The following is a 144179-nucleotide window of genomic DNA, read 5'->3' on the forward strand; positions in this document are numbered from 1 at the left end:
AACCTGCACCATCTGGACTAATGAGAGCACACATCTTCAAGAATTTGCCTCTCAGAGATTTCGGATTTCTGTGTGACAGCCCAAACATTTTCTGGTGATCAGGAAGTGTTTATTTTATTTGACCTTTATTATTGTCCCCTATCCAAATGAACTTATTACTGCAATTAAACCACTTGCTGCTCCAAAAAAATAAAATAAAATAAAATAAAAAAGTGGTGGTCCCTCAAGTACTCAGACACCTCTAAAATCAGAAGAGATTCCACCTCCCAAGATAGCCGGTTCTGCCTTTCACTAACTTGCTTGCAGGAGCACGCTTTCTGACGTCAGACCCAGGCTCTCCGAACTGGTGATCCTTCTTCTCGTACCCTGCTTTGGAGCCCTCTCTGCCTGGTTGCCTCTGATGGTTTGAATAGAGATGCGACCTTGAGTGCTCCCGTTTATGATCTCCAGTGCGAGTGCTCCCGTTTATGATCTCCAGTGCAAGTGCTCCCCTCTCCAGCCGTTCTTCTTTTGGCTGAGCCATTGTGCCTACAATGCCCACAGCATTCTCCAGCATGCCTGTGCAGAAGGCACTGGTGTTCATACGCAAAAGTAAAGAAACGGGCTGCTCCCAAGAGCCTGCCTGCTCTTGTGGACTCTTAAGTTCAAAATTGGTATGTGTGTGTGTGTGTGTGTGTGTGTGTGTGCACGCGCACGCGTGCTCCTGTACTCAAAAATACTAGAGTAACCCAGAGAGGAGTGGGTGAGGTCTTTTGTAGGTGTCAGGTGTAGATGGCTTAGTCTTCATGGGCCTGTTTCGGCTGCATGCTCTCCAGTTTGGGATGCTCACTGTAGAACAGAGGAAACCTTTCTTGTTTGAGATAGTAAACTTCTTTGGTTAACCATCACCCTCTGTGTTGACGGAGTTTTGAGCCATGGCCTCTCTCCCTGTGGACATCTTTACAAAGCTACCTGCTTACAGGACAGTGGGTAATTGACATCCGTGGCTCCCCTATGTCTGCCCAGCCAGGTATAACGAAGCACAGACTCACTCACTGGTTTGACCCGATCTTTATAAATCAGATCTCACTTCTTTGTTTTGATCTTGCCTAGGTTTCCATTCTTGTGAAAGGGGTGGGTGAAACAGATCGTGAGTTCTCTGCCCATACCCAGTTTGTGCAAAAGTTCCAGAAAAAAGATCTCTGAGCCCCTATATGGATGAGAGTCCTCAGAAATTAGTGAAGGCTGAGGGAGGGAGATGGTGTGGGTGGCTGCATTGCTTTGTTGTTGAAATGGAAGCTCACTTAGCGTGCGTCTCTGTTTTCACAGCAATACGATTACGACAGCAGCACCATCCGGAAGAAGATCTTTCAGGAGGCGTTGATTCAAATCACACTGCCCACTGTGCAGAAGGCCCTGGCGTCCACATGCAAACCGGTAAGGAAATGGCTGTTCCCTCGAGTCTGCCCCGGTTGACTTTGATGTTCAAATGCTTTATTTTGCAATCCTGCACTGACAAATAGACTAAACTAGAGGGCTGGCGGATTCTCTGTACGTGGTCAGGTAGTAGGTGTTTTAGGCTTCACGGCTCTGTTGCTGTTGCAACCCCTCAGCTCTGCTGTGTACTACAGCAGCCAGAGAGAATGCATAAATATATCATCAAAGTCTGTGTTTCGATAAACTTAACAAGCACACCAGCAACCATGCACACGCACGGGTGGGTGCGAGCGCGTGTGTGCACACACGGGAAGCCCAGGATTTGTGACTACTGGACTATGGGAAGTCACAATCCTGGCCTTGAGCCGAGCTCTAAGGGTTGTCATGGCTGGCCAAAAGAGAGATGCTCTCCCGTTTTAGTGCCCGTCTTGTTCAGCATGCACACTCGGAGTCGGCCACTACACCCAGAAGAGATCTTAAGCGTGATCACAGAGAGCTGTTTGTTCTCCTGTGTTTGGTCACTTCAGTTTACTGAAATCTCTGCCATAAGCCCGTGTGAGCATGGTGCTCCAGAGCAGCCACGGGTGTGAGGTGTGAGGAGAGCAACAGGCCGGAAGTATCTGGGAACTGCTTCAAGGTTTCTGTTTTAAGTCCTGGCTCCCTGTGCTCTGCTCTGGGCCCCGGGGCAAGCCGCTTTCCTCGTTTTGATCAACTTTCATCATTTATAAAATTCATCTAATAATGTGTATCTTCCTTTTAATTTTTCTGTTACCCCCCTTCAGCAAATTCCTTATTTTTATTTATGTTTTTGACAGCACTCTGCTGTGTATCCTAGGCTAGGCATTGAACTTTTGATCCATCTGGCTCACACAGACACACACACACACACACACACACACACACACACACACACACTAAAATTACACTTCCACACCTGGCTTGGATTATTTGTCTCAAGACTGAGAACATTCGAATGATGTATTTGCCATCTGATTAAGTTCATATCATATACCAGGCATAGTAGTAAACATTGCTTTTTCTATCTTTTTTTTTTTTTTTCTTTTTTCTTTATTCACTTACTTGCTGGTCGTAGCCCCATCCCTCTTCTCCTCCCAGTCCCATTTTCCCTCCCTCTCCCTCAGCCCCTCCCCTACTCCTCAGAAAAGGGGAGTCCGCCTTCCCATCCACCCCAGCTCATCAAGTAGCATTAGGACTGAGCATGTCCTCTTCCCTGTGGCCTGGCCTGGCGGTCCTGCCAGGGGGAAGTGATGAAAATGCTAGCAACAAAGTCCATGTCAGAGACAGCCCCGCCCCCCTCGCACCCCCTGCTCCCCCGCTCCCATTACTAGATGACCCCACATGATGTAGTCTATAAGCGACATCTGTGTAGGGGGCCTAAGTCTAGTCCATGCATGGTCCATGGTTGGTGCTTCAGTCTCAGCAAGCCCCCCTGGGCCCTGGTTGGTCTTCTTGTAGAGCTCCTGTATCCTCCAGGTCCCTTCCCCACCCCCCAGCACCCCTCCATACCCCCCACCCCTGCCAACTTTCCCACAAGACTCCCTACGCATCACCCAATGCTTTACTGTGAGTCCATTTGTTTCAAAGCACAGCTGGGTGGAGCCTCTCAGAGGACGACTCTGCTAGGCTCCTGTCTGCAAGCATAGCAGAGTATCATGAATAGTGTCGGGGTGTTTCTCTCCTATGGGGTGGCTTTGGGTGGGGGCAGGCATTGGCTGGGCATTCCCTCAGTCTCTGCTCTATCTTTGTCCCTGCACATCTTGTAGGCGGGGTAAATTTGGGGTCATAGTTTCTGTGGATGGGTTGGTGTTTCCCTCTATCTACTAGGAATCTTATCTAGTTAAGGGGAGTCCTCTTCAGTCTCTATGGCCCCCGCTACTAGGAGTCTTATCGATCATCAAAATGAATTTCACAGCAGCCCTTGGAGGAGGAGAGAGTCTATTCACATACTCACTGTGCTAATGAGGGAAGCTAATTGGTCAAGTAGTAGCAGGCCCAAGGTCACAAAGCTGGTTATAACCAGCTGAATCCAGTTTGTATTTACCTATGACACAGCTGACACTCAGCAAATGGCATCAGCCACCCCTACAACTGTTACTATGACTGTTCCTGTATTAAAAAAAAAAAAAGACTTAGGAGTTTGGCCTTCTGGAAGGCCTGTTCCCCCTTGGAGCTGATAGGAAAGAGCACCACAGAATGCTTCAATGGCTTTTTGACAGTTTGGAGAGTCTCCAAGCACTGAACACGAAAATCCATTGTCGGGTTATTACGCTATTGTTTTCATAGTCTATAAATGCTGTTTTTCTTCAGCTAGTCATTGACATACCCAGTCCTGCATTTGCTCCTGAAGTATTTCTTTGGGGAAAAGTTCTGACAAAACCAAAAAAGTGTCCTTGGCTGTATGTGATGGATGACTCCGTGGCCTGGTGGGTTACCAATCCACCTCAGAAATGGTTTTTCACTCCTGAGGAAAGCATGGAGGCCTCACGGCTTCCTTTGTTTGAGGAGAGGAAAGAGGCCTCCTTTTCTTACTCTGCCTCTGTTTCCTAACATTAAAGGAATGAATTGTGCCCAGTCTATGCAGCTCTTGTAGCCATTTGGTTTTGTTTTTGCACATGTATGAGTGGCATGTATGCAACATGTGTTTTGTAGGTGTGGGTGTGCATATGTTCTCAGGTATGTATGTCTGTGTATGTGGAGGCCAGAGGTTGACAGTGTGTCTTCCTCCATCTTTCTGAATGTGGAGCTTGCCAGTCACCTAGGCCAGCTAGCCAGCATGGCTCAGGGGTCCTGTCTCTGCTTCCTAAGGACAGGGTTTACAGGCAGCCGAATCCTCCCACCCCAACCCCCACCTTTATTGAGGGTATTAGGGATCTGAATACAGGCAAAGATGCTGCTTTATCCAGTGAACCATTTGTACCAGCCATGGCTCTTGCCACTTTTAGTTGAAAGAGGTTGTTTTCAAAAGAGCCAGTGGCCCTGAGTTTTCAATGATAAAGGATATTGTGAATTGGTGTCAGGAGTGTTTTTAGAAACCCTGGGTTCATAAGTAAACATATTAGGAGATTCTCTGCTTCATAAGAGAGTTTAATTTCCTAAAGTGAGTTTTTCTTTCTTTCTTTCTTTCTTTCTTTCTTTCTTTCTTTCTTTCTTTCTTTTAATAGCAAACTTCCTAGACCTGTGACATTTGACGTTTCCCTAGCTGTGTAGTAAACTGCCTATGGTATGTTTCCTTTTTATTAGCCACTCTCCAAGTCCCAATGTCAGGATTCTATTTTAGTTGATCCAGAAAATTAACCGTACGACCCAGTTCAATTGTCTCAGCATGGAAGATGTGCTCTGTAAAATTAGACACATCCCAGCCACGTAAATGCCCCTTTATTCCCTTCCCACAGAATTATTTAACTGGTTGAAAATGTTTTGTATTTATTTAGCAAATGTACCTCAAAAATATATCAAACATGATCCAGGTTACTGTCCCTGCTGTCCTGGAGTTCACAGTGTAGGGGCAGAGGTGACGTGCACAAGATGGCAGCACAGCAATGGCTGCACAGGGAAGTCTTCTAGGGAAGGTGCCAGCTTTGCTAGCTGAGCTGTGGCAGTGCATGGGGTCTTCCCAGGGCCTTCCCAGAGTCCTGCTTTAACTTGATGCCAGAGGATGAACGACAGTGGAGTAAGGACCAACAAGGGAAGATGAAGAGGTGTTAAGGCCTCTGTTAGCACCCCTCACATAACAGAAGTAAATACAAAGGCGCAAAAGGGTGTCCTGGCTTACCCAGGCTCCCATGAGCAATGTCCAGTTTCCTGGCCAGGGCCGCTCCATATCTTCATGGCTCTTGCCTATTACACCTTGTAGACATCACTGAGGCTCCTGTCTGTTTAGTTTTTTTTCTCAGGCGGGCGTAACGAGACCCCATTGTTATCCATCGATGGTACAATAAAATCCTAGGCCTCAGCACCCCCATGTTTTAGCACTGAACGCTGTCTAAATGTGGTAGTTTCCTGCTACCTGCTACAAATGACGGCTATCAGAGCAAAAGACGTTAAATGCCACTGCTGAGGCGCTGGGTCTCTAAGAGCTGCATGCAGGGAGCCTGTCTCCTGCTCTGTCATGCGCCTGGATAGCTTAACTCATCTCTGGCATATGATTGGTACCATGTATCCCTGTCTGGCCTTCATGCTGGTAACAATGCACTTGGAAGGCCTTGGAGGGCTGGGAAGCCAAGGGGTTTTGCATCATATCTGAGCGGTTGGAATTGGAGATTGTCAGTGCCAGGTGAACAGGAAGACTCCTTGATTCTCCAGCTGGTAAAGGGCACCAGGCCAATAGTGCTGAACACATATCCATGCCCAATCCAGCAACCTCACCTCTCAGTATCTACTAAGAGAAGTGAGTCCTTAAGTCATCCATACAGAATGGAATATACACACAAAAAAATGTTCATTAGTCAAAAAGTCAACATCTTAGTCACTGTCCTACTGCTGTGAAGAGACACCATGACCAAGGCCTCTCTTATAAGAGAAAGCATTTAAATAGGGACTTGCTTACAGTTTCAGAGGGTGAGTCCATAACCATCATGGTGTCAGGCAGGCCACACCTCCTAATCCTTATCAAATAGTGCCACTCCCTGGTGATCAAGCATTTAAATAATGACCCCATGGCCGCCATTCTCATTCAGATCACCATAGCCAATGTTAAATGAAGATGGATGAACAATTCCAACTGATCCATCAACAAAGAAGAATGAGCTGCTAACCCATGTAGCAATATGGAAAAATCTGAAAAACAAACACAAGCACAAAACAATACATGGTTTCATTTTCATGCAAAATCCAGCCTATTGTGAAGAGGTCAGATCAGGCTTTATTTCTTGCAGGTGTGAGGTCTGCAGGAGGACCTAAGTTATAGTCGCACGAATATATTCATATTGGATGTCATCAAGTTATACTTTTAAAATCTGCATTTCACTGCATATAACTTCTACTTTGGTAAAGTATTGTTTACATCAGATGAAAAATGAAGATGGAGGGCTGGAGAGATGGGTCAGTGGTTAAGAGCACTGGCTGGTCTTCCAGAGGTCCTGAGTTCAATTTCCAGCACCCATATATTGGCTCACAACCATCTATAATGTGATCTGATGCCCTCTTCTGTTATACAGGCACGCATGTAAATACAGCACTCATCTAAATAAATAAAAAAATACTTTTTTAATCAAGAAGGAAACATTGATTATTATTGAAAAAAGGAGGGGGAAAATCTCTACTGTCTTCTCATTTGAAGTGTACAGTTTGATGTGTTCCCAATACACAGAAAGGGAAGGGAATGACCAGTGGCTGGATGCCTCCTTATCACAGACAATTAATAGGTACCTTAGTACCTATTAGGTGCTTAGTACATAGGCTTGAGACAAAAGGGACACAGGAGCCAATGCTGGCTACATTGTTATCTAAGCATCTTTACCCTGAAGGTAAAGCTACTGTCCTCCCACACTTCCCAAGGAGGAGGTCGTAAGTGGGAGTCTTCCTTTTCCTTATTTCTTTTGAAATTAGGGTTTGTACCTTTTTCTTTCCTTTGTTTTTATTGCCATACATTAATTTCAAAAAATAACTGGGTTCCTTTATATTTTTACATGTGTGTAAATGCACTTTGATTGTCTTCACCTCATCACCTGCTCCTGTTCCCACTCTTCCCTCCTGTCGTTCTTCTTCCCAAATGGCCTTCCTTCTCCTTTTATGTCTTTTTAATTGTTTTCCCCTAAGTCTGGATTCTGCATGTGAGAAGAAATGAGTGAATTTGCCTTTCTGGGTGTGGATTATTTCACTTAAGATGATGATCTCCATTTGATCCATTTTCCTACTAATGACATAATCTCATTATTTGTGTATATACCATGCTTTCTTTATCCATTCATTTATTGATGGGCATGTGGCTAGGTTCCATGTCTTGGCTATTATGAACAGTCCCTTCAGGTACATATGTCAGAGTGGTAGCCAGATCATGGTAGTCATGATTTTAGTTTTCCGAGAAAGGACCATTGTAATTTTTGTGATGCCTCAACTGACTCCCATCCCTACTAGCCAGGTATAAAGTTGCCTTTTCTCCCCATCCTCTCCAGCGTTGATTTTCTTGCCATAATGATAGTGTAAGGTGGAATTTCGGTGTAGCTTTGAGTTGCACTCCTCTGACATTCTGTCTTTTCTTCATCGTCCTTTTATCTCTCATTCTACAGGAGCTTCAGAAGTACGAGCAGTTCATCTTCGCAGACCACACCAACATGATCCATGTTGAGAATGTCTATGAAGAGATTTTGTATCAGATCCTCCTTGATGAAACACTGAAAGGTGAGGAGGGCTTGCCCTGCCCTGGAGGGGACTCTCCATAACTGGGAGTGCTCCGGAAACAGCAAGGGGAGAGCAGAAAGGAAGGGAAGGAGGGAGGACCAACCTCGACTCACTCACGAGATGGCCTGCGCCATGTGCATGAATTCTGTAGAATATAAGCTTTATCGTGGAAGAGGAAAGAAACCAGGGCTTAGTGGGGCTGCGCTGAGGGTCTGTCGCTCTGGTGTGAAAACAACAAAAGGCTTTCAGGGCTGGACAGGGGTGACTCCAGCAGCAGCAGGGCGCAACAGTGGCTCTCTCAGCGCTTTCCTCCCCTGCTCTCAGCCAGACAGAGACACAGGACAATGGCATGGCGCTCTGAGTCGTTAGCACTCTGGCATCCGCTACACTGTGCAGCGGGGGCCTTGTCTGGGATCCGCTGAAAATACTCTGCAGGAGGTCTGTCTGTGGGGGTGAAACTTATGTAGTGTCCATTGCTAAAACACCTTCAATGAGAAAGCTCGTCCAGCACAAGCCTCGGGTCACAGTGGCTAATCACAGGAAGGCCAGGAGATGAGGAGAGCAAAAGTGTTGACACAGCCTGTGCACAGAGGCCATGGTGCACAAAGCCCGCCGCAGACATGTCTAAGTAAGTTGCAAGAAGATTCTCCTCCTGCGCAGCCTCCCCTCTGCCTGAAGTGTGCTGTACGATGCCATCTGTTACAACAGGACAGTTGTGCTGCCTGCCCTCAGCAGCTCTGTCGTTAGCGACACCCTGTTTGAGATGGCATTGTTGGACACCACAGCCCTGCACAGAGGTCTGTGGCCAGATTGTCAGGCACTATTGTTTCTGTTGTCACTTCTGTTGGTCCTCTCCTTGCCTTTGAGACTGAGCTAAGTGCACATAACGCTCATCTTGAACACGCCAGGCCAAACAAGCTCTCAGCCTTACGGAGAACACTGATTACTCACTATATAGTCAGGACCACAGGGAAGGCTAAAGTAAGGAAGTGGAAAGCCCTGCCCCTGTCCTACTGGAGTTCCAAATTAGCCACTCCTCTTAGCAACTGGTGACACCAAAAATGTGGTACTCCTGTAGACTTTGAGCTCTTTGAAATCGAAGGTTTATTTTTTTTTTTTTTCTCCCGCTTGACTGAACTGGTCTCAGATTAGATGCCTGGCAAGTGTTTCTTGATTGAAGAAATTTGTTAAAGACACTCCCAAGATTCTGTGTCTGGAAAGTTTGCAGGGTTTTGTTTTGGTTTGGTTGTTTTGGTTTTTCGAGACAGGGGTTCTCTGTGTAGCCTTGGCTGTCCTGGACTCACTTTGTAGACCAGGCTGGCCTCGAACTCACAACAATCCACCTGCCTCTGCCTCCCGAGTGCTGGGATTAAAGGCGTGCGCCACCACACCCAGCCTAAATTTGCAGGTTTTGGTCATCAGGAAAGGCATCCGCAATAGGGTGATCATAAGCTGGGTCTTGAAACTAAGAATTTGGAGAGCCAGAGGAGCAGATAGGAATGGGTTCTGGCTTCTGGGTAAAGCCAAAAAAATCCAGGCTTGATGGACAGAGTGCTAATGCCATGTTGTGTTTTCTGGTCTCTCAGTGATAACGGAGGCGGCTGTCTTGAAGAAACACAACTTATTTGAAGACAACATGGCCTTGCCCAGTGAAAGTGTATCCAGCCTGACAGATCTTAAAACCTCCGTGGGGTCGAATCAGGCCAGCCCAGCCAAAAGAGCATCTGCTGTTCTTCCTGGAGCTCCAGATAGGGAGCTGTTGAGTAACGAAGTGTTCCCGGAGCCAGAGGAAAAGAAACGGCAGCCTGAGGCACCTGCCTTGTTGGCTAAAGAAGAAAGTCCCGCCGTTCCTGGGTCCAGTCTTCCTTCAGGTGGGGATGGGCAGGCGTCTGTGTCCAGTGTGGGTAACTCTGCTAGCAATCCTCTCACTGTAGAGAATACAGCAGTGCCCTTCAGCTCACACTTGTCAGAGGCGGAAGTTGGGGAGACCCTTAAAGATGAGGAGCCAATCTGTGAAAAGCCAGAGTCCAGCACCACTCTGGGATCCCTGAAGGAGCTGAAGGAGTTGCTGACTGTGACAGTGTCCGAAGAGTCTGCCCTGGTGATTGAAAATGATGCACCTATTCCCCAGGAAGATGAGGAAGAAGAGAACAAGACCTGCCCAGAAGCCAGCTGTCTAGCTGCCATCCAGCAGGACAACTGTAAAGAACATGAAGCCAGAGCTTCGGAGGTTGAGGCTCCTGGGGTGGAGCTGGGGACATTGCCGGAAGGTAGCTGTCCTACCTCTCAGTCTACCGATGGGGGGCCCACTGAGGATACCAGCTGTCTAAGCCCCATAGAGAAGCCCCCTGAGGCTCCAGATACCACTGAGGAGGTGTCCCCAGCTGTCATTTCCACACAGGACACCACCCATGCAGGAGGTGAGGCTGTGCCTGCTGTGGCTGTCACACTCCAAGAAGAGGCCACGTTAAGTTCTAATCCCATCTGTCCTGTGGAGAGCAATGAGATGCCCCAGGTTTCTGCACATCAAGATGTTCTGGGAGGGAATGGAAGCCCAGCTCTTGCTGTGGATTCAGAGCCAGTCAATGCTCTGCATGTGCATGAGTGCCAGTGGGTGGTAGAGGATGCTCTAAGCACTGACATCATCGATGTGCACGATCATGATGTGAGCTCCTCAGAGCAGCCCTCAGGGGACTGGTAGGAATGGTTTGCCAGTCCTTTTTCTTTTTTGAAACTATCAGTCAAAGGGTTTTAGTTATGGGTATCCATAGGAGATTGCATGCGGTTTGCTATGAAAGATGATAAAAATATTTCCTTAGTATGAATGATAAAGCCAGGGGAAATGTATACAGGGTGTGAGCACTGATGCTGACGTTGGGGAGCTGGACTGTTCTTTGTGAATCATGGATCACTATAGCATTTGATAGAAATGTAAGAGAGAGCTGGAGCATTGGGGCGAAAAGCAGTTAAAGGGGCTCCGGAGAGGGGGCAATAAGGCAGCAGAGACTGAAAGAGCAGGAAATGGCACCTCCATATTCTCATCACTGAAATGTGGTACAAAGCTTGTGCCGCACTTTAAGGCATTTTTTAGCAAGAGCCCAAAGGACTCCAGCCTCATCACCCACTCAGTCACTTCCACTGTCTCTTTTTTGTTGTTGTTATTGTTTTTCAAGACAGGGTTTCTCCGTGAAGCCTTGACTGTCCAGGATTCACTTTGTAGACCAGGCTAGCCTTGAACTAACATCGATCCATCTGCCTCTGCCTCCCGAGTGCAGGGATTACAAGTGTGTGCCACCAAGCCCAGCTTTCACCTCCACTGTCTCTTAAGTAGCATTTGTCCATAGTCAGGCCATAAAAAAGAGGAAGTCATGAGCCAGGCTCCCCTGCCCTGTGACGTGCTCAGTGCCGTCATGGCTGGTAGATTTCAGGCGACAAAGAACAGAAATCCAAGGTGGAGGTCTATGGAACTATCTAGGCCCGCTCCTAATCCTGCGATCAATTCCTTGCTGGTTAATTTTGATTTATATTACTTAATCACCTTTTAGGGAAATTCAGATGGGGCAAGAGATTTCACTGGCACAAAGTAGCCATAGGTTGTGCAAAGTGCGTGGCTAAATTTTCTATCCCCAAACCTACTAATTACACAGACATTATTTGAACAGCTACTGTATGCTCTATTAGTCACAGTGAAAAGTGAAAGATCAAGTGCTTTGATTCACACACATTAAAAGGCTCATGAGAACTTAGGCTAGAAGAAAAGAATATTTCTTCCTCCAGTTTTTGAGTTTTGAACCATGACAGCTCTCGCTCTTCCCACTCACACGGTCCTGGTTTATTCTCAGAAGGGAACAAGTGAATGAATTAGGTGCATGAATAAACAAAGGAATGAATGAAATCATTCAAGTCTATGGCATTACCAAGGACTCTCCCAAAAGTAGCAACTGTGTGATCACTCATCAGATTATTTTCTTAGGGAATGCCATGGTGAAAGATGTTCCTTCCTTCTGAAGGAGACAGAAAGAACTTCACCCCTAAAATAGACTGCAACCTGGAACTGTTGGTATAAGAGATGGGCATACTCAGTTACAAGAAAACGAATCTCATAGTGTTTCAGAAAATAAATAAATAAATAAATAAATCCCAGACTGTTCCCTGAAAGTTTCAGGCCCAGGTAGTGAGACAGAAGCTTCCTCTCAGATCTTAACGTTAGAACCTCACGCATTGTCTTCAGAGTTTGTCTCAGTCATCACCGTCAAACATGGCCTTCAGAGACGTCACCCCATACTTCAACCATTTAAGCAGTGATCAAGCTATTTCCCTCCCACCCCCTCCCACAAAGACTTCTAAGTCATAAAGGATGAGTAATAATCACGTCAGCATGGGCTCATATTGAGTCATTTCACCTTTTCTTAGAATGTTTGTATCCCTGGTGTCCTTGAGATATCACACCATTAAGCGAGGAAGCTCTACTCAAGCTCCTATGATCCCTATTTATCTTGCCCATGGCCTTCACCATGGTGCACCAAAATTACGTTTACTTCCCGTCTCTTCCATAACCTTCTCCTTCCTTCAAGGACTGAAACTGGGCATTAATCATCACTTGGTCTTTCTACTGGAAACCCAGAGCCCCGGATAATGGCTTCCTGCAAGCCAAGTAACGTTACCATCCCAGGGCCTAGCATAAGACCAGGTAACTTTCACGATGCTCCGGAAATGTGGGTTCTGAACACTTGGCACACTACTGGGCGGGGGGGGGGTGGGGTGGGGGCACGGCAGTTTGCTTCTAGGCAGGGAGATGTTTTAAATTAAGCTTTCTGACCTTGTCGAATCTTCCCATTAATAAAGCCCAGTGCTAAAGAAGCAGATGGCCAAATGGCCAGCAGCACAGCCCAGTAAGGCAGGGAGCCAAGAGAGCAGGGTCTAGTCCCACAAATACTGCCCTTCTTTCTTGGAGAGCCATGTCTATCCACTGAGGAATCTCAGCCCATGCTAACCCCACTCCAGAACCTCCCATCCCTCCTGCTTTTGGTCACCTGTCATGCCCCCACAAGAAGCTAAGAATAAACAAGGGTTTGTGTCACTGAATTGCCAGGGTGAGTGTGAGTGCCAGTCAGGAAAGCCAGAGAGGAATTGGCACTAAGCAGCAAGACATTTTAGAAAACACCGAGAACCCTTCCATGCATATTTCATATAACCAAGTTCTCCAAAATAGGCAAGACAACTGTTACACTGGAAGACGGACAAGGAACTTGCAGCGCATTAAAATAGTCTGTATGTGTGGTAACACTTTTCATAGACTTGTGTGTGTTCTAGTGTTTCCATGGGGGAGCAAAGTGCTTGTGATCTGAGTGGGCCATCTCTGCCTTGGGCAAAGCTGTTACAGACTCCTGGGTCTTGGCCAAAACTCCAGGACCTTAAACTAGTTATGTTGCTTATTGACTTTTTACAAAGAAAGGGATTTTCTTTGGGGGGAAAAAAAATGACTTGTCATTTTGTCCCGTGTAACTTGGTGCAGTGTATGAAATTATATATACAGTAACCTCAACATACACACACACACACACACACACACACACACACACACACACACACACACACACACACACACAAAGAAACAAGCACACTGGAGACTATACGGTCAGGTTCCAGTTGTCTTTTCCAGAGCAGTTGAGCGTGAAGAACAGCAGGGCCTTAGGTTTGGCCCTCTGTGTGTATTATTATACAGATCTCACATTTGTCCTCGAAATTCTTCGGATTAAATCCAATGATTTCAGAGGATTTCACAGTTCTCCTAGACAAAAGTGATTTAAATGTGTTGTTTTTGTACAGTGTAACATGAGCTGAGGGCATGGTTTCAGATAGAGTATCTAGCAGGCTGGAGGTCCTAGTTCAGGTCAAAAGTTGTGGTTAGAGTTGAGGAAAGCTATATGCTAGATGTGCTGAGTAGTCATTGGCCATTTCAGTATGGTGGACGGAATGTCATCGTTGCTATAAACCATAATATAGTTTCATTATGTGAGGATGCTGGTGACGTGTGCCTTCTTTGCACAAACACACATAAGCCTGGGGATCTGCTTTCTGAAGTCCGGGACTTTGTGAAAAGGACTTCTACACTGTGTTTTATTTTTGCACTCACTATATAAAGCAAGTAAACGAAGAATACTTTGTAACCGTGTGTTTACTCCGCCAAGTGCCTCTATTTCAATAAAACATTCTTCCTTGAAGGACTGTCCAGATAGCCTTTTATTTGGAATGGGGCTGGCTTTATCTTTTAAGCAAATGTCATGCTCAAGTTGCAAGGAACGGTATTTAGAAATGAAAAGTTGGGACCGGGCAGTGTGCTGCACACTTTCAATCCCAGCACTTGGGAGGCAGAGGTAGGCGGATCTCTGTAAGTTTGAGGCCGGCCTGGTCTGCAAAGCAAGTCTAGGACAGCCAGGGCTACACAGAGAAACCCTGTCTTGAAAAATTAAATAAGATAAAAATTTTAGAAAGAAAGGAATGAAAAGGCGAGTCACCCTTGCTGGCTTCAGAGACCAACTTCTCCGTTGTTGGGGAGAAATCTGCTGGGGCGCCACTTAATGTCCAATGAAATTCTGCTTTAATAAATAACACACTTGTTTTTCAAGGACTTGGATCGAATCCATAATCCAGCAACGGGCAATTGTTCTTGATGTAATTGAACGGCTGTTCAAACTTCGGTATATTTTCAGTGGGCAAGATTGAGTAAAACATTCCTTCCTTCTGTGGTTATAAATAAACCAGTGTTTACTTACTAACTTCACAGTTGCTCACTTACCCATGAATTTACTCATTAAAAAAAAAAAACCCAAAAACTAGTCACCGTGTGTCTCTTAGATGCAGACACTGCTGTGAATGGCAAAGAAATAGAAGTGATGGCAGTAAGCAGCCCCCTGAACATTTTCAACCTCAATTTCTCAGGGTGGATATAGCCAGGGAGAAATTAAAGCACAAATCTGTTTCCTCTAATGACATAAACCTCATCTATGACGTCAGTATTAACTCTGTACCAACAGCTAAATTCAGGAGAAAAAAAAAAATACAGAGGAGATATCGAGTCCGGTAGGGATGGGAGGTGCTCAAAATGGTTGTTACGTCATCACTTCCCCTTCTTGCCTGTCAAACTTCCGGTGTATAAAGGTCATTTAGAGTGGCCTCTCCAGGAGATGGGGGTGAGGGAGTTGACTTAAAACTCTGCTTGCAGGTCGTTCTTCGGTGAGATGGTTGTTGAGTGTGATGTAGGAAGGGAAGATGGAGGCCTTGGAGGGGCCACTTGGCTCTGCCTCTGTTTGAACAGCCCAGAATCTTTGTCACATTCTTCACCTGTCCAAAACACCTGACTGTTTCTTCTCCAGCTGGCCAATTCCCATCCCCCACCCCCCAAGAGTCATGAAAAGTCAGGTTACACTCTCTACTCGGTTCCCACACCACTCAGTATCATCTTCTGAACTTTGATCCTAATTTACTTGCCAACCTTTAGTCATCCTGTCTATGTCCTCCGCAGCCCTCTGGTCATCCTATCTGTGTCCACTGCAGCCTTCTGGTCATCCTATCTGTGTGTGTCCACCGCAGCCTTCTGGTCATCCTCTCCGTGTCCACTGCAGCATCTACTTTCCCTATGCCTCTGGGGAAAGGATCCTTCAGTTTTTAATCCTTGTGTCTCTAGCAGAGCAGCTTGCACACAGAAAATGCCCAACACACATTGAGTGGGTGAATCGACAAGGACCCTCCATCCCAGACAGAGACAAGAGGAGGTAGTAACGAAATTACTCACATCTCTGGGAGAGGGCTGAGAGCCATGTCATTAAAAAATAAAAATCAAGCTACCCACTATAAGCACAGTTTTCAGGTTAGTAGGCAGCCATTACTGGATTTCCTAAGGTCTCTTGCATGTAAACTACACAAAAAGGTTAAGAATTTGCCCTTGCAGTGCAATCAGGTCTGCAAAACATGAGCAACCGACCACAGGGCAGCATCGCCATGGGGACAGCTCTCCTCTTGGGGTGGGACAGGGAAGAAGAGGCAGTCCCAGTTTTGCAGAGACAGGAAAAGCTTCCTAGGTTTCATCTACCCAACCCCTACCTAAGCTCTTCCTGAAAGCTGGGTCTTCCATGAATGTTGCTCCAGCCTTCTGCAGACTCAGCTGGGTGCCCCCTTTGTGTGAAAGGAGTGTGCTATTCCTGCTTTTTAAATCCTATAAGAAAGATGCTGGGGCTGGAGAGATGGCTCAGAGGTTAACAGCACTGGCTGTTCTTTGAAAGGTCCTGAGTTCAGTTCCCAGCAACCACATGGTGGCTCACAACCATCTATGATGAGATCTGGTGCCCTCTTCTGGTGTGCAGGTGGACATGCAGACAGAGCACTGTACATGTAATAAATAAATAAATATTTTTTAACACTGCAAATGAGACTTTTGGGTCAGGCCCGGTGTCCTCCATATGGAGAGGCTGCAAAAGGAAGATCACTTGAGCGGAGGAGCAGGAGAACAGCGTGAGCAACACAATGAGACCTCCCTTCCTGAAAGAGAAAGTCAGGTTGAACTGTGGCACCCACCTTTAGATGCAGCACTGGGGAGGCAGAGGCAGATGGATCTCTGAGTTCAAGGCCAACCTGGTCTACAGAGCAAATTCCAGGACAGCCAGGGCAACACAAGTAAACCCTGTCTCAAAAAACCCAACATTAAAAAAAAATAATAATTTAAAAATTTAAAAAAACCAAGAAAATTAAAAAACAAAAACAACCCCTCGTGGTGGTTTATGCCTGTAATCCCAGCACCTGGTAGATGAAGACAGGAGGATCAAAAGTTCAAGGTCATCCTCAGCTCACACTGAGGCCCAGGCCAGCTTGATGCACACGAACCCTATACAAAAAAGATTTTTGTTGTTTTTGTTTTGGGTTTCTCTGTGTAGCCTTGACTGCCCTGGATTTGCTTTGTGGACCAAGCTGCCCTGAAACTCACAGAGATCCACCTGGCTGCCTCCCCAAGTACTAGGATTATAAGCATGCATTACCATGCCCGGTTAAAAAAATTTTTTTTAATTGAATTTTTTATTTTTGAATTTAAGTTTTAAATTTAATTTTAAAATTAAAATGAAATTATTGTCATTTGAGATGATAATAAAAATAAAACGATTCTTTGCTTAGTTAAGGTTTAAGATATTTAAAGATGCGTTTATTTGTATTTTTGAATGTGCATGTGTACTTTGCTTGCATGTATGTATGTGCACTGTATGTATGCCTGGTGCAGGGGGAGGCCAGGAGAGGGCTCTGAATCCTCTGACCTGAACTTAGGGACAGCTATCAGCTGCTATGTGTGGTGCCGGGAGCTAAATCTGGGTCCTTGATAAGAGCGGAAACTGCTCTTAACCCCTGAGCCATCTCTTTAAAAATATGAGGCTTCCCTCTGGAACTAAGCAACAAAATCTGCATTGCCCTCTATACCGTGAGGTTAACCACAAGACAGTCAGGGGTCATGGCCCACTTGTTTATCATCTCCAGATGAGTGACAAGACATCACCTGTGACAAACACATTTTATAATTTCAGATGCGGACATGTTTTCCTGTAGCAACTAACCACAGTCTTTAGAAAAGGCTGCCGGGGATTAACTTTAAATCTGTATCCTCTTTAAAGGAAGCTCTCTTCCTCTCTCTGATCAGTGGTTCTCAACCTCCCTAATGCTTCGACCCTTTAATACAGTTCCTCGTGTTGTGGTGACCCCCCCCCAACCATAAAGTTTTTTCACTGCTACTTTCATAACTGTAATTTTGCTACTATATTAGGAGAGAAAATGTAAGTACGTATCTGCTTTGCAGGATATCTGATATGCGACCCCTGTGGGTAGAGAACCACTGCTCTAATTAAAACAACCTCCTCGCCCCGAAAGGTTAGCTAGAAACTCAGCTTTCCACAGCCACCACACAGATCTCACGGCGTTTACCACTTTGTGTTCTTTGTACTCCCGGTCGCTGCTCTGCAAATATCCACTACCCACCTCCTAAGTGTGAACCCCAGTTCTTTACGGCACCCAAGGCAGGTGCTGCCCTTCCTTAGAGTTTAAAATTTGCTTTTGAGGCCTATAGGATACCATTTTGCTTGTGGTGCTAGGTAGGGCCAGCACTCTACCATGGGGGTACAAGCCTGGTCCTACTTCCTCACAGAGAACATGCCATGTCACCAGGAATGTTCTTCCCCTTCCATAAAAATGTAGTAATACTCAACACTGTTGCTCCCAACGCCTTCAAGCTTCCCTGGCTGCGCATCCTCTCAGCTGTTACTGCTGAGGACAGTGGCTTCGGGATTTAAGTGTGTGATACTCTCTTAGTTAGGGTTTTATTGCTGTGAAGAGACACCATGACCACGGCGACTCTTAGAAAGGAAAACATTTAATTTGGGGCTGGCTTACAGCTTCAGAGGCTTAGTCCATTATTGTCGTAGCATGTAGGCAGATCTGGAGAAGGGGCTGAGAGTTTTGTGTTAGCCTTGGCTGCCTTGGATTCACTTTGTAGACCAGGCTGGCCTCGAACTCACAGCGATCTGCCTGCCTCTGCCTCCCGAGTGCTGGGATTAAAGGCATGCGCCACCACGCTGGGTGAGTTTTATACATCTTGATTTGCAGGCAGCAGAAGGGAACTGTTGTATGCCACCCTGAGCATATATGACCTCAAAGCCCACCCCCACAGTGACATAAGGTCACATCTCCTAACAGTGCCACTCCCTACGGCCAAGCACTTAAACACATGAGTCTATGGGGGCCGTCTCTCTTAAACCACCACAGCTACCAGAACATTTTAATGATTTCCTGTGTGTTCCGACTCATAACCAGAGGGACAGCTTTTAGAGGAGAGACTTTTCTATAAATGCCTAGCAACATACAGCAAACCATGCATTCATGGGATGGGAGCCATGCAGTGAAGACCGGTCCATTGTGCCTGCGTTCCTTTCTACAGCTTTTCTGCTATACTGTTATCTACCAGGCGTGGGAAACTCACCGTCTCCCCAGGGAGCGCACTCCATTTCCTGACAACTTCACTTAGAGCAGAAAGACACTCTGTCTCCTTTTCCTCTCAAACCACTCACGGCCATAATTTCTACCTACGAGCCCGATTCTGCCCATCCAGGCTGTGCTCAGCATTCTAAACCTTTCCCCACGACAGCTCTCAAACATCTCAAGTGGCTGGAGACCCCCTAACTCACACACACTCTCTCGTTGTCATAAAGAATGAAAATCCCAAATTGTTCGATTTTTACCAATGAAGACTCGGGCCAGATGCTGGGGTGAAAACCTGCTGGCTCAGAGAGGCAGAGAACGCACCCAGCTGACCTTCCCACTCAGCTCACGTCCCAGAAGGCAAACACGGAAAGCCAAAAGCCACAGAGCTAAAGAGCTCCTCCTTCTTCACGCTGTCTTAATTACCCTTCTCTCAAAGTCCCTTCTTAGCACTTCATCCCTGTTGGCTTGTTTATTCCTCCATTTCTTGACCTAGGGTCAACTTTATTAACTCCTGTGTACAGAAAACTCTTGGATTAAAGGTGTGTGCTAGGGCTGAGCCACACCAAACAAGAAACAGGTTTTTATAGTCCACAATCTTGGGGTTCACAATGGGATCAAATATCCTGCAACACTCTCTCTACCAGCCCTTCTTTGGCTTTGAATTCCTATCTTAAATCAACCTCTGCCCCCTCCCTTCCTCCCTTCCAGATAAACTAATTTCTTGTGTTTTCCTTTTTGAAGTTCCTCCTAACACTGATCCCATCAGTGCCCTAGTGCCCTAGTTTAAGTCCTTTGCTCTTGAGGCTTGCCTCCCCCACAAGCCTGGCTTCTTCCACTTCACAGAAATTACTCTCCCTTCTTCCTCTTTTGTTCACCTACCTCCTCCTCCTCCTCCTCCTCCTCGCTATAGCTTTTGTTTTCAAACACTATGGGAAAAAAAAGCCCAGGGGGTGGGGGGAATGATTGAAAACTCTAAAATTACAAGAGTAAACATTTACACTTATGTTTCCAAGGCAACCATTTTGTCTCCGGAGAAAGTAAAGAAAAAGTGGTTGCTTGTCAGCTCACTACTTATTTCTACACACGTGGAACTCACCAAACATATGCTTTCCATGTCTTTACCACTGCTACAATTACCACTACTGTTGTTTGTGTGTGTGTTTAGGTGTGCAGGCACACATACACATGTGTACATGTGAGTGTGGAGATCAGAAGACAACCTCAACTCTTGTTCCTCAGAAACATGTTTTTGAGACATGGTCTCTTATAGGTCTGGTGCTTGCCCACTAGGCGAGGCAGGTTAGCCCTGTAGAGAGCCCTGGGGCTCTGTCTTTGACTCCAGTGGTTGGGACTGCAAGCATGTGGCAACACACCTGGCTTTTTTATGTCAGTTCTGGGAATTGAACTCAGGTGTACATGCTTCCTCAGCAAGCACTTCACTGACTGAGCTTTGAGCTTTCTCTCTCCCCACGTCCCCTTCTATTTCTGACCTCAGATTGTACAAATCTACTCTTTGAAGAAAATAATTGTTCCCAGAATGCAATTGAGACAAAACAAGGGCTTTCATGGTGTCATCTACAAGGCTTCCAGAATGCAATAAATCTCTACTAAGTTTGCCTTGTCAATCTGCTTTTGACATTTCCCTGTTCCCCGTTGAGACGTCTTTGTTTTTTAATGGATGTTTATTGACCAAATACTTTAAGCTCCATAAATTAAATAGTACAACAAGAGTTCAAGAATCCAAAAAAAAGGTCAGTCTGAAAATAAGAGTTTGGTGATTGAAGCTCTTGGGAATAGATGGAAAATCTATAGACATCATTTGTGAAACAAAGAGGGAAAAAGGACAAGTTGGGGTGGTTTTTTTCTTTAAGTGTAAGGATAAAAAGCCAGAGAACGCAACCTGAAGGAAGAAGCAATCAATGTGTCAAATGCTTTGGACAGCTTAGGTTTGATAAGGGAGGAAGTTTGTCCATTGTTCATTCTAAAAAGCCATCAGTACCTTGGTAGGACGGAGGTAAGAGTGGGGTGGGGGAGGGCAGACATGGTAGTTTCTCTTTATCGGTCTTGATGTGTGTTACACCCCAACTGAAGCTCATGTTTTAAGTGGTATGTGCGGTCTGACTGGTACAGTAAGCTAAGGTCATCTCACTTGGTGATCTGCTTTGTCTCTATGAACAGAACCTCACACCATATTAAAGTTGGAGAGGAGGATTATTTTAATTATTGTGGTTTTGGGGATAATACCATTCAGTGCACCATCCAACAGATTCATATCCAATATAATCTGCTTTCCTGTCTCTTATATGACACTTTCATCCACAGCAGGAGAAACACCTGACTTCCTAGCCTGTGCTTACATAGACTCCTACTCTGCTCTGACTTCTGATGGCCACTTTCAGTTCTTTGTTCTGGCTGATGGAAATTGTCAGCATAATTCTGTCATTTACTATAGTAGCTATTCTCCTCCTTACACCAGATTCACCTACTGTTGTTTCTATCCAAGTTACCGAGAATGTCAGTTCCCATACCCCCGGGCAGAAGCTGGGGGTGGAAGGTGGAAGACATGCCTGGGTCCAAGGCCAATAACAAGCATCAAAATGCTGACATTTAGCAGGCAGAGAGCTCGGGGAATTGCTTTGGTACCAGAGTTGTTTGAGGAGGAGAAGGGCGGCGGTGAAGGAATGATGTGGAACCCAGGAACAGAGCCAGGTCATAACCTACATGAAGAGATTTAATACAAAGGACAGATCTAGAATCTAGAGAAAGTAAAGGACCATCCAAAGATATGGAGGGCTCAGTGGAGAGAATGCACAAGCTGGTTTTTATTTTCTCTTTTCCATATGCAAAGGCTCAAGTCCTTCAAAAATCTCAAGGGCTTTTGGGTTTAAAAAAGGCATGATGGCGCACGCCTTTAATCCCAGCACTCGGGAGGCAGAGGCAGGCGGATCACTGTGAGTTCGAAGCCAGCCTGGTCTACAAAGTGAGTCCAGGATGGCCAAGGCTACACAGAGAAACCCTGTCTCGAAAAACCAAAAAAAAAAAAAAAAAAAAAGGCATGATATAAGACAGGCCCCTGGCTCCTCTCTAAGGGCCTTATGACCTCTGTGTGGATGCTCAGGTGAGCAACTCCAGATTCACCTCATTACTTGTTTGTACTTCATTCATAGTCTCCGCCCGTTTTCAAGGCAGTGCATGCCACAAGGAAAACAAGAAAAGAAGGATAGAGTACCCTCTGTTGCAAATGGCTTACGATCTAGCTATTTATTTACTTGTTTTGAGACAGGGTTTCTCTGCGTAGTCTTGGCTGTCCTGGACTCACTTTGTAGACCAGGCTGGCCTCGAACTAACATTGATTGGCTTGCCTCTGCCTCCTGAGTGCTGGGATCAAAGGCGTGCGCCACCACATCCGGCCCCATTTACCTATTTTTGAGGATATTATATTTTTACTCCTGGGCCTTTTCCTCCCTAAAACAGAGTTTAGAGGGGCTAGTCTGTCCCCAGACAAAGGGCTTAGAAGGACATTTTGAGATAAATACACCTAGGGCTGAGATGGGAGGCTGTGTGTAATCCTGCTTCCAAAACCCACTTCCTGGTGAGCTCAAGTAAACACAACTTACCAATATAATGTATCAGAAAAAAGAACATTAAAAAATAATTAAAATACAAATTTTGCAAAACTGTCCTGTTTTCCAAGAATCCCATGGGTTAAGGGACTCTTTTGGTGTATTTGTTTTGTTTTGTTTTGGTTTTTAAAGCAAGGTTTCTCTGTATACTCTGGCTGTCCTGGAACTCACTCTGTACACCAGGATGGCCTCAAACTCACAGAGATCCACCTGCCTCTGCCTCCCAAGTGCTGTCCCTTTAACAACAAAACATAATTAGGAGTGACTGACAAGCAAAGGGAAGAAGTCACAGAAAGCTTTGACAACTTAATGTTGGGTCCCTGCTATTGGTGATACGGCTTAGAGATGGAACACTTGCCTAGGGCTCCACGAGGCCATGTGTTAGATGCCCAGCACTGCAGAAATGACAAATGGACATGTGGTTTCACGAAGAACCACTTGGCAATACTATTCCGGAAGGCCTCCACTGCTCTGCTGTTTGGCGGAAGAAACAGGAAGAGCGTAAGAGCCCAAAGTTGAGCAGGAGTGGGGTGGACTCAGGGGTTCGTGGCAGCTGTGGTTACTTGCCCAAGAAGACCTGCCCAAAATCAAGCCAGTGAATTCCTGCACAGATGGAAGAGGGGCTCCTGAGGGGCTGCGGCACCCGAGGAATCATTGGCAGTTGACTCCTTCTGGAGGAAGCAGAGTCAACTTTTTGGGGGGGGGGTGTAGGTTACTCTTGCTCTGGTAGATGACCTCACACCCATGTACCCTTGCGCATGGGAACAGCATGAATTTGACTCAGTGAATTATTTTTTTTCCAAGATTTATTTATTTATTATGTATACAATATCCTCCCTGCATGTGTGCGTGCCCACCAGAAGAGGGCACCCAGATCTCATTATAGATGGCTGTGAGCCAACATGTGGTTGCTGGGAATTGAACTCAGGACCTTTAGAAGAGCAGCCAGTGCTCTTAACCTCTGAGCCATCTCTCCAGCCTGACTCAGTGAATTATTAAGGGAGCAGGAGGAGGAGAAAGAGGAGGAGGAGAAGGAGGATGTGAATTTGGGAGGGAGGTGTGTTAGGGGAAGCCATGGGAGAATTGGAGGAGGGAAGTTAGGGTAGATCTGATCAGAATTCTTCCTATGCATCTATGGACTTTTCAAGGAATAAGCAATATATTTGATTAAAGTGTGGATGGCATTCTGATGTTGCCTCGGATCTTTTTAAATGAAGATTTCCCTCTGGTGCCTTCCAACCCACTTTGCTGGCACTCTCCTCCCTCCATGGGAAGCCAGGCATCTAAACATAGCAAGATGACAGCTGCCCAGGTGAGGATAAGAAACATCTGAGGTGTGTTTTCAGCTGTATATTACTGAGGACTCTCCCAACAGGCCTGCTAAGAAAGCCCTCCCAACAGTCTAGCCCGGTCCCATTCCTTGATACACTTTAATAAGTTAAAGACATGAGAGCTCTCATACTCAGAAAGGTGCCAGCCCATGCTGAGAAAACACAACAGATGGCATTTGAAGTCTGAAAAAACACACTGAGTTTAAAATTTTTCACCTGCACATCTTTTGGTGTCTAAATGTTTTTTTAAAAAAATATCAAATAATGTTTAAAGCCACAAAAACAGAAATTTCTTCTTTCTGGGGAAAAAGTTACCTTAAGATAAAACTACTAAGCTAGATGGTGGTAGCGGCGACAGCAGGCAGCACACGCCTGTAATCCCAGTACTTGGGAGGCAGAAGCAGGTGGATCAATGTGAGTTCGCAGCCAGCCTGGTCTACAAAGCAAGTCCAGGACAGCCAAGGCTACACAGAGAAACCCTGTCTCAGAAAACAAACAAACAAACAAACAAGATAAAGTTACTAGACTTTAGTAGTAAATGGGATTAAACATATAAGCAAAAAGCATTTAAATACACTTGTATGAACAGAATAGGTTCAAAGATGCTCTTTATAATTAATTCAGCAAGCCCATAGAAATGGGAAGAATATGCCTTTAAATCTCTTTCTCCTCATAGTTACACAGTACTTACCATGGAAGCAGTGACTTGGCCATTCTTAATTAAACCTGCTCCCAAAAGTTATCCACTGACTTCCCTGTGTGCACTACGCAACTCATGTGCCCAATGCCTCCAACACAAAAATTAATAAATAATTATAAAGCTCTATACATAGGCCACCTCCTAGAGAGTTAATCATTTGAAGGAAGTCTCCAAGGCTTCTGCCTTGCCACAGGCCTAAAAGAGACAGAGACAGAGACAGAGACAGAGACCACTGACCAAACCTCCAAACACAGGAGGCAAAATAAATCTTCATTTCTCTAACCTGCTTGTCTTGGGTTCTTGTCACCTAACAAAAAGTCTAAACAATGCAAGAATTAGACTTAAGTATGTTTGAGAAAAAACTCTCAGACATTAAAAGTACAAAGGACACATTTCTTCCCAGTGTGAGGAAAGGCTTTCTGATAATTAGAATAGTTGGAAATGGAGAGTATTAAACAGAATAGTAAAACATTCACCATTGGAGAAAGCGCAACCCAATGTCAGCAATCCTGGAAATGCTAGCAGTGGCCTTGCATTGGTTTGGAGTCTAAAAGATTTTGGGGTGGAAAAGCTTAAATCTGTATAGCCTTCAGGCTAAGACCAAGTGCTGTAGAATAGGCCCATTCAAATTTGTACATGTGGCCATCTTTTCTTATGTAGCTTCTAAATCAGCACTGCCCAACAGAACTGGATCTTCCATAATCTAAAATTTAATTTATTTCACATGAAAAGTAAAAAGAAACAGGCAAAAGTTAGTGGTGATATTTATTTAACCCAATATATCTGAAGTGGTCATTTACATATTTAATCAACATTAAAATCATTATTTTACTCTTTTTTAAAATAAGTATATTTTAAAGGTTTATTTATTTATTATGTATGCAGGGCTCTGCCTGAATGTACACCTGTAGGCCAGAAGAAGGCACCAGATCTATTATATAGATGGTTGTGAGCCACCATGTAGCTGCTGGGAATTCAACTCAGGACCTTTGGAAGAGCAGGCAGAGCTCTTAACCTGTGAGCCATCTCTCCAGCCCTATTTTACTCTTTTTTGAACTTACTTTTTATTTATTCATTTTATGAAATGAGTGAATGAATATGCACATACCATGGTGTGACTCTGGAGGGCACAGGACAATTTCGGGAGCTAGCTCTCTTCTACCAAGTGGGTTCTGGGACTCGAACTTAGGTCATTAGGCTTGGAAGCAGGTGACTTTACCTGCTGAGCCACGTCAGTGGCCTTATTTTACACCTTTAAACAAGTCTTTAAAATCTAGTATCCTGGAAGAAAATCCCAAAGTATATTTGTTAGTACCCACTGTTCTGGTCTGCATAGTTCTAGCATGTACCATTGATAAAACCATTAATCAGTTTTGCAGGAGTGGCGGGGGCGGCGGGGGGCAGGAGGGAAGAAATCTTCACAAATGCATACAAGTGGTTTCTAAACTCCAGGTTCCCTGGCATCCTAGGGGAGTGAATATGGCAGAGAAGAGCTTCTGTTTAACAAATATGCATCCTTGCTTCCGTGGTTGACAGCACTGCTAATTCCCATGCGTTCTCCCCAAACCCATTATTAAATATATCAGTCAGTTTTGCAAACAACTAAGCTTTCTTATCGACTTCTAATAGGCTCCCCCTTTCCAAAGGTGGAATAGTAAATATCTGTCCTGCAGGTTGTTTATGCTAATGCGCCGCTCTAGGAGCCCCTGCAATTACTGATATTACAGCTTTTACTGTTTACTGACTGCCGCTGTCATCACCATGGGACGTAGAAACTCACAGGGGAAGCTGCCTCGCGGTGCTTCCAGTAACATTATCTCTGCACATCTCACACAGACGAGGAAAGAAAAGGAAAGTCATGAGGTTAAAAATGGCTCCTTACGCAACGATTAGGTTTTCCCAGTAAAAATAATGAGTGATGTATATGCCAGTACTTCCCTGTGAACTTGTGCTAGGAGTTTCAACCAACAAACTATATATAATATTTTAACGGGCTTGCTTTTCACAACTAATCCATTTCTTAAAGTCTACGGATGCTGGTGGCACTCAGAGGAAGGATAGCAGGCTACCAAGAAAAGGCTTGGTGCCCTAGGAGCATATACAGGGGGAGGAGGTCCCCCTCAGTCACAGACATAGGGGAGGGGAGTAGGGGGAAAATGGGAGGGAGGGAGGAATGGGAGGATACAAGGGATGGGAAAACAATTGAGATGTAATATGAATAAATTAATAAAATATTAAAATAAATAAATAAATACATCTACGGATGTATCAAAAATTCCTACTTGCACCCTACTAGGCAAGCAGGACAGAGGGACAGCGAGCAAGGATTTGGCGCGGGGGCGCGGAATGCCAAGTGACTCCCAGTGACTATTATTCTCCTTTCAAGTTATAGAATCCCTTGAGTTTAAGGTCGGGTACATTTATGCTCACTGAGAAGCAAATCCCAAGCCTCGTAACTAGGTGTGAGCAATTCATAACTCCATTCAAAAAGGACGTGAGGAATGAGACATGCTCAACTTCCTGTTCACACCCCTTTCAAAGGAGGCAGCTTCCTTTCCTCCCTCCCACTCCCTGCCCCACCCCGCTTTCTACCTTCAGGCAACCTGGGTGTTTTACGACATTGGTGAGCCTTTCAGTTGATGAAACAGCAACCTGAGTTCCCAGATGATCATGGAACAGATTTGCCACTCGCTCCTGAGTAGTGCACTGATTTGGACTCTAAAGGATTTTACGGTGGAAAAGCTTAAACCGCTATAGCCTTTGGGACAAGACAAAGCGCTGTGGCTTAGGCCAATGGAAACTTGTAAAGGTAGCCATCTCTCATTTTTCTCCAGTAGCTTCTAAGTCAGCACTGGCCAACAGAGATGAGTCTAATGTCATTTACAATTTAATTCACACAAAAAGGAAACAGCTGAAACGCTGTCTTTCTGTGATGGTCAATACTAACTGCCTCTCGCGAGGCTCGCCTGTGAGGCGATGTCTAGATGACCGCTAGTCTCTGAGGATGTCTGTGGGGGATTATCTGGGTCACACTCATTTGTGTAGGAAGACGCATTGACTCTGAGTGGAACTGTTCCCTGAGTGGGCAATCCTGGGTTACATACATCTTTTCCAGTGGAGTCTCACTGGGTATACAAACCGCACTTAAGGACAGACCCCATGCTTAGCACTAGGTGGCCAACACAAAACGAACTCAGTGGGATATTTGATGGTTCCTAGTCCCTACTCTCACAATGCTTTGTCTGGGCGTTAGTTCTTTTCTTTCGCCTTTTTCCTCTCTCCACTCCCTCCCTCCCTTCTTTCTTTCTTTTTGGTTTTTCAAGACAGAGTTTCTTTGCATAGCCTTGGCTCTCCTAGAACTAGCTTTGTAGGCCAGGCTGGCGTCAAACCGCTGAGATTAAAGGCATGCGCCACCACTGGCTGGAAAGAACGACTTTCTTACCCCCATAAGTAAAGCTTGTGGTGACTGGCAGCACTCGAGCCTTTTCTAATTGGCCTCAGAGTCATGCACACGAAACTACCCGTTGTGCTTCTTTGCAGGAACGGGAAAGTCATCATGCCCCAGTTGAGCTCACCTGGCCCCTCTTTTTCTGCTATGGCCATTCACCCTATGGCTTCCATTGTAGTGAGTGGAGAACCATTTAATCACTTGCCTGTGTAATAAAGAAGTAAGGGATTCATCCCAAACTGCTACTAATCAACAAATGTGTGTTGAACACCTGAAGTAATAAGCAAGTGGGAAAACTGATCAAATCTGAAGTTCATAGTCGATCGCTACTGAGAGTGATGCAAGTGAGCCTCCCCCCCCCACCCCCCTTTTGGTTTCTCTATGTAATAGCCCTGGCTGTCCTGGAACTCTCTTTGTAGACCAGGCTGCCCTCAAACTCACAGTAATCCATCTGCCTCTGCCTCTCAAGTGCTGGGATTAAAGGTGTGTGCCATTATGCCCTGGCTAAGTGATCCTATTTTTAACTCTTCACACTGTTGAGTATTTTTAAGTATTTACTAACTTAAGGGATTGATTCCATTAAAGATTGAAATTTGACCATATTTTCAGGAAATTAAGGAACAGAGTTGGTCAGAAAATAGTGTTTCAGGTGATATAAATATAATTTATCAAAGTTTATTAATTTTACCACATGAATAAGACATGCTCAATTATTTATTTGGTTTTTTGTTTGTTTGTTTGTTTGTTTGTTTGTTTGAGACAGGGTTTCTCTGTATAGCTTTGGCTGTCCTGGACTCACTTTGTATACCAGGCTGGCCTCGAACTTACCGAGATCCACAGGCCTTTGCCTCCCAGAGTGCTGGGATTATAGATGTGCGCCACCATGCCTGGCTATGACATGCTCAATTATTAATAGCTCCTCTAGGATCTTGTTCCTTATGTCACCCTCAAGGATCTCAGCATGGCTTATGCATAGTAGCTATTAAGGAATATCTGGGAACATGGGACACTCTTTTGAGTTTTAGGTCACTAAATTTGGCAGCATCACCTCCATGGACTCTGCTTTTTATTACATTTTGTTGGTGGCAGCTGGGCGTGGTGGCACACGCCTTTAATCCCAGCACTCGGGAGGCAGAGGCAGGCGGATTGCTGTGAGTTCGAGGCCAGCCTGGTCTTCAAAGTGAGTCTAGGACAGCCAAGGCTACAGAGAAACCCTGTCTCAAAAAAACAAAACAAAACATTTTGTTGGTGGCAGATATTGACTGCTTTATGGTTTCTATGTATATCATATACCCTATCAAAGAGATCTTTCCCTGACCCTACTCCAGACTCTGAATCTCATAACTGGGAAGAGGAGAGTAAATAGTCCCTAATTGGGTTAATAGTTCATTATGTTAAAAAACCTCATTTAGGGGCAGTGTAAACATCCTGTAAGTCAAGTAAGTGTTATGAGTGTATAAAGTTTGTATTGATCTCAGAATTTCATGTGTGTGAGTGTCTCATCTGCATGTATTTTGTGCCCCACATGTGCACAGTGCCCTGGAGGCCAGAAAAGGGTGTTGGATCCTCCAGGGCCTAGAATTACAGATGGTTGTGAGGCACCACATTGGTGCTTGGAATTAAACCCCAGCCCTCTGCAAGAACAAGAAATGATCTTAATTAATTACATCTCTCCAGCCTCCATTCTATCCTTTTAAATATGAGAGCAGCAAGCTCGGTGTTTAAATAAACATTAGAGTTTTGCTTTAGTCAACGAGGCAGAAGGAACAGGCCAACTCATCATAGGAAGTATTGAGGAGGCCAGGGCCTGGGTGGTTGAATGCTGCCTCAAGGCTAGACTGCATGCATTGAGACTGCTCCTACTATGAGAGATGAGGGACTCTTGCTACCTTGATTTTCTTTTTCTTTTTCTTTCTTTCTTTCTTTCTCTTTTTCCCTTTCCTTCTGGAACTGAGACTCACAGAAGTAGTTACCAAGTTGCTGTTGGAGGATAAAACCAAAGTACACCATGCAGAACTACTTTCAAGTTCATTGAACACAAACTGTTATTTTCTTATTATTCTTCAGGAAGAAAACACAAGAGTAGAGGACCAGGGGAGTGCTCCTGTAGACGAGGGGAAAAATGGAAGACATGGAAAGAGAACAATCTCTCATCTACCCAGGAGAAAACACTCCCATGACCACCATATTGTCCATCACACCACAGATACCCAGCAGGTGTTTTCACGGTGTACATCAAGCTTATTTTATTAATATTTATTTATTTATGGTTTTCTGAGACAATGATCCCACTGTGTAGCCCTGGCTGCCTTAGAACTCACTTCTATAAAGACCAGCCTGGCCTCTAGCTGGTGGTGGTCTTCCTGTCTCTCTGCCTTCTAAGTGTTGAGATTATAGATGTAAGGTATCATGCCTGGACTAGCAAATATTTATTAAGTGATTTATGTATATAAATGTTGTTTTAGCAAACAGTAACAAAAAGGAGCTTTTCCACAACCATTTTCACGGTAGAGTCTGCAATACAGTAATATCTCTGCACACATTTTTGTTTCTAACGGTGTTTCCTGATCCTTTGAAGCGAACGGTAGACTCATTACTATTTATTATTCATTAAACTGTAGAAAGCAATTTTATTAGAAAATGTTTTTTACTTCTTGGCCCTTGGGAAGGATTTTATTACGGAGACTCATGATTTAGAGTCAAACAGGCATACATTTCACACAACGTTGCGCTCTATATTTTTTAGCATTCTTTGCTCAAGAAACTTGTTTTCCCTTGCACACCATGTTAAGTAACTCTGATTAGTAATTCTCCTTCATGCTCTTGCCACTGGCTTGTTCCCAGCCACCCAAAACCTTCCTGCAGTTTATGAAAAGAGAATGGGTCTAACCAATCTAAGGTTCAAGGTAAAACAAAACAAAACAAAAAAACGCTTACAGCCAAAGTGTTCCAGGCTGTCCAGTTGATCTTGCTCACCAGTGGTAACACTGTCCCCTCTTTTAAAAGATATATTTTTAATTATGTGTATGTGTGTGGTGGGGGTGAGGATATGCACATGAGAGCATGGGTGCCTGAAGAAGGCAGGAGAAGGTACTGGAAAAGCCCTGAGTCTGGACTGACAGGCTCCTGTGTGTTCCACCTGCCTCAACTAATTGTTTCATGCAGGTCATGGTTGTGATCCTGAAAGAACAGAAGCTGGAACTGAACCAAACTCAAATAGGTTGGATGTGTTACCTTGTCACTTCTTGCCAAGAGAAATCAGCCTGAGACTTGCCTTGTTAACGGACTCTAAGGTGGTCAGATAGCAGTTAATTTTCTCCCAACTCCTGTAATTTGGCCGCTATAATTAGTTGCTGAAAGCAAGCTAGTAGTTTTGTATGATTGAACTGTGTCCTAGTTAGGGTTTCTATTGCTGTAAAACAAACGAACAAAAAAACAAACAAACAAAAATTACCGTGAGCAAAAGCAACTTGAGGAGAAAGGGGCTTATTTTCTCTTTGGCTTATAGTCTGTCATTCAGGGCAGAAACTAAAGGCAGGAGCCTGGAGTCAGGAGCTGATGCAGAGGCCGTACAGGGGTGCTGCTTCCTGGCTTGCTCAGCCTGATTCCCTATACCACCCAGGACCACTAGCCCAGGGGTGGTACCCCCTTCAGTGGGCTGGGCCCTCACCCATCAATCATTAATCAAGAAAATGCAGTTCGTGGTGCACACATCCATCTCAGCAGAGGCAGGCAGATCTAATTCGAACAAACCAAACCAAACCAAACAGAAAACCAAACCAAACAAAAACCTCCAACATGCCAGCTTTTGCGCTAATCTGGCCGGTTATTTTCTCAGTTGAAGTTCCCTCTTCTCAAATGATTCTAGCTTGCGACAAATTCACGGAAAACTAGCTAGCACCAATGTTGTGCAGTTAGTCCCCACTTTTAAACTAATCAGGTGCACATCTGGAACCTCTGCTCACTTCATTTGGTAACTTCCGTTAGGAAGAATACAACCTAAAGCTGAATCATCGAGAAACTGGTTCATTTACAATATAAATGTAATATCTAGGTCTCAGATGTACAACACGTCTCATTCACATACTATTCAAAGTTCAACAGTCAGGAGTAGGCACAATGTACGGGTCTGTGAACAGGCATGACACATAAATTGGAAATGAACTCAAGGGGTTCAGGACAAACAGGATCCCAGGAGCCCTTGGCTCCAGAATGGGATGCAAGCCTGCACAGAAATGCTAGGAAGGCTCCGAAGGTAAAATTTGCTTATCAATTAGTTGTACACCTAGGCAATACAATCCACCAGTCTTTAGCAATGAGTCGACAGTCATATCTTTGTGCCTCCGTGCTTAGCTCATCATCTGAAGCACAGAAAGAGGTGATGAACTTTAAACGGGCGGGTGGGATCTAAAACCTCGCATCTCAAAGTTTGAAGCACAACTCCTGTTTTTGGAGGTGGTAAGCTGATATCTCACAAGGAGATCGATTGATCGGTAAAGAAGAGACTGGGAACTAGGTACAAGCTTTTGTTTGTTTCTGTTTCTCGAGACAGGGTCCTTTCTGGAGCCCAGTGTTGCGGACTGCGGTTCTGACACCTTAATAGCCATCATCACCTTAAAGCAGCTGTGATACTCACGAGAGACACAGTCCCAAGGCGGGGGCCTCATAGGAAGGTTGGGGAAGGTCGGTGATACCTTCACCTGCGACTTCCACTGCTTCCTCCCTCCTACACACCTTCCCCAGCTGCATATGGTCCTGGGGGTGGGGGTGGGATGCGGATGGAAGGTTAAGTACAGGGGGCACTCTACCTATGGGGGCTCTGGGAGATCGTCAGCCATGCTGAGTTGTAATGCTTCAAGGCACACAGCACTTTAAGGGTCACTCTTGGAAGAAAACCTAGCAAACTCACCAAGATGGATTGGAAAAGAATCCTTTCTTTTGTGTGTTATTGGTGCTCAGCTGGTTTGGGGGAGAATCATTCCTTTTGTGTTTGTTCATACCTCTCCAGCAAAGATGCATACAGGACCTAGAACTCACTATGTAGCCCACACTGGGCTAGAACGCATGGCAGTTTTCCTGCCTCAGCATTCTAAGTGCTAGTATTACAGTTGTGAGCCACTATGCCTGAGACATGCTATTTTTTTCTTTTCTTCTTTTGGTTTTTCTTCTTTCCTTCCTTTCTCTTTCTTTCTTTTTGTTTTCTGAGACAAGGTTTCTCTGTGTAGCCTTGGCTGTCCTAGACTGTCTCCTGGTCCTGTGTAGACCAGCGTGGTCTCAATCATGCCTCTGTCTCCCAAGTACTGGGATTAAAGGCATGTACCACTACACCCAGTTTCTTTTGGTTTTTAAAGACATGGTTTATCCGTGTAGCCCTGGCTGTCCTGGAACTCTCTCTGTAGACCAGACTGGTCTTATTATAATTTTTTGGTCTTATTATTTTTTAAATGTATGTATGTATGTATTTATTTATTTATTTATTATTTTTAAATGCAGGCGTGCTCTGTCTGTATGTGCACCTACATGCCAGAAGAGGGCACTGGATCTCATTATAGATAGTTATGAACCACCATAAGGTTGCTGGGAATTGAACTCAGGACCTCTGGAAGAACAGCAGTGTTCTTAGCTGCTGAGCCATCTCGCCAGCCCCTCCCCACTTAAATTTTTTTTCTTCCTTCCATTTATTTACTTATTTATTTAACCACTTTATAGTCTGATCACAGCCCCCTTCCCCCTCTCCTCCCAGTCCCACCCTCATAACCCACCCTCTGCCCCCTCTTCTCAGAGCAGAGTAAGCCCCTAATGGGTACCAACTCAACTTGCACACCAAGTCACAACAGGGCTAAACACATCCTTTCCCACTGAGGCCTGGCAAGGCAGCTAGGGGAAAGGAGTCCAAAGGCAGGTAACAGAGTCAGAGATAGGCCCTACTGCCACTCTTAGGGGACCCACATGATGACCAAGTTGCACATCTGCTACACATGTGTAGGGGGCCTACTCGAGCCCATGCGTGCTCTTCAGCTGGTGGTTCAGTCTCTGTGAGCCCCCATAGGCCCTGGACTGCTCACTCTGTAGGTCTTTCTGTGGTGTTCCTGACCCTTCAGGCTCCCTCAGTCCTACCTCCATTCTTCCTCATAAGTCCCCAAGCTTGGCCCATTGCTTGGCTGCAGGTCTCTGCATCTGTTTCCATCATCTGCTGGATGAAGCCTCTCTGATGACAGTTACGCTAGGCTCCTGTCTGCAAGCATAGCACAGTATTATTAATACTGTGGCTCTCTCCCATGGGGTGGGTCTCAAGCTGGACCAGTCTTTGGTTTCCCATTCTGTCAATCTCTACTCCATCTTCATCGCTGCACTTCTCGTAGACAAGAAAATTTTGTGTGGAAGGTTCTAAGGGTGTCCCCCTCCCTTCACTGGAAGTCCCCCCTGGCCACAGGAGGTGGCACCTTCAGACTCCATATCCCTAGCTGCTAGGAGTCTCAGCTAGGGTCATCTCCATAGATTCTCGACGCTGAGCGTATACCCAAAAGATGCGACCATACCACAGGGACACTTGATCAGCTGTGTTCATAGCACCTTTATTCATGATAGCCAGAAACTGGAAACAACCTAGATGACTCTTAACCGAAAAATGGATAAAGAAAATGTGGTACGTTTATACAATGGAATCCTTCTCAGCTATTAAAAAGAAAGACATCATGCAATTTGCAGGGAAATGGATGGAACTATGAAAGATCATCCTGAGTGAGGTAACTCACACTCAGGAAGACATGCATGGTATGTACTCACTTATAAGTGGACATTAGCCATGAAGTACAGGATAACCACGCTACAATCCACAGACCCAAAGAAGCTAAGTGATAAGGAGGGCCCAAGGGAGGATGCTTGACTCTCACTCAGAGGGAGAAATGGAAATCACTACTGAAGGGGATGGAGGGAGGGGAAGAAAGGAGAGAAATGAGAGTGGGAATCAGGTGTGGGCAGAGTGGGTGGGGGGGCAGAGGAGTAGGGGGGAGGACCAGGAGAGAGAACAGAAATCTGTGTGGGGTATCTCTAGGACAGGGGAGGCTCCCTTATTTTTTTTTTAATCATGAACATTTTTCTATACTCCTGACTATTACCTAAAATACCAAAAGCTTTGCTTAACTGTTAAAACAAACAAACAAAACCAACTCAATTTCTCTTTTCTTTCTTTCTTTTTTTCTTTTTTCTTTTCTTTTCTTTTTTTTTTTTTTTTTTTTGGTTTTTCCAGACAGGGTTTCTCTGTGTAGCCTTGGCTGTCCTAGACTTGCTTTGTAGACCAGGCTGGCCTGGAACTCATAGTGAGCCGCCTGTTTCTCAAGTGCTGGGATTAAAGGCGTTTGTCACCATGCCCAGCTCAATTTTTCAATAATATATTTGGAAAAGAAATAGAAAAGGCAGTATTTTCATATAACTTTAAGCTGAAGAAGAAAGTGAAAAATAGTGAGCTTCAAATATTTGGCAAGTATCAGGACTTGTTTTTATTTGTGTGTGTGTGGGGGGGGGGGGGGCGCGTGCGCCAGACAGAGGCACTGGAGCCCTCTGGAGCTGGAGTTACAGAGGGTTGCGAGCCACCTGCTGTGGGTGCTGGGAATTGAATTTGGGTCCTCATTAGGAGCAGTATGAATTCTTTTTTTTTTTTTTTTTTTTTTTTTTTTTTGCCACCCACAGCATTTTTCATGAACCATCCAGAAAAACACATTCCACACATGAAAAAAGTTTTATAGATGTGAAAGGATATGGAAACAAAACCATGGGAAGTAATTAGGAATGCGTAGAGGGCTTCTTTCAGGGTGAGAATAAGACAAAATTAAGTATAGGGTTGGGGGAAGTAGAGACAAATTGACCACTTGACACTGAGTTACAGTTAGATAATTAAAGCTATTAGAGATGGTTCTTAACTGCTGAACCATCTCTCCAACCCCATGACGTGCTTTTACAAAAACAAAGCAAGGCTGGGAAAAGATGGTTCAGTTGGTAAAGAGACAGCTGCACAAACATGAGGATTTGAGTTCAGATCCCAGTACCCAAGGAAAAGAGTGAGCATAGCTGAGGCGTGGGCCTGGCTGTGGCGTGGGCATAGCTGAGGCATGGGCCTGGCTGAGGCGTGGGCCTGGCTGTGGCATGGGCCTGGCTGTGGCGTGGGCCTGGCTGAGGCGTGGGCCTGGCTGAGGCGTGGGCCTGGCTGTGGCATGGGCCTGGCCTGGCTGTGGCGTGGGCCTGGCTGTGGCGTGGGCCTGGCTGTGGCGTGGGCATAGCTGAGGCGTGGGCCTGGCTGAGGCGTGGGCCTGGCTGAGGCGTGGGCCTGGCTGTGGCATGGGCCTGGCTGTGGCGTGGGCCTGGCTGTGGTGTAAGGGAGATGGAACCCTGGAGCTTGCTGGTCAGCAAGCCTTGGTCAGTCTGAGCTCAGTGTACATTTAAAGACCATGTCTCAAAAAATGAGGTGGAAACAATGGAGGAAAGAAAGCATCTGGTGTCAACCTCTGGTCTGCAGATGAATACACATCCATGCATGCATGTGTGCGCGCACACGTATACAAGCATGCAACATATATACATACAAGAGTGAAAAAAAATAACCTCATGTACAGGCTAGAGAGATGGCTGAATAGTTCAAATCCCTAACTGCTCTTCCAGAGGACCCGAGTTTGGCTCCCAGTACCCACATAATGGCTCACAACCATCTATAACTCCGGTTCCAGGGGGAGCCCATGCCCTTTTCTGACCTCCAGGGAAACAGACATACATAAGAACCATCTGAAGTGCTTTGAAGATCTTAAATTATTGCTGAGAATGAGTCATCCGAATTCCTCACTCCCTTTCCAGAATTTGGATAAGCCAGTCAGCCATTCCGGGAGACAACCCATAATATTTACCGAGGACTTTTCATGAAATACTCCTGTTGGAGCCTTAGCATCCCAGAATTTGAATGCAGAATGAATGTTGTCTTGATTTAACGTACCCAGGCTTGGGTTCCCAAGAAGAAAAGTGCCCTGTAAATTCCCCAGTATCAGCTGATGGCCATCTTGAAAGGGGAACGAAATGGGAAGTCATTTGAAGAATGGCAAAACGGCCACTTCCAAATTCCATTTCAGGAGTAAAGAGACCTGCTGAATTAAAGAATTTGAGAGCAACTGCTGTTCTGTGGCCAGTCTTGTACAGCTGGGCTCAGCCTTTCGGGACTCCTCCTGAGTCATAACAGTTGAAGCAGAGCCTCTCCCTTGTGTCCGTACGGCCTCCTCCCGCAATTCCTCCTCACCTCTGACACATCCAGGCAGGAAAGCGAACATATATATTTGCATAAGATACAAGGCTGTGTAAACAGACTCTTAGCTGGTTAGAGGGCACCACTTTATAAAATACCCGTGTTATTATTTTTAATGGGCTCTGTACATCTAAAAATCATCTTTCTGTTCTTTAAAAAACAAAACAAAACAAAACTCCTCTCTTGTTCCCCTTGGTTTCTTTCCAACATTTCCCCCTGTCCAACCCCAAGCTCTCCAAGTTAACTTCCATACCATTTTTTAAAATTACTCATGTATGTTTCTAAAGTAACAAATGTAAAACTTTTCCAGGAGTCCATACATTTCCAATTAGCTAATAATTCTTATTTCCATTAGTGGGATCTACTTAAAAATGCACTTTGTGCGTGTATTTCCATCATGCATGTGAGCTCTGGCTTAGAGATGTTAACTTCCAATACTTTTTAGGTCACACCAGATTTTCCAGTTTATGATTTTTGCAGAGGCTGGTGAAAAAAAATCGACTCAAAGGTTGGCTAGAAGTTGAATCACAGTAGGGAGAAAAAGATGCTTATTATTCAGTGAGTCAACAAAGAATGTGTTCTGGCTGCTCATTACACCCTTTAAAAATGCAGAGTGAGCTTGGAGACAAACAAAAATGCAGAAAATGACACTGTGGCCAGTACTGCCTCTTCAGTGTACTGTTTCTTAACAAGATCACTAACATCTTATTGAAAGCCAAAGGCTATAATAAGAACAACAACAACAACAACAACAACAATAATAATAATAATACAACCAGTTTGGTTATTGTCAATAAGCCAATCCAGATTACTGACTTGAAAATATATCTGAAAATCATTGAGTATATTTTTATTGTCTTTGTTCTTAGTGTTCAAACACTAGATGGTTGGTGTTGACCTTTGGCTTGGCTTGTTCTCTATGGTACAGCCAAGACCAACTCAGAGGAACTTATTTACTTAGCCAACTTCATCATGAAGGCTGCCAAAGAGGATCTGGGATGGCAGTAATGCAGGATTGCAGGCTTGTAAAAGGGATAAGCACCATTCAGAAATGAGCTCATGTGTTTTTACAGCATCCATATGAGTACACGGAAGGGTCATATTATTTCCACTTTAGAGTAAAGAAATGGAAGGAATAAGAAAACAAACACATCCAATACTTCTTGGGCATCTAGAGTAGGAGAGACACAGCACTGGGCATTTTAGAACAAACTGGTTATTATTTAATAACACTCTGGCTAGTAAATACCCTTCCGATGATCACAATGTAGTGCACGTGAAATCGCACTAATAAAGACACAGAGCACAGTGGAAGAGCAAGGAGGAGGGTGACTTGTGCTCTCTGAAATGGCTTAGAACCATTTTGTGGCGATGGAATCTAAGCCAAGTCTTAGTGGCTTGTGGGTGTTAGACAAAGATTTCAGGGTAACAGAGTAGCTAGAAGAGCCAAGATCCAGAAAAGACATTGTGTGAGACAGAAGGCAGTGAGGAGGAATTCTGAGGGCTTGCAAATGCCCTTAAATGCTTACTCCGTGGCAGTGCAGAGAAGAAAAGGGTGGCAGTGCAATCACTTAGGCTGTTGAAATGGTTCAGTGAAGGGATGATGAGAGCTGGGACTGAGCAAAAGCGGACTAGAAATCTGTGTAATTAAGCAACTAGTTGGACACTAGCTATGAGAGAAGAGGATGAGTAAGCACAGTTCCAAAACAATAAATAATTTTACATCTGAGTTTCTCTTGGAGCAGACATAAGGGAAACTGGAGGGGAATATGGCTCTGGAGATCAGGACAGATATAAATCTAGAAATCAACCAGAGAGATAAGGTTGCTTAATCTGTGTCAGACACCACTACAGAGTAACCAAGAGCAAGTGGGTAAGAACAAAACCTTCAGGAAACACCTGCATTTTTTGAAAGAGAAGGAGGAGTGAAGGAAGAAAGATTGTTTTGTAACCAGAGTGGTCAGAGAGATAAGACACAGTGGTGAGGCATTAAAATGAAGAGGTTTCAGACAGTTCAGTACTACCGAATGAACAAATATGAAATTTCCTGTGACCACAGGGGTCATATCCAAGTTCCTCAATTCTGCAGCCACCTGGTGAAGTATTATAAAAGAAAGAAATGCGTGTTTTGCAAGAGAAACCCACTTGTTATTTTACCGACGGTTAGTCTGCCAATCAGCCGTTTCAACTCATTACAACATCCAGTCTTTGCTAAACTTAAAAAAAAAAAAAAAAAAAAAAAAAAAATCACTTTTGCATTCTACACTTCTTTCCTTCCTCTGGCTTTTTAGACAACTACTCTTAATCACGTCCTTAGCTTTACTTTCTCCCCTTCCTTTTGCTCTTCCCCTTCCTTTTGGAGCACTGGTTAGTTGCTGGGGCTTCTGACTAAGAGGTGTAAGCCAGGAGCGAGATTAATGTTTGCTAACTTCCTCAAGCCTTGGCTTCCACGTATGCAAAGGGAGAACGACGGTATCTGTATAGGAGAGTCGAGTATATGCGCTAATGAAAGTAAAATCCTCACATAGTTCAGTCGTCAAACATTGGATTCATTTTGCTGTATTTTCGTTTGCTTGTTTTATTTTGTTGGTCATTTCCTTGAGGGCAGAAGACTATTCCCACTATTCCTCAAGGCATACGATACGACCTGGAGATAAGTCTCATTCTGTCAGCTCTCAGGGAAATAACTTCGGGGAGGGAAGGGCAAATAAGTGACAAGTCCCCAGGACTGGGAAGCCCATCAGCTAGGGCCGCCCGAAAGTCTTGTGGAACGCAGAACGCTTAGAACTTGTGTGGCCTTTACAGGACAGGACTACAAGCCCCAGAACGCAGCGCGCTATCAGGCCGAAACTAGCAAGGCGCCTGTGCACGGGGCTGTAGGCAAGCCCGAGAAAGCAGTGCACTTTGGGACTAGTAGTCCCCAGGAGTTGCCTCCTGGGGTTGGAGGTAGGTCCAGCGGGGGACAGCGGGGGACAGCTCCCTGCCCAGTCCCGCCTTTTGTCCACGTCCCGCTTCTCCTGGCCAATGCCCCGTCCTGTAGCTGGGGCCAGCCCCTCTCTGAAGCTGTCTCCATTGGTCCTGAGGCTATCCCACTTCGGCTCTACCCGGAAGTAGCCTTGGGGAGGCGGTTTCCTAGACTACGACACCGGAAAGCTGGGGGCGGCGCTCCGAGTCGTGGAGGGCGGAGGGTGGTGGCAGCGCTGGCGCTGGGGACCGGCTCGGTGGCTTCAGCAAACAGTTTGGCGCCGGCGGCCGCCAGCCTCAATCCACAGCCCGCGCTCGACTACGGCTCGCAGCCTCCTCGCCGCCTGCAGCCCGCAATGTGGCCCACCGTGCGGGTGTAGCAGCTGCGCGTGCGCGGAACCGCGGGGCCATGAGCGAAGCCGGCGGCGGCCGGGGCTGTGGGTGCCGGGTCCCCCTGCGAGCGTCATGGAGCCTGGTGGCAGCGACGGCCGCTCTCTGCCTGGTGTTGGCCACGTCCGTGTGCACGGCGGGGGCCGCGCCCATGAGTAGGGAAGAGAAGCAGAAGCTTGGGTAAGGGTACGTGGCTGCCAGGGTGGGTTCCTAGCGAGGCTGCCAGCAGTCGCCTGTCATTGCGCCCCGGCGTGCAGTGGAGTTTTTCTCTGGTGACTGGAACAGCTGGTAAGGCTGGACGATCTCGATGCTGTGGACAGGGTCCAGGAGGATGGGAGACGATCCCCGGGACGTGACCTCGGGGGCTGTCGGATGTCTCCTGGGCCGCCTGTGACATGTGTGGTGGTGTGTCAGCGCCGCTGCCATGTCAGGGACTGGTGGAGGGGCTTAGCACCCGGGTAGCGGAGTCCTGGGGGTGGGGTGCCTTTTGGCGGGGGCAGGGTTAGAGTTCTCGGCCAAGTAAACTCCCAGCGGGAAAATGTTGTGGTGTTTACACCTGTTAAAGGAAAGGGGTGTTCACTGGAACTTGAACTTTTCTGATTTCGCTGTCTTCTTGTTATGTTTTCTTTCCTTCACTGCATTTGTGAAACGGAGCAGGCCATTTGATGTTCTTCAAAGTCCTCAATTAAATGTACCCCCTTAAGAGTAGTTTTGTGAGTCTTAAAAGTGTTACAAAACTCTATTTGTAGTGCTTAATCCAATGACTCTAATCACATCCGGAGTGGCACAAATGAATATGAACAAAGTGGAGAATCTGAAAATTGGCAAAACCGTGACCAGTTAAGTGAGAGAAGAGGAAATTCGTGTGTGTCAGTAGCACGAACAGTTAATTGTGAGAGATCGCTTATTTAAAACAGTAGGGCTAGTGAAGACACTAAAAACTGGCTAGGAATGTAAATTGTGTAACTTATTGACACCAATTCCTGAATTTTAAATTGTGCTTGTTCTATGGTTCATTTTTTTTTCCTCTGGGGATCTATCCTACAGAAATAAAAGCACAGTTAGAGACAAGTGTGTAAAGGGGCGCCTTTTCAAGGGACGGAACGGGTCCTGGGAGGGAAATGGTTGAGCATGATGTTTTGTTCTATATTATGAAATAATATTTATGCATTTGGAAAGCGTTCTATACTAAAGGAAGGTGGTAAGATAAAATATAAATAGTAGGCATACCATTTTATAAGAAATTGTTTGAACTTAGGAAAAAAAAGATAACTTACCGCATAATGATCAGATGAAAGGGAAGTGGAGCCTTCAGTTCTACTGTATCTAATATACATGCTTCTTTATTGCGGTCATTGCGAAAGAACTGTATTCATTTTGTTTTTTGTTTTTGTTTTTTTGAGACAGGGTTTCTCTATGTAACAGCCCTGACTGTCCTGGACTCACTTTGTAGACCAAGCTGGCTTCAAACTCACAGCCATCTGCCTGCCTCTGCCTCCCCGAGTGCTGGGATTACCGGCATGCTCCACCACACCTGGCTAGTTTTTTTTTTTTTTTTTTTTTTTTTTTTAATAAAAGAGCAAATAAAAATCTGAGGAAAAGAAGATGAAGTTTCAGCTATCCAAACAAAATTACCAGTGAATTCTGGTACCTTGCCTTTTTTTTTTTTTGCATTGTTTTGTGACGTTTTAATGACTTCCCCACTTTGTTGGCACTTGACTCATGCCATCTCTAAAATCGTTATTTCGTCACGAGGTGAATGCTGTCCCCATTGTGCAAATGAAGAAACTGAGATTCAAGGTTAACTTGCTCAGAGTCTCAAAGCTGGTAATAAGCGGAGTCAGGTTTGTTGCTGTGGTTTTGTTCCTGTATGTTTTCTAACCTATGGCATATGCAGAGCTCATACTCTTCACAGTGCTCTACTTCCTTAAGATTTGGTGGGGGGGGGGGGGAGAACAGTATTATTTCTATTATGTTTGCAAATATTTTATTTGTCTTTCTTATTAAAATTGTATATGACAAATCAGTGAGCCCCAGGTTCAGTATCAAAAAATAAGATGTAGAGCCCTCCCCACCCCCCCCCCCCCAGTTGTTGTGAACAGTTGCTCAGTTGCTTCCACTTAAATACTTGATCATATGCAGTCTTAGCTTTCATGGAATTTTTTTTTCAGGATGGTAGATTTTGTTAATATTTTTCACTAGCAGAGAATACAGATCAACATAGCTATTATTATGTTGGGAGGCAGTGGGACTTTAGAAAACCATTTATAGAAATTATTTAAGAATGAAAAACATTTTTTTCATGGGGGAGTCAGATTTCTAATATATCTTATGCAGTTGCTAAGTTGATAAAAAACTATAGAAACTTTGTAACTGTTTAATACAGTCACTGTGTCATTCTGTAGTTATGTCCACTTTGAAGTTCCTGTTGTGGGACTGGTTGTGTGCTGCACAGGTGCAAGCAGGCTCTTGTATACAACTACAGTTTACTCATAATTTGGAAAATTCAAAGCTCTCAAAATTGAGTTAGCAAGTTAGAATTTTTTTCACTTGTGATGCACGTGTAGACTCTAGGGTTCCCAGAGACAGGAACTTTCCTTTCTTGATATTAATCGTTTAGCCTATGTCAGGGAAGGAAGAGTTGACATAGCCCATTCTATGTTAGCGGGATTGTGGGGCCTTGACTTGGCCGCTTTTTGAAAAATCTTTATTGTTTGCAAGATGAGAGATCCTGTAAGATACTCCTTAATTTTCTGAAATTCTCTGCATCTGTGTAAATGTACAATCTTTTAAACCAGTGGTGGGTTTTTTGTTTTTGTTTTAAATTACGTGTGTGTGTGTGTGTGTGTGTGTGTGTGTGTGTGTGTGTGTGTGTGTTGTGCCTTGGCCTGTGGAGTGACAGAATAGCGTGGAGAACTCAGTTTATCTCCTTCCACCATGTGGGTTCTTGGGATTAACCTCAGCCTGCCAGGGTCTTTGCCATTACCCAGTGAACCACCTTGGTAGCCAAGCAAGGTCTTGTTTTTAATGGTTAGGCATTTAAAAATAGTTATAAAAAGTCAGGACTTATTTAGGTCACAAAATGAAGAACTCGGCCTGGCTGGTCATTACAGCCAGGGTCTGGATAGGAGATCTCTCTGCCTGTTAGCTTTGTTATTAACAGCATCTCCTCATCCATTGTTCTGAAAAATGACAATGTAGCATAATAGGAAGGCAAAGAAAGAAAGCCTTAAATTAAAAAAAAAAAAACTTTTTTTTTTTTACTACTTTTTCTATTCCCGATTTTAGAAACTGGAACTTTGGGAGGAGAAGTATTAGTAAAAGACTTGTTCGTTGTCTTTCTTAGCTGAGTATTAGGTTTGGCCCTGTCTGGCTCTCACATTATTAGCCTTCGCAGTAGCACTCAAGTCCTGGCCATGAGAATGGTTCATTGTGAGACTTAGACCTTAGTTTCTGAGACCTGGTGGGGTTTGATGAGTGAATCTGGTCTGGGCACTTGCGACCTTGCAGCCCCAGCCTCTGAAAGATAGAAGTCTCCCTTTGAGCTTTAGAGTTTTTATTGTTGAAGTGAATTCTATTTTTTAAAGAGTGTTCTTAAGAGCACAGTATACATCAAAAAGTGTATCATTTGAAACGAGAGAAGCATAGTATGTATTTAACTAGGCATTAGTGGTTTTACTCAGTTTAAGGGGAAAGGCTAAGGCTTGAGAAAATATTTTTATTTCATATTAGTATACACACCCCACTACCCTTAGTAAAATATATAGAATATGCTAAGCAATAAATGGTACTAAAAATCATTGCTTTGAGGAGTTGTCTGGAAACATCCTACCCCAAGAATTAGTTACGTAATTATGTTAATAGCTGTAGTATTCCCTTCAAGACCAGCTTTACTTCTCTGCTGTCATGACATGGATCAGTCAGTAGTATTCTTAGAAAACAAAACAAAACAAAAAGCAAACAGAAGCTGGTTTTTTTTTTTTTATGTTTTTGGTTTTTTGAGACAGGGTTTCTCTGTGTGGCTTTGGCTGCACTAGATTCACTTTGTAGACCAGGCTGGCCTCGAACTCAGAGTGGTCCACCTGCCTCTGCCTCCTGAGTGCTGGAATTAAAGGCGTGCCACACCATGCCTGGCCAAACAGAAGTTTTATATAAATTGCTAGGACTAAGGTAGTGAAGGTTTGGCCCAGCTCTTTGTGGTGAGGTAATCAAGACTCTCCTCACTCTCTGGTATCCTAACTTGTTTTATTTACTTATTTCATTAGTGTGCTTTTGTGGAGGGGAATTATGTTCCTGAAGTACAATAGATAGACTATACATAACTTTTCTCCCTCTCTGTTTTTTCACAATTAGAAATCAAGTCCTGGAAATGTTTGATCATGCTTATGGCAACTATATGGTAAGTATGAAGCTCACCTGTGCACGCTGTGTATAGCAGCCGACTGCACACAGTTGGGAAGGTTTGAAACCTGAATTACTACTGTACATTTTTTGAGAAAGCTTTTAAAAAAACAGGACAAACATAAGCTGGCAAAATATTCCTGGTAGTGATTCTTAGGGAACCAGTTGATTGAATAGGTAAGAAACTGAAACCAGATCATGAACCGTTGTTTGTAAGCAGTTTATTAGGTGCTAGTGGCTGCGGCAGTTACTAGTGTACATAGGTAAACAGGAGGACAAGGTTGTGTGTGGCTTTAAGGGCTGTCCTTTAGGAAACACTGCAGCACCACTTTACAAGCCTACGAGGACACCATTGCATAAGTCAAGTAGGAGTTAATATCACTCAGCTTCTGTCCAGATGCTACCATGTGGCCTCTGAATTGAATGAAGTTTGCTTTCTGTTGGGCCAGTGCTTCAGAGCTACGGTAAGATGAAGAACCAGCTTCCACTGTCAGGGATGAAAGCTCTAGGGCTCTCGCACACAAAAAGGTAGATAAAACAGCAAGCAAATTTTAAGAGTTCAAAAGAAAGTTTTGCATAAAAAATTTCTGTTAATTTGTAAAGTGTTTAATGAAGTTAAACTGAGAATTTCTTTTCCTTTCGTTGTTTTTACATTTAAAATATGCCAGGAGACTTTCTCTTATGATAGCCTGAAAGTATAGTTAGCAAAATTTGGCAGAGAGCTGATGCTAAGTCTTTTTAAGATACTTTTCATCTGACTCAGTAAATCCATTTTTATATAGGACAGATATCATTAAACATCAATATCATTAGATCCTCTTATATTTTCTTATATTTTGTATTTTTTAAAAAAATTTATATGTCTGTGAGTATATGCCATGTGAGTGCTCACAGAGGCCAGAAGAGAGTATCCAATCGCTAGGAGCAGGAGGTTGTGAGCGCCAAAGGTGGGTACTAAGAGGCAAAATCAGGTCTTCTGGAAGAGCAGTAATTGCTCCTAACCCCCTGCCCAACCCCCAGTTACCTCTCTAGGCTCTGTTTTTATATTTTAAACATGTTTTATATTTGATAGCCCTGTTCTCTTATCACTTGATTAGAGTGAGGTTTGCCTTTCAGTAATATTTCTGGACTCTGATGGTTTTGAAGCTTTGGGTGCAAACATTGAAAACATAATTGTAAACTTACTACTCAGTATGACTGTAGCTATTCCTTTAGTATTGTTTTCAAAATCATTTACTCCTCATTCGTTTTGCTTGACAGAAGCTTAGTTTAACACGTTTAGGCTAGTTACGGTATAGAAGTAGCCAAATGGACCCTAGCGAGACCCTCCAATTATAGCCAGCTCATACAGGTAAACTTTGATTCCAAAGCTGAGTAAAATAGGAGACAGCTAGATGGCTTTACCACATTTTGCTCTAAATAGGGCCCTCTCTTTAAAGATTTTATTTGCTGTGTGTATGTATTTGTGTGTATGTGTTGGTGTGTGTGCATGGAGGGTGGACATCAGTGTTGGGTATCTTCCTTAGTCACTGTTCACCTTCATTTTTGCTACAGGGTCTCTCACTGACCCTGAAGCTCACAGCGTGGCTAGACTGGCAGGCCCAGCATCCTTTCTCTGTGTCTGCAGTGCTGGGATTGTTGACATGAATTGTCACGTCTGGCTTTCGTGTAGGCTCTGGGGAGTCTGAGCTCAGATCTTTATGCTTGTGGGACAAGCACTTTGTTGACTGAGCCATCTCCCCAGTCTTGGGAACCGCTTTTATAAAGTATGTTATCTTTAATATTTCTCCCTCTTAGTTAAAGTCCTGCCAATACGTACTCAGTGGTGTTTGTGACACAGTGGGTACCAAGGGCAGCCCTCACACGATTCTCTGACCCAATTACTAACGTAAGCTAGCTGGGTGACTTTGCTATAATAACTACATAGAAGATTGAAGCGAGCGGAGTGTCCGCTGTGTAGGATTGCGGTTGAATGACATTTCTGTGTCCGCTGTGTAGGATTGCGGTTGAATGGCATTTCTGTGTCCGCTGTGTAGGATTGCGGTTGGATGGCAGTTCTGTGTCTGCTGTGTAGGGGTTGCAGCTGGCTGGCAGTTCTGTGTCCGCTGTGTAGGGGTTGCAGCTGGATGGCAGTTCTGTGTCCGCTGTGTAGGGGTTGCAGCTGGCTGGCAGTTCTGTGTCCGCTGTGTAGGGGTTGCAGCTGGATGGCAGTTCTGCGTTTTTATTCACTTAGATCCTAGACTGATCAGTTAACTCATTTAAGTCAGGTCTTGTAAAATGGGGATAACTGCAGAGGATTACTGTAGACCATAAGATTTTTTAAAAAGAGAGAGACACTTTTTTATTTTTAATTTTTGATAAAATCAGCTTTTGTATGTCTTGTGCTTAGCATGGTACTTGAACACCTAAACACTTATTAAGTATTTTTTTAAAGAACTAAATTGAATTCTTATGAAAATGAAATGAAACTTTTTACATTTGATTATTTTTATACATCTTGCCTTTTAAAGAAACAACTTCATAAACTTCCTTTAAAATGGGAAGCTATGGAGGATTTCAGGGTCTATAAACTTCTGTCCGTGTTAGATGGAGAGCGCCTGCTACGTGATAAGCTTTTAATAATGTAGAGCTTGTCCTATTTCTCACTAGTTGTTTGCAGTGTTGTTCGTCAGTCTGTTCTACAGCAGTTTGCTTGAGTCTACTTGGCCCCTGGGGGAAAGAAAATGGTGTTTTCAAAAGGTGGCCAATATAAAGTAGTTAGGAGCACGGCCTTGGCACCTGGAAGAGGATTCCTGAGGAGACTGCCACCTGCCAGCCTGGTTAGGAAGGGAAGGCTGAGCTGATGTCAGAGCCTGTTTCCTCATCAGTATAAAGTGAAGTCAGTCCTTCACCTGCCTTGCAGAGTTGTGCAAGGCTGTCTTTTACACGACTGCCTAGTTAGAACAGTGTCTGACAAGCAGGAAGCACTGTGTGTAACTGCGACTGATAATTACAACTGTTATGTATTATTTGCTGAAGATGGAAATTTCTCCTATAAGCTGAATGTAGTGCCACACACCCTCTAATACCAGCACTTTTTGGCAGAGGCAGGAGGATTACCACCAGTTCCAGGCATCCTGGTCTATATAGCAAGTTTTAGGCCAATCAGGACTAAGACCCTGTCTTAAGAAAACTAAAATCAAAACAAAAACCAGAAAGGGAGAAAATTCTCTCCTAAAATTCATGTAGATTTGAACCCAAATGTGTTTCTAGATTGAACGGAGAACTTCCTGTGAGCGCGTACTTCCTCCAGTGTGAGGCATGTGCTCTTGAGCTGACTGCTCTGTCTGCTGATGCCTCACAGTCCCTGTGTACTGCCTCTCCACAGAATGTCATGCCAGGTGTTGCTACATCTCTGTGGCCCCTGAATTATGGAGGTTCTCTGACTTTTGTGTTATTGCCATAGCTCTTAACGTTATGTTGATGATTGTGCGACAGATCTCTAGTCCCCACCAAACTGTGACGTATTCTCAGTGAACTAATTGCACAGATGGCTTTCTCTTTTCCCCAGATCGCATGCAATTTGATGTTTATTTTGGCAGTTCTTGCATAATCTTACTTAGCCCTAGACCATAGTCACTCTAAGGCTTCTAGTAACAGGTTTTGCATAGCTATGCTGAGTTGAGTTTATAAATTAATGCAGATGATAAAATGGTGTATGTCAGGGCCATTCCTTGGGGACCAAGGGAGGAGGAGGAGGATGATTATGCTATTTGATTCCTGGTGTTTATCCTGGCTACTCTGGGCAATCAAACTGTTGTTAGCAAAAGATGTACTTTGTAGACCCCCAAATATTACAGAAAACTGGACGGAGTTGGATACTTTCTTCAACAAGTAGAGGCTTCCTAGTACTGTAGTCACTTTATGTTTGCTTTCCTGAAATAAATAGTGTTGTTTTTAACAAAATCTCTCTATTGTTCGGTTTTACCAAGAAAGACACCGAGCCAGAAGCTGGGGTAAAAGCCTGCTAGCTCAGAGAGGCTGCACACAGCTGACCTTCCTCCTAGGCTCATGTCCCAGAAGGAGTGTCCCTCCCTTTTACTTCCTGTGTGTTTCTACCTGTTGTCATCCTCCTGACTTCCTCTTCCTCTCTATGGCATTTTTCTTAATACTCCTATGTTCACTTCCTGTCCACTGGTTGCTTGCTCCGCCTCTTGACCTATGGTTGACTTAATTTAATCCTGTTTACAATATTCAAGCAGAAAGCTCTTGCAATAATGGTGTGTGTGCTAAAGATGAGCCACACCACAGCTAAAAAGGCTTTTCCAGTAAATATCACAATCTCTGGGTTCACAGTGTCATCAAATATCCTGCAACGAAATAGTCTTTTTCGTCATTTTGAGACAGCCTCTGTATGAACTCACTATATAGCACAGGCTGACCTAAAACTCGTGATCCTCCTGCATCAGCCTCTCGAGTGCCAAGATTATAGCTGTGCACCATCGCACCCAGCTGATTAGTTTTCATTGCTAAACCATAGGAGCGATTTTAAAATGCAACAGATTTATGTCCATTTATTTAGTAATGCCTCTCCCCCTTCAAAACTTTATTTTACAAAATATCCACAACACACAATTTACCATTTTAGTCATTTTAAGAAAAACAGCTCTGTGGCATTTGTCTCTAGAACAGTGGTTCTCAGCATCTGGGTAGTGACCCCTTTGGGGGTTAAATGACCCTTTCACAAGGGTCACATATCAGATATCCCGCATATCAGATAGTTACACAGTAGCAAAATTATAGTTATGAAGTAGCAACAAAACTTCTATGGCTAGGGGTGCCCACAATGTAAGGGACGGTGTTAAAAGTCACAGCGTAAGCAAGGTTGAGAACCACTGGCCCAGAGCATCAGTCCCTCTCCCATCTGAAGCTCTGCACTGGATTTTTCTTTCTAATCACCTACTCACCAAGAAGAGTAATCTAGAAACAGAATGTCTCAGACAGGTGCTAGGTCATCTGGGGAGTGAGAGTTTGTGTTTAGAAAAAACAGCCAGACTTTTCTTTGGTTTGCATTTCCCACCAGCAGTGCATGCGCTCAGATACTACACATCCTCTCACGGGCTGGCATGACCAAGCCTTTAATTTTAGCTGTTCTAGTGGGTGTGCGGTAGTGTCTCGCTGACTTAAATTTCATTTTCCTGGTGACTAATGCTGTTGAAAAGTCTTCCTGTGCATTTATTTTGTATTCGTGCATCTTTTTTTGAAGAATCATCTGTTACAGGTTTTTTTTTTTTTTTTTTTTTTTTTTAATTTTAAACTCAAGTCCTTTGTCTTGTTATTGCTAAGTTGTGAAAATTATTTTATATCCTGGATCTGAGACCTTTGTCATGTTCTATGGATTTTTTTAAGTTTGTATTTTGAATTTTAATTTTTCTAACAGTGATGTTTGAAGTAGGAATAATTTAAAATGTTATCAATGTTAATCTTGTATTTGAACATTTTTCATGCTTTTATTGTTTCCTAAAAAATACTTTCCTAATCCAAGGACACAAAACTTTCCTTTTTTTGCTCCTGGATGATTTTTTTTTTAATATATAACTTTAGTTTATTCACTTAGACTTGTGACTCATTTTGAGTTAATATTTGCACATGATGACATAAAGGTTTTCTTTTCATGTGTGCATATGTAGTTATTATGGCACTATTGTTGTAATGACTGGCCTGTTCCTGCACAATTACCTTGACACCTATGTAAAAGGAAAGATTTGACTGTGGGTGGCTGTGTGGGTAGGTGGGTAGGTGGGTAGGTAGGTGGGTGGGCAGATAGGTAGGTGAGTAGGTAGGTGGGTGGGTAGGTAGGTGAGTAGGTAGGTGAGTGGGCAGATAGGTAGGTGAGTAGGTAGGTGGGTGGGTAGGTAGGTGAGTAGGTAGGTGGATGGGCAGATAGGTAGGTGGGTAGGTAGGTAGATTGATGGGGCTGTCTAGGCTCTGTGCTTTGTTTCCTGCTTCTTTACACCAGTGTCACATTGGCCCAATTTTTGTAACCTTGTGACACATTCTCGGCTCAGCATTGTCAATCTGCTAGCTTTGTTTTCCTTTTCCAGGATTGTTTCTGGCTATTTTAGATTTTTTAGATTTTTTTTTTTTTTTTGCATTTTTATGTAAAATCAAGACCATATTGCCAGTTTCTGCTCAGTCACCAGCTTTTGTTTGGTGTTATGTTGAATCAATAGAACAATTTGCAGAGAATTTCTTTTTTCTGTTTTTTCCCCCCTGAAACAGTCTTGAACTTACTGTGTAGGCAGAAATCACCTTGAACTCCTGATCCTCCTCTCCCTTATCCAAGTGCTGTGCTGTGATCTCAGCTGTGCACCCTGATACCTACCTGGCTTTATGGAGAGACCTGATTTCCCTCTTTCTTTCTTTCTTTCTTTCTTTCTTTCTTTCTTTCTTCCTTTCTTTCTTTCTTGTTTTCCAAGACAGTTTCTCTGTGTAACAGCACTGATTGTCTTGGAACACAGATCCTCCTGCCTCGGCCTCCCTAGTGCTGGGATTAAAGGTGTGCACCACTGCACCAGGCAGAGAACTGATTCTTAATATTAAGTCTTTATGAATATTGCTCTACCTACTTAGGCTCAATAATATGGTTATGATTTTAGTTGTTGTATTTTACTAGGGTGAAATGTTTTCCCTTTACCTAATATGTAATAAGTGCTACTAAAAAGTCTTCAGGCTGGCATTTTGACTTGACTCTCTATAGCTGAGTTTGTCACCTCAAGCCATAGGAAGTTGAAAGTCTAATATGGAGAATACTAGTTTGTATCTTAACTTACTTTTCCCCCTTTGCTTTTAGTCAGGTACCTTTTCTTTGTGGTTCCTGCAAGACTCTTTTTATCACCTGAGTTTCACTTCTGAGTTATAATTAGTTATTCAATGTTTTTGTGACTCTTTGTTTTGTTAACATGATTGTTTCCCCTTTTCTGGCAACACGTGGAGAGGAGACATTACTGTGTGTCACACAGCCGGGCTGTCTGGAGCCTGCTGCAGCTGTTTGCTGCCACGTATGCTTTGCTCTGGCAGTATGCAAACTCTCTGGAGTGCGCTTTGTGGTTAACCTGAAGGAAGGCCCTGGCTTTATTTTATCTTTAACCTTGAGACAAAGAGTATGAAGTATTTTTATACCTTACCTCCAAGTTACTTTGATTATTCTATTTTGTACTTAATGTGGATATTTTTATTATCTAGATAGGTTCAGGGTTTGAATTTTCATATATAATTTGGAGTTTAGATTTACATTTAATTTCAGATAAAAGCATTTGTGATTTTGCTTTATAGAACTCAAAAAATAGCAGTATGAGGTTTCTAAACAGTAGGTGAAAATACTAAGGAACTTTTGCCATCAGATTAATATTTTGTCTTTTTACAAAATAACTTTTAAAATATTAAAGCAACTTTAAATTTTTTTGCTTTTATAATTTACATGTATTAAATGTAAAACAAAGCAATAAAATTATAAGCACTCTGGGGAATCAGTTGTTATAGGATTGACACATAAAAATAATGAGGAATTTATGCTGAAAATGTGTATTATTAAAAATTTTAAAATATAGCATAAAATTCAGAATGTGGTGACTAGATATAGATTCTAATTATGTCAAAATATTTGTTGCCTAGAATCATCTCAGGATGAATCATTATGGAACATTCAGTTTTCTAAAAAGTAGGCTAAGAAATACAGACAGTGTTGATGACTGTAACCATTACTCAAGTGTATAGGAAAAATGAGAATTAAAAAAAAAAGATTTACGGCTGTGGCGCACTCCTTTAATCCCAGCACTCAGGAGGCAGAGGCAGGTGGATCTCTGTGAGTTCGAAGCCAGCCTGATCTACAAAGCGAGTTCAGGAACAACCAAAACCGCACAGAGAAACCCTGTCTCAAAAAAACAAAAACAACAACAAAAAGATTTATTCATGTTTCTGTGTCTTAAGTGTTTCCCCACGTGTATCTGAGTGCAGCACCTGCATACAGTGTCCTTGGAGGCTAGAAGAGGTGTCAGATCCCTGGAAGTGGACTTAAAAGTGGTGCTGAGCCACTTTCTAGATGCCAGGAACTGCACCTGGGGCCTTTGGAAAAGCTGTTATCTAGTCCTGTTCTGTTGCTCTGAAAACACTATGACCAAAAATAATTTGGAGAGGAGCGGATCATCCAGGAAGTCAGGGCAGGGCCTGATGGTGGGAACTGATGCAGGGCGCAGAGGGGTGCTACTTATGGGCTTGCTCTCCCATGGCTTGCTCTCCCATGGCTTGCTTTCCCATGGCTTGCTCTCCCATGGCTTGCTCTCTCATGGCTTGCTCAGCCTGCTTTCTTACACACCCAGGTCTCCCTGCCCATGGGTGATAGCATCCCTAGTGAGCTGGGCTCACACATACCAATCATGAATCAGAAAGTGAACTGCGAACATGCCTAAAGCAAATCTTACAGACATTCTCAGTTGAGAATCCCTCATACCAAATGACTGGAGCTTGTGCCAGGTTGGCAAAAATGTACCAGAACAAACAGCAGGTGCTTTAACTGCTCTTCCATTTCACCATCCCCCAAAATCGAGACTTTTGACGAGGAGCTTTGAAGGTTCATAACGTTTGCACTGTGCTCTGGGAACACCCCAGAGTGCTTGCACGGGGAAGGCTTGCGCGGGGAGGCTTGCGTGGGGAGGCTTGCGCGGGGAGTTGACCCACACCATTCTTCTGTTCCTCCTTCCTCAGTTCCTTCATTCCTGAGTTTTGATTTTGGTGTTTGTCTTGGCTGCCTTAGATCCTCAGGAAGTTTCCTGGGTCTGAAAGTGTTGTAGGTATTCTGTGTCTCTGCTCGGTTGTCTCCTCCCTTACTTGACTTGGAGAACAGCTGAGCAGCCTGGAATGCTTGCGGCAGACATGTTTTCTTTCCTTCAGACACTTGAAGGCAGTTCTGCCGCCTTTCCGCATGCTGGGTATTTCTGTGGAAAGTTCCCAGGAGTAGTCTGATGCCTATGCTGTGTGTGGCTTGTTTATTACTCAGTTGCCATTCAGTTCTCAATTCCTAAAGTTGAGCAGAAATAGCCCACGTGTATGTCTGAGTCCCTGTGTGCAGCTTGTGCAGCTCGGGTACCTGAACTCCAGGTGCGTAATGTGTAGCAGAAGAAAAGTAGAGGCCAGGAATTCCAACACATGGCCTTTCTCAAAATTCCCTGGTGATTATGGGTAAAATTGAAAGCTGACAAAGCTAACATTTAGTATTTTTAATATTTAAAGTATTAAAAATGGAAAGTAAGGTGTCTGCTGTGTGTATGAAAAGTTTCCTGTAGGTGCTCGGCAGCGCTGCTCTCCTCAGATGCAGGATGAGCGCCTTCTCAGGCGGGTGTGTGTGTGTATGTATGTGTGTGTATGTGTGTGTGTATGTATGTGTGTGTATGTGTGTGTGTGCGCGCGCACACATGCTTTCTAATTCCAGATGAGAATCAAGCATTTGATACTTTGCTCTCTTAGTGTCATGAAGTATGTCTAGAATTTCCTTTGCAGGGTTACTTTCTCTGTGACATCTTTAGTCCCGTGTCATAACCAGTTTCTTAAGTTATGTTGCTAATTTGGCCAATGTTTCATATAATTGAGAAAGAATGGATTCTTTAAAAAGTAGACTTTAGAAGATTGACCTTTGGTGGAACAAATATCATTAAACATTAGAAACAAAGTAAATTCCAGATAGAGAAAACACTTAATTGTAGTGTGTGGATGTATGTGTGCATATGTGTGTGTGTGTGTGTGTGCATATGAATGATGTTTCTAGGGCCCACAGTAGCCTGCTGCAGCATTCCTGAAACCCAGAGACCATGAAGGAAGAAATGAATAGATTTACTTACATACTTAATTAAAGCTTGTAGTAAAAATGCTACAAACAGAACTAAAAAACTAAACAAGGAAAGGATAAAAGATATTTAATTGTGTATAACAAACCATGTTTATTGAGTCTCCTTTGGCAATAGAAGTACCTTGAAAAACTTTCTGGATGTAGGTCAGTCACTGAGGCCCTAGCTCTGCACACAAAACAATGCGTGTACATAGCTGTATGGGAACCTGGAATATCTCTGCCATTATCCACCACTAGGAGAAAGGACTGCATCCAGTAAGATCCACTGAGCAGATCTGAGTGTTCACGTCCCAGCTCTTATCTGAGCAGCATGCACTTGGAATCCCAGTTTTCAGACGGCTAAGGCAGAAGCATTGCCAGTAACGGGGTATAATAGTGAATCTATGTTTCAAAATGAAATATTATAAGTCATACACATACGTGCTTTTGACCTACTAACACATGAGTAAAATTAAAATGGCAGAATCTGGTTTTAATGGTGGAGAGTGAGAGTCAAAGAGGCAATCAGATTGTCAGGGTTTTTGTTGTTGTTTGCTTTTTGTTTTTTAAGACAGAGTTTCATTGTCCTTGAACTCACTCTGTAGACCAGGCTGGCCTCATAGAGATTTGCCTGCTTCTGCCTCCTGAATGCTGGGATTTAAAGGCATGCACCACCACTGCCCAGCTTAACAGTTTTTAAAAGAGATTTTAACATTTTTTCAAGCATGCATTAAATTTAAATTGTCTATAAATTGTATAGATAGTCCACCTTTTAAGTACCCATCCTATTCTCTAAATGATGTCTGTTCCTCTCACTTTCTTCAGTGACTTACTAAGATTTTTCTGTAGGAACATGCTTACCCAGCTGATGAACTCATGCCTTTAACCTGTAGAGGACGCGTCAGAGGCCAGGAGCCGAGCCGGGGTGACGTGGACGACGCCTTGGGGAAGTGAGTATGAGCACAAGGCACTTCAGAGTAGTCAATCCCTTCATGGTCACATTTCTGGGGCTTTCCCAACTTAAGTTCCTTTTTCATTTATTTGTTTATTGTGTGTGCATGTTTACAATTTGCATGTGGAAGTCAGAGGATAACTCGCAAGAGCTGGTTTTCTCCTTTCACCACGTGGATCCTAGGGATTGAAACACTTTGACCCATCGAGCCCTCTTACTAGCACAATTGACCAGGTTTTAAAGAATGTCTTAAAAAAGAAAGAAAAAGAAAACCTGCCTTAAGCTTTATATTAAGGTCCTTTATTCTTCCCTACTCTGAAAAAAAAAATAATGTAGCTTATTAAACTGGGTATAACTTTGAAAAAATATGTAACAGAGGCTGGAGAGATGGATCAGAGGTTAAGAGCACTGGCTGTTCTTCCAAAGGTCCTGAGTTCAATTCCCAGCAACCATGTTGTGGCTCATAACCATCTATAATGAGATGTGGTGCCCTCTTCTGCCCTGCAGGCACACATGTAGCCAGAACACTGTATATGTAATAAATAAATAAATCTTTAAAAGATACGTAATCTTTAAAATGTACATGAAGCCATCACCATGTTATAAGGTCACTGCATATGTAAGCATGTGTGTATGTATGTATGTATGATGTATGCATGCATGCATTATGTGGTATGTTTTGATGTATAACTACTAATTTATTTGTGTGGCTGGGATTGGGCCCTTCGCATTGAGCTTTAAAGTTTTATTTGTTTTTAAAGGAGCCAATGAGGTTTCTATGCATCTTCAGCAGTGCTTCAGATTGCTTGGTTGTTGTGTAGATCACATTGTAATGTAGATACATGGAAGAGCTGCTTATATGGTGTCATATATATATCTTGTTACACTTGTTTCTTAGGTTTTCCCTAACACTGATTGATTCTTTGGATACTCTTGTGGTAAGTTCCATTTTTCCTGGAGTTACGTATTTTATAAGTTTCCTGATATCCACACTCAAATATCATAAATGTACTCAGCATACTAGGTATGGAATAGAAGCCATAAGAATTTAAGATGTTGAAATCTTTGCTTCGTAATAAAAGCTTGGTCACGTTCTGTCAAGTTACTGCCAAATGCAATCATGTAGCAGAATGGATATACTCAAATGGTTTATCGAGATGTCTGCCTTACATGTCTCCCCTGCCTTGGGTGAGGAGGTTGACGCTTTTGAAAGAAGGTAATTTGGAAAAATGCTTTGCTGTTCTTGACCCATGGTGGTATGCCATATGATACTGACACTTATGCACAAACAAAAATTGTTTTTCCCAGCAGGCATTTTTGGCGTTTCCTTTCAACTCATACACTGTAGAGCTTGTGTTAATTCGTATTAAGTTTTAGAGTTGCTTGTGGTGGTGGAGGGGCAGCATTGTGTTCCAGATGCTGTGATTCTGAAGTACTGTCTTCTCGATGTTTTTACCATTAGACCTTGTGAAAACGGGCTTATTTAAGGGTTATCTTTAAGGATCAATCCTGTATTTTAAGTTATTCCAAGTGCTGATTAATACTAAAAATGAATCAAGATTTAAAACATTTTTCAAGTAGCAGAAAGCTTTCTGCTATTGTCTATATTTCCCTTGCTGCACATTTCTTAATTTTGGGACAGAAATCGCTCTGTGAGAGCAGCTCAGAGAGGGTGCCTCTAACATTCAGAGTATTGTTAAACCAAAGGAGTCAACAGCCAAAGGCAAACCCCTTCTACTGCATCTGGTCTCTAAATAAAATCTAATCATGTCTGTAATTTAGATGGAAAACCCAGGGCAGCTTTTGTTGTCTTGTTTTTGTTTTTAATTTTTTAAAGATTTATTTATTTATTTATTTATTATGTATACAGTATTCTGCCTACATATGTGCCAGCAAGCCAGATCTCGTTATAGATGGTTGTGAGCCACTATGTGCTTGACGGGAATTGAACTCAGGACCTTTGGAAGAGCAAACAGTTGCTCTTAACCGCTGAGCCATCTCTGCAGCCTCCAAGGCAGCTTTTGCAATGACAGTGACCCTTTTTTATGGAGCTCATTCCAAGAACTCACTGAGGTTTCAGTTGAGTCACAAGTCTAGACTTGCTTAATTAGAATAGTAATGGTATTAAACACTTGTATCAGGCACTCTGGTTAAAGTACTTTGCACACATGATCTCACTTAAGGAAGCACCACTATTTAAAGCGGGGTCTCCTATATTGATGAAGGAATATGCTCAGATATGGACGTAACTTGGCTTGACTCACAAGTGACTGAAGTGAGAGAACTAGAACTCAAATCAGGGCCTGTTCTTGACTGTAGTGTCACCCCACTTCCTTTGCCAGTGGGAGGTGCGTGGGATATGGGTGGCATCGGGTAAGGCTTAGGCTCAGTCAGGTGAAGACAGTACTTCTTCTGGAGTAGGCAGTGTCTCATTTTACATAGATACATATTTGTTTATTTTGTGTGTGTGTGTATGTGGGTGCATGTACCACACTGCACGGAGTGCAACTTGCAAGGGCTGGATTTCTCCTTCTATTGTATAGGTCTCAGGGATTGAATTCAGGCAGCGGGTTGCCAGCAGGTGCCTTTACCCACTGGGTAAGCCCAAGAGAGCCTGGCTTCTAAGATGGTCCTTGCTGAGCAGGATGGCTGTTTACTTTGTTCTGACATAGAAGCCAAGTCCCTGCAGAGCAGCACACTTCATGCAGCTCTAACTACAGGTCACGGGCGATAGATGCGTCTGGACCCACATGAACAGCATTTGAAGTAGAAGACCTGAAGGGAGAAAAGGTTCTCTATATCCCTGCCTGTCATCTGCTGAAGTATAAAGAAGAATCTTCTCACCTGAGTCACTTGGTTTCATGACTTTGTATTTTAGAATATGTTATAAGCTTTACAGGCTTGGCCTTCCTAATCCAAAATCTAAAATACTGGAAATCTGTAACATTTTGAGTGGTGCCAACAAGGTATTTAAAACCTAAACATTTCAGGTTTTGAAGCACTTTGGACTTTAGATTTGGGCTTAGAGATGTGTCAACCTGTGCTATAAACCCAGTCTGAATCCCTTCCATGGGTATTTTAAAGCCCTGAAAGTATGTCAGTGTGTAAAGATGTTCTTTTGTCTGCACTTAACTTTTCAGTTTTGAACATCCCATTTTTATAATATACCTAAGGGATATTTTATTTTGTATGCCTCATCTTTCTGACTCTTAAAGTATGCTAAAATTGATTCTAGTATCTAATTCTAAGTATAGTTTTTTTCTTGACTTGAAAGAAAAGAATTTTATCTCATTCCTTTCTTCCCCTAGGTATTAAACAAAACTAAGGAATTTGAAGATGCAGTGAGAAAAGTTTTAAGAGATGTTAACTTAGATAATGATGTAGTTGTGTCAGTCTTTGAAACAAACATCAGAGTTCTTGGGTAAGTGCACAACACTAAGGACGTAATGATAACACCGGAAAAGCTTCTGGCTGATTGTTTCTTGAATGTTGTAAAGACGTTTCTTACACCTGAAATATAAAATTTGGGGTTGTTGGAGAGATGGCTCAACAGTTAAGAGCACCAGCTGCTCTTGCAGAAGACCCAGGTGGAATTCCCAGCTCCCACATGGCTGCTCACAATCACTGAAAGTCTAGTTCCAGGGGATCCCATCCCCTCTTCTGGCCTCCAAGGGCGCTGCATGCACATGGTGGACAGGCAGACAGACATTCATCAGCCACCCAAACACCCATACACATTTAAAAAAAAAAATGGAATCCAGGCATGGTGGCTCAGACTTGTGATTCTGACCCTTAGAAAGTTACGGCAGGAGGATTGTAAGAGGTTCAAAACCAGCCTGGCCACACAGTAAGTCCCATACCCATACCAGCCCAAGCTAGAATGAGCCTTTCTCAAAAACAAAACCAAACTGTAAGTAGGCCATGGTAACAGCTTATTATAGTGTAACAGACACAACAGTCTTTGGAAAGAGATTCACGCCACAGGTGATCCAAGTGTGAGCAGGAGTTGTAGGTTCACTGTATTTTTCCCTTAGTCAGGTCAGGGGTTTCCAGAAGTCTACATAGTTAGCCAGCATTAGCCAGAAGCATCTGCAGAGAGGCCACATGAGACTCAGTGTACAGGCTTGCTCTCACACAGTAAGACTACCCTTGACCGCTAGCTAAAGTGTGAGATAAAATTAATTCATTTCAGTATGAGGTAGTTTATGTTTGATAGCTTGGGTAGTCCTCTGTCCCGTCTCCTTGTCAAAGTGAGCTACTCTTCAATGAAATGTAACAAGCCTGACATAGCTTCTTAGAGATTATTAATCCTTTAATGAGGACTAATTTTTAACTAACATTTAATTTTTAAATGTTATAATAAGAGGCAGAGATTTTCAGGGTGATAAAACTTTAAATTCATTTTTAAACATTTATCTTGTTTGTTAAAATACATGTGATATCCACGGTGTCCTTTGGTTTAAGAAAAAGTAAGATACTTAAGAATGTCAAGTATTTGTTTATTTGTTATGTGCGGGAGTAGCCCGTAGGACAGTGTGTAGGAAGGAACAAGTTCTGTACTTGTAGTAAGTGGAGTTTGAACTCTAGTCTGCAGCCTTGGTAGCAAGTCCCTTTACCTACTGAGCCTTCTTGCCAGCCCCTAATATTTTTATTTGTTTGTTGGTTTTAATATGTTAGCTATGTGATTATAATAGCTTGTCACAAAATGAGTAGTCAGTAAAAAAGAATTAAATTGTTCTGTAGCCTTTCTTATGTTCGCAAATTGTTGAGAACAATTGCTCACACCTTCTTAGGTAGTAGCTTGTGAATATCTTTAGTTAAATTGCAGGCAATGTTTTGTCTCTATGATCCTAGGGGTCTTTTGGGTGGACACTCGCTTGCAATCATGCTGAAAGAGAAAGGTGAATACATGCAGTGGTATAACGATGAACTTCTCCAAATGGCAAAGCAGCTGGGTTACAAACTCTTACCCGCTTTCAACACTACCAGCGGCCTTCCCTATCCCAGGGTAAGTCACTGCGAACAAGTAGTTCATTGACACTTCCTTTGCTGTTAACAGAATGAGTTCCTGTGATCAGAGTTGTTTCTCACCCACATGAGCCTCAAAGAAGATGCGTCAAAGCTGACAGCAAATTTGTTTTGACATTTCTGCTAAGTCACATTTGAGCAATGTGAAAATTTGTGCAAGCTTTCTTCGGCCTCAGTGTGTCAGGCTAGATAATGTTGCAGAAGAGGAGCCTGCCAAACTGCAGTGTGGGCCAGAGTTGTTGGTGCTGAGATGAGGCAGACGCTGTGAGAGTAGGAAGGTGTTACTCTCCAAGGGGAGGATGAGGCGGAAGTGGAGCTGCTGGTGAGGAATGCATTCAGAGATTCAGGAGCAAACATCGCTCAGTGGGCAGTGTGATAAAATCATAAGAAAAAGGCTCCAGAAGGGGAGTGTCTAGGTGTGATGCCTTGCAGGGTGTTGTGGGGCAGACCAGTGGGGGAAGGAGGCTACAGTGTGGGTTGCTTGCTGCCCTGGGTTCCTGCTTTGCTGGCATTAGAGCTCTGAGACCCAGTATTCGCTATTGTTTTGTCCTCCAAGAATATTTTATATTTAAAACAGGAGAAAGAAGCCACTGAGGGTGGAGTGAGCTCTCCCGTTCTTTATTAACACTATTTCTCTCCCATTTGTCTAAGTCAGACTTGAGGTCTGTCACTTTCCTTTTTGATTTTGCTGCTGTGCTATTAAAGCCAACTTGAGAGTTGGAGAGATGGCTCAGCCATTAAAGGCTAGGCTTACAACCAAAAATAAAGCCAATTTAATTTCATTCATTAACTACTGTATCTTAATGTGGTTATTCTTTCCTCAGGCTTATTATTCAGAACACTTGGGAAAATACTGTGACTAAAACAGTTGATATTGAATTGCTTTCAAAACGTTAACATTCTCCCTGCCCCATTGGCTGGGAGATTGTTATAGCTCAGCAGTAGACTTCCTAGTGTTCTCTCATAGTCCTTAGTTACCTTTCTATTGTCCTGAGAAGACACCATGGCCAAGGTAACATGAAAGGAAGGGGTTAGTTAGGCTGATGGTTTCGAAGGGTTAGAGTCCATTACAGGTGAGGGAAGGCAGGACAGCAGGAACAGCTGAGACCTCCCATCCCAAACTGCAAGCAGGCAGCAGAGAGCACATTGGTAGGAGGATTTTAAATCTTCTAAGCTCAGCCCTGCAACACACCTTTCCATCCAAAACAGCACATAGTGCTCTCACAGCAAGGCCACACCTCCTAATCCTTCCCAAATAATTCCCCAACTGGGGACTAAGCATTCAAACATAAGCCAATGGGGCCATTCTCATTCAAACTAATATACCCCTGTAACCCAGAGAAATGACCTTTCTATCCACAACAGTAAGTAGTGCTCTCACAACTGCCTAGGGATTTCTGTACTACATGCTTTTAGGCCTACCATCTCTACTGCATACTATAACTTCTCTGAAAGTTAAAGTTAGGCAAGGCTGATTTATTAAGTCATTGTTGACTGGGTAGGTGTTAAGCAGCTTGATACAGGTAGGTGCTTCCCAAACCAGAGGTCACACCCATCATTTCCCCACCAGTTCAGTGCATCATGACTGGTGCTTTTTCTCTAATGAAATATTAGAATTAAATCCCATATTATTTAACTTTTCAGTTTGGGTAGTTTTTTCTTTTTTTCTTCTATATGTGCATGTTATATGTACTTGTTAGTGTGAGTATATACACATATGTGTCAGTGTGTGTGTGTGTGTGTGTTGGGGGTGAGGATGGGTATAGAGACCCGAGGTAGTCGGCTGTCTGTTTTCAATCTTAGGTTTTTGAGCTAGGGTCTCACTGATGTGGGAGCTCGTTGGGTCCTCCATGCTGGCTCACTAATGAGCTTTAGGGCTTCTTCTGGGTCCCACAGTACAGGGGTTATAGAGCATGCAGCCAGCCTCAGACAAGGACGTGTGCCTAGGCGGCAGCACCATACTGAGACATCTCCCTGGCTCCAGCTTTACCGTTTAAATAGCTTTTCTGTCAACAGACAATCTTACATACATCTTATTACATTGTTCTGAATTTTATTTTAAATTTTTCGGATGAATTACTAGAAGAAAGAAGTATGGAATGCTTTTTAAGACGTTGAGTACTCACTTGCTGCCAAAAAGATACTTTGATATTCCCTCGATGACAGGGTGTGTGATTCCAACACTGTTCAGTATCATTCTTTCCTCAGTATTGTGAGGGGGGACACTGCAGTCATTTTAAATGAGAATGTCTTAGCTTGCTAGTATGTTTGCATTGTTAACTGGTCATTTTCCCTTAGTTTATTAAAATAGATGTGAAACTATTTAAAGCAGTATATATACGTTTGAATTTACTTTTAGTATTTTTAGTTGTTTTACTTCCATTTATGTTTTTTAACTTAAAAAAATTATGTGTGTGGGTGTTTTGCCTGCATGTGTGTATGTGTTACCTGCCTGTTGATGCTCACAGAGCCTAGAAGAGGGCATTGGATTATCTGGAACTGGAATTTCAGATAGCTGAGAGGCACCATGTGGATGCTGGGAAACCAGCCTGGGTCTTCTGGAAGAGCAGCCAGTGTTCCATCTCTTAAGCCCCTAGCTTTTTTTAAGAGCGCTCAATCGAGTGCATGCATGCATGTGTGTGTTGTGTGTGTGTGCGCACATGCACGCACATGCCTGCGTTTACCTGTGGGTATGTGCATCAGTGCAAGTGTCCACAGAGACCAGAGAAGGTGTCGTTGGATCCCATGGAGCTAGAGTTAGGGGCTTGTGAGCCACCTGATGTGGGTGCTTGGAATTGACCTTGGATTTTCTCAAGAGCAATTGGAGCTCTTAACCATCTCTGTTAGCCCTAGTTTTTGTTTTAAATAGAGTTTTAGAATTTGAGGAGTCTAGCATCTCTCTTTCTCTCTCTGTATGTATATGTGTATGTACATGTTGGTGTCTGTGTGTGTTGTGCATGTGTGTATGTGTACGGCAGCTCAACACTGGGTGTCTTCCTTAGTGGGCCACAGTAATTTTTTGAGACGTAGTCTCCTATTGAGCCTGAAGCTCTAGGAATCTGTCTCTGCCTCGCTAGCACGGGGGCTGCAGGCACACACTGCCAAACCTGGGTTTTTTTGCATGAGTAGCGGTTGAACTCGAGCCCTAATGCTTGTTCTCTAAGCACTTTACCAACAGGCCCGTCTCCCTAGCACCTCCTGATTTCCATGCTGCTGTAACACGGGAGGCAGGCAGTACATTGAAGCAGAAGGTGCTGCAAGTATTAGTGTAATCCAAGAGACTTGTTATTTTTCTATCCCTGCTTTGTCAAGAGAGTTTGAAATGATGATTTTAGAAGAGGTCTAGCTCCCTCCCTTCCTGATGCACACTTATTGATCAGTTACTTTGGTTCATGAAAATGATATGATCAGTTTCTCTTGCATTTCATGATACTTGATACACTCTGCGTTAGTGGCTCTAAGTCGGAAGAATTTGCTAGACAGAAATACGTTTGTATGATTTATTGGTCTTCACTCCCTTTTCTTTTTGTGGGGCCTTTTGCATGCTAGGCAAGTGCTGTACCCTGGCTGCATCCCAGCCTAGAATTTCTTAAATTTTTTTAACCATCTCATACATGTATATAAGGAAGTTTTATCATTTTCATCTGTTACCTTTTTTCCTCCTCCATCTCTTCTGCTGAAATACGTCTTTTTCTCAACAAATGAGACTTGCCCTGTTACTTTCATGATTTTCTAGTGTGTGTGTCTCACTGGGATTAACTAGGGTTGCTGCTGTGAGCATGGATGGGAGGTTGTTTATTGGAGCATGAACAACTTACCCCTCCCCTCCCTAAGACGACATGGTGATGGTCCCGTCTTGTACTGTACTTGTACTTCTGTGAGTTCCTGAGTGCAGTGGCTATTAAAACCTCACATTAGAAGCCAGGCGGTGGCGGCGCACGCCTTTAACCCCAGCACTTGGGAGGCAGAGGCAGGCGGATTTCTGTGAGTTCAAGGCCAATCTGGTCTACAAAGAGAGTTCCAGGACAGCCAGGACTACACAGAGACACCTTGTCCCGAAAAACCAACAAAAGCAAAACAAAACAACTCACATAGAAACTTTATCCATACTTTGAAATATCATTTCTTCAAAGCTGATTAAATATATTCAATGCTAATTCTCAGATCTTATTGTTTGACTATGACTTGGATTTTATCATCTTTTTCTTAATTTTTTTGAGAATTTCACACATGAGTGTTCTATTTACATTATTTCCACCTCTCCTTCTGCCCTCTGCAGCACCTTTCATGCCCCTACTCCCTCTCAAACTCATGAGCTTTTAAATTATTTTTACGCCTGTGCACGCGCGCGCGTGTACACACACACACACACACACACACTCTCTCTCTCTCTCTCTCTCTCTCTCTCTCTCTCTCTCTCTCTCTGTTGAGTCCAGTGTTTTTTTTTTTGTTTTTGTTTTTGTTTTTTCTCAATGTTTTTTTATTAGATCTGACCACTTGGATTGAATAACCTCCCTTGGCAGCTGTTACTTTTCTGTAGTTTGTGAGATGTTCCTATCTATGTTGGAATGTCAGTAGATATGTGGGTCTTGGTTAAGTAACTGCATTTTTGAGATTTCATAAGTGTAGCTCCCCTGTTATATATAGAAGACACTATCTCACAGCGGATTTCCCTGTCTTCTGGCTCTTACAATCTTTCTGCCCCTTCTTCCATGATGTTCTTGAACCTTAGGTGTAGGGTTATGTCGTAGGTGTGGGCACCCCACGGTCGGTTGTTCTCTGCGTTGTGACCAGCTGTGGCTCCCTGTAATGGCCTCCAGCTGCTGCAGAAGAAGCTTCTTTGAAGAGAGAGAGAGTGATGCTTATCCGTGGGGTAGGATAGCATTTAGAATGCTTTAGGGAGTGTCACTGGTTAGGAAAGTGACAGTAATAGGTTCTTTTTTACTGTCCATGGCCTGATTAGCCATCTTTCTTAATTTGCAGTTACTCTCCCAACCCAGTGATATTTTATCAGCTCAATTTTAGTATTATTTTGTCAGTTCCTCTTTCTTTGCAGTTATTTGTGACTTTCATTATTATTAATTGTTTATTTTTATATCTAGCCTAATTATTCTGTCTGGATTTTAAGCTCATTAAAGGCAAAGGTCTATTTCTTTATATCTTACCGTAATATCTACTATATAATACAATAGTTCTCAACCTGTGGGTTGTGACCCCTGGTGGGTTGAACAACCTTTTTATAGGGATTGCATATCAGATACTTACATTACAGTTCATGGCAGTAGCAAAGTTATAGTTATGAAATAGTAACTAAAATAGTTTTATGGTTGTGTGTTAGCACAACATGAGGAGCTGTATTAAAGGACTGCAGCGTTAGGAAGGCTGAGAACCACTGTCATAATAGATATTAAGTATTGATCAGGACACTGGAGGTAGGGAGTGACTGTCCTCAGTGATGTAGCCACTGGTGAGTTCCCATGCTCCAGAGGATAGCCTCATATCCATGTGGGCAGCCCCGGCTAAACTCAGTGAGTCACAGGAAAAAAAATAAAAATGATAGCGCCTGGTGAATAAAGGCTCCTGCCATCAAGCTCGACGACCTGAGTTCGAGCCTCAGGCCCACTTAGTAGGAGAGAGAGAGAACTGACTTCCCATGTTGTCTTGTGATCGACACATGCATAATTGGCATGCTGTACCTCCTCCACACACAATAAATAATAAATGTAATTAAAGAAAGTGTGCTAGTGGGAGGAGGACTTTATGGGGGGAGGAAGGAGGACCAGAGGGGAGGAGTGAGGAGGGTGATCAGAATGTATTGTATACATGTAGAAATTGTCAAAGAATGAATTAATTATCAAAACCTATAAAAATTAATCTCTTCTAAATATAGACTGTAACAATCAGATTTTTCCCTGTGAGGTATTTAACATTGTACTGGTTTCATAAATTCTCAATTAAGCTTAATTTCTCCTGGGGCTGATCCTACCCTGTATTCTTTTAATGGTTGTATTGTTATAATGATGTTGCAGTATTACATCATCAAGAAAGAAAATAAGGGAGAACGTCCTTACCCCATAAACTCTGTCTGCTCAGAATATATTTTCCTAGATGGTCACTGGAGAGCCTCAGCGATCCTTGGGTTTACTCACTGTTCATTCACTTCATGAGTTGTTTTCATAGTCTGATGATAAGCCCTGGTTCACAGTGAGAGAGCACGAGCTCATTTGTCTCTTGGTACTTGCTCATGCTAACATTTCCATTGTGTTTAGATTAATTTAAAGTTTGGCATCAGAAAACCAGAAGCGCGGACGGGAACTGAGACAGACACCTGTACAGCCTGTGCGGGGACCTTGATCCTTGAGTTTGCCGCTTTGAGTCGATTCACAGGAGCAACAATATTTGAGGTCTGCTTTTCATGGCCTTTGATGTCCTGGGGTTTGGGAAGAGCTAACTTTGTATTTGTTTCCTTTGGCTAAGGATTAGGATTCTTCACTGTAGGATTACTGTTACTTTAATGTATTTTTAATCAGAGTTTAGTGTTACAGGCATGGAAGTCATTGTGAAGCATCTCTATTAAATACAGACCATAAAGGGAAACTTTAGCTTCCTTCTTAGAAGTTTGTTTAACTACATCATGAAAGTTGATGGCTCCTTGGTAGCACAGATGTCCTTGATTCTGTGTTTTATTTGTTAGACTTCCAAATGGCTGGTTCTATTTCTGAAACCTGCACAAATCATTTAATAGTAAAGTGTTGTGTACAAGCCTTGATCAAGAGTCTAATGTTTAAATTTGTTTATTTCAAAGGAAATATTATCCATTTTTCAGCCTTATATCACCCCATATATCTCAGTAAGAGAACTCTGCAGCCTGTGGGTGAACAAGTGCAGTTGGATTTAAAGCTCGTGTCTTTACTCTTTCCATTAGCTTGTTTTGTTTTTCTAAGTAAATCTGTTCAAAAATCATGATTTTTAAAAAGTCTTGTAATGTCCTTTGACAGAGCAATGCTCTTAACAGGGTTTTGAGCTATAGGTTCCTCCTCCCTAAAGTTTATGTGAAATCACATCTATGCTCAATGGCTTAATTTTGTCTCCCTCTCTTATAGTCACAAGTTGAGAAATTGTGACCAGTGACAGTATGACCCACAATGCCCAAACCATTTTCCATTTGACCGTTGTCAGAAAAAGTTTGCTGACCCTAACATATGGAGACCAATATTCAAACATAACAGAGTTCTTGTATTAGTGCCCTGTAATTCAATTTTAAACATTGGTTAAACCCATAATTTTACTGTGCCTACTTTTTTAAAGCTGTAAAATAGGGATAGGGAAATATAATCAGTATCAAACTTTCCAGATTTGAAAATTCACCACTTAATTACAGTGGTGATCCACTTTGTTGAAGTATAATTACTGTGTATCATTTGCATCAAGAAATGTAAGTGATTTTGCCAAACCTACAAAGTAACAAATTAGGTTTAATGATTTTTTTCTTAAAATGCTAAATAAATTCATGCCCTAAAATTAATTTAGAATTTTAGCAATAGCTATCCTTTGCTATTCCACTTGTAACATCTTTTTATCCAAAGCTAAAAATTTTATATGGAATAATTTCAATTTAATATCTAGTGAATATAAATAAAAGAAAGAAATTGTTATAAATTTTGTGTGTGTGTGTGTGTGTGTGTGTGTGTGTGTGTGTGTGTGTGTGTGTATACATTAATATACAAATAGTCCTCAGTAGCCTGGTTGATTTGCTAATTTTCCACTACAAAAATTATGTGTCACAAGGGGAAAATGGGAGGGAGGGAGGAATGGGAGGATACAAGGGATGGGATAACAATTAAGATGTAATATGAATAAATTAATAAAATATATTTTTTAAAAATTATGTGTTACTTAAAAAACAATATCTGAAATGACTTTCAAAGGCAGCATACCAACTGTGAATCTTCTTCAAGTTTGCTGCATGAGAATGGGTGGATACCTTAGGAGATTTCCACCTTGCGCTGAGGTGCTGAGAATTAACAAGTGCATGTAACTCTGTCAGCAGTTAGTATAATAATCCATGTGGGGTGTGGCTCATGCCACAAGAGTAAGTGGCATTCTCCAGGAGAGCTCATTTAATCGGGAGTAGCTGAAAAAGCACCAAGGCAAGAGCTGAGGGAAATTTATAAGAGGTTGTCTTAAGAATTTTGCTTAATTCTTAAAAGGTTCTGTGGCCCTTTGATTTATGGATTTTCCCCTCTTTGCCAAAAGCAAAGTTCTTCAAATATGCTTTTGTTTTTTAATTACAGGAATATGCAAGAAAAGCTCTTGATTTTCTCTGGGAGAAAAGACAGCGAAGTAGCAATTTAGTAGGCGTGACTATCAATATTCATACTGGAGACTGGGTGCGCAAAGGTATGCAAGCCTGCCTTTGTTCTATGCCTTAGTGTGGATGGCGTTAACAGTGCAGGGAGATACAGACACAGGAACTGATTTCCTTGATGACTGAGGAGTCAGAATACTCCACCTCACCTCATGGTTTAGAGGCTATTTGATACGTTATCATGGTCTCTCTCATCCCTCTGTGTATTTGTGTGTGCTTTCTACCTCTGGAAAGACACTGGTGCATAGACTCTGGAGTCATATTGTTGGATATTTAAGCTGTGAGATCTTGGGCAAACAATGTCACTGTGTTTGTGTGTATTGACTGCTGTGAGATGAGGCTTTAGTGTTGCTTCAGAGTTCCTGTGAAGGTTAGCTGGCTTACCTTGGAGGTCTGCGGGCAGTCCTGGCATGTGTACAGTGTGCACTTACTGTGAAGAGTCACTGATAATCTCCCCCTCACTGCCCCCCCCTTCATCCTTTCATCTGTAACTCTTTACACTATTTCCCCGTTCTAGGGTGATCCAATTTTCCAACTAATCCCTTACTCCATACCTAACCTCTATGGAAGACTTAGCAGCTAACATCCACATATAAGTGACACATACCATATTTGTATTTGATGTATTTGAATCTGAGTTACCTTATTCAGATGATTTTTTAAAGAATAATTAATAAAATGTATATAAAATATGCAAACTATAATACTTTAAAGAGAAATATTTAAAATAATTTGAGTATATGTCAGCTTTCTGAGTACGTTAATGTTTGCTGTGTCTCAGGCAATGTGCCAGTAATTTTATTTATATTCAGTGTTGTGATTTTGTTTTTCTCTGAAAGTGTCCTTCATCTTGTATTTGCAGCAGTGGTTTCAGATTCTTTGCACAAGTTTGTGGGATGAACCCCTATCCCAGAAGCCATGAGTAAGAAGTCTACCTAGTGGGAGTGGCTTGGTCCAGGAAACAGAAAGAACCCTGTGGTTCCCTGCTAGGCTTCCGTTAGACTCTGCTCCAAATCCTGTAGAGATAGAAACAACTATGAGAAGTGCAGAGTATTTTCTCTGAAGTCCTGCAAACCATTAAAGCACATCACTCCACCATGGCAGCTCATTCTGGAAGCAGGAGAGAGAGAGGGATGACAGCTTTGCCAGTGATGGTGGTGGTTGCAGGATTGTGGCCAGGGTGTCATGCATGGAGAGCTCCTGGGGGCTGCGAAAGTGGCAGGTGTTTCATAAATCCCTCCTGAAGTCTGTAGATGACTGCTGGCACAGCAATGCTACATAAGTAGGCTATGGCAAGAGCTGGCAGGACCTGCATTATTACTCTTCTGGAACCCAAAGACGGGTGGGCAGGAAGCAGTGTGGAAGTGCACACCCACACACAAATACGCCCTCATTATTCCTATGCCGCGCATACATTTATAATATGTATCTCTGCACTGCTGGGCATGAATGATAATTTTCTTCTCTGTTTGTGTTTTCTTCTTAATTATATTTTTTGTTATTTAAAATAATTTTTAAATTTAGACGTTTTTATCGTATCCTCCGCCTCCCCTCGGGTTCTTCCAGACCCTCTCCTCCTCCCTGCTCACCCAACTGTAAGTTCTTTCTCAAAACAAAACAAAACCCTCAAACCCAATACCATAACAAAACCTAGAAAACAAATACACCACCACTCAAAAAGAAAAAAAAAAATAACAAAATAAAAGCACACCAAAAAACTGTGTAGTCCATTATTTCTTTAACTGCCTATGAGCATTTGTGACCTGCCCTCGGGTGGCTGATACACCTAGGGTTATCTTTGTTTGTGTCTACAAAAATAATTACCTGCATTTAAATAATTAAAATCTGTAATCACTAATCTGACAACTAAAATAAATATAATGTTTATATTTAGTATTATTCAAGTTTTTCTAAGTTTCTTAAATGGTTTCTGAGAGAATTTCACAATTCTGCAGTTTTTCTTAACTTTTTTTAGGTTCTTAACTCATCTTTAATCTACTGTGTGTTTAAAAATAGTAATTATAACCACCTTGAATTCATTGTAATTCCTGATGTATGACATGACCGTTGGTTCAGGCACAACCCACTTAATTAGTCCCTTTCAGTAAGAAGCACCGTGAAGCAGCACCCACGGCAGTGACCTTGGACATAGCCCTGGTGTCTGTGATCCTTGATGCTCCTCCCAACTTTATAACGCTGCCCCTCCCAGGTGAAGACGACATAATTCTTACATTGAAACATTTTCGTATCCAGCTATCCCTAAAAAGAGTATTTGTTGTTGTTATTGTGTATATACATTGTATATACAACGTACAAAGTATAAACAATAACAGTATATATTGTTGTGTATATACAAAGTATAACCCATTGTATGTTCCTTTGAGACTTTTTCACTTAACAATACATTACTAAGACTCATCCTTACTGCAGGGTGACATAACAATAATAAACTGATTTATGGACATTCAAGTTGTTTTCAAAGATTTTCTTAATGTGATCATTGGTATTAGTAATGTTTTGAGGTTACTCCTTGCCCATGCATAAGTTTCTTTTGACTATATAGGAGTAGACGTTTTAGATAATAGTGTAAATTAATGTTCTCCGCTTTAGGAGATGAGTTTGTGTGTATTCGTGAGTTGTGTATATTCTGTGTATTCTCTTCCAGTTTATGGCTCCTGCTTTCTCTTTAGGTTCTTTAATTTATGTCACATTCATCAGTTTTTTTCTGATTAACCCTATTTTGTTTTAAGAACATCTCCTTAACATAATAGTAATATTTCAAAATTTTGTTACTAAAATTGGTGTTTGTTTGACTATCTGAAGTTGATTGTTTTGACTTTACAATTTTTTTCAATTATATTTGTGATTCAGTGGTCTATATAGCATATGTATGGTGGTTCCTATTATGCAAATTATTGAAGTGTTCTTTTTTGGCCTAAAACATGGACAGTTTTTATAAATGTTTCTTGCAGATTTAAAAAAGAATATTTCCTATTGTTATTTGTAGAGTTCTGTACATGCCAGTTTTCTCTGTTAATATTTTTGGTTTATTAGTTCATATTAATTGCAAAAGTAATGGGCTTCATTATGACATTTTCACACGCATGTGCAGTATCTTATTCACTCCGCCTGTTTCTCTCTCTTACCCTTTCTCCCTCTTCCTCCTTCTCTACCCCTGATAGTCTCCCTTTTACTTGCAGGGTGCTCTTCCACTCTGCACACACCTAATTTCTACATGTGATAGAAAACATATGATTCTTACTTTCTAAGCAGCATGTCTTAGTGCTCTATCGCTGTGGAGAGAAACTATGGCCAAGGTACTGCTTGTGAAAGAAGGCATTTAGTTGGGGAACATGGAGGCACCCAAGCAGACCTAGTGCTGAAGAAATAGATAAGGGTTCTATATCCTGAGCCACAGGCAGCAGAAGAGAGACACGATGGGTCTGGCTTGGGCTTTTGAAATGTTAAGGCCTACCCCTCCTGACACAAGAAGGCCACACCTACTCTTAACAAGGCCACAACCTCCTTATCTTTTGAAAATAGTACTAATGACTAAGCATTCAAATACAGGAGCCAATGAGATTCTGTCATTCTTATTCAAACTGCCACACAGTTAATTACGGAGGAAGATTTTGAAGGGAAAGAGAAAAGGCTGTGCCATTTGAGTTAATCCAGCATGAAGGTCAGCAGCAGCCACATGGTGAGGAGGGGAGCTTTAGAGAAAGAATGAAGCCCAAGGTGTTAGGGAAAGCATGCTGAAAAGAGATAGAAGAAGAGGAACTCAGAAAAGCAGGTACATTTATAAAGCTGTGGTGCAGTAAGTGACTGTACAGGCAGAAGGAATTCTAGGAAGGGCACATTGTCTCATTAAAAGGATAATTATTCCTCCCATCCCTTTAGTACGGCTTAAGGCAAGCCTACCTCTCCTTCCTCAGGTGACTGACCAACCCAACTGGATTAACTTTTTTCTTTTTCTTTTTCTTTTTCTTTTTCTTTTTTTTCTTTTCTTTTCTTTCTTTCTTTCTTTCTTTCTTTCTTTCTTTCTTTTTTTTTTTTTTAGACAGGGATTCTTTGTGCAGCCTTGGCTGTTCTGGACTCACTTGGTAGGCCAGGCTGGCCCTGAACTCAGAGAGATCCATCTGCTCTGCCTCCTGAGTGCTGGTGTTAAAGGGTTAAAGCCACTGAGCAGGTCTGGATTAACTCTTAAGGGAAGAGACTGTGCACAGGCAACTCAGTCCAGGAAACCCAAAAGCAGCAATTCCAGATCCAGCCAGGAAGTGTCTGAAGGGAGCTCTGACTTCTTATTTCTTTCTAAGTGAGCACCCCTGTCTTGTAGACATGTGGGTGGGACTGGAAGTCCAGCCCAGGCGCTCATCCCTTCTGGTGAACAGCTTTGAAACTGGACCTCTGGGTTTTCATGGTGAAGATGGGCTGTCTCTGTCCCCTAAATGATTTTAGGGTTATGTCTTCAGAGAGGGAAATGTTACAGTGGTATTGGAGGCACATTAAGGGAAAGATGTTTTCTTCTGGTAAGAAGAATGGAATTTTAAAAATTTTAAAATCCATACTGAGTTTCATAGTGGTTGGGCTAGTTTACATTTCTACTCAATTATCATAATGTATAGAGTCAACTGATTTTTTTGTTTGCTTAACCTGTCAAGAAGTAAAGTAGATGATTTCCAACATTGGTTTTCCCATCATTCCTCTTTTGCTTTATGTCTCATTCGGTACGATGGGTACATTCTTTTTAAGTTGCTGTCTCTTCTTAGTTGATCTCCTTGTCACTATGTAGTGGTCCTGGTTTCCAGCCCCCTGTCTCTAAGTCGCTATCTCCACTGTATCTCTCAGTGTTGACCAGATGCACCTTTCTCCATCCTTCTTTCACGCCTTGCAGGTGCTTATGCTGTAAATGTGTGTTTATAGGATTTGCACAGAACGAGATGGATTCTACCATTTTCCCGGGTTAATCTGTTGATATTTTGAATACATGTAGGCTTATGTTACTTTTACGTTATTTCAATATGTTGCATCTTTTCTAGATTTTTTTCATCCTTTGGTTTCTGATTGGTATCTTTGTCTCTAAAGACAAACACTAAATGTGCTCTCTTATCCCTGTGCCTCCTCCTTCCCAACCCTTTCTGTTATATCAACCGTCTACATGGTGTCTCCATTTTGGGGGGGGGCTTGTTTTCTTTTTCTGTCTCTCCCCTCTTTTACTCCCTCCCTCACTATGTGCATAATAGCAAGCTTCATTTGAGGTGTTTACTTACTTGTACTTTGCATATCACTTAAAATATATGGTTTGTCTCTTAATTAGTTAATCCCTGAGTGTATGGGTTCTGCTTCCAGTATTCAATCACCTACACATGGAGAATATTTAGGGAAGAAAAGTTGCATCTATTCTAAACATATATAGATTGTCTCTAAACAATACAGCATAATAAGCATGTATATAGCTTGTACATTGTACTTTGTGTTAACATGAATTTGGAGATGGCTCAAAGCATGGGAGGCGGTGACAGTTTACACCATTTAAATGGCACTTGAGCGTCTTTGGATTCTGGCATCCCCAGGAGTCCTGAAGCCAATGTTGTTCAGATAGCAGAGGTGACTGTGTGTCCTACCAAACTGTGTGCAGTAGTGTTCCCTGGGCACCGGAGCTTCATTTCCCTAACAGTTCATTGTTTTAATATTGGAGTGGTGGCTTAGCGGCCTGTAATTCTCGGCTTAAGTTACTTTCCATCAAGTTTCTAAAATACAGTTCTTTTGTTTTCAAACATCCTGTTAAATGTAGTATTGTTCTTATTTCTATGCTCTAATATGTGGTAAAAAAAGTGTTTTACATTTTTAGGTATAAGTTTTCTTTCCTTTTAGCATTTTTGGGGGTCTTTTAAACTTAAAATACTTTTAATTACTAAAATTTGGTTTCTATTTCTTTGGTTTTTTAGAGATTGTACTTTTTCAATTTGTGTTGGCTAAATCACTGTTATCTTATCCTTTATATATCTTAGACATGCTGGTATCTCTTTTCCTAAATAAGAAAAATTGTAACCAATTTTATATAGCAATTTTTAAAAACAAACTATTATCCTCTCGGGAGCTACTCTCTGTGTAGCAGATCTACTGAGCTGTGTTTCTAGAGAGGTGCAGTTTTTACATTGGAGAGCTTCATGTTAGCATTGACTTTATTCTGCTGTACTAGTGCCCTCCTGTGTGCTCTGTGAGGCCGAGACATGTCAATAAAGGACCACATTTGTGTTTGTGTGTATTCCCTGTAGATAGTGGAGTTGGAGCGGGGATCGACTCTTATTATGAGTATCTGTTGAAAGCCTATGTCTTGCTTGGAGATGACAGTTTTCTGGAAAGATTTAATACAGTAAGTTGATTTATTTTTCTATTAATTCTGTAGCTAATTCTGTTTGAGTCCACGTTTGATGAAAACTTAACAACTTTTGACGTTTTAAGCACTGTGTCTTTAAATGTGGTGTAGTGTCTTGTCGGCGCTCTCTGATGACGTTGGACAAGGCAATGTGTGAGTGAAATACATCCAAAAAATAGTTTCCTTCTTATCTTTTATCAGAAAGTTTCTAAATCTGGCAGTGTGTGACACAATAGGTAGATTTGAGTTTTACCTAATTTTGTTTGAACAAAGAGGGCAGTTACTGGAATGAGTGACAGCTGCCTTTCTCCTTTGGGTTCCGATTCTATTTGAAGTGTTGGAAAGTTGGCCTCATCTCTGCACATACCAGACAAGCAAGGTTGGAGTAGGTCATACTCGTTGAAATGTGGGGTCTCGAGGCTGGACCTCAAGAAGCACACACAGAAACTCTGGGAAAGGAGATAGCTAGCCTCATCCTGGTTGCTTTTGTAATTGAAGCAAGCTAAGGTTAATGTAGCAAACTTAGCAGCTGTGTCATGATATTTGTTTAAACAGTTTCCTTTTTTCTGCCACCCGTCAGTCCACCTGTACTTCATATGTGATATGTTCTGATAGTGTAGTGAAAAGTAGGAGAGAGCTCATGGTTTCATCCTGTTTGGGTTGTATGCTGATTTTGTAAGCATCTCTGGTTGCCTTTATTTAGAGTTTTATTTACACTATGATTAGAACCTAGCTAAACATATGACACATTGTCAATAATAGTGGTTAAATACCAGGTAATCTAGCAAAAGATTAGTCCTGTTGAATTGGGGCTGGAGAAATGGCTCAGTGCTTAACAGCACTTGCTATTTTGGCAGAGGACTTTGGTTCAGTTCCCGACACCCGTGTGGAGGCTCACAATCCCCTTAACTTCAGTTCCAGGCAATCCGATGCTGTCTTCTGGCCTTTTCAGGCACCAGGCATGCATATGGCACACAAATTTGCATGTAGGCACTCACACATACATATAAAGTAAAAATAAATAAAAAAATTAAGTCCTAGTAAATTTTTGAATACTTAAAAACTCTAAAATATATTATTTGCTAATAGTAAGATTTTTTCTTTTTAGAGATGAATTAGGACAGTAACTTATTTTTGTTGCTTCATTAATACCAGTTTGTCCTGTTTTTCAAAGCTGAGGTGTATATAGGAGAAGCAGTTTAAAAAGAGGAAAAGGTGTTTCAAGAACAGAAAAGGCAGAGATAGCAGACCATGAGAGCAGTTAACAGTGATCGTGTGCATTAGTTTTGGTAGTAGTGAGTACTGTAATATTGGGTTAGCCAAGAAGGGACCGCATGTCCTAGATAACGGAGGAAAACTAAACTCTGTAAAGGTGGAAGCTGTGCTTTTGTCCCAAGGGGACCAGAGACCATCACTGGTCCACACAGGCATCCTAACCATGAGCTGATCACACAGCAGATAGAGATGGTTAGATCTGCTTCTCTCAGAAGACCTTACCCTGCTTTTGCTCTGTATGTGTGTTCATATATGCTCATGTGTGTGTGCATGTATGTGGAGGCCAGAGCTGATGTTGATTCGTCTTCAATTGGTGTATGTATGCCTTACCTTAGTGAGGCAGAATCTCTTCACCAAACCTAGAGGGATTTGGCTAGACTGGCTGGACCAGCAAGCCCTAGGGACCTTCCCGTCTACCTGCTGAGCCACTGGGGTCAGAGAGCGCTGCTGCTTTTTTACTTGGATGCTGGGTGACCGAACTCAGGTTCTCAGACTTGTGCAGCAAGCACTTTATCAACTGATCAGCCTGCCCAGCCCTAGGAAGCTTCGTATTAATTGTAGTCTTTAATATTCTGCCTTCCAAAGATACAGGATCTTGTATGTGCCCTAGGATACCTGTAAACTCTTGTCCCTCAGCCTCCCAGTGCTGGCATTGTGGGCACATACCATTGCACCCAGCCTCGTTTTCTTTTAATCAGTTCACCATCTTAGTAGCTATTTGTATGAACTATGATCGATCTCTATCTGTCTGTCTATCTGTCTCTCTCTCTCTCTCTCTCTGTGTATGTGTGTGTGTGCGCATATGTGTGTATGTCCTTTTTTTTTTTTTTACGTTAAAACCTCCTTTAATAGAAAATTAAATGTGATGAAATTTCAAGTAACGTTTTTATCATTGGGACTCTGATCATGTGACACAATCTAATAAATCCCCTATTACAATTACATATGGATTCCATTGGTTCTGTTCCCCTAGAGAATCTTAATACAGATGTTAAGCAGCATTCTAAGCCATTAAATATTATTTTCAATAAGATGTAAGACCCTTCAAATAAGAGTTAGGAGGATACAACCATTTTTAACTCAAGATAGAGTCTACTCTAACACAATACATCCCGACCACAGTTTCCCCTCCCTCTATCCTCCCAGCTCCGCTCCACCTCCCCTCTCACCAGATAAGAAAGGAGCAGGCCTCCAAGAGACAACAACAAAACACTGCGAAATAAGATACAATAAGACAAGACAAATGCCTTCGTATAGAGGTGTGTATGCTCTTATACGGCATGTCTACGTGTCTTAGGTTTGAAACCTTGCACATGCTAGACAAATATCCTCCTGTTGAGCTATACCCATACTTCTGCATCTGAATGAAAAAGTATATAGTATATATAATTTCTTCCATATTTACATAATCAGTTGACATATAGGGAACTTATATGTATATTCTGAATTTATTTACTGTGTTAGATATGTGTTTACATCTACTTTAGTGCACATGTTGTTATGGTCTTCCAGCATTACGATGCCATAATGAGATATATTAGTCAGCCACCTCTCCTGCTTGATGTGCACATCCACAAGCCAATGCTGAACGCTAGGACCTGGATGGACGCTCTGCTTGCCTTTTTTCCAGGTTTGCAGGTAAAGACACTTTTTCTTTCTTTCTTTTTTTTGTTTGTTGTTTTTGTTTTCAAGATGGGGTTTCTCTATGTAGCCTTGGCTGCCCTGGATTCACTTTATAGACCAGTGTGGCCTCAAACTCACAGAAATCACCTGCCTCCACCTCCCAAGTGCTGGGATTAAAGGCATGCACCACCACGCCCGGCCCCAAACCCATTTTCTTAATATTAGAATAAAATTATTTTAATTAAGTGCATTTGTTATCTCTAAAATCAAATGATGAAGTTATAATTTCAAGGTAGTATTAACCTTGTAATGTAATGGTTATAGATGAAATTAATTCATGGTTTACTAAGTGATTTTGTTGTTAACTTCTAGGTTTTAAAGGGTGATATTAGACCTGCTATTGAAACTCATGAAATGTTATACCAGGTGATTAAAAAACACAATTTTCTACCAGAGGTAAGCAAATAATGACTGAAATTCTACTACTACTACTACACACACATACACACACACACAATATATGTGTGTGTGTGTATGTATGTGTGTGTGTGTGTGTGTGTGTATATATATCCTGTAACTCTAGTCCCAGGGGATTCAGCACATACATAGATATAGGCAAAATACCATTCACACAAAATAAAATGAACATTTTAAGAAGAACACTGTTGGCTGTTATTGAGTAAGTTTTGAATGGACTAATTTTAATTTTAAGTAATTCCTTTATTCATTTCACAAAGGATTTGACATTCATAAAAAAGCTACAATAAAAATACGTGCTTGAAAGTACATACAATAAAAATATACAGAAGAAAACAGAAGAGACATTAAGTGTCAGTTGACTTGCTTTAACTAAATCTTACTGAGTGTAGGTATATGAAAACAGAGCAGAGTGTACCATAAACAGTTTTGTCAATTAACGATGTTAAAAGGAATTCAGAACACCAGAGAAGCACTACTTCAGAGGGAATAGGAAAGAGGCAAAGGAAAACTCAGTTACTCATAGCGTAGCTGTATTTCTTGTCATTATTAAATGTCATTACTGAGGGTTTCTGAGTTCACTGTTGGCCCAGTTGGCTATTTAAAAGCTAATGTAGGGCTGGGGAAATGGTTCAGTTGGTGACATGCTTGGAGACCTGAGCTCAGTCCTAGAGCCCAGGGAAATGTGTCTGTCACTCCAGAGCTGGGGAGTCACTGCTCAGCCAGCCCAACCTCCTTGGCCAGCCCCAGGCCAGTGAGGCCATCTCAGGAAACAGGATGGAATGCACCAAGGACAGGGTTGACTTCCACAAGAACGTATATGAACACATACATACGTGAATATGTTCACACAGTAACAATAGCTCATTACACTTGCTTAAGCAGTAGTATTTTAGTAACAATAGTCAGTATTTTATGGATGAAAATGTCCCATGACTTGTATATGAATTCCTTTTACTTTTGTACATATTGCTTTTTATTCTGTGTTTTTCAGTAACATGTTTAAGCTTGCTTATATGTTGTTCTGTACAGGCATTTACTACAGACTTCAGGGTCCATTGGGCTCAGCATCCTTTAAGGCCAGAGTTTGCAGAAAGCACCTACTTCTTATATAAAGTAAGCTGACTTAACACTTCTGGCTCTCCCCTACTTTTTGTTGTCTCTCTTGCTCCTTTATAATAAAAACTAGTATTTAGTTATAATGATTGATATATCATGATTTGCATTAATTTAGTCCATAAAACTACAGAAGAGATTAGATTTGATGTTGACATAAAGCCTTTTCAGATATAGTTCTGAAGACCTGGGGTAGAGGCTTGGCTCCCAACAGCAGACATGGGAAATTGAGATCCCAAGTATGGTATAAATGAGCCCCTTCTGAGCACTGTGAACACTTCTGCTATAAAGAAGGGTGACATGAGCAAACAAGGAAACTCAAACAAACAACACCACACCCAACTTCTGTTTTTTTTAAAGGGAAATGTTATATTGTGGATCTGCATCCTAAGGCACATCTCCTCCCTTCAGCCAGGGAACTCTTTGAGCATTGAGACGTGTACCTTAGAGGCCGAGGTTCACAGTTCCAATTGTCTGAAATTCTGTAAGACACATCTGAGGCGTACTTCCAAACCTCTGCCTGTGCAGCACGTGTGCTAGGGCCCGGCATGAGGCCTGGTCTAGTGGGCACACAGCAGTTACTGGATGAATGAACAGGTGTATGGCGGCGTGTAATCTGTCTATATATACATATATTCTCCTTTTTTGTAGGCTACAGGAGACCCTTACTACCTTGAAGTAGGGAAAACACTCATTGAGAATTTGAATAAGTATGCTCGAGTGCCTTGCGGATTTGCTGCCATGAAGGATGTTCGCACCGGGAGTCATGAGGACAGGTAAACAAGCACTGGTCCCCTTTTCTGAGCCAGGGACACAGTGCAACATACAGTGCAACATACGGCCACTTGAGGGCTCAGGGAGCTGAGTGTTAGAGCCTCCGAGGATCAAACTTCAGGTCATGTGCTTTGTTGTGTGTTTTTAAACTCTTGGATCCACTCATTTACAATCATTTGAAAAGTCATGGCTTTTTGTTTTTTTGTCATAATGCCTGTTTTGTAGTAGGTACTCAGATGACTTTTAAGTAGATATGTGAGTATTAAGTATCAAACCCTGTTACTAGGCACAACTAAAACGCTGTCTCCTATGCTGTAATGGTTCCTTAAATATTATGTAAGAGAAATGATCAAAAAGAGCTGGATTGTTCTGTATTCAGTTAAGAGTTATTCAACAACATTATCGTGGGCTTTGAGTCCGTCCCCGGTAGGGAGACCAGTGCTGGTGTCTGTTTCATTGTGGCCCTTAAGGTCCTCAAGTGATGAGGGCACACATTGATCAGTGCTCATCACTAACATGCCCGCTGTCTCAGCATCACTTACATAGTCTTCATATATCTGAGTGGCCATGCGGCTAGCAAATGTCCATTTCCTAACTACTCCTGAGACCACATTATGTGCCAGTATTATACTCGCTTTACAAATTAGGTTTATAAAGACTTTGAGCCTTTGAGTCAGTGCAGACAAGCACGTATAAGCACACTTTCCAAATGTGCTGCAAACATTCGGAAAGGGCATGAGATGCAAGGGGGCATGTGATGTCACTGAAATGTTTCTGGAGAACTCTGAGTCCTGACAGAGAAGCCAGAGTTAGAAGACAAAGTGAAAACTCATCTTAGGCAAAGGGGCTGAAGTGATGAGAAGGACAGTACTCACAATCCCACAGCATTGGCCCTTGGTCCCTCTCGAATGTTTCTGAGATAGTTAATGGGCTTGGGGCTCCCTTGACTGTAGCTGAGGAGGAGAGGCGAGGCATTTGCAAGTGGACATATAAGTAACAGCAGGAGGAAGGCAAGCACTGGTCCCTGCACTCCAGGTGCTCTTTTAAGCAGTGCATATGCTTAACGTGCAGCCAGTGTATATACATTCATCCTAATCCACATTTTAAAGATGAAGAGCTGCCCTTGCGTTTTGTTTTTATTTCATTAGCTATATTTTATTCAGTTTACTTTAAATTTGTGACTAATCCCAGCGAGTCTCAGGCTGCTAATAAATATATTTTCTGCCTTGGCCTAGACCAGGCTAGCCTTGAACTCATAAAGATCCGCCTGCCTCTGTCCCCCTGAGTACTGGGATTACAGGCTTGCGCCACCACGACAGGCTGATTTATTTTTTTAAAGCATAAATTTAGAATTTCATATTTATCTTAGGGAATTTTCATTTTTGTTCCTTTCTCAGGAGTCTTGGCTAAACTGCCACTTTTTAGTATCTTGCAGCTTAGAAAAATACAATTAATTTCCATCCAAATAATGAAGAAGAATTTTGGGTTAGGATTGTGACCAGTCTCCCCTCCCTACATGGCACTTGGGAACTTTTATTGACAGGCTGTTTGTTTGAGGTGTGTACTCCCTGCAGATCGATTGACATTATTCTGTAAGTCACAAGTGTTCCCATACAACACACACTCTACACAGAGACACAAATTTTTCGAAAGGAAAATATTTGTATTTTCCTAGTAACATGTGAATATGTGATTACTAAAAATTCAAATGACACCCTTCCTTCCCGCCCCCCCCCAATCCTCCCACAAAAAAAAGAAAAGAAAGGCCTAAAATAACCCTGAGCTATTTGGTGGTCATTTGAGACATAGGTAGTAATCCCTTTGCATTTGCATTTGTGCATATGCTTCTGGCTTTAAATACAACTAGATCATCTGGACCTTATAGATGACTGTTCTGTCTATGTCTTACTCTTTTCTAGATGTTTCCAGAGCATGTGTTATAATCAGTTCACAGATTTGTTCAGGACCAGTGTTGTTACTCATAGTCTACCCATCAGGAAAGCTGAATTACGATAAGTGAGCTGCAGACTAGCAGGACAGTGTTTTTCTAACAAGATTTATATATAAAATGGGCCACAGAGTTTTAAAGTATTATATCCAGGAGATGGCTCAGTGGATAAAGTGCTTGCTGCACAGTGCGAGGATCCGTGTGTGATCCCCAGCACCACGGAACAGGCCAGGCATGGCCATGTGTGTCTGTAAGCCCAGAGTTGCAGGGCCAGAAGCCAGACACCCAGAACTCACGGGCCACCCCGTCTTACCACCTGACTAGTCCCAGGTGCAGTGGAAGACTTTGTTTCAAAAATAGTGTGGGGAGTGATAGAAGACACCCTGTGTCAGCCTCTGACCCCACATGTGTGGGGAGTGATAGAAGACACCTTGTGTCGTCAGCCTCTGACCCCACATGTATACCCACACACTCGTTCAGATACAGGAAAAGTCGGGCTGTGGTTTCACTCTCATGCCTAAATCTGCTATTTTGTTCTTTGTTCTTTTTGAGGAACAGGAAGCAGAAGCCACAGACTTTAGGTAATGTCCCAATAGCCAGAGACCTCCTTAGTGGAAGATCTTCATCTTCAAAGCCCAGTTCTTTAGTAATGCCCTTTCAACTTGCATTCAGTTTAGTAGGCATCTATTGAGAGCCAACGATACAACCTGTAAGTAAACTGCAGGCATTTAGTGTCATCAGAGCCGTAGGTGCCTTGTCGTGGGAGGGAGTAAATTTACTTAAATTTGATGTGACAATTCTTTCTACTCCCTATTTACTCTTTTCCTGACATGCCATCTTATTTAAATTTCTCTTTAAGATGTTTTAACATTAAACCATTTGTAAAGGCATGTGCACTCTTCCCCCACCCTTTCTCCCCTCAATTATGTGAATAAACAGATAGATAAAAGCTTACAGTTCTAGAAAATAAGAATTTACAAAGCTGTGCCTACAGTCATATGGCTTTGTATTCATTTTCAAGGAGCCTTTTTATAAATGATTCCTTCACCTTTAAAGCCTTCTTTATTACTTAAATGCCTACATAACAAATGTCATCTAAGTGCCATACTTTATCCGTGTGTTACCGTGACATTAAGAGTCTTCTGTGGCACGCATCCATCAGCACGCTTCCTCCAGACTGCTGTGTGCTGTATTCGCCATAATAGGAAGCCTGTCAGTCAGGAGCCTCCTGTGGATTTCTGATAGGGTTAGTGGCCTGTGTGGAGGCAGCGCCTGTGGTCTTCTGTGCCATTGCATTATACTTGAGTTCAGGTCATTTTGACAGTGGAGGATTGAAACACTCTATAGTTCTTTGGCTGTTTGAATTATACTGACTCTATAATTGATATTTGGATTTTTAAATATTTATTTGTGACTTTGGATTTAGAATGGATTCTTTCTTCCTGGCTGAAATGTTTAAATACCTCTACCTGTTGTTTGCTGACAAAGAAGACGTTATTTTCGACATAGAAGACTACATCTTCACGACAGAAGCTCATCTGTTGCCTCTCTGGCTCTCTACCACAAATCGACGCCTCTCGAAGAAGAACACAGTGAGTTCTAAATTCACTGCCTCCCTCACCTTTTCCCTTCTGTATATTTGCTTTAGTTTGTTAAGTATGCACTAACCCATAGTTAGATTTCAGTTACTCTGTGCATGGAGGAGGGAAGTGCTTGCACTGTTGTCTCATTTTCTTTTGGGGCATTGCTTATGTTTTATAAAAAATACTTGTTTTTTACCCATAATGCTAAGTAACACTATTATTATTGGTTACATAATATTTTTATGTTCTAGACCTCAGAATACACAGAACTGGATGATAGTAATTTTGATTGGACTTGTCCAAACACCCAGATTCTTTTTCCTAATGATCCATTGTATGCTCAGAGCATCCGTGAACCCTTGAAAAATGTGGTGGATAAGAGCTGTCCGAGAGGCATCATCAGAGTGTAAGATATATTGTTTTCTATTTGTTAATACCCGGTTAATTCCCAATAAGGAACTGTGCTTAAGGATCTATGACAATAGTCAAAAAGACTTTCACCTAGGCCGGAGATACTGGGGTGTGTAGTTTTTATTGAATAAAAATTATTATGTGAATTTTTATGTATTTTTGTTTAATAGCAGGTAGGATATAACAGTTTTTTAATTTCTCTAGCTCATTTTTAGACACGAGACTCATCGACTATTTCCTTATGTCTTATATGTATAAGAAAATTCTTTTCTCCATTTGCTTGTAGTTTCTGCATAGTGGAGAGACAGTTTTTGTATGCTTTGCTTGTGTTACATTCTTTTTAGAAATTCTTTTAGCATTAATATTAGAAAAGCCATCGACTACAAGGGAGCTAAAAGAATGAAATAGGTATTATTATCCACTGATGAAAGTATTGTTTTGCTTTTAAGATGCTGTGAAGGATGGCAAGGTGGTTCGGCAGTTAGGAACACTGGCTGCCCTTTCTGAAGACCCAGGTTCAATTTCCCGCACCTACCTGCCAGCGCACAGCTATCTGTAACTTCAGTCCCAGGGGATGTGATACCCTCTTCTGGCTTCAAAGGGCACCTCATGCACAAGGTGCACAGACCACATACATGCAGACAAAATACCCATACACAGAAAAAATTTTAAAATTAAAACAAAAAAATATGAGAAAAGTTTATAGAAAAAGACAGCAGACACAATCTAGTTTACTGGAAACACACACACACACACACATGCTCACACACATGAAAGTTACAGTTTGTTAAAAATAAGAATTATGCGTAGGAAAATAAATTAGTGCAGCGTCACCAGTTATAAAATGAGCAGTTTTGCAAATATCTACTAAGATTATTGTCACTTGGTTTTTATATGTCACTGCTTGTGATATGTAGTTGTAAGCCTTACCTTTGATTCCTTCTAGCAGAGAGGAGAGTTTGAGAAGTGGAGCTCAACCTCCTCTGAGAGCCAGAGATTTTATGGCCACTAACCCTGAACATTTAGAAATCCTGAAGAAGATGGGGGTGAGTTTGATTCACCTCAAAGATGGGCGAGTCCAGCTGGTCCAACATGCAATCCAAGTAAGACATTGCTGTATGGGCTAGGTACTGTCTCTTGTGCTATAGCTTGGATAGGGTGATGGCATTTGTGGTGTGAACTTTCAGAGTAAACATACACACAGGTCTTTTGGAAAGATGCTAATTCCATAGGTTGGGATAATTTGTTTATATCAATATAGTCAAAGATAGGACATAAATTAAATTTTCTTTCTCAGTTCATCATCTTTTCATTGTTTTATTTTGAGTTAGTGGTTGATTTTAATATTTATATAATAATATTTCACATTATTGCAGTTTAAAAAAAAACAAAAAACCCTGAATCTAGGTATTTCATTCATCACAGCAATGAAGCTTTTATGTACATGAAAAAGATGACATACCTTTTGGATAAATTTTTTTCAATAATTAGTTTTATTTTATTGTCTGTGCATTGGTGTAAGGCTGTCAGGCCCCTTGGAACTGGCATCACAGACAATTGTGAGCTGTCTTGTAGGTGCTGGGAATTGAACCCAGGTCTTCATGCTCGTGATCACCGCGCTGTCTCTCCAGCCACCTTAGATAAAGTTTTACTGGTTTTAAAAGTTTTTATAACATGAACCCTTTAAGTTATTTACCTTATTAGCAAATTGATTCTGAACAACACAGTATTCTGAATAATTATAAGCTAGAACCACACTCAGACAATGTGTGTTTACTCTCAAATTCAGTTTTCCCACAGTGTTACCTTTCCCTCCAGTCTTTGCCTATTTTTCTGCCATTCCCATCTTCCACTTAAGAGTATTCCTGTGGTCCATGGGCCCTAGTTGGGAGTGTGGCCTCTCTAATGCTTTTACTTGATGGTCTCCTAATCACTAATACAATTTAGCTTTGCTGTAACTCTTAATCTTCCCCTTCTTAAAACACTTGTCTCTTTTTGGCTCCCAGGGTGTTCCAGCAGCGTAGTTCTTTCAGTCTTGCTTCCCTGCCACACCCACTCAGTAGTGTAGGATGGTCCAAGACTCTAAGTGACACTCTTTCCTCTCTGTTCTCTTCTCCAGCAGTCTTCTGCTTCGGCTACTAGCTTTAACAGATGCCTTCTTGGGCACATGCATATAGCACTCATTCCGAACTTTAATCCCAAACCCAGCTTTAATGCACGAGTGTGTGTGTGTGTGTGTGTGTGTGTGTGTGTGTGTGTGTGTGTGTGTGTGTATCTATGCCACACGTGTCTACCTCCCAGCCTTTATCCGCCCTCACTTGAACTGTGCCTTTCTCTGTTGCTTCCTGTCCTCACCTCAGCTCTCTTCTCTGTCCTCCATGTCAATAAACTTGTCATTCTCTGCGCCTTTTCCAGTGCTAGAAATTTCAGAGTGCGATTGAACTCTCAGTGTCTTTCTGTCCCCCAGCTCCCTACATCAACCCCCTGCCTTGTTTTGCAAAGTGCTTCAGGTGCATTTTTCTTTTTCCTGTGATGGATAGTCTTCAGCTTCTTGGTTGAGACTCCGACCTCAGTTATCCACGTGCAGAATCAGTACCTGTGCCTTCCACGGTAGTCTTGTAGCGAGCTAGCTTTGCATGTCTTTCTCCTCTAGACACGAACTTGAACACTACTTCAGCTTCCATGGGGGCAGAAGAGGTGCTCAGTGCATGTTTGGAATCTTACTGAATCTGCTTGTTCAGAGTTTCAAAGAGGAAAGATGAGGGTCAAGCAAGAAGCTTTTTTGCCCCCCTTCAAAGGGGAAGCCAGTGGAGGTAAACAAGCTAAAGGGTACTGGAGCATTTGACACAAGTACAGCTTCAAGTCTCCATCAAAGGTGGTTTATATAGTGGAAAAGAGACGCTGGAAAAAGTTACAGATAATTGTTTTCAGAAAATTTAGTTCCTGAGAGTGGTGTATTGAGAGCAAGTTAGATCGCAAATATTTAGCAGGGATCTAAATTAAAAGGAGAGAAATTCCATGCAGAAGTCTGTTATTTAGGAAGTCAAAAAGATGGGAAAGTTTATGGGAGGAAAACTAAGCTAAACTGGGTGTTTCCTTCATAGGCTGCTAGCTCGATTGATGCTGAAGATGGGCTGCGGTTCATGCAGGAGATGATTGAGCTGTCCAGTCAGCAACAGAAAGAGCAGCAGCTGCCTCCGCGAGCCGTACAAATCATCTCCCACCCGTTTTTTGGCAGGGTAGTCTTAACTGCTGGGCCAGCTCAGTTTGGGCTGGATCTGTCTAAACACAAAGAGGTATGTACACACCAGTATCAGCTTATGGAGTAGTAAGTGTGTGATTGATTTGCCTCTAACTTAGGAGCTTTATGTTTAGAAGCTGGGGCTTCGGTGTACATTTCAGTGGTAGAAACACATACTCAACTGTGTGAGACCTGGCTTCCGTCCCCAGTACAACAAAACAAAACATCTCCTAAGCATTCGGCCTCCTGCATTTTAGTTAAAGACGGCTGAGTCTTTAGAGGGCTTGCTGTGCACTCTTGAGGACTCGAGTTCAGCCCCAAGCACCCACAGAGAAGCCAGTTATGGTACTCTTTTAATCCCAGCACTGGGGAGGAAAGACACGAGGATCCCTGAGGATTCCTGGCCAGCCAGCCCAGCCTAATCTGTGATTCCCCAAAGTTCTGTGACGAACCCAATATCAAAAGATAAAGCGAATGACTCTTGACCATAGATGAGATTGCTTAATCTGTAGCTTCTGCACATGCACACACATGTACACACGAGTGAGAGAGAGAGACACAGAGAGATAATTATAATTTTCTTCCCTTAAAGTCTAAAGTTAAGTGTCTAGGTTATAATTGAAGAAGATAAAAGATTTAGGTTGCTTTTGTTTCTGACAGACGAGAGGATTTGTTGCAAGCAGTAAACCATATAATGGTTGTTCAGAGCTCACTAACCCTGAGGCAGTGATGGGGAAAATTGCCTTGATACAACGAGGACAGTGCATGTTTGCAGAGAAGGCACGCAACATCCAGAACGCTGGAGCCATTGGTGGCATCGTCATCGGTGAGTAGCCTCTGGGTCAGTGTCGTGACTAGGAGAGGTGATTGGGGGCCTTTTTCCCCTTAAAATGCTGTCAAGGGGTTATCGGGTTATTTGTATTTTAACAACATAAAGGATAAATGATTTGATGGCGTGATCATTTCTATAAATTTATTAGCTTTCTTGAAAATCCCAATCCTGGTTTCTCTATTTGATATCAGTGAAAATATTTGGGGAAGGTATGAGGGTAGAGTCAGAGTGTTGTGAAAATGTCCCATACTCTGGAAAAGAATCTGCCCTTGAGACCTAATATCTCCAGGTAAGAATTAGACCCAGCTGCCTGCAGTGGGCAGCCCTTAGAGACTGTCCCTCCACAGGTGGCAGACAGCTTTGGGAGTCACAGATATATGGGTGCAGTTAGTGGCTCTGCCACAGAATGGCAGTGCAACGTTGGCCTAGATTTACTTATTTGTTATCTTTTCCTTCTGAAAAGATTGAGTTACATAATACTGAAGAACACATAAGCACCAGTTGCTAGAACATTTTATCCCAATGGATTTTTTCCCTTAAATTACAAAATACCAGCTTTAGCTCATTTTACCCATGTAGTTCTACCTGTGAGTTTTGCTATTCTCCAGGCCCCCTTTTATTTTTCTCCTAACAAGCCATGGTTTCATGACAGCAGAAATATAGAATCTTCTGTGTTTAAGGTAAAAAGGCATTTGCGTTTAGAAAGAACTGAAAGACTGGACTCCACATCAGTTGTGAAATGATCAGAAAAGCCCATTTTGCAGTTTTTCTTCACTGAGAATGCATAAGACATTTAAGTGGCTGGGGTTGTAGCTCAGTGGTCCTGTTTTTTATTCTAACATCATGAAAACCAAGATATGAACACTTAAATATTAGGATTTATTTCAGCAAAAAATATTTACTATTTTCTTTGTTTTTCTATATAGGTACTAAAATATTGGTTTAAGTGAATATATTTATTAGTTAAAAAGCTTCAGGAGACACTGTGCTAATAATTTAAACCCACATTTGGCAAAATACTGGGTGTGGAGCAGCTCCAACTTATGTCATACTGATCCATGTTGTCCCCTGAGTGCTTGGAGTTGCAGAGTGTGGCCAGTTAGACTCCTGACTTAAATCCTTTTCTTTTAAGTATGTATGTGTACAGGTTTGTGTGTGTATACACATTCATGTGCACATGTGTGTGGAGGTCAGAGGTCAATGTTAGTGTCTTCCCAGTGTTCCACCACCTTATTTTTTGAAACCGAGTCTTCACTGAGCACAGAACTCATGGATCGGCTAGACTGACTGGAGAGTGAGCTGTGAAGGTCTGCTTGTTCCCCTAACTCCCTACCTCCTGTGCTAACTGTGCATCAGCAGCTTTTATGCAGACACTAGGGATCCAAATTTGGGTCCTCATTCTTGTCTGGTAGGCGCTGTACTTACTGAACCATTTTCCAGCCCAGAAGTCATTCTGTTTATCTTTGGCTACTCTCACAGCGAGGCTACTCCTATTGAAAACTTAGTAGCTTAGTGTCACTTTGGTTTTGAGCATTTCTTACTTACCAAGACTTAAAAACTGATTTAAAGTATGTGTGAGATTATCCTGGTTTCTGGGCAGGGTCTTCATAATGTTCTATGATATATAAAGGCTGTCAGGTCAGACATTTTCTTTAGTAGCTACTGGTACAGAATCCTACACTGGGTTCTGTGGAGTAAGAATAAGGTGATGTATTTTTGTTCTCTGAAGCGTGCATGGTGGTGCATGTCTGTGAGTTCGAGGCCAGCCTAGTCTGCAAAGCAAGTCCAGAATAGCCAGGGCTCTATTACACAGAGAAACCCTGTCTCAAGCCCCCCACCTCCCGAAAAAATAGGAAAGAAAGAAAGAAAAACAATTAGCATAGAAACCATTTGGCTGCAGGAGGTAATAATTTACTTGTTGTTTTAAGAAGGGAAGTTGTTTACTCTATGGAAAGGATGATTCTCACTCAGCCCAAGAGTGAGACATAAAGCTGGACATGACCTGCAGTTGCCATAGCTGACGGTCCTCACAGTGCTCTTCACCTGGTGCTGTCTGATCTCTGAGTCTTCTGCAGCCGCCTCCTTTCTAGCTCCTCAGGCACCTGCTCCCTCTCCCGCTCTGCTTACACTCCCCAAAAGGCAGCCAAGCCCTCCATCTACATCACTTATGTGGACTGTTACCCACTAACAGATTCTAGAATCCTAAGGGTCAGGAGTCAGACAGCCATCCTTTGTTACTAAGAGGAGGACACATTGTGTTTGCCACCTAGCCAGGCCTATGAAGCAAGATGTGGGATGGGAGTGTCCTTGTCCTCAGGGACACTGGTGTGTGATTTCAGAGCATCTAAGATATTTAATTAGGAGTGCTCAAACTGTAACAAATCCATTAGAGGAAATCTGAAAGTTCATTCTTAGCTGTACTGTGTGATCCTGGTCATTGAAGTCTTTTGTAGGCTTTTTCTTACAGTCATAATCATAAAAATTTGTGTTCTGTGTTTTTCATATACAGTTTTCTGTGTACAAGTAATTCATTATAATTTATTGGGAGTGGTTTATAATTGTGTACTCCAGTAAATTTCTTTGAGGTTAGTTTTTACTTTCAATTATTTCCTTGTTTGTTTGTTTGTTTGTTTGTTGAGATGGGGTGTCTCTGTGTCACCCGGGCTGTCCTGTACTCACTTTGTAGACCAGGCTGGCTTCGAATTCACAGATTCGCCTGCCTCTGCCTCCCAAGTGCTAGGATTAAAGGTGTGTGCCACGCCCAGCTCAATTATTTCCTTAGAATAAAACATAAAATTAGTTGATCTAAAGATTATATTTGTTTTTCTGGTGCATGAAAGTATTTCTATGAATAGGTAAAAGCAATGACAATATTGCGTCTTTGAAGTGGGCAGATGTCCTGATTGCTGTGTTTGTTTCTTGGCTAGATGACAATGAGGGGAGCAGTAGTGACACTGCCCCCCTATTCCAGATGGCAGGTGACGGGAAAGACACAGATGACATCAAGATCCCCATGCTGTTCTTGTTCAGCAAAGAAGGAAGCATCATCCTGGAAGCCATCCGGGAGCACCAGGAGGTGGAGGTGCTCCTTTCTGACAAAGCAAGAGACCGAGGTAACAGCTGGGGCTGATGCACTAGTCCTGTTAGCCCAGTAGCAAAAATCTGGACAAAAGTGACATAGGCTTTTTTTATTTTTGGTTCACTGGTAAAGCAAGTAAAAATTTCTGACAGTGGTTTAGAATTTTTCTCTTAGGAAATAATAGTAATTTATTATTTTTATTTTATTAATATTATTAGAATTTACCATTTAATTTTACTGTTTTTATAATTAAAAGTATATGTTATAAATTAAATACTAAATAAGGTCTTTTTATAATTTACTATTAATGTTGTAAAATATTAATAGCAATTTATTAATATAAATAGTAAACTTTTTGCTGGCTGAGTTAGAATGCTTTTAGAATTACATGTTCTATATGTGGAGTGTGCTGTACAATATGAGAGAAGCAGCCTTACCAGCAGCCTGTACTGTCATGTCCACTCTTGGGAAGGCATTAGGCATTCACCAGCTTCTCCCTGCTGCCGCCTCGCTAGCACATGGGCTTTTATACTGTAGGCATTACAAACGGCTTTCCTGAAGAGCTATACACTTACCTTAATCCATAAGAATTTATACTCTTGTCAGGCTGAAGTGTTGTTAGTCATTTGAAACCACTGTGTCAAGGCTGTACGGTTTTCACAGCTGAGGATATGGGAGGCTAGGTGAAGCGAGTGGTCAGGTGTGGCCTATGGTCCTGCTCCTGGCAGCAGTCTTTCTAGGAGGAGGCTCCTGTGGAGGGACTGCGCTCTCCCATGCCCCGCACAGGAATGTGTGACATGTGTGGCGTTGTAGTAAGCCCAAAGGGTGTTGACAGATATTCAAACACCAACTTAAGTCAGTGTGACTCCAAAGGAAACATCTTTTTTTATTTATTTTTTTGAAACATCTTTTTTTAAATGCTAATAGTACAGTGCCAGCCTAATCAGCATTCTGTCTTCTTGTATTGCTTTGCTCTTTGAGAGTCTGAACTGTGAGCTACTTACAAGCAGCAGAATGAATGAGAGGGGTGTGTAAGGGTGTGTAGACGAGACAGAATACGAGCAACTCCGCATCTTTTCAACCCCTTCTGTGTACTTGATTTCTTTTTTCCTGGGGCCCTTTTTCAAAATTGACACCCTTCCTATTCTGTGCATCAAACACAGGCAAATTAATAATTCTCTGTATAACTGTAATGCCTTTGCTTTTCCCCTGTTTTGTGCTACCATTGGAATTTCAGCAGCCATATTAAAAGGTAAAATGATTCCAAGCTACATTATTAACAGTAGTAAGTATCTTACATTTAAAAAAAATTATATATGTATGTGTATGTACTATACACACATACATATATAATTTTGTTTTAATAAACCAATTATTTATATAATTTTGTTTCACTGAGTACCATGATAATATATGACTTAACTTTTATTTGTAGTCAGTTATTCCATAATAATAATTATTTATCAATCCTACCGTAATCAATTCTATTAATTATATATTCTATACTCTACATGAGTTCACTAATCCATGTCCGTACAAGAGTCACGCTAACAGCAGCATTGTTGTATAAGAAATTATTACTTTGGATCATTTTTTATTTACATACAAAATAAAATATTTAAAATATTAGCTTGTTTTTTAAGCTCCTGTGGAGGTGAGGGGCACACATGGGTTAAGGCTATATGATTAAGGGAAGGAAAGTACTCTCCATACCAGGAAAAGGGTAGGAAGAACAGTCAGTTCTACTAGAAAAAACTTGCTAAGGAATAGTATTCCCTTAAAAACTCTGCAAGAAGAAGGCATTATGCAAATGATATTTAAAGCACTTGGATGGTCCATGACTTTATTGGGCTGTTAATCCTACATTGCTCCTTTGATAAAAGGTTTTAAAGTTTGTGTATATCGTAGCCCTTTGAGAGATGTACAACTGTGTTAGCCAAACCAACACGTTATAATTACTAATATTTATCACTGTAAGATAAATCAGCGACACTCATTCAATTGGATCAACCACTTTATTCACTCAGGATAATAACTAAGAAGTTAGACTCTGTAGTGGCTATCATTAATCTGTCCCATGCCATGGGCCGTCACACTTCCCTGCATCGAGGAGCGAGTGATGCGCTTGTTAGAAGTAGAGGTGCCTGTGGTCCCCACAGTGCTGAGTTAAGAGTCTGAGGCCCAGAAGAGAGTCCCCACTTAGACATACTCGCAGGCCATTGTGTGCAGCAGTTCCTCATCTGTACTTGACAGACATGAAAGGAGACCTCGAAGACCTTTCTGTCTCCCAGCTCTGCATCACGAGTTCTGGTTAGGATTATGCAAGAGCCCTCAAGTAATAAGCACCCAATCCAAGCAGCAAAGTATCTTCAAATCATCCTTCAAAATGAAGTCAACGTGGCTTGCCGATTGAGAAGTCCTTTGCACGTATAATACAGGAAATAGAAGCCCTACAGGCTCCCTCCCAGACCCAACAACCTCTTCTGGTAGGTTTGACTATTCCAATGTGAATATCCGATACCGTCCTTCTACCTGCTGGCAGCAGTGCTCAGATCTTACACATCTTCAGAGGCTGAAGCACTAGGGCTTTATCAAGTAGAAACGTTGCTTCCTTGGGGAATCTGTTGACACTTCTAAAAGTTAAGGTGCTCATACTCAGGTTTTTTGTTTGTTTGTTTGTTTGTTTGTTTGTTTTGAGACAAGGTTTCTCTGTCCTTGGCTGTCCTAGACTTGCTTTGTAGCCCAGGCTGTCCTCAAACTCACGATGATCCACCTGCCTCTGCCTCCCGAGTACTGGGATTAAAGACGTGGGCTACCATGCCCGGCTTCACACTCTGTTCATAAAGAAAACTTTGAACACTGTGGCTCTTAATGTCTCATTGCTTTAAATTTTGAAATTTAAAAGATATTTAATAATTTCAGCCCCATCTCACAAACAAAACCTGTGTTGGTTACCTTTCAATTGAGACAATTTACAATTTAGAGTCAGTTTTCCACCTCCTCTCAGCACTATGGAGGAACACATGAGCATTTTGAAGTCTCTGCATGCTATGCTTGAGGCCTACAGAACAGGCCTCTGTGCCCTGTGGGCTGGAGACAAATGCTTTCAAGGCTACTACTGTATTCGTGTTTGTCTGGTAGAAAAGCAGACAGAAAATGGAGGAAAGATTAAAATGAAAAAGAGTCCCATCTTATACTGCCCTAATTTAAGCCAAGCAGCATCAGTCCCCAAATCACCCCATCCAAAGTAGCTGCAATGCGCTGTCCTAGCGTTGGACTGATTCTAGTGAGGATCGCCTTGCACAGGCAGACCACCCTCTGCCTGGAGGAGAGCAGCCCGCCTGTGTGAGGAAGCCTTGCTTGCCTGCCTCTGGATTTACCTGACCTGTTTTTCACACCCTATGGCGCTTTTCCTCTTTGAGAAGTTGATCCATTCTAATCCCAAATCAAATGCCACCTTATGTGTACTGTTTCTTTTCTCATTCTTGTCAGAATGTAAGGTGGTTTTTTTTTTTTTCTGTATACTTTAATGACTGTATTGCATGACTGTTAGTTACATTGCTCTTCTTACCTGTGTTAGCATTGCTTTCAGTTACCACAGAAAGTGCTGGTGAGTGAGTGATTGCCTAACACTCAGACTCTTACCAACATTATCTTCTTTTATTAGCCAGACCCACTGATGGTCTTTGGGCTTTTCTCAGTCTTTTTGTCTCTTTGTTTCTGATATGCCATTTCTGAATCAATGTTTCAGCCCTTTAGACTGGCAACAGGCGCCTTGGAGTGAAGGCGTAACTACATGGCTAACCCCAGCTCTTTTGAGGGTGGTTCCTCTCAAAGCCCAGGCTGGCGCGGCTGCTGCTCCTGCCTGTTTGTTCTGTGGGTCCCCAGAAGTCTCACTTCTGGTCTTCTAACCTATTTGCTTATTTCTGTGCAAGTAATGTAAAAAATTTCCTTTGGATACATTTCCTATGATAGCTCTTCCCTTACTGACTCTGTTTAAATTTTAATTTTGTGTAGTTCACAAACTAAAAGAAGTAGAAATGAGATTCATTTTGGAATCATGTATTTGCATACTTTTTATAGAATATAGAAAACTGTTAAGTGTGACAACTTCCTGTACTGGAATGCATCTATACAATTATTCAGCTCTTATTTTTTACTGTTATTATAACTATTTTTTAAGCAATAAGAGCCTTGTACCTGTCATAATTTTGTTTTGTAGGGTTTTTATTTATGGTATGAAAGAATGAAAAATTGTAACTGCTGGCTCTTCTGTTGAGAAGTTACTGATTCTTGCACTTATTTTAGTTTTCTTTACTAACTTTGTTAACTTTGGTAGTATTTCTTAAAATTAGAGTTGCTTTATGTCTTAGAGTTTCTATTGCTGTGAAGAGACACCATGACCATGGCAACTCTTATAAAGGAAAACATCTGATTGGGGCTGGCTTACAGTTTTAGAGGCTTCTCCATTATCGTCATGGCAGGAAGCATGGCGGCACACCGACGTGCTGCTGGAGAGGGAGCTGACAGTTCACATCAGCAGGCAGCAGGAAGAGAGAGTCACGCTGGGCCTGCTTTGAGCTTCTGAAACCTCAAAGCCCACTCCCAGTGACACACTTCCTCCAACCAGGCCTCACCTCCTGATAGTGCCACTCTCTATGGGTCTCTGGGGGCCATTTTCATTCAGATCAGCACACTTTATAGTCTTAGTCACAGTCACAACCTAGAAATATAGGTAATAGTTCTATTTCCTTTTTCTGATCTCCCCTGGTAATTCTGTTATTTATGCCATTAGCTAGACAGCAGAGTAATAATATATCACATGTAACCTCGGGAGGGTCTTTATTACTAGATGGGGCAGCCCTGCCCCTGTCCCATCCTTCTAGAATAGAATGATACAATTCAGAGAGGAACTGAGGAGTTTATTGTGCTCTTTGAACTTAACCTAGCCTAGCGCAGTGAGTTCTGAGCTCCCTTTCTTATCTCACCCCCATGGTTCCTAACTTATTACTTAACTGTGTCTCTTTTACAGCCCAGAAAACCGAGATAGTAAAATAATAATGAAAAAAATGTATTACATTTTTTTTTAAGAGAAAGAAAACTAAGATGTCTGAACCTTCAGCCTCCCTTGCAAACAAACAAACAAAACCAGAAAGCCAACTGTGTTGGTTACGTTTCTGCTGCTGTGATAACTACCACAACAAAGGCAACTTACAGGAGAGTTTGGTTAGGATTACATTTCCAATAGCACTACCACGGGCAGCTGGGACAAGTGTCAGTCCCTAATCCTGTGTGTGACCATTCTTACTTAAACCGTCACACCATCCAAAGACTAAGAGCCTACACTGGGGAGAGTAAGCGTGTGTGCACATGCGTGTCCAGAAACTTCCCTAGAAAGCAGTCTTCTCTGAGAGGGTGACTACACACACATACTCACGAGCATGTGCCTGCTTGTCCACATCTCCTTCAAGGGTTAGTTTGATTTTGTTTGCTCTGTCTTCTCTCCTGCTCAGACCCTGAGCTCAGCTTACTTTCTAAAGGATCCCTCAGACGTTGTTACCCCAAGCTTTTCTGGTAGCACATGCCTAGCTCCCTTTTTTAAACATGGATTTTGTTTACTGTATACATGTGTGTATGCAAACTACATCCAGTTTTGGTGGAATTATGTTCTCTTTGGACTGTAAGATGCTTAAAGACAGGCATAGTGTCAGTGTTCGCTCCTCCTTTCTCTCTGGTACCAGCACAGTGGGCACCAGGGTGAGTTCTTCTTGCTGCACGGCAGAAACGGTCCAAACAGGATGTGGCCTGTGGGTGACAAGGCTGTTTAAGTTCTTCATTGTAGGAACTCGATGTAAACAGCTTTGAGGGTGTTTATATTTTATTCATTGCAAAGCTTTACCTACTCAGGCTCTTAGAGAATTTTAGAATACTTGTTTAAAGTTCATAGATATGCAGTAATAGTTTTATTAACAATCTCAGTTCTTTATGAAATATTTTATTTGATGAGTCATATTAATACTTGTAACCATTCAGGGTTTTTTTTTTTTTTAATTTGAATCTATGTGGATCACTGAGTGGTAATTCTACTTTTCTAAGAAATATGATTTCAAATTTTAGCAATGATTTATGCTATTAAAATATTAAATGTTATTTATTTAGGATGTTCTTGTGTACAAGCTTTCTTGAATTTAAGTATTAATAAATTGTGTGTGTGTGCCTGATCACATGTGCAAGTGTGTACATATGTGTTCATACTAGTGCATGCACATGGAGACCATAGGATCCTTTGTAATTGGAGTGATAGCTGTCTGTGAGACAGCAGCTTGTTACATTGGTGCTGGGATCCAAACTCTTGTCCTAGTAATTGCCCAGCAAGCACACTTAGCCACTGAGCCACCTCTAGCCACAATGTTCAATCAGTTTTAGTCATGTGTTAAAATTTTATACGGATTTAAAATTTTTTATTTAGTGCTTTTGTTACTAATAGTTCACCAAGTCAGCATTATGCTATTAAATATTATTATTCCTTTCCGTTTGGAGCGACTTTATTGTCATTGCCAGCACTTCCTACCACAGCCACACAGACACCCTGACTGCAAGGCCTTGACTCAGGGCCACTATTTACTGTTCTTCATTGGTGTGGTTCTGCTTTGTTTCTTAGTTTTACTGCAAAGACAGGTGACTGCCAAAGAGGGAGAGTGACACATTTGTTTCTTTCCTGTACAGATCCTGAAATGGAAAATGAAGACCAGTCGTCTTCTGAAAATGATTCTCAGAATCAAAGTGTGGAGCAGATGCTGTCGCTTTCTCAGGCAGTGGACTTGGTTGATCAGGAGACCCCTGAAAACCCTCTAGATTCTCACTCAGAGTCATCAGCTCCAGCAGACACTGAGGAAGCTGCCGGCTTCTCCCCTTCTGAACAGATACTTAGTTCCACAGAAAGCCATGAGACTACAAGTCTCGATGGTGAATGTACAGACTTAGATAACCAACTTCAAGAACAATCCGAAACTGAGGAAGATTCCACTCCTAATGTCAGCTGGGGTACAAAGGCCCAGCCTATAGACTCCATATTAGCAGACTGGAATGAAGACATAGAAGCCTTTGAAATGATGGAGAAGGATGAACTATGACTCTCTGTGAAGACGCTGCTGGTAGATATTTAAAAAGAAGCGGTGAACTGTGGTTTTTGACACCCTATACCAAGCAGGCTCTCCCGGGAGGCTCGGAGCATTGCTCAAGCGCGTTCTGACTGGGGTAAGTAGTTACCATAGGAATCTGGAGCGTGCTGTGTTAGAGCTGACCTGACTGAAACTCTCCCATCCAAAGTGGAAACTCACACCCCTCACATGGTGGTATCACATACCCTGCAGCTCCGAGGCCAGGGGAAGATGACTGGCCAATCCTAGGTAGGCAAGAAACAAATCGGCTGATGGAAAGTGAGAACAGGAGTCAGTGCAGCTTTCTAACTGAAGGAAGCTTCACTGCCCTTGGGTTTTGGGGTCGGAAGCCCTTTGGGGACGATTGTGGCATTCTAGCTTTGCTGCTGTCACAGACTTATGGCTTATGAAGCAGATGCATTCATGGTAACAACAGTTTCTGCTCATCACTTTCACCTGACAAATGGCCAAGACCACTTGATTTCTTTTTCTCTCCCAACAATGTCCTTAGCATTTAAACCAAAGGTGAAGTCAGTGTACTTTTTCCAGTGAGTTTTCTCTGTGAAGACCTACTACAGGGCCAGGAGAGGGCCATGTAGCTATTGTTGGAACTGGTTGCTTACTACTTGGGGTGACTATAGTGTCGCAATATCAACTTCCCATTGGGCCACCGTAGGGGAAGCTGTGACTACTCTAAATGGAAATCAGCACTAGATCCTTGTGGGGTAGATTGTCTTCTGGTTCAGGTCTCTTACGCAGATACTCTAGCCATCAGCCTTACTCCATCCCAGAAGGCTCCTCTCCAAGTCCTGGTCTATCTCACCGAGTGTGATAAACCGTGGTAGTGGTTTGTAACCCCTGGTGACTACTGTCTTTCTCCTTTGAAGCTGGTTTCTGACATCAGACCTGAGGAGTCTGTCACATTTTCTGTTAAATCATGGATTTAGGTTTGTTTTGTTTTGTTTTAACAAATATTCCTCCTGATGTGGACTTGAAAATCAGTCTCTGGTGACCTGTGTAAAAAACTATATAGCCATATAAGTAAAAGAAAAAGATTTTCCTTTTTTTTTTTCTTCTTGGTGGCAGTTTGGAGCTGGCCACATTTAATTATTTTTGGTTTTGTTTATTAATAGTTCTACATTGAAATCATGGTTTTATTAATTTTATTTATTTTTAAACTTGTTTTAATTACTTCTAAAGGAATATTTAAAAGACTTAATTCCTTTTTACCATGGCATTACACAATAACCTTTCTCTAAAACATGGTTTTGAGGTACTGAGTTAGATGATTTGTGGAGCTGTTAAAGACAGCAGTGCTGTGTGGTAGTTGTGTGTATATTCATGTACAGTATGTCTTAGGTCCTAAGGAAACAAGCCCTTTTATAAGGAGATAAATACCTGCTTTCAAAAATTCCAGCTAAACAAATTTTGTCAGTAAGTAATAAATCTTAGAGAATTCACTGAAGATGGGAATAGGAAGCAAGGCCTTTATTGGCTTGTAGTTAAAACTGACACCAAAATGGGTATTTTAAGTCTCTCTGCATGTGAAGCTTGGTGCGAGAAGATAGAGCCGTAATGCGTAGAGTGTAGAGAAGGGGGGATGTGCTTTCTTCTTCATTGCAAAGCTGCCAGAATCGCTGAAGCTTAATGACTTGACTTGATTTATAGGACTGGGGCTTGGAGAAAAGGAACAGATGCTCCTCTGAGTCTTTGATTAAAGAAGCCTTCTATGTATTGATTTTGTATTTGTAGCTCAAAGCCACTGTTGTCTAACTCTAACTCATTTAAGTTATCAAAACAGCATTGTTTCCCCCTGAAAACTTAAAGGCATGAAGAACCCCATGGCACACTAGGAAGAGCCAACTTACTCCCACTTACCATCCCTTTGGCCGCTAGAAGGCGCTGTTGCCTCCATTAAGATTTAAATGCACCTATTGATTTATTCAGAAAACTAAGTACTTTAAAGAAATAATTTTAAGATATTTTACTTACTATCTAGAAGGGATAATACCAGCTTTCCCCTACTTAAGAAAGAAGGCGTTTGTCCAGTGTCAGAACAGTCTGATTCCACATTCATTTTCTTATTTGACATACTGCCACAAAATAGTCTTTCAGTTCATTGGAAAATTCCAACAACATAGGTTTTTTTTTTTAATGTTTTTTATTGTTGTTTGTTAAAAACCTTTCATAGATATTTTATTTACTTGCTGAAGATTCAGGGAATTCTGAGACCCTGAATTTAGAAACATCTGGTCTACCTCAGTTAAATGTTGACTGCTTAGAAATAGAGCTGAAATGATCACCACAGCCATAAAATTGTTTGACTAAGAAAGATTTATATAATGTTTACAAACCTGGAATCAAGTACGGATCTTACCTGAAAGCTGAAAGTTAGCTGTTAGAGCAAGTATTTAATTCAGGTATTTTCAAGTTTAAAACTTGTTTACCTAGTAAAATTAGGTATACTTTTTTCCTCACATAAAAAAATCCATTGAAATTATATGCCCTAAATTGCAATGTTTCTCCCATAAAATTTAAGTGTGAAAGGTCTGTAATTTACTAGGTATGTTTGGGGTGGGGTATTTGTTAGGTAGGTTTTCTTTTTAACCTATGTAATAAGCTTCCAAAAAGAGTATAATTGTTTCAGAACAAATTATTTTGTAATTTTACTTTTCCTTTTTCTTTGCAGTGCTAGGTATTTTTAAATGGAAAAATTATGCACTCTCTGACATTAATTTCACTACGGTAACAATTTTCCTGGGAATTCTTTGGATTTAAATTATCATCATATAAACCTTTCTTAGAGCAAAGGTAGCATTTGTTCTCTCACCAAACCCCATGCCAGATTCATCATAAAGAAAGCTCAGCCTAAGTAATTCAAATAGTGCTTATAATTTTAGAGGGGTGGGTAGAATTTAGTAAATATTCCAACTGGTCGTTTTATGCACAAGGCTACAGTCAGAACATAGAAAAAAACATTCTGTGAATGAAACATTGTATGTGCAGATTTTATAAAAGACATTTTTAAAAGCCCAATTTACAGCGTATATTTTCTTATGATGTAATTTATGAAAAAGCTGTCTGTACTAACAGGTGCTGTAACACTGCTGTTGTTGGGTTTTATTGTTCGGTGATAAATGTATACAATATTTCTAATGGAAACTATGTACTGTGATGTAAAAGTCTGGGCAAAATGTATATAATCCTTGTATATAATTGTGTATTTGATTATATTACTGATTGTAAATTTAATAAAACATGTAAATATTCTGGTCTAGTTTTAAATTTTGAATTTTTAGAATCATTGTTAAAAAATGTCTAGAATTTGATATCTCTGCTTTCCTTTTCTCTTTACCCCAGGGTTGTGACTTTGGGGCCTTTTGGAGTATAGAAACCCAAGCAAACATCCGTTCTAAAGCTCAGTGTCTGGTTCAAACTAGAGTTTAAAAAATACTAATAATTCTGTGTTGATATTAGTAGCATTAATGTCTTGAATTTACTTATATTTAATAAAATGACTTGCCCTCTTTTAATGTCATCATCAAAAGTAGCTTTATTAGTTACTTCTCTGTTGCTATATCGAAGAGCATGACCAACGGCAGTTTTGGGTTTATGAGTCCATTGTCATCATGGCCGGGAGTGGCACCCATCAGACAGGGCAGCAGGACAACTGAGAGCTCACGGATAGAAAATGGCAAAATGGGGTGGGTGGGCAGGAGGCTTTTGAAGCCTCAAAGTGTGCCCCCAGTAGCACTTCCTCTAACAAGGCCACACCCCCTGAACCTCCACAAACAGTGTCACCAACTGGGAAATCAAGTATTCAAATAAAGGACACGAGTGGTGGTACATCTCATTAAAACCACCATAGTAGCCCTGGCCCTTTTCCTTTCATCCCGAAGAAGCCATTTTCTTTTGGTCAAACTCTACAATGATGCTGAACGATTGTCCTGTCTCAGGATCTCTAAGCAGATATAAAGACTGCATAATGATCATTATCAGTTGTAAAACTTGAACAAGCTCCAAGCATCTTAGTCAAAGTGCCAAGTGCAGTGACTGGGCAGTGGAGGGTTAACTCCACAAGCCAACCTGAGCTGTCCCAGTAAGTCACCCTCTTCCGTGCCTTCTCAGCACTGTTTCTTCCTCCAGTTTCTGCCTGCTCTTTGCTCAGTCGCACTCTCTTCCTACTTAGGGTGTCTCCCTTTGGAAATTGAAGGTTAGGAGTGATAGCATCTGTTCTGGCCTTGTCTGAGCAATTAATTAGTCCAGCCTCACTATGTCCCCCACTCTTCCAGGACAGTCAAGGTATCACTGCTAGACTATGAAGTTAGGTAAAGCAAACTTCAGAGATCCATCTACTAAGAGGGCGAGTCTTTTAAAGGCTAATGGAGAAGAGTAAATACCAGGACCTATCTGCTATTAGGTGCTTAGCAGACCTAACTGTTAGCCTTGCTCTTGTGTTGGGAATAATTACCACCCACTTTCTTCAAAAGGAATGCCACTGATGGACCTCTCGAAGACTCCTGATCTGTAAAAGAATACACGTTTCTAGGTTAAGGTGGGAGAGTTCTGTTAGAAGTCCTGTGGTGCTCTGCAGGCCTGGGACCTGTCCCACCAGTTCCATCTTACTGACAGCAGCAGGTAATGCTGAGGCAACATTACACTAGCATGTGACTTCTCAGAGTCAAAGCTTCTTCGTGTGCTTGATCCAAGAACCAACGAGACCAAAGTTAGAGGACCTTCAGTCTAGAGGGCTGTTTCCACAGGAATCACTGGGCCATCTCCAGCTAACGGCCTTCCTCCGCTTTCTCTGCTCACTCTTTCCAGCTTTTTCCATGTGTAAGCTAATCAAAGTTCCCCCTACAAATAGCCCCAGACAGCTGCTACAACTAGATATGCTAAGCCATGCAGCCACTCTTCCGCCCTACCTTAGAGCTATTAAACTATTCAATTCTAGCCTGTCTTTTTGCTAGCAGCCACAGGGATAGACCGTTTCAAAGCCAGATTCCTCTTGACCGGCCTTTGAAAGGGCCCTTTGCCTTGAACACATGGAAATCTGGGGGAAGGTTTTCTGAGTGTGGAGCAGGTCCAGGAGGGCAAAAGTCCAGGCCACTCCACACAGGCACGTTTTAGTGGCCTAGGCAGCTTTGAGGGAGGAAGGGATTTCAGCAAAGAGGTTGGCTATAGGAGCCTCTGGGCAAAGGTAGGGACATGGGGGTGGCGTGGGGGATCACATTTACAGACACTACTCTGTGCCCCTCTATGACTCTTGGCTGTTCCTTCCTATTGCCTGTCTGGCCTAGAGTGCCATTTGATTCCTTCGTCCTCAAGCTACTGCAATTCCAGTGACCACTGTGACACAAGCCAAATGTGGCTGATTTCCCAGTCAGCATCTTGAGAAGCCAAATAACCTGGTCAGTCTTCCAGCCATCTTGGAGAGGGCATTGCTATCTGACATAATCCCTTTTTTTGAGCATGCCCTTAACTGAACGTGGCCCGTAGTGTACATCCTAAACCAGCCATGTACCCACCAGAAGTGCATTCGCCATACGACTATGATAGGCTTTCTGAAGAAAATTCCCCATCCGTCCTTTGTCATAGGAGACTTGCTGTTTGGGGGAGCTATAGTCTGTGTTCGCGTGCCTTCAGGCAAAAGAAATCTCTTGTATGTCTTTGGCTATGACTTTTTGGCTCTTAGTCATTAAGATGTGTACGGTCACTGTGTTTGGTTATTATACTGCATAAACTGCATTTCTATGTGATGTGATCTCAGTCTGTAGTCATCGCATCCTATTTCTCGCCTTTGTTCACCGGATTGAAGAGCATCAAGACCCGCCCCCTCCATGCCCCATCCATTTGTCTCCACCAAATTTCCCAGAATCAGAATCACTCCCAGCCTGCCTTCCCATCTCATCAATACTTAAACTTTTTTTCTTCTGTTGAACAAAATCGGCAAAACCTTAAGTCTTAAGGCAACCTGCCCACTGATTGTGCATGTATACCTGAACAGGAGGAAATCAAATCCTACTGCCGATCAGCCTCACCTGCAGTCATGGCTGTACATCCAGGTGAGACTCAGGACTTCTCAGTTTCTAGGCATAGTTCTCTGATAGATGCTTGCAACTTGGAATAAGTTTCATCCTTTCATTCTAAATCTCCGACATTCATTTGTAGGCTTCGACCTTTTCCAAACCTACTTGATTTGAGGTTATTTAATGCTTACACCTCCCTTCCAACCCACCTACCCTAGACAGGAGAGAAAGAGGTTAATGGGAACAGGAGAAGTAGACCTTTTTAGACTCAGTTCCTGGGAGCGGTTCCTCTGGAGTAGTCGGCAGGATTTCAGCAGACCAGCAATTCCACCAAAGTTGCTGCTGGAACCTGGAACAGCAGCTGGAACCCAGAGCCCCAAAGCGTTCTCTGGAGCGGTCTCTCTAGGAACATCTCGAAATGGAGTGATGAATAGCCAAACAATACCAAGACACAAAAAGCCCCACCTCCTGTTTCGGGCTCATAAATATATCTCCTCTCAGAGTCTGTACTAAGATGTGTTTCAGCTGGCAAAAACCAAGCCCCCACATGAGGTGGTTCGTCTTCTAGTGGATAAACATTACCTGATCTCTCACAAGTCTGTTCCCCATCCCACACTTGGGATCAAAACAAAAACATGTTTATAACCACTACATAGCCCCCTTACTATTAAAAAAAATAATGAACTATTTACAATAAAAATAATTATGAAAATTATCCAGGAAAAGATATGTTTAAAAGAACCAGTCCATTTGTATTTGACAATCTTGGAGAAATTACTCCACTATCTATCCTAAGTCTTATCATAGTGTCCAAAGTTTTCCTAAACCACTTTATTATAATTTATATTTATCAACCTCTAAACATGTTTTTAACTCTTAAACTAATGCTTATTGTAATACTGTGGCTATCTAGTCTTCAATCCCGTCAGAGACTTAAGGAAATATTATCTAATATAAGGGAAGTGCAGGCAAGCAACTTTCAAAAGTATAGACAGGACAGAGAGAGTTGACTGCCTGGACAGTCACAGATTTTTCTCCATCTCTCGGGTATCTAGTCTTCAGCCTGTCAGCCCAAAATATCTGACAGATTGTTCTGTGAAGCAAGAATTTTGAAGGACTGGCCTATCTACTCTCTGAAAAGCTGGACAGCCAATTTTTTAGTGTCACTGCAGTTTGGACAGTCAGTCTGCTATCAGCAGTAGAGATAAGAACAGTTCCTCGGTCCAGTGGCTGTTCTGCCACACTTGTTTCTTTGATGTCCATCATCTTCATTGACGTAGATTGGAGGTGCTGCCAGGAGCAGATGTGTCTCTCTGTCAGAAAAGCCCTTTATTATTAAATGCCATATTCTGTAAATCTCTCAAGCGTTTGAAGACCATCTATCTATTCACTATAGTGCATAATCATATCTACCTATCTATTCTATCTATCTGTTGATTGACTGACTTATCTATCTCAGTATATCTAAATAGACAAGGATTGCTTGTTTCTAGCTATGAACTATCTGCTTAACCTTGAAAATATATACAAGAGGCTAAATAAGGCTTCTTCTGTAATTAACTAAACTAGTATCTAACAAGACTACAAATAAGATTTATAGGTGCCTAACTATTAACTTGTATATCCAACCATCCTGAACAGTTAATACTAGCCAGCTCGCATAAGACTAGAATTTCACATCACAATTTTTTTTACATCACATTTTTAAATGAGTTGCATATGTACAATATATTAAGCAAACACTGAACAAAATCTATCAATATATAATATGTACAATACATAAAGCAAAAGCTGAACAAAACAATCTTACATTTCTATCAAGCTACAATACCAGTGTAAAATATTTGAGCGTAATAGATTCAATAATCTACCCCCTAAATGGAATCTTTACTAACTTATAAGCAATCCCTCTAGACAATAACAAACATTGGTAACCCACCAAGACCATCCACCTCACTTATTGGGAATGAGGGCATTGTGTTCTCAAAATTACTTTTGGGTACCCTTAGAAAAATAGGATATTGGCCAAGCATTGAAAAAGCTAGCTGTATCTGTTTTTGTCCAGTCTTTTTGGGGTGGATCCTTTGGGCTAGCCCCTTTAAAGTTAATGCACATGTAAATTCTTGAGGAAACAGTAGCTGAGGCAGTCTTTGAGGTTGAATCACCTGGGCTACCTGCTTTGTCGTCATTATTATCTGGGTTTTTCCTCTGAAAATAAGCAAACATTCAAAAGTATTAATAAAGGTACATTTCTACATATATATGGGCTATACAAGGTGTACAAATTATCTATAGATAAATGACTGCCCTATTTCTGAGCAGTTGTAAGCCATCAATTTTATAGATCTGTTTGAGCTGTAATATCCATGCTGTATGAAAGAATGGCATGTCATAAGGACCAGGGGGCCCTTGAGATTCCCTTGGTATACAAATACATTCATGTTTCAGGTAGTAGGAGGTCTTCCCTGGTCAGATCTAATCCTTATAAGTTTTGTCGGTAACCATATCTTTTCAGTCCCTGTAGATACATAAACATAACCAGATCCCCATCTCAAAACTATTGCAGGTGTTCAGTCCATTGTCAACGGATTCTTATAATATATTGCTTGTCCTAAGTTCCTCAATTTTTTTTCTATAATTTAATGTCTCTCAGCTGCTGTTGTTCCTTTTTCACCAACATTAAAAAAAAAATTTAAAGTCCACAAAGCATTATTTAATCTGAGCCTGGGGATTTTTACACTTCCTTTTTGTTTAATAAGCATCTCTTTTAAGGTATGATTAGCTCTTTCTACAACTGCTTTTCCTGTAGAACTGTGTGGTATACCAGTAATGTTCTTTATATTATAATATGCAAAAATTTATTCATCTTATTGGATACATAAGCAGGAGCATTGTCAGACTTAATTTATGCAGATAGTCCCATAATTGCCATTATTTCCAATAAGTGTGTAATTACACAATCAGCTATTTCAGAACTTAAAGCAGATATCTATTGAAACCCCAAGTATGTATCAATGGTATAATGTACATACCATTGTTTTCCAAATTCTGCAAAATGAAAGATGTCTACCTGCTAGATTTTATTCTTTTTGGTACCCTTAGGGTTACTTTCAGCAGGCAATGGAGTTTGGTTATACAAAGAACATGTAGGACACTTTTTAACTATGTCTTTGGCTTGTTGCCAAGCAATAGAGAATTTTTTCTTTAAACCTTTACTGCTAACATGATGCTTTTCATGAAATTGAGGCTTCTAACACATTTTCTACTAATAATTGGTCAATTTCCTCATTTCTTTGTGCCAATGGGACCTGGTACCTACAAGGGGTAGTTTCTACTTCTGATGGCCTGTTGCAATTCCATAAATAACAAAGTCAATTCTGAGTTATCAGGTGTAAATTCAGCAGTTTCTATATGCAAAACAGCTCTTTCTGCATATTGAGAGTAATTATATTAAGAGATTCAGGAAAATCTAACAGCACCATTAAGAGTTGAATACAATTCTGATTTTTGTATGGAGATATATGGAATTGGTGTTCTCTTTACAATACAAGGAAGGATCCTATTCATTCTTTTTATGAACTGTATACATTTGCTTTTTGGATATTTGTTATTAATTTCTCCAGAGTAGTTACTACAAATTCTTTGCCAATCTTCATTGATTATCCATAATGACATACGTAGAAAAGTTTCTGAAGTAATTATAAAAGGCAGAATAAGGCTGTGTCAACTGTCAGGAACAGACCCAGTGGAAATTGTAGTGCCTCTTACTAATGCTGAGATCATGTCATTATTCCAGAGGCACCAATCTTCTATACTGATGCAAACAGGGTGGGAATGGCAGGTTATAAGTCAGGTAAAATAACTAAGGTGCTCTGATGCAGATACTTTATAGAAAATGTTTATAGAAACACAAAGAATTCTGCCATTTTCTCTAAAGTATCTGCATCAGAATCAGCCAACAAAATATTATCCATTTAATGGTAAATGATAGATTGAAGAAATTGCCTATGAATTATTTCTAATGACTGTCACACAAAGTATTGACATAAAGTTGGACTATTCAACATTCCCTGTGGAAGTACCTTCCACTGGCATCTCTTCATTGTACCACTACTGTTCAGAGTAGGTACTGAGAAAGCAGACCTTTCCCTATCCTGCTCATACAAAGGTATTGTGAAAGCAGCAAAAACAACAACAGTCTTTTAAGTCAACTACTATTATAGGCCATGACCTAGGTAACAAAGAATGAAAAGGAATTCCAGGCTGTAAAGGACCCATTGGTTGAATTACTCTATTCACTGCTCTTAAATCCATTACCAGCCTCCATTTTCCTGATTTCTTCTTTACAACAATCACAGGGGAATTCCATGGGCTGGTACACTCTTCTATACGGTGAGCCCCCAGCTGCTCTTGTAACAGTTGTTGAAGTGCCTGCAGTTTTTTCTTTTGTTATGGGCCACTGCTCTTGCCACACAGGTCTGTTTGATATCCATTTTAGGGCCAAGGCTGTTGGTTTATCAGCAGCGGCCCTGTTTATAAACTTGGAAACTCAATACCTGTGAAGTTCTGTTTGGACAATGGGCACAGCTTGTGACTGTCCTTGATTACATACGTCAATACCTTCCCCAGGAGCATCTACCATTTCACCCCTGATTTCATCGTTGTCTGTCTCTATGATTGCAGGAATATTAATTTGAGTGCCCCATTGTAAAAGATCCCTTCCTCATAAGTTTATGGGTATGTCAGCCACATAGAGTCTCAGCTTCCCTGTTTGCCTTTCTGGTCCCATGCACTTAATCCACTGTGTACTTGGTCTTATTCGAGATAATTTACCAATTCCTATAAATTGTGTCTAAACCTTCTGAAGTGGCCAATCGGGCTTCTAATACTTTAGAGAAAGGATCGTGACATCTGCTCCTGCATCCACCAAGCCTTCTACTTCAACATCTTTCATTTGTACCATTAATTTAGGTCTCTGATCATTAGCCATTGTTTGCCAGAACAGACATCTTCCAGTACTCCCAAATGCACCTGTTCTTTCTATTGGAGCGGCTTTGCCCTTGATGTAAGGAAACAGTAACAGCTGAGCAATTCTATTCTTTACATTAATTTGCATCTCCTCCTTTACATATGCCATGATTTTAATTTCTTCCTTACAATCCCCACCTATAATACATGGATGCACAGTAAAGCCTTGAGAAGTTAATCCACTTCTTCCCAAGATTATTTCTACTGTCCCTGAAAGCAAAGGACTGTAAACACCAGTGGTTATTTTGTAACATTCAACCTATGGGCAGAGTGTAAGAGATTTATCTGAGGCGGGATTCAAAGCTGCACTGCCTTCAGTAGCATGCATTAAATCATCAATACCTAGTCTCTGTTTTCCTGCAAGTTTTGTTACCTCCTGGCTGACCAAAGAAAGATGGCTCATATTGTTTGCTGTGGGTCTTCGAGCTAACAGGCCCCTCCTTTCCTTCCAGATGGCAAGAGATTACCTCATATGTCTCTCTTGGATTGACAATCCATAGATCAATGTTTTCCCTTCCCACAGTGGCTACAATACCCTGGAAGTCTTGGCATATCGTCACCATTGTGGCCAGAAGCCCCTTGTGCTCTTCTACAAGTACCATTTACTCCAAAGTTAGTGCACCTGTTATTTTGAGGGCTGGACCTTTTAACCTTACAGTTTCTTTGTAAATGGCCCAATTTACCACAATTAAAGCACTGGGTGTTTTGATATCTCAGACCTCTAGCTACAGCTTGTCCTATAATATTGTTTTGATGCTCCTGAGAGCTAATATTAACTGTCTCCCTTACCTATTCATCTAATGGGGATCCTCATGCTTTTAATGGTATAATTGCTCTCTTACATTCAGTATTTGCATTGTCAGATGCCACGATCAGTGTCACTGCCTGTCTGGTCTCAGGATCTGGTATGGCTCTGTCTAGAGCTGAACCCAGTCTCTGTAAGAATTCTGTGAAGGCTTCTCCAGGGCCTTGAAATACCTTGTAAATGAAGTGGTTCCAGGCTCCTCAACCGTGTCCCAAACTCTTAAGGCTGCAACACGACATTGTTCAATTACTACATCTTCAGATCGGGTTTGTTCTCTTAAGTCAGCATAACGCCCTTCACCAAGCAGTTGATCTTTAACTACATTTATCCCCCTTGTTATATTTTGTTGTTCTATTCTCCTGGCTTTGTTTCTCCACCATGATAACCACTGGAACTGTGGAGCAGCTTCTAAACCAGCTGAGACTAATCCCTTCCAATCTTGGGGAATAAGTTTATGCTGCTTAGCCCAGTTACTTAACATTTGCTTAACAAAAGATAAATGCATTTCATACCATACAATAGCCTTTTAAAAATGCTTTAAATCTAGCATATCTACTGAACCCCATGCCATCTCGTGATAAGCCTCACCACCATTATTATCAGGGATTTGTTGAACAAAGACTGGAAAAGCTGGTGGTGTCTGTATATCCCTTGAGAATTCCTCTATCAGAGCACTTGTCTCCAAAGCCCTTTGGCCTGTCAGCTTTCCCATTCCTCTAGAATCTTTACAGCCTCTCTGGCTTCCTGTTTTTCCCCGCCCCCTTCCACATGCTGGTGCTCTGGACACCTGGCTCACCGGAGCCCTGCAGGGTTAGACACACTGGTTCTCAGTTACCAGGTGTCTTCCCTTTACCAACTGCATTTTTTGCTTTACAAATGCTTCAACCTCTACCGGCACATTCTGTAGTTGTACAGCCAATCCTTTCCAGAATGATAGAATTTACTGACTCTTCTGGTTTTCATATCTTATTGATCTTTCTTCCAATCTTTAAAAAAATGTAATACAGTAAAAAGACAAAGAAAAAAAACAAAACATTTCCTCTGGGTATAAAGCAGGAAAGAACTTTGCAACAGCAGCTGCAATTTTGCTGACACCCTGAAATAGCATCTGTACATCTTCAAAACCTGTATCTTCCTCCACAACATTAGAAGTTAAGTTACCCATTGTGCCCAAAGCACATTGGTACCACCTGTAGGCTTTGACCTTTTCCAAACCTACTTTACTTGGGTTCTTTAATGCTTATGCATCCATTCCAACCCACCAACCCTAGACAGGAAAGAAAAAAGGTTAATGGAACAGGAAAAGTAGACCTTTTTGGACTCAGTTCCTGGGAGCAATTCCCCTGGATTGCTGCTGGAACCTGGAACAGCCGCCAGAACCCACAGCACTGCAAAGTGGAACAATGAACAGCCAAACAATACCAAGACCCAAAAAGCCCCTCCTCCTGTTTCGGGCTTATATATATATATATATATATATATATATATATATATATATATATATATATATGTGTGTGTGTGTGTGTGTGTGTGTGTGTGTGTGTGTGTGTGTGTGTGTGTGTGTGTGTGTGTATCTCTGTCAGAGTCTGCACTAAGATCTGTTTCAGCTGGCAAAAACCAAGCCCCCACACAAGGTGGTTTGTTCTTTAGTGGATAAACATCATCTGATTTCTCACAAGTCTGTTCCCCATCCCACACTTGGGATCAAAACAAAAACACGTTTATATCCACTAGACTCATCCTTATCACCAAAGAAAACAGATGCAGATGAGGTTTCAACATTCACGAGCACTATCAACACAGTATCAGTCCATCTAATAGCTGATACCAGTACTAAGTGACTTCCAGGCAGGTAACAGATACAGAGTGGATACACTGGGTACCTTTGAGAAGGCCTGGAAACAGAGGTGATATCTTATGGGGGGGGGATGGGGCGGGGAGGTGAGGGGAGATTCGAAACAGGGTTTTCCTGTGTAGTCTTGGCTGTCCTGGACTCGCTTCATAGACCAGGCTGGCCTCGAATTCACAGAGGACCACCTGCCTCTGCCTCCCTGAGTGCTGGGATTACTGGTGTGGGCCTGGCTGTGTGGGAGAAGCTTTATCCGTGTGGTAGCTTGGCAAGCTGGAACCGTAGTTTACAGCTGTGCTTCCAAGCAGTCTCTGTGGCCAACCAGCCAGCTACTGAGGGGACCTGGAATTGAAGGGCCTAGTACTTACCAAAAGAGTGGTAACGGGGAAAGAGACTGTGTACAGACTCAGGCCTCTGGTTTTCAAAGTCAGGGGATATTCAGCAAGGCCTTCGAAACGGTAGACAAATGAGCTAGGTTTCCTTCTTTCCAAGGACACTGCCAGTCTCGCTGATCTTTCAGCATCTACGTCCTCACCGTCTGACCCAAGAGACACCTATAAATTATAAATAAACCTCACTGGTGTTCGGTTTTGCGGACTTGTCACTAGACTGGGAGCCCCTGGAAGGGAACGAAAAGTGGCCGATTGGCTTTCATCAGGTTTGGGCCCGTATGGGGAACTCAAGACGAACAGTCACTAGCCTTGGGGCCTTGCTGAGCCGGATGGAGTGCTTAGTCTAGATTGTGGGGGTGTTTGGCACCTCCCCAGATCACGTTTATTCTGAAGGAGCAAGGGTTTGGGAAATGTCAAGGAAATGGCGCAGCGACCTTGCGTCGAGACAACGCTGGAAGAGAACACAGCTCTCATGGGACTCTTTGGCTTTCAGAGCCAAAGCATTCTCGAGAACATCCTATCGTCCATTCTCTTAAGTGGGCTGGAAACAGAGGCGCGGTGTGAGAAGTGATGCCCTCCGGGTTACGCCCATGTGGACCTAACCCCTCTTAAGCTTTCTGCAGGAAGAAGATTCTGCGCATGTGCCTTGGGGTCATGGCTTCATCTGTCTGACTCAGCTAGCTCATCCCTCCTTCAAAAGTTATCCAGCTAGTGAGATCATTACTAGCTTCAAAGCTGCCCCGCCACGCCCTTGCAGGCAGGGCGTCACCACCCTGCGGTACCATCGACCAACGTGGATAGCATTGCTCATTATTTAAACACATTAAGCACATTTGAACAAAAATGTCCTTAAATTCACTAGAAACTGGCTCTCCTCTCTGGCAGTATCTGTACTTCTTTTCCTGGTGAACAAATCCATTCATGAAAGAATATATTCTGTGCTTTTCTGTACTGTCATTTGTCCCAATTAGCTCATGTGTGGGCAGAGTTCAGTGGAAAGAGCGAGAGTCAGATCCTTAGCTGGCTGGGTCTCAAGCTCAAGGGCCTCTGAGCTCTGCGGTGATTGCGGAACTGCTTCTCTTTAGACCCAAATCGCTGCATCTGGCACTTTCAAATGTGAAACTGTGGCTATCATAGAATGCTGATGCAGGAAAGAAAAAGAATAACGCCCCTATCCTGCCCGTGGTTGTGTGTGTGTGTGTGTGTGTGTTGGAGATGGAGAACAGCTCCTTGCACGCTGTCATCGACCTGCACTCCCAGGCTCCCAATGTGCACATCTCCGTGAAGCTCTGTAATGTAATAATGACGTCATTTCCAGGGGTGTGTACCCGATACATACCTTTGCCATTCCCATTTTACCACTGAGAAAAGTAGAACGCTTATGGTTGGGATTCTAATGCCAATTACTCCACCTTATTTTTTTTCTCTCGGTCTCTGTAAATTTTTTTTATTTAAAAAAATCATACAATATATTGTGATCATGTTTTCCCCTCCCCCAGTTCCTCCCAGATCTTCCCCACCTTCCACTCAACAAACTTTATGTTCTCTGTCTCTCTGTCTCTCTCTGTCTCTGTCTCTGTCTCTGTCTCTGTCTCTGTCTCTGTCTCTGTCTCTCTCTCTCTCTCTCTCTCTCTCTCTCTCTCTCTCTCTCTCACACACACACACACACACACACACACTACACACACACAAACACAAAGAGACAACATCAAACAAGCAAATAAAAACAAAACAAAAACCTTCCACAAAATGAAAATAAACACAAACAAGCAAAGACTAATAAAAGGAAAGAAAGTGTGTGTCAAAACAAAGCAAAAGGAAACAAAAAGTTCACAAGAATAGCACTGAGTTTGTTTTGTGTTGGCCAGCTCCTCTTGGGCTTGGAGGCCTGTCTGAGACCAGATCTGTCACTGAACCTGGAAGCTGCTGATTTGACTAGATTGGCTGATCAGCTCTCCCTAGCGATCCTCCTGTCTTTGCCTCCTCAGCTCTGTGATCACAAATGTTTGTGCTTGGCTTTTGCATGGTTGCTGGGGATCAAATTCAGGTCTTTCTCTTTGTTTTGTCAGCACTATATGACCATCTGTAAAGAAAAACAAGTCTTAGTACTGTTAAGTGTAGGGTAACCTTTAAATGCATGATTCTTTTAAAGATTAAACATATTTTGCTGTGTGTCTGTGTGCACGCGCACACGTGCATGTGTGCACACATGTGTGGTTTTGTTTGGTTTGGGTTTTTTTGGTGTTGTTGTTGTTTGTTGTTTGTTTTTGTTTTTTAACTCAGCTTTACAGCAGTGATTTGGGAACTAACACATGCCATATGATCTGTTTTGCTTGTTAGTAGACATAGGCCTCTGGTTGGTACTAGAAAGAGGGAGAGGTTTTTTTGGACAGTCCCAGTGGTGGCAACCAGGGGACTTGAAGTTGGGATGAAGCCTTTGAGATTTTCTCCATTATTTATAAATTACAAGTCAAGAGTCAAGAGATGGCTCAGAGGTTAAGAGCACTGTCTGCTTTTCCAAAGGACCAGGGTTCAATTCCTAGCACCCACATGGCAGCTCACAACTGTCTGTAATTCCAGTTCCAAGGGATCTGACACCCCCACACCAATGCACATAAAATAAAATTAAATAATTGAGAGAGAGAGAGAGAGACAGACAGAGAGAGAGAGAGAGACAGACAGAGAGACAGACAGAGAGAGACAGAGAGACAGAGAGGGAGAGAGAGAGAGAGAGAGAGAGAGAGAGAGAGAGAGAGAGAGAGAGAGAGAGAGAGAGAGAGAGAGGGAACCCAGTACAGTTGCTGCCACAATCCACTCAACTATAAAGCTCTGGGTGCACACAAGCCTTCAACACCTGCCCTCCGTACTTTCTCCCTGTAGATCTGCTCTTGAGATTTGCCTGTAAGTCCTGGCCCTTGGCAGCTAATAAATCCCTTGACTTCTAACTGGACGAAGTAGAGAGGCAGGGAGAGAATCCCACCAGTTGAAACCAGCTTTACCATCTTGAACTCTGATCAAACTGCAGAGAAAGATCCCATGAAACAATGAGTCTCATGTGGGAGAAAGAATGGCAGACCGAAGTAATAAATTGAATCTTGGAATAAAATAGGGCACACCCTAAGGTAAACCAGTCCTCAGGACAGCATGGGAGAGGCCCGAGTGTTCTGTTATTTCACTGTCAGAGTAGAGGCTGAGGAGGGAGCCACTGGATGCTAGAATGTGTGTGAACACTCTTGGACTTGTCAATGCATCCAGAGGCTTTTAAAAAGGCATGATTTCAGGAGGAGATTGGTTATGGTTTTGTGCATGTGTGATTGTTTGTATATGGCCCAGCATGCATGTTTATATGTACATTTGGAGGTAAGAGTCAGCGACAAATGTCTTTCTCAGTAGCCTTCCACCTTAAATATATACATACATATACATATATAAAGATACATATACATATATACAGATGTGCATATACATATATGTGCATTATGTATGTATATATTTTAAAACATTTTACATACAATATATTTTAACCATATTCTTTCTCCCAGCAACTCCTTCCAGAGGCCCTCCTCACTTTATTACACACTCAGCTTCATGTTCTTTCCCTCTCAAAAATAAACAACCAAAAAACCCCCAATAATACAAAAAAATACCAAAACAAAACAAAAGCACACACACACAAAACATGGAGTCTGTTTTGTGTTGGCCAACTGCTCCTGGGTATGGGGCCTGCCTGAAAGTTTTGTTGATGTACCCAGTGAGGGTCCATTGAAGAAAATCAATTTTCCTTTCTTAGAAGGTATCAGCCAGGTGATAATGACACATGCTTTAGTTCCAGCACTCAGGAGACAAAGGTAGGCAGATTCCTGAGTTCAAGCCCAACCTGGTCTAGAAAGTGAGTTCCAGGACATCCGGGGTTGCACAGAGAAATCCTGTCTCAAAAACCAAACAATCAAACGAGCAAATGGTATGAGTATTAACAGATCTCAGCTGTGGGCAGTAGGCATACAGAAATTTCTCTAAGGCTAAGTGGTGGAAGCTCAGCACTGGGGAGGCAGAGGCAGGTGGATCTCTGAGTTGAGGCCAGTCTGGTCTTCAGAGTGAGTTCCAGAACAGCCAAGACTACATAGAGAAACTCTGTCTTTTTCCCCCCCGCCCCCCGAGACAGGGTTTCTCTGTGTAGCCTTGGCTATCCTAGACTCACTTTGTAGACCAGGCTGGCCTCGAACTCACAGCGATCTGCCAGCCTCTGCCTCCCGAGTGCTGGGATTAAAAGTGTGGGCCACCACAGAAACTCTATCTTTCTTGAAAAACAAAAATAAGAAAGAAAAGAAAAAAGAAAGTATCAGTTGGGAATCGTTTCTGGGTTGGGGGTGGCATTTTGTATCCACAGTTCCTCCTCTCCTTTCTCTCTGTCTGGTATGCACTTGTGTGGGTGCTGTGTGTGTTGTCACAGACTGTGTAAGTTCAAATGTACATCAGCCTTGTGTCTGGAAGACTCCGCTTTGCTGGACCTTCCACAAAGGTCCCTGAGCTTTGAGAGGAGGGCTTTGATAAAGATATTTCTTTTCAGAGCCGCTCTGTACGCGCTCCACCTTAATTTTGGTACAACATCTCTCTCTGAACCTAGAGCTTACGGGTTTGGCTAGGTTGGCTGTCTAGCTCCAGGAATCCCCCTGCCTCTGTCTCTGTCTCCCCAGCATGGCATTCAAGTATGCACAACCATGCCTGTTTTTTTTAAATTTTTATTTCATGTACATTGGTATGTTGCCTGCATGTATGTTTGTGTGAGGGTGTGGGATTCCCTGGAACTAGAGTTACAGACAGGTATGAGCTGCCATGTGGTTGCTGGGGATTGAACCCAGGTCCTCTGGAAGAGCAGCCAGTGCTCTTAACCACTGAGCCATTTCTCCAGCCCACCTTTTTTTTTTTTAAACATGGCTGATGGCAATCCAACCCAAGTCTGCAAACCTGCATGGCAAACACTACCAACCAAGTGCTCTCCCCAGCCCCGGCATGATTGATTATGATCATCTTTAAAGGAACTTAGGTCTTAGAAATATTAAATGCAGAGTAACCTTTAAAAAGCACAATTGCTTTAAAAACAAACCATATTTCTCTGTGTCCTACTTAACTCATCTTCAGACCAGTGATGCATGAGTTTTTGTTTGGGAATAAACACGTGCCGTGTGGTCTGTTTTGTTTGCTGGAAGACATAGCTTATTATCATCCTGAGGTAAGAAGCTATTGGCCACAGTGACAGGAACCCCGAGCAACACTTACAGTTACATCACATTAGTGAACGCTGACGTAAACCATTCACACATTCCTGTGTCGATTGCTGTAGTCTCCCAGCAAGAATTGAAGTTGGGCGATGTGAACCCTCTGATTTTTTTTATTTTAAGTTGTTATTTTCAATCTTACGCTCGTTTTCTAGCCTGTTCTAGGTCCTTCATGTTTTTTGTTTGTTTGTTTGTTTTTCTTTTATAAATCTCAGAATAGACTTGTCAGTTACTTCAAAAATGACTGGCTAGCTTTTGAATATGGAGATATTCACTGTGGACATCAAACCGTGGATGGCACCAAGCTACACAGCCTATAGTTATGGCATGTTTGCTCATTTAAAAAAATTGCTCTCCAGTGTCCACAAACAATATCTCAGAACTTCTGATGTAGAAATTTTGAGTGCCTTTTGTTAAGTTGACAATTAATTTTCAAGTATAATATATTTAATGCTTAAATATAGACATAAAACCAGTTTTCTTAAATATTGACTGATGTCTTAAACCCTGTTAGATTACTTCCCTAGTTCTAGCATTTTTTTGGTAGGTTGTCAATGGTTTCCTTTACACAGAGTGATGCTATCTTGTGAAGAAAAGACTGTGTTATTTTTTTTCTGCTCATGCTTATTGATGCTACTGTTTCAGTCTTTGGCCTTATAGAACTGGCTTGGAGAACTAGTACAATGTGGAGCAAAGGACATGAGAGTAGCCACTCATGTCTTATTCATAAAACTGGTGCCCTCAGCCAGGACCCTGACTCCAGGGGCTGTGACACCGCAGCTCTCGGTACTTGCCTGGAAGAAACAGGCAAAAGTAATGCTAAAAAGGCAAGAAAGGGCGTTAGTAAAAAGTGACACTTTAAGAAGATGGAAATTATGCATTTCATCCCTAAAATAGTGACACGAGTTTGTTTCAAACAGAGGAGGAATTGGGGTGTGTGAGAGCCTCAAACTGTCTTAGTCAAGCTGTGACCTGATTTGTCATGATGTCAGCTCTGGTTCTGCAAGGAGGACCTCTGGAATTCATCACTGCTTGCCGGGTGGGGACACTCTGGTGCCTGTGAGATCATCACTCCTACTTGAGGGTGATTTTGACATCTGTCTGTGTGGGTCTGCTGTTCCTGGGATCCAAGGTGACTGCAAGTTCAAGACAACAATGGAAGGTTTTCCAGTATCCTTTAGCGTATCTGGAACAGGACATCATAAAAACTGACAGTCACATAGATGTCTCAGTCACTCTTACCTTTCTGCCTTTGGCCTTAAAGGAGATTAGATAGATTGGGTGTGACCAGATTTTAAGACAGACTCCTTAAAGGAGACCAACAGTGAAAGGGAGGATGCCTGGTTTCCTCCTGCTATGTAGTCCAGGCTGGCCTTGAACTCAGAGATCCACTTACTTCTGTCTCTCCAGCGCTGGGACTAAAGGCATGTGCCACTCTACCTTGCAGCCATTTAACCTATTTGAGTTACCTTGTGGGCCCATGTGAAGAGTCAGTGCCTTTTAGCAGACATAGTTTCTTAGTACCTGCTAGAAATATTTCATTATTATGTATGTTGTTAGCTGTATGATCTTCAGAAATGCCCCTTTCCAGGTTGAGTAATTGCTCTCTATTCCTACTTTAATGAAAACATTTTTATGAATGGCTATTATATTTAGGAAAACAATTTATATGGTGCATTTACAACCTAAATTGTATAAATTTTCTTCTTCCTCCTCCTCCTCCTCCTCCTCCTCCTCCTCCTCCTCCTCCTCTTCTTCTTCTTCTTCTTCTTCTTCTTCTTCTTCAAGACAGGGTTTTTCTGTGCAGCCTTGGCTGTCCTGGACTTGTGTTGTAGAACAGGCTGGCCTCGAACTCAAAGAGATTCACCTGCCTCTGCCTCCTTGAGTGCACATTCTCTTCTTCATACTGTTGCTACAATGAATTACATAGTTTCTTTTTTTAAATGTTTGATAGAATTGTCTAATGAAGGGTGGAACTGGGAGGAGAGGAGGAAGGGCCTGGGATGGAAAAAGTTAATAAGGAAAAAAAAAAAAAAAAAAGAAGAAGCACCTTATAGTAATTATTCTTTCTAAAGTAATTAATTCAGTAAATTATTAAAGAAAATAGCACAGAGAGTCTATGATTTAGTTTTAAGCTGTAGACACTATGCTGGGCAGATTCTGAGCTACTCGAATCCTAGGACCTTTAAAACCCACATTAAGCCAGGCATGGTGGCGCACACCTTTAATCCCAGCACTTGGGAGGCAGAGGCAGGCAGATTGCTGTGAGTTTGAGGCCAGCCTGGTCTACATAGTAAGTCCAGGACAGCCAAGGCTACACAGAGAAACCCTGTCTCAAAACACCAAAAACCAAAAACCAAAACAAAAAATAAAAGCCAACCAATTACCAATCTGATGTAAGCAAAACACTCCTGCATGTAAAGGAAAAAAAATTAAATCTAAAATAATTTTAAAAATAGATAATTATCCAAATTTCTATTTTTGGCTTTGAAAATTTGTGCTTTTTCAAACACTGTGTAATATTTATTTGAATTGCTGAAGTTATATAGAACTAAATAGAATTATTGAATTTCTATAGAAGTAGAGTTGTTGAATTTATAGCAATGAAGTTATTAACAATAATTTCTTCCTCTCTTCTTATTGCCAATACAATTTATAGTGGTATTTTCTCTTTCTGAATATTGATTTTTTAAAAATTACTACCAATCTAGCTAGCAGAGGCTTATCAGTTTTGTTTGTTTGTTTTTGTTTTTGTAGACAGGGTGTCTCTGTGTAATAGCCCTGGCTGTCCTGGAATAATTTTGTAGATTAGGCTGGCCTTGGAACTCAGAGATCTGAGTTGCTTAAACTATTTGTGTGGTTTGGATGTTAGCCCTTGCTAGTTTTATCTGTCCCAAATGCGTTCTTCAGCCCCTAGGTTGCCTCGCTACTAGGTCTGTCGTGCTGAAGTGTATCGGTTTGATACTGTCCCACCAGCAGACACATGAAAACCTCTCAACATTGCTAAGGACTAAGGAAACTGCAAATTGACAGCACAGCGAGGTGTAAACTCTGATGATCAGGGTGGCTATTATCCGTCACAAGGGCTGGTCGGCGTGCAAGTTCGTCCAGTACAGTTTGTACAGTATAGAACTGTCATTTGTCACAACATAAGTAAACCAAGACAGCACTATGCTAAAGGCAATAACTCCGATCCAGAAAGACAAATAGAGCATTTTCCCACTCTCATGTGGAATAGAGAACAACCTTACCTGCAGAAGCAGAGAATGGAATTGTAACAACCAGACCCTGGGGGTCAGGGGACACGGGGACATGTTTTATAGTGTGTGGAGGATTCAATAAGACAGCAGGGGGAGGTCTTTGAGGTCCATTTCACAGCGGGCTGATGACAATTAACGGCAATGTGTTGCCACTTCAGAGTTGCTAAGAGATTAGCCTCTACCCATCCTTACCATTCGAAATTAAATATTTGGGTGATGAGTATGCTACTTTGTTTCATTTAATTTCCTATTATACATTTGACCTAGACCACACTGAACCCCCATAATGCATACAATTGTAACCTGTCAGTTAACACCTCTTGAAAGGATAGTGTTGAACCATTTCTCGGTAGTATTTGTAGCAGGCAATAGATGGTCCCACCACAGGCCCTGAGAGATCCATGTTGTGACAAATGGCGTTGTCTTCCAGCATTTGATTCTGTTGAGATGTACTGCCTTTAGATTCAAGGAAAGGAGTGGTCCTAAAGACACGAGAGCCTTGTTATATCCTTTTCCCTGGATGCTGGGAAAGAGTTGGGATGCAGGGGATGGTGCTGGCTGAAACCCACAGCTGCTCAAACTTCCCTGTTCCAGGAAGCTTCGGACGGGTGGGAGAAGGCAGGGAAACGGTTTTCTATGGGATGGCGAAACTGTACTGCAGGTCTGAGTTAGAGCACTGTGTGTGTGTGTGTGTGTGTGTGTGTGTGTGTGTGTGTGTGTGTGTGTGTACACTGGATCTCTACTCTTTGCGACCTTCTTTCCGTGTATCTGAGACCTGCCCTCCTGGTGTAGTTGTTTTCAGAGCTGGCAAGTCAGGAGGTCTCCTCAAGACCAGCAGAGAGTAAGAAATTCACAGTCCAGCAAATGGGCAGCAGATTCAATGGTGGCACCCTGCTTGTCTGTGGTTTCAAAACCGAGCCTTAGCTTCTGTCACCTGGGACATGATGTGCAGTACCAGCTAGACAGGAGGATGTGTGATTTCGTCTGTGCACTCTGAGCCAGGTAGGCAGCCCACTTGAAAATAGACTGACTGCTCAGCCTGGAATTGTCAGCCAGCCCAAAGGATGGCTGCCAGGGACTGAGATGCAGGTCGCCTTTCACTGTCAATGCCTGCCACCAGTGGGTGGCGGTTTTCACAGTGGGCTTAGCAGAATTTTCTCAGGGTTCTGGAGAAAAGAAGACAGTTGGAGAAGCATTAGCATTCTGTTGTATTTTAGACTGAAATAGAGTAGCCTCAAATAGCCTATTTGACGTATTTTGTTTCCAATCTAAACATCCTCTGAAGAAAAGACTTTTGTTTTAAAAAGTTTGGAAACCAGCAATGGGCCTTGGGACCCTAAGGGGAAAAAGAATGACAGCGGATTGATCTGTGACCCCTTTAAGATAACAGAGAACTGCAGCATGAGACTGTATGCCACCGAAGCTTAACCCATGTGATTTCAAAAGCAACCAAGAAGGACAGGCCCACATCATCTCACAAAAACTAAGCAGCTAAATCTAAGTTCTGGGGTTCAGTATGACATAAGAGTAACAAAGGTGCTATGATTTGAATGGGATTTAGTTGTGCCCTCCTAAAATGCCCTGTGATTTGAGGCTTGGTCTCCAGGGGGCAGTTCTGGGAAGGAACAGGATGCTCAAAAGATGAGACCTAGTTGGGTGTTCTTAGGTCTTTCCCTAGAGGGTTGTTAGAAAAGGAACAAGCCTGGGCTCTCCTGTGGCCTCTGAATCCTAGCTCAAGATATAATCTTTCTTCCGGGTTCACCCTCAACATCATGATGTACTTGGCCTACACATAAAAGAAGTTTTCCTGCTTTTCAGCAGTGAGCATGGTAAGGAATAACTGAGGATAATAGCTAGCAAGCAAATGCTAAACACACATTAAATGCAATCACACATTAAACATGCGTGTTTCCGTGAACTCTCCAGTGGGAATTGGCCAGGAGAGGAAGTAGAACTAAATGAGCTAGCTCACTTATGCTCTGTAGTGATAAACACACAGACTCACCATAGGAACCTCTGCATAAAGGGACTTTAGCTTAGCAGTGACTGGTTCCAACCTCCATGTCTGCCAGCAGAGAGCTTGAAGCTCCATTCTTGGTCCCTGATTCTCACCCTGGGGCCGGGAAGTGTGGGGGTGGGGGTGGGGGGAGGCCATCCTCTGCTCAGGAGACCACTCTCCTTTCTGTCCTCACAGCAGGAAGGGTTGGGTAGACAGGCCAAAGGTCACCAGGTGGAAATCATTAGCATACATGTTAAACCCAGGGCACAAGGCAGGCTGCAGATGGTACCACTCATTGGGAAAAAGTGTGTGTGGTTCAGAGAACTGAACTGACTCCAGCTGAAGGCAGTAACTGGCGCCGGCTGCCTACATCGAGCAGTTATTGACCAGTATGGAAGATAAGCAGATGAATGCCAAATTCATTTCAATGCTCAGAATGTGGTGTTGGGGAAAGTTCAGCGTGCCCAGCAGGTGACCTGGCCTCTTATTGATGAGCTCCTGTATGAATGGACCAGTATCCCTGGGACATCCTAGGGGTATACCCTCCTGGAGATCCCAGGCAGAGCAGCTCTGGAAATTTCAGCCCTCTCCGAGGAGGGAGTATTTAAGTATTTCTTACTAAAACGACTGGGCGGTAATTCAAAGGAAGTGGCTCACATTTGGTGCATTTCCCCATGGATTCAGGCTGATATACAAACTGCACGGGCCCCCTCCCCCACTTCCTTAGGCAACAAACACACCTTCAGTGAAGAAGTCTTTATTAATTTTAATAAAGACTTTTAATAAGGTCTCTAATAAAGTGGAAATTTTTTTGAAGTTTAAATGAAACTTTGTGAAAATATAGCCCAAAGCCTATCGGAGAGGAATACATCAGCCACACATTTTAAGACATTCACGCAGAGGATGAACAACTGAGGAAGAATCATGGTGGTTGAGACTTGAGCGTCTGTGTTCCCAGATAGTGAGTTCACAGCTGGCTGATGATGGCTTGAACCTTCCTCGTTTACGAGTGTAACTGCTAAACCTGGGCCCCAACCTCCTGTAAAGAAGTATTTAATACTTTGGATATGATAAGCAGGTTATATAAATCTGAAGCTGGGGAGTCCTGAAGTGGCCGCTCCTGAGTTCTCTTACTTCATGACCTCAGCAGTTTAGCCAAAGTTTTTGTTTTGATCTGCCCGCCCCAGCAGGGCAGCAACATATGTGAACAGCTGACATCCATCCAAACATGAAAGAGGGAGGAGGAGCCACTCGCTGCCTTGTGTTATAATTTCTGATTTCTTAGCTGGTTCCGGGCACTTTTCTAGGTCCTGAGCATAGAGGAAGGAAGAAAGTAAAATTCAGGGCCCAAGAAAGCCACCCCACCTATTTTATTTATTCATTTTGTGTGTGTTTGTGTCAGGAATCACATTTGGTGACCAGAGGAGGAGGGTTGGTATCCTGTGCTATCATTCCTCCCTTGACTCCTTGGAGACAGAGTCTCATGCTAGACTGGCAGCCAGCACAGCCCAGCGATGCTCTTGTGTGCCCTCAACACAATGTTGGGGTTACAGGCACACGTGGACACACCCAGCTTATCACATGAGTTCTGGGGATCCCAACTTACATCCTTATGCTTGTGCAGCAAGTTCTAGTCAGTACTCACCAAACCACCTCCCCGGCCTCACCCTTCTTCTTTTAGTGAACGCTTGGCTGATAGAGATGAGTATAAAGTGTGATGGGCCAGATATGAGTGACTTTTGTGAGTGCAAACAGGTCCCAACACAACTGTAATGTGACTAGAGGAAAGGGGATCTTATTTATCTGTCTCCACATCTTCATCTCAAAGACAGATTAATCACAACATAATGTTGACAGCAGCTCCAGTGATAACTCTCCCTACCTCTGTGTGCCCCCTGTTCAGGAGCTATTTATCAAGACATATGTTATGGAAGAGGGATTTTTTTTAGCTGTAGAAGTCACAAACACACAGGGCATTTCCCAGGGAGCCTTTCAGAGCAGAAGTGGGGTAGGCACTAGTATCATTAGTACTACCATCAACAATTGACTGGCAGGTGGGACCCATCAGAACAGCTGCCTTAGAAATGGAGGTAAACACAGACTGTTTCAGACAGGAATGGTAGAACACCTTTAATCCTAACACTTCGGTGGGTGGGTGGGTGGGTGGTGGGGGCAGAGGCAGGAGGTTATCTGTGAGGGCTGACTTCGTCTACATAGCAAATTCCAGGCTAAACATGGTAAGACATTGTCTCAAAGAGAGACTGTGTTTCAGAGATGTTTCCAGCTAGAGTTGGTGTCCAGATGACAGGTAGATTAGAGACATCTTACATGATAAAAAGAAAATGAGCCTTAGTCATCTGAAACATGTTGGTGCCAAGAGAAAGAATGGATTCACCCATAGGGTGGAGGGAGAGGTTGTTTGGAAGAGCATGGCGAGTGGCAAGGGAAGTAGGAATCTCCAAGAAAGGTTCTGTAATCATCCTTTATTACACAACTACTAACCCCTGGATACCCACCCCCAGGCCCAACTTTCTTCAATAGCCCCAACTTGACCTAAACAGTAAGTGACCAACTTCTTAACACTCACAAACCATCTGTCTTAGTTAGGGTTTCATTGCTGTGAAGCGACACCATGACTGCAGCAACTCTTTTAAAAGAAAACATTTAATTGGGACTGGCTTACAGTTTTAGAGGCTTAGTCCATTATCACCATGGCAGGAAACATGGCGGCATGCAGGTTCAAGCCTGGGCTGTAGTTCCTTCCATCACAGTCAGTTTTTACCACTGGATTATCCCCTAAGAGAGAGCGTCTCTCTCTCTCTCTCTCTCTCTCTCTCTCTCTCTCTCTCTCTCTCTCTCTCTCTCTCTCTCTTTTGGTTTTCTTTGAGGCAGGGTCTCTCTGTGTAGCACCTGCCTCTGCTTCCCAAGTGCTGGGCTTAAAGGCATGCGCCACCACGCCCAGCTGAGACAGTGTCTCTTAAACTGCACATCATTTCTTGTTTGGAATTCCATATCACCACTCCCCTCAGCCATTATGAGATGATCCTCAACTCTTACGGTTGAATGTGAGAAAACAAGTGAGAGGTGGAACAGAAAGAAACTGCTGTGTCAGAGATTATGTAAGAACTCTCTCTTGCTGGCCATGGTAACACAGGCCTGTAAGTCCAGCATTTGAGAAGCAGAGGCAGGAGGATTGTTAGGTTCTAGACTAGCCTGGGCTACTCTTGTCTCACTACACCATAGAACTTTCTCCCCTTGCAAAAATCTCTCTCTTTTGTTGGTGATTAAAGTTGTCAGTTGTTATTAATTAAATAATTTAATTAGAGAAAGTAAATTAAAATTGGTAAATCTTGTTGTTGTCAAAGTGCTTTGTTTTGTTGGTTTAGTGCTGCCTCATGACCGTTAGACAAGTTCAAGAGAGTGAAGGTTTCTGACGGCAATAGATTCTCTTATTGATCCAGCAAGTGTGTCTGTCTGGAAAGCTTGCTGCTCGGTAGTACACTCAGGTGCGCATGCCCAGTTCCCGGCCGACTTCTGCCTGCTGCATCGAGACGTCATCCAGATGATACCATGCTTGGCTCTGCGGTTCCTGTGGTGACACATTTATTTTCACTCCTCTGGTGCAACAGGAGGCCTCCTTACTAACTCACTGTGGCGCTGTTTTCTAATTAGGTGTCTTGACACTGCAGGCGGTCCAGTCCTGAACATTTCTTTTTCTTTAATGTGCCAGCGAGCTGCCTGCCTTTGAGCAGAGTAGGCTTCTCTTATGAAACAAGCTAACACCCAGAAGACACCTAGCCCAGTCCGTGCTTGACACCTTGGGAGACCCTTGAGACGCGTTCATCATCTACCTACCCTGTCTCGGCACCGACTTCCCTTCCGGCATCTCAGTTAACCTTAGAAATAAAACATTGCCATTCTATGGCCCAATTTTTCTTCATTCCATTAGAAGCCAGTGACACTGTAAATGTAATCTACATAGATCGAACATTTCGTTTCTGTACGACCTCACGAGGTACCTCATAAGGCAGAGATAAGGTAGGGAAAGAAGCCTTCCCTGAGAAGTGTGGTAGCTGAGATTATAACTGGATGAGTGAGCGAAGGAGATGGAAAAGGAGCCCCGGTTTTACTTCTCTCTCTACATTTTCATCCTCAACAATCACCCTTCAGGGACTCCAGGTGGCCGTCACTTAGAGTTCGGAGGTACTAAATAGGGTACACAGTGGGGAGAGAAACCGCAGCCCTGCCTGAACTTGGAGAGATTTCAGCACAGAGCTGGGCGGCCTCCCTCCCGTGGGCGGCCAGTTTAGTGCCCCAGCTGCGATGTGGAGGAAGAACTCCATGCGCTCAAGGCACAGCAGGACCCTTTCAGCCCCACCGCCAGATAAGGTTCAGCCCAGAGGGAGCAAACAGCAGGGGCTCTGCCACCCACACCTCCAGGGTCTAGCAGTGTTCCAGTCGAAGGATCCGGGCATGATTAAGCACAGGGCAGCTCTTAGCAAAGAGCTCTTCTGTAGATTGTCCTCAGTTTGCATGCTGGCATCATTCAGACCCTGGGCAAAGCCACCTGTCCTATGTGGCAACAGGAAAAACTAGGGACTGGCAGGGACCATCCCCAGGAAGGTCTGCAGCTGAACCCCTGCCTCTCTTGATTCTTGAGGAAGTCCCTGGAGTAAGGAGCAGAGCTCAAGCTGCAGTTACCTTCCAAGCAGAAGGACCGTGGGTCTCCCAGCCGCCCAATGGGGAACCACAGCTCCCCGCTGCACCACACCTGGGGAATGATGGAGCCTCCTGGGCTGGAGACACTATGCTCCAATCTAAAGCACGGGTGCTGGATTTAGCCAAGAAATCTGAGGACAGAGGGGCTTTGGACACAAGCATGCGGCCTGGCTTAGTAGAGATTTGTGCGCCCCACATCGATTTTAGAGTCCAGACAGCTTTGTGTTCAAGTCATAGCTCTGCTTTGGAGTGTGGTTAATTTGTACCAGTCATTGTGTGAAGGCATTTCTATTTATTGTGCCATTTAATGCTCATAGCAACCCTTTGAGAGAAAGTTATGGGACTACAGGCGTGCACTACCAGCACTTGGGGGGCAGAGGCAGGTGGATCACTGTGAGTTCGAGACCAGCCTGGTCTCCCAAGCGAGTCCAGGACAGCCAAGGCTACACAGAAAAGCCCTGTCTCAAAAAACTAAGAGAGAGAGATAGATATGTAAAAGATTCATTTTCATTTGGCAAGAAGTGGACAGCTAGGTCTAGGTCAACTCCTTGCTTCTGGACACAGTCTTTAGCCCACAACTTAGTTTTAGGGAAAGGCCACATTTTCTCCATTAGATAAAGTGAAAAGATGCCCTAGTTTGGGGATAGCACTGGTCCTCACAATCAGTGAGTTTCTTAGCACTCCAGAACTGGACAAGTCACATACCAGTCAGCCAAAGGGCTTTTGTGAGGACTGGAGGTAACGTCCACATGAAAGGTGCATAGAGAAGTGTGCGGAGGGATCCCATGCCTGCCTTTGGCGCCCAGAGGGTTTGGGTAGACCCGACCTGGCCTGGGGGATGATGCTCAGAGCCCATACAACAGTTGCTATTTATTTTAAATTAAATCTTTTCCAGAAACATGCATTAAGCCAAGATAAAACAATTGTTGAGTCAGAATGGGTATGGGTTTTGTTTTTATTTTTAAACCTTCTGAATGAAAAGAATGTATTGTTTTCTTATTATAACAGTAATATTCATTGATGTATTACCCATGACAAATAAAGATACTTTCAAAAAGGAACTGGGAAAAGTGGTCCATTAGCCAGTGTTCAAAAAAGACTATTGTTAGTTTTGTTTGTTTGTTTGTTTTTGTTTTGTTTTTCATTTACTTACCATGATCCATTAGTGCGTTTACCATTTTGCAGACTTGGTCTCATCCTGTAGGTTGTTATCCTGCCTTCTGCTCTTAAAATTCAATACTTCACCCTTCATGGCTATTCAAGTCTTTTCTATAAAATGCTGTAATACTTGTATGCAACCTACACACGTCTTCCCTTATACCTTAAAACATCTCTAGATTACTTCTAATACCCAATACAATGTAAATGCAAATAAACAGCTGCTATACTACGTTGCACAGTGAATAATACATTTTAAAAGGCTATATATGCTTAAAGCAGACACGCTTTTTAAAAAAAGTATTTTCTTGGCTATCATGACTTAGCATCAAGCCTAATGACCAGAGTGAAATTCTCAGAGCCCACATGGTGGAAGGAGACAACTAATTCTTGCAAATTGCCCTCTGACTTCCATGCATGCTGTAGCATGCCACCCCCATTAAATAATTGAACATAAAAAACATATTTCAGTGTTTTCTGGGCAAAACACCTTCACTTTTAACAATAGGAAGCCCCGAGTCTGGACCTTCAGCATCAACAGAAAGGAGCCAGGCATGTTTGTGTGTGTTTGCAACCCTGCACACAGGACAGGGCAGAGAAAAGTGACCCCCTAGAGCTCTCTGCTCAGCCAGGCTAGCCATTCAGTGAGTGTCAGATTCAGTGAGAGATCTCCAAGTACAGCTGCAAATATCTAGGCAGCTGGAAGATGGCTCAATGGTTAAGAGTATTTATTCTTACAGAGAAGTGGGATTAGGTTCCCAGCACCCACATGGTGCCTCACAACTCTGTAACTCCAGCTCCTCAGGGGGCGTGTCCAATTCCTTCCTCTGACCATGGAGGGCACCAGGCACATATGTGCTACACATACACACATGTATGCAGAACACTTATAAACATAAGTGACTGCAATTCCACTTCCAGGGGATCTGGTACCCTCTTCTGGACTCCCGAAGGTACCAGGGATGCAAGAGGCATGCAAACATAATGCAGACAAAGCATCCATGCCCAAAAGAGCAACAAAGAAAGGTGTACGGTACTTTGCCAAGTGGGTAGAATGCCTAATGTTTTCTGTGTAGCACAGGCCTCTGCGGAAGGGGACAGTTCTTTAGGAATAGTCATGACACATAAAACAACAAGGCATGGTTGGCTGTGTGAGGGTGTCTGTGAGACAGTGGGGGCTGTGTTTAGTAATTGCAGAGCTGGAGCAGTCACTGTAAAGGGAACAAGATGCATGCTTGGTGACCTGGAAACTTGGAAGACACCCCTGTCTACTGTGCGCTGGAGCCAGCTCCTCAGCATCTCAGAGGCTACTGACTCCATAAGCAGGGGCTTTGCAAGCTTGCTGCAAAGCGGTGGAAACGTTTATTGGCAGCTCGAAATCTGCTTTGCTGGGAGTCTTGCACATCCCAGAAATCTGACATCATCAGGTGCCATTTGTTTTCCTGTTTATTTACTTTACAGATACTTAAGGCACCCTGGAAGGGATGGCCCAAAGACAGAGTTCCATACTTCAGTTAACAACAACGTTGTGTCCAGTATTGCCTTTTATGTGTCATGCACCACTCGGGCCAGGATTCTAGACATCAGACTCTTTAGTCCCCATAGGAAGGCTTGCCTAGAAGGGGGAGTGGACCTCTGGAGCTGAGGGGAGCCCTCAAGAACCAACTGTGTGCCTTGAGGGGAGGTGGCCATGAGGTCTCAGGGTTCCTCAGGGAGGGAGCAGCCTCCTTAATTCCCGCCAGCCTTGCTGCTCGTAGGAAGGATTTTCCAAAGGGCTGGGACCTGGAAAAGGACTGGAGAGGTGGTGAATGTGTGTAACGTTTAGTGTGAGGTGCTTTGGTCCTGGGGGCTCTCAGAGGCCTCAATTCAGGCCTAGCTCCAACAGGTGAGCCTGCTCATGTCTACTCACTACCCGAAGCCAGGATAGAAGAAAAGGCTATCAGCAGAGCACATGGCTGCCTTTCCCAGGCTTTGTTCCTTGTCCCAGGAGCTCCCATTCTTAGCCACACATTCAACAGGGGCTAATGACCCTTTTTGTGGAGATGTCACTTTGCACCACAAGGTGGCACTTGGGGGAAAGACATCTATCCCTGGGTTTCTCAGCAGATTTTGGTCTGTTTACTCTTTCAGAATAGCCATTGTTACACAGCTGCTAGAGGCCACCTTCTGCTGCTTTTGTTTCTTAGCTACGTCATCTTGCAAACAATGCTTCATGGTCTATGCTTTTCACTCTATCACATTCCAGATGCATTTAGAAAAAAGGGAAACATTTCTCTTCTGTTTTCTCTTTTCTTTCACACTATAAAAAACAAAACAACACACACACATATATACACACACACACAGGCACCAGACAGAAAGTAAAGCTAACCAATTCTATATGAATTGGTCTCTGGCACAGGCAGACATATGTGTTTGCCACAGTCTGCCCAGTGCCCTGCTTCATAGGCCAAGATATTCCTTTTTTGGAATAAGGATGATTTTTACGACTTTCTCTGAATGAAATTCTTGAGGACAAAGGGCTTATTCACGGTTCCCCAGAGTAGAAAGGGAAGTCACCAGAACTCATCTGAATTGCCATCTTTTCAAGAAAAAGTGCCTTTCAGGGTTGAAATCACTGCCTACCCCAGCTTTCACTGGACCAATTAAAATTAGAGAGCAAATTATAGCCACACGATACCATAGAGGTACAAATAACTTTAAAAATAAGAGAGAGAGAGAGAAAAAAAAGAGCCAGTGAATAGATTGAGAATAGTTTATGTGAGAAAGCTTTGCAAATTAAAAACAGAAGAAAACTATAATCTAATCATACCAATAATGTGGCTGCAAAAGGCTGAACTTCAAACGAGCAAATAAGATGTATCAGAAGAACAGTGTTGGACCAAAGAGGTTTTAGTCTAGGAATGTGAAGACGGTTCTGAATCAATAAGTGTATCAATGTAATTCATCATGTTAGTATATTAAAGCACATTATTAGTCCTTAAAACCCTGGAGTACAAATGTAAGTAAAACGTGTGCATGTGATCGGCGTGAGCGGATGTCAGTAGCAAGCATTGCTGTGAGTGAGGACGTGGGAAGTTAAGACCAGCAATGAGAAGGCATCACACCACCACCCTACAAACCAATGTTACTTAGAGGTTCTAATAAATGCAAGAAAGCACTGAATTGAAATATTTTCTATAAATACTGGAAAAGAAGGGGTAACATATAAGAAATTTTACCAATGTAATTTTATACCTGGAGAATCCCAGCGATAGCACAATACTAGAACTAAAACAAGTTTTAAAGGATTAATATAAAGAAGGAAGCCCCAGGGGCATATAAAGCAATACTTTACTAAAGTATCTGTTAGATGAGAAAAAAATAGTGAAAACAGGAACGTTTCATGTTATAAAATATAGTGTTCCAAATAACAAGTATAATTAGTGGAAGTCTAATTAGAATCTAAGCAGGGTCTTTAAATTAGACATAAGATTCTAGGATTTATGTGGAATATTATATATCCAAGAGCAGTCAGACGCTGATGAGGAAGAGTGGGGAAGGAAATCTCCTACCAGGAAATAAACCACTTACTAACATCATTGTAATACATTTAGTAAAGTGTGGTATAGAGCTTTAAAATTTTAAAATAAAATCCCCCAAACAGCATATATAGCTTAAAAATAAATCTCAACAGTAGTATACTGTATGGAAAAGAGAATGTCTAATCTAACAAGAAAGCACCATTTCTATACTGTAATAAATGATATTGGCTCCATGTGAAATCCATCAGAAGAAATTAAAGTTGGAGTCCTACCTTGTACTATAGCCAAAAATAGTTTTGACTGATTATAACCTTAAAATGATAAAAATATAGATACAAGTATATACACACAATTATATGTGCTTAGATACATGTGTATATATATATATATGTATATATATATATATATGACAATTTTCTTATTTCAGAGAACATTTTTACTGAAACAGGAAGGCCAGAAGATATCCCTATATCCCTCTATCTATTCATCAATCCATCGATTGACCAACCGACCAATCAACCAACCAATCTGTCTGTCTGTCTGTCTGTCTATCTATCTATCTATCTTCTGCCCTCCTTGGGTATTGTATGCAGGGGAACACATACTTAGATGCAGATGAAACATCCATGCACATAAAAATAAAAATAAATCTAAACAAAACAAAAGAAAAAACCCACAGCTGGGCACAATGGTAAACACCTGCAATCCCAGCACTCTGGGAGGCAGAGGCAGGCGGATCTCTGTGAGTTTGAGCCCAGCCTGGTCTACAGAGAGAGTCCAGGGCAGCGAAGGCTACACAGAGAAACCCTGTCTCAAAAACCTAAAACAAAACAAAATGCAGAAGAAACCCCACGAGAACTATAAGTAAAAGATTTTTTATAGTTAATATTTATATATCAAAGAGGCCTTCATATTGAGACTCAAAAGACAATCTAGCACAAGTGGTGTAAGCAAAATAAGCAAATGAGCACTTTATTGGAAATGTCCCCAAGTGTCCCCAAACAGATGGATGCGCTGTGTACCCTGGAGACTGGTGGGATGGCTGAGATAGAGAGCACCTGCAGAGACAGAGGCTGCTGCGGTGACCTTGGCCAGTTATGGACCGTCCCCACGCTTTGGTGCCATGGTCTTACTGATGGAGATGCTCATGGTCTTACTGATGGAGATGCTCATGGTCTTACTGATGGAGATGCTCATGGTCTTACTGATGGAGATGCTCATGGTCTTACTGATGGAGATGCTCACACTACCTGAATCCTGAGTTGCTGGAAAGGTGAAGGCCTAGCACATGACAAGGATGCCATCTGCAGCCTGCACACATGCCAAGCCTGGTGCATAACAAAGCATTAGATACGTGTTTGCTGAAGTTGTGAATCAGGAAAAATGCAAATTAGAGTAACCTCACCCATGGATCTGGCAAACACAGAGTGCACAGCTGGTCGGGAACCGCAGCTGAGATGTGGAAACATAGTGTGGCACCGTCCTTTCGAGGGTGTGTTCTGGCAGTACCACTTAGCACGTCAAAGCTACAACATCCTTTGACTCATCACTTCAACTCCGAGGGTGCATTTTGCAGAAATAAGGCTGCCCGTACACGGATAGTCACCGCAAACAGCAGGAAACAGGGTGGAAATGTAAGGAGAGGGGGAGGAGCAAAACTAAGGCGTAGTCCTAACATTGTAACATTATGCTGTCTTTAGTGTTTAATTCGTTTTCTTGGGGAGAATTTTTTGACAATATGATTTTTAGTGATAAAAACAAATTTCAGAAAACATGAGTGTCATCGTTTCAATGAGAGTGACTCCCATAGGCTCATATATTTGTATGCTTGGTTCCCAGTTGGTAGAATGCTTTGAGAAGGTGTGACCTTGTTGGAAGAGGTGTCACCAATGGCAGGATTTAAGGTTTCAAAAGCCTAGGCCATTTCCAGTAGCTCTCTGTCTCGTCTCTGTCTCTGTGTCTCTGTGTCTGTCTGTCTGTCTGTCTGTCTCTCTCCCTCTCTCTCTCATCCCTACTTTCTCCCTCTGTCCTCTGCCCTGTGCTTGTGGGTCAGGATGTGAGTGCTCAGTTCCTGCTCCTGCTCCAGCACCACGCCTGCCTACCTGCTGCCATGCTCCTGCTGTGATGGTCATGAACTCACCCTCTGAACCTGTAGGCTTCGGCCTTTTCCAAACCTACTTTATTTGGGGTTCTTTAATGCTTACACCTCCCTTCCTACCCACCTGCCCTAGATAGGAGAGAAAAGAGGTTAGTGGGAACAGGAGAAGTAGACCTTTTTGGACTCAGTTTCTGGGAGCAATTCCCCTGGCATAGTTCTCAGGATTTCAGCAGACCAGCAATTCAACCAAAGTTGCTGCTGGAACCTGGAACAGCAGCCAGAACCCACAGCCCCGAAGTGTTCTCTGGAGTGGTCTGGTCTCTCAGTAGCGTCTTGGGATGAACAGCCAAACAATACCAAGACACAAAAAGCCCTGCCTCCTTTTTTTGGGCTCATATATGTATCGCTCTCAGAGACTATACTAAGATGTGTTTCAGCTGGCAAAAACCAAGCCCCCACACGAGGTGGTTCGTCTTCTAGTGGATTAACATCACCTGATCTCTCACAAGTCTGTTCCCTATCCCACACTTGGGATCAAAACAAAAACATGTTTACATCCACTACAGTAACCCCCAATAAACTTTCTTCTGTACAATGCCTTAACCATGGTGTCTTTGCAGCAATAGAAAAGGAACTCATACAGTGGGGGGAGGATATATTTGCATAACACATATTGACAACACTTAAATATGTGTATATGCATTTGCATATTGTTAAGTGGAAACAGGAATGCAAGAACAAGTAAGTACGGGGCTGCTGCTGGTTTCCTACCTGTCTTGTGGTCAGGTCGTGTGTGTGTGTATGGAATAAATTCAAGCACAAAGAAATATAGGAAGCTAAGTGAAGGGCTCTGACATCCCGCTGCTTGTAAATAATCACCATTAATGTCTTAGATTTATCTTTCATACATTTCTTTATGTATACTCACAGTGTCTCATAAATGAAACAAAGGCTGGCCTTTTAAATCACGTACTCCTTTATAGACAAAAGACATCAAATCTAGTCTCATTTTGTGGGGGAAAAAAATCTCAACACAATCTCACACTGAGGGCTTATTGCATGGGTAAAGTTCTGGACTAATGGCAGGAGGTACTGAGACATGATGGTCATTAAACTAGTGACATGAATCTGAACAAGTGCTCTGGGCTCCGATCCCCCCTGTAACAGGAGGGTTAGGTGGATGACCTCTGACCGCTGCGCTTTCCTTCTGCCCCAGCAGTCCATGGTGCGGAGAGTCAAGTGCCTGTAGGAAAGTCAGAATAATATGCCAGAAGGAAGACGCAGACAGCGCTGAGGTGAAGTACCACTTGCTATTACAGCACGTCCTTGGGTGGAGAGTTCCTTGCTCAAGAAATGGAGCATTAGCTATTACACTGCAGAGCTGTAAAGACTGATCAGAAAATATAGACAGATTGTCCCAGACAGTTGGCTTAGCAGTGAAGAGCACTTGTTCTTGCGGAGGACCTGGGTTTGGGTCTTATCATCCACATAGAGGATTACAACTGTTTGTAACTCCAGTTCCAGGGATCTGATGCCTTCTTCTGAGCACCAGGCATGCAAGAAGTGCACAAACATGCTTGCAGACAGATAAAATAAAATGAATAAGTCTAAAAGAGAGTTTAAAGGAAAAAGATACAAGTCATGAGGCATGCATACATACATACGTATACATGCATGTAAGTATGGATAAATGCACTTGTATATATGTATTATAGGGTTAATCATATGATTGTAAATAAATCATAGTGCTTATTTACATGCATAGTATATACATTTTGTATTATTATATTATATAACATTCAGTGCTCATATGCATAGCTTATGTTTTATGAACACATGCATATATGCATCTGTATATGCATATGAAAATATGCACAGCAGCACTTGTTTTCTAATTAATACTAAAATAAGTGAAGCTGTTTTAAGTAAACAAATTAAACAACATACCTTATATAATCTTCAGAGGGTGACTTTGTTACCATAAGGTGAAACAGTTTAAAAATAGGGCATGAAATTCAATGAGGAGAAAACAAGGCAGCGATGAACCAGCAGCATAACTCTGCAGCCTTCTCTGGGCTCATGTCTGTGCTTTCGATTTCCTGAGCAGCTAGATGGAACCGTTCTGTGTTAGAGAGGCTCGCACCCAAGCAGGTGCTTCTGAAGCTGGCCTTTGGTTTAAGGGAGAGAAGAGTGGGTGTGTCTCTCCCCAGTGCCAATGCCTGAACTTGGCACCGAAAGAGAACGAAATGCGAGAAAGCATCTTTTGCCCTGTGAGTCACCATTGCTTTGTATCCCGCCCCAGGAAGGAAAACTGCAGTTCTCAGCTCAGACTTTGAGTAATCCCAGTTGCTGTTGAGACTACTTCCAGGTGAAGCCAGTGATTCGGCCAGATTCTGGAACAGTCTTACAAAAAAAAAAAAAAAATCATTAGAAAGTTTTATCATGCAGATTCAATATTGACCCTTCAGCATATCTGAGCTGTATCAAGAGACAATTCTTTCATTGTTTTTCTTTGTAGTGAGACAGGATCTCACAATGTAGCCCAGGCTAGTCTCAGACTCATGATCTTCTTGCCTCTGGGTTCTGGCAAGATACAATTCTTTAAAATTGGAAAATTTACAATTATTCACTCTGTATGGTAAATTTTAAAAACCATAAAATACTTAAAGTAATGTGTAAATGGAAGATATTTTGAATACAGAGAGACTCATACCTTGGGTAAAGAACAAGAAGATAAACAAATGGGTAGGAGAATTTGGGGAGAGATATTTTCCATTACATAAATGTATAAATAATTTTCATGACATAAATGCCTAAGACAGGAATATGCTGTTGGGGCCTGAATGACTGTCTTGCTAGCTACCAGCATAACAGAGAAAAAGACACATTCTACAAGGAAGACAGATGTTCCGAGTGGCTTAGGAAAATTTCCTTTTTCCAAAGAAATATGTTTGGGGGACTGTCATTCATGTGTGCATCTACTACTACTTGTATGCATGAGGGGGTGCAGTTATCTATCTGTCTGTCTGTCTATCTATCTATCTATCTATCATCCATTGTTGTGCATGTGTGCATGTTTGAGTGCACGAGGGAATGTACAACCTTGATTGCTATCTTCAAGAACAAAGTCTTGAGGCAGCATCTCTCAGGCTGGAGAGATGGCTAGGGCACTAAAGGTTAGGTTCAGAGCCAAAAATATAAGACACAGGGTCTCTCATTAGCCTGGAGCTTACCAATCAGGCAGGGCTGGCTGGCCAAGAGCCTCAAGGAGTTTGTCTGTGCCTCTCCATCACTGGGACCACGCACCACTACAACCCTAACATTTTTTTCATGGATTCCGTGGATCTAGGCAGCATTTTACCTACTGAGCCATCCTCCTGGCCTTATTATTTGGTTTAAATGAAGACAAAATTACAGGTCCTTGAGGTGAAAGTACTCAAAGGGACCTTCTAGGCTAGAAGTTATTTAGTTCTTGCAGAATCTTAACATATTTCATTAAAACATTTGGAAATGCCGGCTCAGAGCTCTGAATTGTGGAACACCAGAGACTTAATGGCCAGGCTTTTCGACCCAGAGACTTATCACCTGAAAATTAGATGCTTATTAATTCAGGTTTTCTAGGCGCTCAGGTCAGAGCAAGCTCTGGGCTTTCAAAGCTAAAGGCTTGTGGCTCTAGGTCCTGAGAATGACAGGCTTATTGCTCTGAGCTTTTAAAACTATAGGCTTATAGCTCTGGGTGCTCAGGTCAGAGATTGCTCCAGGATTTAAGTCTCCAACCCTCTTGATCTTCATCGTCTGGGACCCCTGGCGGCTCCTGGCGGCTCTCTGAGGGGCATGCAGTCTTTGCGGTCTTGGGTACTCATTTACCTTTGACTTTCAGAGTCTCATGCTCTGCCATCTCAGCTCTCTGTAGTTTTCTATTCCCACGTAGTCTCTGGAGCTCCTTGACTGTCTTTTTTTCTGTTATTGTTGAGTGGGAAGTCCCAGGGTTTTGCGCTCGCTCCCTCCCTCCCCCCCACCCTCTCTGTAGTTCACAAATAAGCAATGAAAGCTTGCTCAGGAGAGAGCCTTTGTATTAGTTGGTTTTTTGTTTGTTGGTTGGTTGGCTGGTTTGTTTTTTGTTTTTTGATTAAGGCGACTTATAAAAGGAAGAGTTTCTTTTTAGCCTACAGTTTTCGAAGGGCTAGGAGTCCATCATGATGTGGAGACGTGATAGCAGGAGACATGGTAGCTGGGGCAGGAAGCTGAGCACTCACAGTCATGAAGGAGAGAGAGAGAGAGAGAGAGAGAGAGAGAGAGAGAGAGAGAGAGAGAGAGAGAGAGAGAGAGAGCTGGAGGTAGGCAAAGCATTTTACTTGGAGCTGCCCGGCTGGGGAGCAAGTGTTCAAGCATCTGAGCTCATGGGGCACAGTCTCATATAAACCACCATAGCTTTACTAGGGCCTAAGGTAACACTGAAGGGCAATGGAAGGCAAGGCTCCCAGCTCCACACAAAGAGCCTGAGAAACAAGCTGCTTCTATAGCCGGAAAGGCTGGATGGCAAGTTCGTGCATAGCTTCTGAACCTACAGCTAACACATAGCTGCCCATGCGCATGCGTTCTAACTCTTCCAAACACACACTACTCATAGGCTTGTTCTGTCACTGGAGTGGGAGAGAAGCAGGTACTCCCGTGAGAATCTTCCCAAGAGGGTAGGAGTCATGAGGAGGATACTGAGCTTTGTCATCACTGAGGTGAAGCCTCTCAGAGCTGGTGCAAGTTGTCTGGACCAACTACAGCCAGGCCTCCTCAGACAGACCTTGCAGCTTTAGGAGTAGCCGTGGAGGCAACATTTTTAATCTTTCTTTCTTTCTTTTTTCAGTTTTTCGAGACAGTGTTTTTCTGTGTGTAGCCTTGGCTGCCCTTGAACTCACAGAGATCAGCCTTCTGGGATTAAAGGCCTGTGCCACCACCACCCAGCTGATTAATTTTTAATTTATATATTTACTTTACATCCCAATCATAGCTCCCTTCCTCCTCTCCTCCCAGCTTCCTGCGCCACCCTCCTCCCCCTCCCCCCTTAGAAAAGGGGAGCCCCGCCCCACCAACCCACCCCACCACATCAAGTTGCATAAGGACTAAGCTCATCCTCAGCCACTGAGGCCTGGCAAGGCATTCTCATTAGGGGGAAGTGACTGAAAAGCAAGCAACAGAGTCCCTGTCATAGACAGCACCTGCTCCCTTTATTAGGCGACCCACATGAAGATCAAGCTGCCCATTGGTTACATATGTGAAGGGGGTCCTAGGTCTGGTCCAAGCATGCTCTTTGGCTGGTGCTTCTAGCTCTGTAAGCTCCCATGGGCCCAGGTTGGTTGACTCTGTTGGTCTTCTTGCGGCATTCTTTTCCTTCTTATCCTCCCTTCCCACTACTCTTCTACAGGACTCCCTGAGGAGGCAGCAGATTTTAAGCCTCAAATGGAGTCCATGAATTGTTCAAAGCACTCAGGCAAGGGGGAGTGTCTGACAGCTGTCAATCAAATATTCCAGCAGCTCCAGCACGGCTCCAATCATGTAAAAGGGGAAAACATTAAAGGGTACCGGCTGAAGACCTATTATGAAGTCAATGTTGTTAGCCTTGCTTGATCCCTGCTTAAATACTCTTAGGGAGAATCCGGTCACTCTACTGTCTCTGAATCGAGACTCCCAGATTTGAAGTATGAGATCACAACTTCACCCACACATGGGATGTAACAAGCTATAAAAGCAGTGTCATACTCTCTCAGTGACGGCTCTACATCCCTCTGTGGCAACTTTCTTGGAGATATTCCTCTAGAATCAAGTTCAGCATCTCCTAAAGGCACTCGTCATGGTAATCTGCTCGCTGGGTTACATCTCAATTTTGTCTCAATTTGTTATTTTCTTCTTCATTTTAGACTTCTTTTCTCATTGGAGTGTGCTTTGCATATTCATGCATTCATGTTCATTTCTTCTTGCGTATTTTTAAAGTTATATTTTTAGTGTCTTTGGTTTGCGATTGGTAATATTGTAAGTTGTTTAAAATGTCTTTGGGGGAGGCTGGAGAGATGGCTCAGCACTTAAGAACGCTGATTGCTCTTCCAAAGGAACTGGGGTTGAGTCCCAGCACCCACAGGGTGCCTAACAACCATTTGTAACTCCAGTTCCAGGGCTCCACCTCCCTTTTCTCCGGTGGGAACTACATGTGTGTGGTGTACAATCATACAAGCAAAGCACCCACACACATAAAAAATTAATGAATAAAAACACAACTGAATTTTACATCTTTAGAGACCCCTCTCTTATACACACACACACACTCTAATGCATACACACACACACACACACACACACACACATACACCCCAGAAGTTGATGAATATTGATAAGGTGAATGTTGCTAAACTAAAGTGAATATCAAAAAACCCACTAGGTTAGGTAGCATTTGTTGTCATTTATATAGTTTATATACGGCAGTTTATACCTTGCCCTAATAATTTATTTTAATTTTTAATTTGTTCACTTTACATCTTGACTGTAGGCCCCCCTGCCTGCCCTAATAATTTTGAATTACTCGAAGATTAAAGACTAAGAGACACACTGGATAATTTCATAACAGCGTCACTTCTCGAGCACTCAGCCATGTGGCACAGAAGAGGGACTGACATCAATTTCCGGTTCGCACAGCGTTTGCTTCTAAAGGGAAAAGTGAAGCCCAGAGCAAGTACGTTTTCTTTGAATTCATCCAGCTGACGAGTGATGGCCTTGAGCTATTAGTGTCTGGGATGTCTGATTCTTCGGCTCACCAGCTGTTCTGTGTATCATGCAACCTCGCCTACCAAACTGTATCCGGCAATGGCCGCGGAGGCCACCATACCAGCTGCTGTGGTGACTTTAAAATATGTCCCACACACCCTTTGGCTTTTTTTTCCCTCCCCTCTAAGAGACAGTTGAATTCTATAGTGGATTGTAATTTGAATGTAGTAACTCACTTCCAGAAAACAGAATATAGAGAGGAAAGGACAGAGCGACTTCCGAGATGAGCCTGAAGTGCCTTGCAACTGTCTCTTTGATGCGCGCGGGGGTGTGGTGGGTGGTGGTGGTGGTCAGCTACCACATTATGAGGACCCTCAGCGGTGGTGAGGTTGAGGCCTTCTGCGGATAGCCAGTGAGAAACTGTCGATAGTCGCATGTGTGGAAGTGTGGACCCTCCAGTCCCAGTGAAGCTCACAGATGGTATCCGCTCTGGCTTCTGCCTTAGGAGACATCTAAGCCAGAACCATCAGCCCACCTAGCCTTCAATTCCTGGCCCGCAGGTACTGTGGATGTTCGGTTATCATTTTATGCCTGCTAGTGCTGGGGTGACTTGTTACGGAAAGGGGCTATAGACCACGTGGTACTGGAGGCCTTTGCCCCCGGGCTTTGTGGATGTTCTTGGCAGTGGCTGCTAGGGCTCTGCCTGTAGCTTTTCCTGCTTCCTTGTTTCTACTCAGCTTAGTTTATGTTGCCCATGGCTCTCAAACACAACAGGGCAGGGGAGCTCACTTTTTCTCTTCATCTGGCGCTCACGCTAAGTAACCCGGAAGAGTGGGAACGTGGGAGGGAAGTCCAATTAAAAGGCCTGGCCTGGGGCGGCAGGGATGGCTCAGTAGATAAAGTGCTCGCTGAGCCAGTACGCACTTGCAAGCTGGTCACGAACTTCTTCTAGGGAAGCCGAGACAGAGGCGCCGCGTATGGCTCTGGTCAGCTAAAGTGGTTGAATCAATCAATGCGGTTCGGGTTCAGCGAGAGACTCTCCCTCCATGTAAAGAGGAGAGAGTGGCCTGGAAATATCTGCTGTAAGCTTCCGGCCTCCGCATGTGCGAACACACAGATGATACCCTCACACGATACACCCGCACACTAGAACATGCGTGCAACCCTCATAAACCTAAATTAAAGGGGGAAAAACCCCATCTATTCTGAGTGAGCAAAGGCTTGCCAAATCTTGCTGAGGCCCCTGACATATGAGACAGATGATGTGGACAGGACGGGTTAAAGCAATCATTTACACACACACGCACGCGCACGCGCACGCGCACGCGCACGCGCACGCACAAATAAAGGGAAAATGCAGTGGAGGGCTATAAGGGAGCATACAGGGAGCAGTGCACTGTGGTAGGGAGGCAGAGTAGCATGGTTTTGGAGGGGTCCTTTGATCAGAAAGGCAAACACTGACACATTGCAGGATGAGGACACGAGCTGTGGTAGAATTAACGGCTGCCTGGAAGAAGAGGGAAGGCACACGAGGGTTTCTGCCTAAGGGTTCATATGACAAATCCCCGGGTTACAGAGCTTTAGAAAAACCATCTCCACAGATCGCTTGTGCACTTTTAGTCAGATACTCATAAGAAGTAGGTAGCTTACAGTGTCTGCGGTTAGGCCTGGCTATTTCCAGAAAGCCAAGTTCAGCATCTTTTTGCCCTCCACTGAAGAGGCCACCAGTGTATCTCAGGGGCCAGAATAGCTGCCACTTAGCTTCTTTCTAGAAAATAAACAAGAGTGTACATTCCCATTTGCCCTCCACATATGCTGTGCCGCTCCCCCCCCCCCCCCCCCCGCCGCGCGCCACCTTGAGTTGACATGCAATGCCTGTGAGCTCTATGTTTTTGCTGCTGTTCACAGAGGCAGATCTCGTCAGCTGGTTAAAAATGCACCGACTATTCCAGGCAAGGTCAGGAGCTGTGTAGAAAGAGCCCACCCTCAGTGTGCTTCATCACACGCTACCACGCAGCACACATTTCTAAAAAGGCAAACAATCACAGATGTGTGATGTACACGGCCCAGGGTGTGGCAGCTTCTCCCAGGAAGATTTTGATGGAGGAGTGGGGAATGGCCCACAGGGTCCCTTCCCATGCTCTTTGGAGGACAAGGACCACATCAGCTCAGGCACATGGGCTCATTGAGAGGGACGGTGACCCACCACACAGCGGGGCCCCTACGCCTCCCCGGAATCAGTCTCCAGTCCCCAGGAA

At 42.7% G+C, this 144179-nt stretch overlaps 2 protein-coding genes across 6 annotated transcripts in view; both read left to right on the top strand.

Annotated features, from left to right (window-relative positions):
- The window catches only part of Niban1 (niban apoptosis regulator 1), a 152511-nt gene extending 141608 nt beyond the window's left edge, over nt 1-10903 (top strand). Inside the window, exons 12-14 of the mRNA XM_051147560.1 lie at nt 1309-1416; nt 7665-7776; nt 9363-10903. Coding sequence (XP_051003517.1) covers nt 1309-1416; nt 7665-7776; nt 9363-10477 — 1335 coding nt within the window. The 3' untranslated portion in view covers nt 10478-10903. The remainder of the gene's footprint in view (nt 1-1308; nt 1417-7664; nt 7777-9362) is intronic.
- Nucleotides 10904-40333: 29430 nt separating this feature from the next.
- On the top strand, nt 40334-99488 carry Edem3 (ER degradation enhancing alpha-mannosidase like protein 3). Of its 5 annotated transcripts, none has more exons than XM_051147562.1 (20): nt 40334-40708; nt 44882-44927; nt 55638-55738; nt 56639-56678; nt 59049-59161; nt 60595-60748; nt 67038-67172; nt 69063-69168; nt 75415-75512; nt 78303-78428; nt 78786-78869; nt 79923-80006; nt 80658-80782; nt 84155-84320; nt 84563-84717; nt 85669-85825; nt 87827-88018; nt 88624-88789; nt 91723-91908; nt 98601-99488. In XM_051147562.1, exons 1-20 carry the CDS (start codon nt 40548-40550, stop codon nt 99005-99007), a joined length of 2802 nt encoding a protein of 933 aa, XP_051003519.1. In that variant the 5' UTR covers nt 40334-40547; the 3' UTR covers nt 99008-99488. The 5 variants fall into 5 exon arrangements, with proteins under 5 accessions (XP_051003519.1, XP_051003521.1, XP_051003520.1 ...); XM_051147564.1 differs by having other exon boundaries at nt 85669-85768; XM_051147563.1 differs by having other exon boundaries at nt 85672-85825.
- Nucleotides 99489-144179: the final 44691 nt, after the last annotated feature.

This window comes from Acomys russatus, chromosome 6 (genome assembly GCF_903995435.1).
Source record: "Acomys russatus chromosome 6, mAcoRus1.1, whole genome shotgun sequence".
NCBI lineage: Eukaryota > Metazoa > Chordata > Mammalia > Rodentia > Muridae > Acomys > Acomys russatus.

What these genes read in the sequence shown, in the direction of transcription:
- Edem3 (XM_051147562.1), top strand. Translation starts at nt 40,548, where the DNA reads ATGAGCGAAGCCGGCGGCGGCCGGGGCTGTGGGTGCCGGGTCCCCCTG. An exon ending in GCGGCCTTCCCTATCCCAGG is followed by an intron (nt 60,749 to 67,037) that starts GTAAGTCACTGC and finishes CATTGTGTTTAG; the next exon opens with ATTAATTTAAAGTTTGGCAT. An exon ending in GCCTCTCGAAGAAGAACACA is followed by an intron (nt 84,321 to 84,562) that starts GTGAGTTCTAAA and finishes TTTATGTTCTAG; the next exon opens with ACCTCAGAATACACAGAACT.